This window comes from Pseudophryne corroboree, chromosome 7 (genome assembly GCF_028390025.1).
Source record: "Pseudophryne corroboree isolate aPseCor3 chromosome 7, aPseCor3.hap2, whole genome shotgun sequence".
Classification (NCBI taxonomy): Eukaryota; Metazoa; Chordata; class Amphibia; order Anura; family Myobatrachidae; genus Pseudophryne; species Pseudophryne corroboree.
In genome coordinates this window covers 484,210,203-484,354,381 of record NC_086450.1, presented here as the reverse complement: position 1 = coordinate 484,354,381, position 144,179 = coordinate 484,210,203, and the positions used below count along the sequence as shown (strand labels likewise).

Below are 144,179 nucleotides of genomic sequence, written 5' to 3'. Positions count from 1 at the left end.
CGGTCCTCGAGATCTACCAACAGTTCATGTTTTCCAGGCCTCCTGGAGATCTGTAGAATTGTCAGTAAGGAATGAATGCAGCACATCTTAATTAGTAATGACTACACCTGTGCACCAGATAGGTGGTCTGGAAAATGTGTACTGTTGGTAGATCTCGAGGACTGGTTTGGCCAGCCCTGTTCTACGGCCTCTGTTTTTGATGTTAACTTACCTCCACTCATTAATAGTTTGTTAGACCTGACTAAGTCCTGGCTATCTTATGATATTTCTTGGATTGGCCGCCTAGCAGCCTTCAAAATGACTGTCTTACCTAAACTCATGTACTTATACAGAACCATACCTTTTCTTTTCCCTAAAACGTACCTTGACAGATGTCGTGCTATAATGGTACGCTATGTCTGGAAGGCACGGCCACCCCGATTGGCTCGGTCCAAAATGATTCTCCCTCGTAGAAAGGGAGGGCTAGATATGCCCGACCTGGTCCTTTACCAGGAGGCATGTGTGCTGGCCCAGTTTAAATACTGGTTGAGTGGGGCGCCTGTAGTGGGATGGGTATCTCTTGAACATACTGGGAGTTTGGACCTTCCCTTAGAAGACCTTTTTAAGATACACCCAAACTCTAGACCCCGCTTATTGTCCCTCCTCCCCGCCACTAGAACATCTTTACAAATCTGGGATAAATTGGTGACTCGCCTGCCTGGACATCAATTTCCATATTCTACTATCTCACTACGAGCCATAGCTAAATTAATCCCTAATTTAAATCTCTCTACCTGGTTTGTTTGTGGTTTGACTGTCTTGGGGGACCTTATGGATGGTAATGTTATCCTATCATTTTCTCAACTTCAGTCTCGATATAATCTCCCCAGTGGAGAATTATTGCATTATTTCCAAATTCACCACTGGTACAAAGGTTTGCCTAGACAGGTGGCTCCCCCGAACCCGTTATCCCAGGTTGTCTTAACACGTGTATCTCTGTGTGACTCTAGAGGGGACATCTCGTTTTTGGTACAGGACACTTATCAGCTTGCTTACTACTACTAAGTCTAATGCGCAGCTGAAATGGGAACAAGACTTGGATCTTCCCCTATCTGAAGCCCAATGGGAACAAATTTTTATCTCTTCTTACCGAATGTCCAAGTGCTTGAATCACACGGAGATGCATATCAAACTCCTTAATAGACTATATTTAACACCGGATAGGCTACACTCATTCTGGCAGTCTTGTTCCAAATATTGCTGGCGTAACTGCGGGGAAATAGGCCATATTTTCCAGATTTTCTGGTCCTGTCCCTCCCTTCGACATTTCTGGAGCGAGATATTTGCTTTGATTAATTCGGTCTTACACCTGTCCCTCACCCCCTCTCCGGCCATGGCCCTGCTCCACATTTTTCCTGCTGAGATACCACCTCATCAGAGATACCTGGTGGGGCATATTTGTATAGCTGCCAGGGCTGCATTGGCCCAAAGTTGGAAACAAGCTTCTCCCACTCCTCTATCACTAGTCACCAACAAAATTCAATTCCATTTTACTATGGAAACTGAGTTCCTGCCTTACTCTTCTGCGGCCTCCTCCCCAGTGGTGAAATGGAGAGCATGGCATGACTACGTCACTGCTGGAGGAGGTGTTTCGCCTTCCCCCTAACTGACTCGGCTTATACTTCCGCTCTGTGCAGCGGCTGTGCCTTACTAGCCCTGTGTCTATTATTGATTATCTGTTTATTGATATGTTTTCATGTTTGACCCGTGTTTATCTTTATCTGTATCTTTTTCCAAGACGACTTTGTATTTTTCCTATTGTATCTATATTGGATTGTTGTATTTAACTTCTGACAATTTTGATATTTGCATGTTTACATCCCATTCCCTTGGTTCTTTGTACCCCCCCCCCCTCTTCCTTCTTTCTTTCTGTACCCCTTCCCCTTGCAAAAAGAAAACTTGTTTTCAATAAAAACTATTGATGAAAAAAAAAAAATGATGAAAACTAATCATGAAACCATTACGGGTCTGATTGAGTGTTGTACATTGCTGTGACCTTATGCCAGGGGCATAAGCTCGCACCAGGAGCCTGGAGGCAAGATATTCATTGGAATAACTATGAGGGTGCGGGACGCACCTGGGTGTCTCCCGCTGAGGGTGACACCAAAATGCCGTCTCCTGCTCAGCGACAGGAGCTGGGAGCTGCACTGTGACATTACGTGCAGCACCGGCTCCTGTCACTGAATAGGAGTTGGCACTGCAGCCACAGCAGTCTGCGGGGACAGCGACCATTTCCAGGACCCCGGAGTGATGAAAACGGGGGGTTCAGGACGTGAAGCCTTACTGCCTCTCACAAAGCCACACCCCTCCTGCAGTGTCTCGCCCCTTTTCGCATAAATCATTCATAGCCGCACCGTGTGTCATTCGGAGAAGTGACCCCCCCCCCTCCACCAAGCAGCACCCAGATACACCCCCCCCCCAACATTTACTTCCAAAAAAATCAATTGACAATAAACAGTATTCTTATGCAATATAAGCAATAGATGAAATGCAGATACAGTAAATGCAATTTATATATAGTGAGTAAGAAGTATGCAGTGTAAGGAATTATATTAGATGTAGTTATATACAGTATCCTTATGGTTATATAGTGACAGAAGAGTGCAACCTATGAATCTTCTCTGCCCTCTATATAAGTCTGTGCCTGGCTACCTGCACTTACGTGGACGTGGGGAGCAGAGTCAAGCAAGCGGCCCAGCTGCAGGAGCATCCTCTGCCTGCTGCAAATCCCTTATGAAATGTATGTGATTTGCTGCAGTCACTGATCGCATTTCCCCAGAAGTCCCCTAGATGGGCCGCCACTGCTTGTGCCCCACTTCTCCGTGCCCCCTTGACAGCTGGTATCCTGGTGGACAATGCTTTCATAGCCTCTGGGAGATACACCACTGCTTCATGCTAATGCTACTATAAAGCCCTTCCCTGGTGTACAGCCGTGCGTACAATGTGCATGGACCAAGTCACTCATAGCATCTGTAGATGCTGAAACACCACTTGGTGCCCCTTCTACTACCATTCTAAATGTATTCTGTGACTCTCATTGATCACCATTGGTATGCATGCGTGGTGCCATGTGCGATGACGAAAAACATCTATCCATTGCATCCTACATCGCAACTGCGTCTGATTCAGAAACATACTCCCGGTAGTAGGACATGGTCATACTGTATAGCCCACCACGATGATGAACAGTTTCTTGGACAATGGTTCCTTTCTCATTGATGAAAGTAATAAAATGCTATAGAGGACTGAGCATGACAAAAACAAAAAAAATGAAGGAGATAATGATAAAACCCTGAAAGCTCTGGAACCATTTAGTAATGAGCCAGACTGTAACAATCAGGATAAAGAGGTTACTAAAACAAACCACCAGGTCGGCGCACAGTACCAGTAATGTTGATAAAAAACAATTTATTATATAAAAACAAAAACAGACTAATTAAAAGACCACAACAATACACAGAGCGTAAATATGAGGTATTATAAACCTCTAATACAAACATAGAGTGTATAAATATGTGAAAGGGACACTGACAGATGGGAGAGCCAGTCTCTATAAAGTGGAATTAGTCTCTCACATACGTTCCATATCTGACAGTTCAAATGGAAATGAATATTGCCAAATTGTATAATTGGCGTCTATGACCATAGGAAAGTGTCCAGATTTAAATAGCTATTTCCTTGGAGCACATATGAATGATAAACCAACCGATTGCTGTTACTCACTGAGCCGTTGTAATCTATTACTGCACGGGATGGGTAGTTGAAATCCGCTTATTATCACCTTGTGCATAGGTGAGACATCCGTCAGCGGTATGTTCAGATGAAAACCATTTCCTTCCGTAACGGCACCGAGTGCGCCGGACCGTTGTACAAATCCCCCAGCTCAACTGAGTGGTGCCCAGCCGGGCAAGAAGTAGCAGTGTTCCAAATGCAGGGGAAATGTAAGTGAGATGATTAAATCACAGGCTGAAGCATTCACCGGCAGCTTGTAACAGACGGTTGGTAATGATGTCTATTATGCTCCTTAGGACACTTGGGTCAAAAGTGGCCCTTTCTTCTGTACCCTCAACGCGTTTCTCCGCACCTCAGGCGGCTTCTTCAAGAGGCAGAGTGTTCTTCTCTGAGCACTATTTTGATTCTTTTATACATTGTCCCATTATAATCATTAGGAACAGGTGTGTAAGGAGGCTCAACAGGTGCATGAATCTTAGCCTTCCTACACGAGTACACGTGTCACAGAGTTTCTCATTAAACGTGGTAAAATTAAGAAACATTTATAGATAATAAAATTAAATCTTATAACTCTCAGTTTAAAGTAAAAAACATATATAAAAAAACATTTCTGCTATGCGGACAGAACCATTATAATACCATAAAATTACAGCTATACTAAAAATCCTTCTAGCAGCTGTATAATCATAATTTAACAATCTCCAACACCTGAGTGGGGGAAAGAAATATATGGGCATGTGTGCACAAATGGTGGATTAAGTACTCAGTACTATTGATAGCATAATTATAGTGGACATTAGGTTTATTATATCTTAATTCTATTCTTTATTTATGAACCTTTATTATAAGTAGAAGAAGAAATTTTGTCATAAATGACACATGCGAAAAGACATATCTGCATCATGTCCCATCCCTTAATCTTGCTATCTTTAGGCACTCAAATCTTAGTGTTATAGCATAGGACATTATAACCTTCATAGAGACGTAGTATATAAACATATAGAAAGAGATCTGTATATTTTTATAATTTTAGAGACTAATACCTTCATGATATTAGCATATAAACTATTATATTCATTCCCATATTCCCTATCTCAAAATGAGAATGGTTATGTGGGTCAGTGGCCAAGAGGATAAAGAGGTTATTTAAAAAAAAAAAAAAAATGATAATCAAGATGACAAAGTTAGGACCTATAGTAAAATAAATCCTAGTTAAAGAAGTAAGAATAATTAATTTTGCCACAAAACCTATAGGAATAACAGGAAAAGTCACCCTACTTGAGAAATAATGTAGATCACCACATCCTCAGAGTAATAGGGGTCCTCTCAGCAGATACCCAGAGATACATCCTCTCAGCAGATACCCAGATGTTGGGGCTTCTACATCCTTGAATTGGCTAGGGGGATCAAGAGAGACTATCAACATGAGGCCCAAATCTCAGGTAAAATCCCACATGACACAGGTTCTACTGTAGGACACAACCCAACATGTGGCTTCATAATTGCTAATAGTTATGGAGAGTACACCCACTACAAACATACACAGAAAGAGGAGATAAGGAAGCAGAGGAGGAGACAAGAACCCTTCCCATAAAGTGTTTCCTCATGAGACAACATAGACAGCCATCTTTTTTAACTATTTATATACTTAAATTCTCAAGTACCTTAGTATTTTGTTTTACGAATAAGGATCTAAAGGGGAAAGACTTTGAGGCCTATTTGGTTATAACAATGGACTGATGGAAAAGGAGATTGACATGATGGAGTCACTTAGATCAAAACTTTGAGACTTATTAGAACCAATATTTTATGTCAGATGAAGAAAAACATTTCCCCCCCCCTTCTTGTCACAAATCCCGTGGGTCACATGTGACATCTTCCGGTCGGACGCGCTGCATGGCCAACCGGAAGATATTGCACGTTACTCAGTGCAGTATAATGAAGGATGGAACGAGATGGCATTAAGTCATTCATTACATCAGCTAGTGTGTACGGACAATCAGGGATGGTCCAAGTCGAAGGGAAAATGCTGCAACCATAAGCACAATTGCCCGTCGGCCTGATGTGTATCCACCCTTAAGCTAGCCATACATCAGACCAACTTTTCTCCAACACTCCAATCTTCCAACCATCCAACTTGTCTGTTCAACTAAAACAGTGCCCCACACATCTCACCAACTTTTTACCAGTGCTCCACACATCTAACCAACTTTTCATCAGACCAACCAACCTTCCAACTTCTGTCCAACTTGTGATGTCACCGAAGTAGGCGGACAGTGCCTGCCTACAGTTCTTCAGTTTTGTTTTGTTTTTAAATTTCAAAAAATGTTGTCAAAAAAACGGACTTTCAAAATTCGACTTTTTAAAATTCGACATTTGACAAATTCTACTTTTCTGCAATGGTACAAATGCGGCAATTCGACAAAAGTATATTCAATTGAAGTTTGTAAATTCGACAACAGTGCTTTTAGACAGTAAATTCGTCATTTTCAATCCGCCGCACTTTGCTGGCGGAATCTAATAAAAAAATTTAAAAACATGTTTTTTTTGGTGTTTTTTTTTTTGGTAATAGCATATCTATTTATATTAGAAGGGATTAGGTACTTGGTTTGTCTTTTTTGGAGGCACAAGTAATATTTATATATTTTTAAAAAGATTATTATTATTATTATTATTATTATTTATTTTTTAAATGGAATGGGAAAAACCCGAAAAAAAATTGCGTGGGGTCCCCCCTCCAAAGCATAACCAGCCTCGGGCTCTTCGAGCCGGACCTGGTTCTAAAAATCCGGGGAAAAAACGGACAGGGGATCCCCCGTATTTTTAAAACCAGCACCGGGCTCTGCGCCTGGTGCTGGTGCAAAAAATACGGGGGACAAAAAGAGTAGGGGTCCCCCGTATTTTTTACACCCGCATCGGGCTCCACTAGCTGGACAGATAATGCCACAGCCGGGGGTCACTTTTATACAGTGCCCTGCGGCCGTGGCATTAAATATCCAACTAGTCACCCCTGGCCGGTGTACCCTGGGGGAGTGGGGACCCCTTCAATCAAGGGGTTCCCCCTTCCAGCCACCCAAGGGCCAGGGGTGAAGCCCGAGGCTGTCCCCCCCATCCAAAGGCTGCGGATGGGGGGCTGATAGCCTTGAGAAAATGTTAAGAATATTGTTTTTTCCAGTAGTACTACAAGTCCCAGCAAGCCTCCCCCGCAAGCTGGTACTTGGAGAACCACAAGTACCAGCATGCGGGAGAAAAACTGGCTCGCTGGTACCTGTAGTTCTAATGGAAAAAAAATACCCAAATAAAAACAGGAGACACACACCGTGACAGTAAAACTTTATTTCACACATGTGGACACACACATACTTACCTATGTTGACACGAAGCAGTCGGTCCTCTTCTCCAAGTAGAATCCACGGGTACCTGAAAATGAAAGATAATTATACTCACCTGATCCAGGGTCCAGATTATAATCCACGTACTTGGCAAAACAACAAACCGAACACCCGGACCAAACGGACTGAAAGGGGTCCCATGTTTACACATGGGACCCCTTCCCACGAATGCAGAGACACCCCCGTGACAGCTGTCACAGAAGTGTCTCTTCAGCCAATCAGGAAGCGCCACTCCGTGGCACTCACCTGATTGGCTCTGTGCGCGTCTGAAGTGACAGAAGTGCATCGCACAGCTCCCTCCATTAGTTTCAATGGTGGGAACTTTCCGGTCAGCGGTGGGGTTACCCGCGGTCAGCCGCTGACCGTGGGTGACCTCACCGCTGACCGGACAGTTCCCACCATGGAATATGTGTGTATGTGTCAGTGTATGTGGGTGTGACAGTATGTGTGTATACCAGTGTATATGAGTGTGTCACAGTGTACATACATGTGTATCAAAGTGTATGTATATGTGTGTGTATCACAGTTTACATATGTGTGTATCAGTTATATATGTGTGTGACAGTATATGTGAGTGTGTCAGTGTATATAGGTGTGTCTCAGTGTGTGTGTGACAGTGTGTATATATGTATATGTCAGTATGTGTGTGTATCTCACAGTGTATGAGTGTGTCACAGTGTCTATACAGTACGTGTCTATCACAGTGTATATATGTGTGTCTATCACAGTGTATATATGTGTGTCTATGACACTGTATATATGTGTGTATCAATGTACATATGTGTCAGTGTATATATATATATATATATGTGTGTGTATATCAGTGTACATATATGTGTCAGTGTGTGTATATATATGTGTGTGTCAGTGTGTATGCGTGTCACAGTGTGTATACATGTGCGTGTCACAGTGTGTGTTTGCATCACAGTGTGCCTGTGTGTGTGCGTGCGAGTCAGTGTGTATGTGTACGTGCGTGTCACAGTGTGTGTGTGCATGTCACAGTGTGTGTGCATGTCACAGTGTGTGTGCGTGTCAGTGTGTGTGCGTGCGTGTCAAAGTAGGGGTGTGGACGTGCGTGTCAGTGTGTGCGTGCGTGTCACAGTGTGTGTGTGCTTGTCACAGTGTGCGTGCATGTCACAGTGTATGTGCGTGCGTGTCACAGTGTGTGTGCGTGCGTGTCACAGTATGTGTGTGCACGTGCGTGTCAGTGTGTGCGTGCATGTCACAGTGTGTGTGCGTGCGTGTCACAGTGTGTGTCACAGTGTGTGTGCGTGCATGTCAGTGTGTCTGTGCGTGCATGCCAGTGTGTGTGCATGTCACAGTGTGTGTCTATTACCATGTGTATATATGTGTCTATCACAGTGTATGTTTGTATCACAGTGTACATGTGTGTCATATATGTGTGTGTCAGTATATGTGTGTATATCACAGTGTATATGTGTGTCATATATGTGTGTATATCACAGTGTATATGTGTGTCATATATGTGTGTGTCAGTATGTGTGTGTATATCACAGTGTATATGTGTGTCATATATGTGTGTATATCACAGTGTATATGTGTGTCATATATGTGTGTGTCAGTATGTGTGTGTATATCACAGTGTATATGTATGTGACAGTATATACGTGTGTGTCAGTGTATATATGTGTGTGTATCAGTGTGTGTGCATATCACAGGAGGATGGAGGCTGTGCCCTCTCTGCGGCCGATGGAGGCTGGAGGCTGGCAGCACTGTAGCTGGAGCCGGTCCCAGCAACTGAACGCAGCGGCGGGATGGATGAGGCGGCGGTGAGGAGATCCCGCAGGATCAGCAGGACAGAGGCTGGTGACCGGAGGGGGGAAAATAAACTGTGCGGGAGGCTGAAGGGATAGAGGCTGGCGGACGGTGGTGTGAGGGAGGCTGGAGGGATGGAGCTTGGCAGCGGAACACGATGGACGAGGCGGCGGTGACGGCTGTGAGACAGGGGCGGCGGTGACGGCTGTGAGACAGGGGCGGCGGTGACGGCTGTGAGACAGAGGCAGCGGTGACGGCTGTGAGACAGAGGCAGCGGTGACGGCGGTGGTACAGAGGCTGGCGGCCGGAGGAGGATTGAGTCTGGCGGCCAGTGAAGGGACGGACGGACGGTGCGCTGGGGCTGGCGGCTGGGCAGTGGCGGGTCACTGAGGCGGGTAAGGTGGCCGGAGGGGTATGGAGCAGAGAGGGTCCTCTGCAGTCCAGAGACAAAAGTAGGCGGACACTAGCAGGCAGTGTCCGCCTACTTATCGTTCAGTTGTGGGGACAGTTCTCCCTACACCTGAACGATTAGTTGGGAAAATCAAACAGGTTTGATTTTCCCAACTAGTTGGACAGACCGTTTCTGGCCGTTTCTAAGCGTGTGAGAGCAAACGGCTGATAATCGTTTGCTCCCACACACTGCCAGATTATCTTTCCAACCAGCCAAAAAGTTGGCTGGTTGGAAAGATATCGTCCTGGTGTATGGCTACCATTAGTTCTGTTTGCAACAGATCTTCCAAATTTAAGTCACATCTATCTGGGCAAATATTTAAGATAGAAAACTATCAATTGTCAGACCATACTGAGGTTCTCAACCACAAACCTCACGTACCACTAACAGGTCATGTTTTCTGGATTTCCCTCTGTGCATGATTAAAGGAATCCACAAAACTTGACCTGTTGGTGCTTGGGGATTAGTGCTGAGAACACCTGTGGTCATTGTGGGTCCATGACACCTAAAGGCCTCAATGAGAGCATAGAATTAATCAGTGTCTGTTGATAGTCTAGATGTGACAACCTGACATTAAATAATACTTGCCCCTTTGTTGCACATCCTATAATGTTTGCTGTTAGAAATATCAGTTACTTTTTTATTTTCTATGCATGTTCCTTTTTTGCTGCATTAGAAACTTTTATTATGCTAAAGTTAAATATAAGATATGAATTTGTTGCATTTCATAGTATAGAGTCCCCTATTTATCAGTATAGTAGCATCGATGGACTCTCTTATCTATCTATGACTGAATGATCCTTGCTGAGCAAATTAACTCAGATCCAAACTATAGATGGGAAATCTGCTCTGATTAAAAATCCCATGTGGACTATTTTTTGCACATACAGTATGTCCATTTTTACATCTATTTCTACATCACTTTGGTTGCTGGGATATATGGGAATACTATGAATATACCATTTTATAGATGAGTCACAATTTTAGTAACAGTGTATGAATTTGCAATATAATTTTGAAAGTGCTTATTAAAGCCGCTGACAGCCGGAGATATTGTGATTTATCAGAAACCTCCGGCTGCGGTACTTTCTGCACCGCTGATGAAAATGGAATTTTTCAGAATCCGGAGAAACGCGTTAGTCGACTGATTAATTGGGATAACCCTCTGAAAAAACCTCTACACCTGGTGACAGCAGCTCCGCCCGCTCCCATTATGACCTCAGATCAGTCTAGAGGCATTATACCGGGGTGAGAAAGCCGCATCTTACAGCTACCGGTCACTCGGTCCATCCGCCACATATCCAGCTACCGTTTATAGAAGCATTACGTCTGGACCACGCTGACACAGAGGACTTCTGTCCGTGAGCTGCGCCATTACCACATAATGTCATACTGCAGTCTCTTCTGACACCGGGACCACGACAGTAAGTAATCACTTATCTGTGCTGAGTGTGCGAGCTCTGTCCAGGCACTAACATCTGGGGGTAAATTTACTAAGATGGGAGTTCTATTTAAGATGGGATCAGTGGCGTAACTAGAAATTTTTCTCCCCCAAGCCAAAAAATTCTTCGGCGCCCCCCCCCCCCATCCTCCATAATTGGCACTATTAAAGGGATAAATGTGCGCGCACGCCGCAAAATAGGGTGTGTGGCTTCATTGGGGTGGGCGTGGCTTCACATAAAGGGGCGTGGCATTGCAGGAAAATACTACGTTATACCCCAGTTTTCCAACCTGCACGCCCAGACGTTAGCCACCACGGGAAAGAAAAATAATCCTGATTCATGCCCCTTACATTATTTGTAATTTTTCCTCCTTATAGTAATGCCCAGTATACATTATGCCACATACTGCAATGGCCCTTAGACATTATGCCGCACACAATAATGCACATGACACAATATGCACACACTGTAATGCCCCCGACACATTATGCCACACACCGTAATGCCCCCGACACACTATGACAGGAATCGCAATGCCCGTTATACATTATGCTACACACTGCAATGCCCCTGATACATTATAGCACATACAATGTCTGTGACACAGTATGACACACACCACAATAATCCTGAGACATTATACCACATACCACAATGCCCGTGATATAGTATACAACACACCGTGATGCCTGACACATACCGCAATGCCTGTTATACCCTATGCCACACACCGCAATGCCCGTTATACATTATGCCACACTGCAATGACCCTGAGACATTATACCACATACCACAATGCACGTGATATAGTATGCCATACACCGTAATGCCTGTGACACATTATGACACACACCGCAATGTCCGTGATACATTATGCCACACACCGTAATGCCCATTACACATTAAGTCCTACAGTAAGGCTTCTAATTACTTTTAAATTACCTGCTCGTTGCCAGGGGTTTCATGCACTGGGTGTCATGCTCGTTGCCAGGGGTTTCATGCACTGGGTGTCATGCTCATTGCCAGGGGTTTCATGCTCTTGGTTCCATGCACGGTGCCAGGGGTTTTCATGCTCAGGGTGTCATGCTCGTTGCCAGGGGTATCATGCACTGGGTGTCATGCTCATTGCTAGAGGGTAGTGCTTGTTGCTAGGGCTGTGCTCCCAGTGCCACATATGTCCCCAGTGCCAGATATTACCCCACGGTGCCAGGTACTCACATCACAGTGCACAATATAGCCCCCCCCCTATGTGCCAGGTACACATATACCCCCCCCCAGTGCCACATATGCCCCCAGTGCCAGATTTTCCCCCTCAGTGCCACATATGCCCCCAGTGCCAGATATCCCCCCCAGTGCCAGATATTTCCCCCCAGTGCCAGATATGCTCCCAGTGCCAGAATCCCCCCCCAGTGCCACATATGCCCCCAGTGCCAGATATTCCCCCCAGTGCCACATATGCCCCCAGTGCCAGATATCCCCCCCCCAGTGCCACGTATGCCCCCAGTGCCAGATATTCCCCCCAATGCCACATATGCCCCCAGTGCCAGGTATTCCCCCCCCAGTGCCAGATATGCTCCCAGTGCCAGATTCCCCCACCCCCCCAGTGCCACATATGCCCCCAGTGCCAGATATCCCCCCCCCAGTGCCAGATATGCTCCCACAGCCAGATTACCCCCCCCCCCAGTGCCACATATGCCCCCAGTGCCAAATATTCCCCCCCAGTGCCATATATGCCCCCTCCCCCCTCCGCCGCCACCGCTCCCCCGCTGGTTTGTGTTGGAGGGACACGAAGGGCACAGCGTGTGCCTCTCCTGTGTCCCTCCTGCATCATCTCTGGTGGCCGCGGGTCTAATAAACGAAGTGCCGGTTCGTGAGCCAATCAGAGCTCACGAACGGCACTTCGTTTATTAGATCCGCGGCCACCGGAGATGATGCAGGAGGGACACAGGAGAGGCACACGCTGCGCCCTCCGTGTCCCTCCAACACAGCAGGGAGGGTTAGCAGAAGCAGATCGACATGCGGACGCTCGTCCGCATGTCAATCTGCGCTAAATCAGTGGCGCCCCCGCAGCCCCTCGCAGTAGTTACGCCACTGGATGGGATGTTGCCCACTGAACCAATCAGATCCCAGGTATTATCTCCTAGAAGGTGCTAGATAAATGAGAAGTAGAATATGATTGGTTGCTATGGGCAACATCTCATCTTAAATAGAACTCCCATCTTAACACATTTACCCCCTGGTTCTTGTAATGTGTGAGATCCATAATTTGGCATCGTAAGGAGCCAACATCGATGGAGTAAAGAGCATATTTACTATCACTATAAACCACATTGTGCTTAGTGTAGGAGAGAGATAATTTGTTTATATACACTTTAACTTATTAATGAAAATATTTCCTGCTGCACTTTTATACCGAGGAGAGAGCAATACACTTTACCTTATTAATTAATATATTTCCTGAAGTACTTTTCCTGACCTTTGGAATTAGAATTTTATGGAGCACAGAATAGTGTTGTTATTACACTCAGCTATGTGATTTGTAGTGTTTACACAGACATAATTACACACAAGCAAACACACACATGTTGCAGAATGATGCAATGCGGATCATAGAAGCTGATAGGAGGCAGAGACGTCTGCGGGGCGGATGGGGGTGGGCAGAGGTCCGTTGTGAGGGCGGCGTAGGGTAAACGGGGGCGTAGCGGCGTGAATGGGGAGAGAGGATTGGATGTAGGAGACTGGGAGAGAGGGATAGAGGTGGTACCAGGGGACAGAATAAAGGATTAGGAAGACAAGTATTAATGGGGGATGTTGCCAGCCTGGCTATAGTGTGGATGGGGTAAAATGAGAATAGGAGGAGGAGTGGTGGCTGAATGAGAGAGCAGTGAGATTTCAGAAATAAATATGATTAGCAGGAATTTAAAATGTGGTTAAGGTCTACAGGTTAAAAGTAAGACGAATGTTTTGCTGATGTTAGATGGAAAATTACACAGTGTAAGCAAGCAGCAAGTCAGTGGTCCTTCAGTAACTATGATTCTCAGTGAAACATTTGTTTTCCAGATATTTGCAGGGTTCCAGTAAAAGTTGCATGGCATGTGTTTTTTGCAGAAAGTCAATGTATAGTTTCTAGAGTCAGTGAGGTTTGGAGAATATTAGTGAACATATATTTGTAGCTGCAGTCCAAGGGGGTCATTCCGACTGAATCGCTCACTGCAGTTTATCTCAGCGCAGCGATCAGGTCGGATCTGCGCATGTGCCGGCGCCGCAGTGCAACGACGCATGCTGGACGGCCAAAGGCCGTTGTACAGTAGCGATCGCCTCTGCCTGATGCAGTGGCGGTCACTGGGTGGGAGGGGGCTGGACGACGGCATCAAGATGTCATTTAGGGGGCACAGTCTGGCCAATGCAGGCATGGCTGGACCATTGGGGGGGCAGGCCGTGGTGGCTGCATGACGTCAAATGCAGCCGCTGTGAACCGGTCAGCTAAGAGGTTCTCCCGATTACTCCTGAAATGCAAAAGCATTGCCGCTGTGCAATGCTTTACCATTTCTGCGCGGGGGGCGGGGGGGGGGGGGGCGGCACTGACATGCGGGGCAGTCAAGCCCTGTGCTGGGCATCTCCCGCATGTCTGAGTGCCTGAACGTAGCTGTGCTAAATTTAGCACAGCTACGTTCATCTCGGAATGACCCCCCCAAGTGTTGTTGGCTTGTGAACGTTTTTTTTCGCATTTGTTTGTTGTTTCATTTCAGTTTCCGTCCAGTTTAAGTCCAGTATAAGTCACAGACGACATCCTTAAAAACTTTCATCCTTTGAAAATCTTTCATCCCAAACTGCTTCAGCCAAGCTGATTCAGCTAGACTACACACTGATATCAAGACCAACAAACATGTGTATGTAAGCACATTGATTTATTGGACCCAACCCTAGCCCATCACCCATTTGAAGCAATAAAACTTACACAAACAAATGGTGTGTGAGGATGAAACCATCACACATTCCCCAAATAACTTATAATAAAACCTGCTTAAATCTGATAATAATAATAATAATAATAATAATAATAATAATAATAATATATCCATTTCTCTCTCTCTCTCTATTTCTTTTTCTCGTACATGTCATCTGCTCCTGGAATCATTGAGTGGGCCATCTCCTAAAAGAGGAAGGAATAAGTTATATGTAGGTCCGGGAAAGTTTTTAGCACTGTTATCACTGAATGCTGGACTATTTAGCACTTCCTGACACATCGGGGAGATAACACAGGAGAGGACTTTGATATTAGAAAAGAACTCTCAAAGTCACTGACAAAGTACAAATCTATCAGACATGAGCAGATACTGAGTGTCTCTGTGATCGGAGCGGAACGCCCGGTAAGTACAATGTGTAGTGGTTTCATTATTGTGTATAAATAATCTCTGTATTATGAAACAAAGTAATGTGACTCTTGTACTTATACCGGGGACCCTGTACATGGGGCTCCTGCCAATATTGTTACAGTCCTTATAGAGTCCGCTCCCCAAGCTGGATCTTAGGGTCAGTGCAAGTTTCAGGGGTGACATCTGTATTGGATAAAGTACATGGCTTTCTTTAACTTTCAATGGGCAATTCGGGAAAGTTACTGGAACTCCATTTAGTTTCCTAAGAAGATTCCAGTCTGAAAGTTTCAAGACGTTGAGCTGTCCAATGGGCCTAAGTCAGATCTGATCGCTGGGCTGATATTTTTGCCGTCCTGTGTTCGGATAGTTGCCACCTCCTTGGGGAGTGTAAATTCGCTGTGCAAGTGTGCGATCCCATGTGTACGCAGAGCTGCAAAAATACACCTTGTGCAGTGTGTGCGCAGCCCAGGACTTACTCCTCCAGTGCGATCACTTCAGGATCGGGGCCGGAGCTGACGTCACACACTCTCCCTGAAAACGCTTGGGCACGCCTGCGTTTTTCCGGACACTACCTCTAAACGGTCAGTTGAAACCCACAAACGGCCTCTTCCTGTCAATCACCTTGTGAACGCCTGCACGATCGGATTTTTCGCACCATCCCGTCGCTGACCAGAGATGCCCGTTGTTGTTGTCCGACGCACGTGCGCATTGCAGTGCATATGCCTGCTCAGTTTGTACCTGATCGACCGCTGTGCAAAAACGCACAGAAGTGATCAGATCTGAATTAGGCCCTATGGCTTAGAGTAAGCGAGATCCCTGTGTGGTGGTTGTGCACTTTGTTTTGCAATGTTCTTATAGAGACGTATTGATGACAGATAAAGACCTGATGGTCCATACTGTATATCTGTCCGTCTTACGTATTCATAGTTCAGCCTCAGAGCAGATGTGTATTTAGAAATGGAAAAACAATCCACTACGCGTAATGGGTAATTGTTATGCTGAAATGCAATGAACTGTATCTGCGTCCTGGTTACAGCACTCAAAGCTTCTCAGCTGAAACATAACACATCAATAACTGTATCAAATAAACTAAAATCTCAGCAGAAATTGGAAACAAGCTAAACTATATATTTCTTATTAGCAAGAGAAACACTACAGTATATCATCAATTACAGGGAAAATGGGCTGTGAGACACAAAGATTCAATGGTGTGAGATCACATACAGGTATAGGTGGTCATTGCGACCTGATTGCACGCTAGGTTTTCTCGGTGCGGTGCAATCAGGACAAAACTCGGCAAAACTGCGCATGCACCGCAATGCTCAGGCGCGTCGTACGGGTACAAAGCGGATTGGTGCTGGGCGATGGATTTAACGAAGAATCCATTCACACAGCCGATCGCAAGGAGATTGACAGGAAGAAGGCGTTTGTGGGTGGCAACTGACCGTTTTCTGGGAGTGTTTGGAAAAACACAGGCGTGTCCAAGCATTTGCAGGGCGGGTGTCTGACGTCAATTCCGGGACCAGACAGGCTGAAGTGATCACAAGGGTGAGTAAGTCCTGGGCAACTCAGAAACTGCACAAAGGGGACATGTAATAGGATGAGATTTTTAGACTTCTAGGCAAAAATGCCTGAAATCACATGTTTGTCCAAAATCGCACATGTAATAGGCTGCGGTTTGCACTAAAAATCGCATTTTTGGCGCATTAAATTGCACGCTTTCACCTGTCGATTTCATTTTTCACTTCAAATTGCATTCAGATGTTTTCCCATTTTAAAGTATAGAAATCGCAAATGTAATAGGATGTGATTTTTTATATCGCACTTAAAAAGTGTCACAAAATCACATACAAAACAGAACAGGTAGAGATAGATGATTTTGAGTTCCACCATCAACCAAAAACATGCAAAGTGTTTCCTTTTGCACAGGTGAGCCAAACTTTCATCATAAACGCCCCTACAAACATGCTGTTAACTTTTTATTTGTACTTAATTATAAATATACATTGATTAAATGTCAGGATTTACATGGATAAAACTCCTCTGTTACATACTCCTCTGTTATAAACTCCTCTATCCTCTGTTACATACTGTATGTGCTTCACAATTTTCCTGTTTGTTTTTTTCAAAAATAACCCACCTACATTTCCCAAATGTAAATCTACAAAAATATGGAGATATGGACAAACTGCATATGTGTGGTTCAGTAATACCATGTTTACTGTAAATGAAATGTTGTGCATAAACATGTGCCAAAAGAATACAAAGCTTGCACATATACAATAACTTCATGTTTCCAACATCACAATAATAATAAAAAACACAATTAAATGTTGGTAAACATTATTTTTGGCTTTGGGACCTGCTGCAGCCAGACTTGCCAACTATTGGGACACCACCCCTTGTTCTTACTCTACAGCATGGGGGAGTAGTTGGAGAGGTACTTATAGGCGTAGTTGAGACACTGCTTATAGTTGAAGGTGCATTTTGTGTGTTTGTTTGTGCATCTGAAGCAAGGTGTGTGTGTAGAGACGCTAATGCATCTGTTTGTGCCCTTAGTGATTGAGTCATTTCCGATAGCCTGGTATCTAGAGTTGTTGCCATCTGTATTCTGGTACCCTCAGCTACTCGTTCGGTGTGGGCTACTTTACGTAGTTGCTGACACATATTTTATATCCCTGTATATGTAGCATTTGTAGGGTTTGGGTGGCCATGAAATCCAGCTGTTTGGTCTTAAATGAATCTAATGACCTTGCTAGTTGGTCGGCAGTGTGTGTGGGGGGGGGGGTGGCGTGCTTGGAATATGTTGGGTTTCAAAGACAGTGGGTGGATTATCAGTAATGGATGCCTGTGTTGTTTCTTCATCAACATCAAATGAGTCCACTGGCTCCAAAATCAATTCTTGGTCCTCTTCACTCTGGTGTATCGGACCCTGTATTTGCTGGAGTTGCTGTGATGTTCCTGTGAATATGTTGAGCTTGGTAAATATATGTACAGCCATCAATTATGGTGGCATCTTCCTATGCTCATCTACACAACCGTGCTTTTTTTTGCCATTTTACCATGGACATATGCTTTGTGACTATGTGAGACATTCTTTTCCAGATGACACAAATTGTTTTTTTGGAAAAAATATTCAAAAAAAGGATTCCAAGTTAACTTGAGAGCATACTGCAGGCTAACTTTTAAAGATAATGATAATCTGTATCATTTTTCCGGCATAAACTCACCAGCAGCTTCATCATCCTGCCCAACACGGTGGCACTTCTGTGGAGCAGGACCCCTTCCCTGAAGTGGAGCTATAAAGATATAGAGGATAATTCCAAGTTGATCACAGCAGGATTTTTGATAGCAGTTGGGCAAAATTAGATTAGTTAGATTTGGGTGGATTATTTTATTTCTGTGCAGGGTAAATACTGGCTGCTTTATTTTTACACTACAAATTAGATTGCAGATTGAACACACCCCACCCAAATCTAACTCTCTTTGCACATGTTATATCTGCCTCCCCTGTAGTGCACATGGGCCCTCATTCCGAGTCGTTCGCTCTGTAAATTTCATTGCATCGCAGCGATTTTCCGCTTAGTGCGCATGCGCAATGTCCGCACTGCGACTGCGCCAAGTAAATTTGCTATGAAGGTAGTATTTTTACTCACGGCTTTTTCATCGCTCAGGCGATCGTAGGGTGATTGACAGGAAATGGGTGTTACTGGGCGGAAACAGGCGTGTGGGAAAAAACGCTACAGTTTCCGGAAAAAACGCAGGAGTGGCTGGAGAAACGGGGGAGTGTCTGGGCGAACTCTGGGTGTGTTTGTGACGTCAAACCAGGAACGACAAGCACTGAACTGATCGCAGATGCCGAGTAAGTCTGAAGCTACTCTGAAACTGCTAAGAAGTGTGTAATCGCAATATTGCGAATACATCGTTCGCAAATTTAAGATGCTAAGATTCACTCCCAGTAGGCGGCGGCTTAGCATGAGCAACTCTGCTAAAATCGCCTTGCAAGCGAACAACTCGGAATGACCTCCATGGTTTTGCCCAATTGCTAACAAAAATCCTGCTGCAATCAACTTGGAATTACCCCCATAGGACGAAACATATAAAATGCATTGCATTATCCACACTTATTTGCAGCATTCAGATTATGAAATTTTAACTTTTCAAATTTAGGGGCCTATTTATTAAAATTATTTTTACTAAAATAATGTGAAAAGGGTGTGAAAACACCCTTTTTCACATTATTTTAGTATCACCTGAATGTAATAAAGGGCATTTGGAGCAGCTTTCATGAAAAACTGCTCCAAAACCTTTAATTCATTTTTTTTAGTAACCCAGATCGCATTCCCCATACTTATAATGGGAAATGTGAGCTGACCAAATGTACTAAAAAACGTGAAAAAATAACGCAGTGTGCCCTGTGATAATCTCGCCAGCCCAGGCTGGCAAGTTCACAGGGCAGCACTGCGAAGAGCACCGTTATGCCCAGAGAAAGCTGAGTGGGACCTGTCTCCAGTGATCAGCTATGTGTGTCCGATGGACACAGAAGCTGTTTACAGTGTAAAAAAAAACAAAAAAACATACTCACCTGTCCAGGCAGCCGGTGCCCCTGCTCCGGTAAGTGCTGCCGGGCGCCGGGTCCCCCATGCGCTGCAAAGTGACCCCGGTGCAGTAAAGTGACGCTGCAAAGCGGCAGCGCACTTTACAGAACCAGGGGTCACCGTATCGCACAGGATCTGGCGCCGGGCAGCCCAGCAGGAACAGCGTGGACCGGCTACCTGGACTGGTGAGTATATTGATCTTCTGGGGGGAGGTCCACAGCGCACGGGGGTAGTTGTGACGGGGGGGGGGGGGGGGGGGTCGAACGGGCGGCAGCGGTAGCAGCGATGTCGGCGGGGGCGGTGCATGCGCAGCAGGACATCTGGGTATTTTTTTCCGAAAAATACCCCGATGATACTGCGGAGTATCGTCGCAGGGACAGAGCTTAACCGCAAACTCTGTCCCTGCACACGATAATTGATACATCCCCGCGATGTACTCAGTTATCGCAGTGCGAGTTGGGGCGATTTTATCACCTGTCATCTGTATCCTGGATGCGCATGGTGATAAATAGGCCCCTTAGTCTACAACATGAGACCAGTGTTTCCTCAAGATTATTTTCATTAAAAAAAAAAACAGTATTTTTTTTTTTTGGCAAAAAAAATATATGTTCTTGATTGAACAGACATGATTAATGTTGCTTATTAGTTTATGTTGTTTAAATAATGTGCCAAAAAAAATATTTTATACAGCACTGCAGTGTATAATTCTTCACTATTACAAAACATGCTGCTGTGGAACCACAAGAACCAGCATAAGCATAAAAAAACATATTTTCCACCATAGGTTCACGTTACAGCACCTTGCTGGGATGTGTAGTGCCACAGCAGCATTACATTGTAAAACACATAGCAAGAGAACCTAGCACAGTTCGTTATGGTAAATGTATATTTTTCAGCATAAATATGTGCTCACGTACCAGCTTGTGGGGGTGATGCAGGCTGATCAGTATCAGCGATGTGTAGCCCGGGAAGAACCTCTGGCGGAATTATTCTCTTCAGTTGTTCCTCGCAGGCTGAGAACTGTATGGGAGCACTGGTACCTCCCCCTGTGCGTCCGGCCTCCTTTCTTTCTGCAGCCATCTTCTTTTTCAACAATCTTTTAGTGTCATTAAATCTCTTCTCGACGATGACGACTTTACGCTTGTAGTTGCTTACCGCATTAACTGCGTCAGTAATGTCCATCCACATTTTGCGCTTACGCGACATATTAGTGCGGAGGTTATCCTTGCCAAGAAGACGCTGAAAAACTGGCACCATTGCCCTGACTAGAGCACAGTTCTCCTCATAGGAGAAGTGCACCTGGTGGCCACTGGGAGAACACCCTGGAATTGGGCCACCCTCACCCTCACCCTCCTCACCCTCCTCCTCCTCTGCAGCCTCCTCCTCCTCAAACTGGCCCCCATCACCCTCCTCATGCCAGTCGACATCACTAAAGAGAGGCTCCTCCATCTCTTCTTCCTGCTCCGTCTCCATTTCCTCCTCCCCTGTGTCTCTGTGCCTCCTCCGGCTCCTCAGGCTGAGCCTGCTCCTCCTGTTTCCTCCAAGCCACTGCCCTCCTTGCCACCATGCTGCCTCTCTCCATGCTGCCTCTCTCTGCCTCTCTTACTCACTTCTCCTCTCCATCTTACACTCCTCACAACCTATCAAAAGTCAAAATGGTGCATGAGCCCTTTATATAGGGTGTGTGATACACATTCTAGGGTACTTAGGGGGACATGTACTAAGCAGTGATAAATATGGAGAAGTGAGCCAGTGGAGAAGTTGCCCATGGCAACCAATCAGCATTGACGTAACATTTATAATTTGCATACTATAAAAGTATACAGAGCAGCTGATTGGTTGATTGTCTCACTTCTCCACTTTTATCACTAATTAGTACATCTTTCCCTTAGATGGGCCAATAGGTGGGGTCTTTTATTGTACGTTATGGTGCAGATGGAAATCGCATTCCAGTTGGTCAAAAAAATAACACATTACTAGGTCATAATATCGCAACAAACTGCGTGTCATCGCATTTTTCAGACCCAAAATCGCATCCTATTACATTCGCGAATCCCCGCAAAAAAAATGCAAATTCAAAACATGCGATTTCGGTTTCTTACTAGAAATCTCATCCTATTACATGTCACCCAGTATGTTTTTGCAGAGCTTGGCTGCACAGGTGTTCCACACTTGCAAAGCGAAAATACACTCCCCTGTGGGATGCGGCATAGCGTTTGCACAGCTGCTAAAAACAGCTAGCGAGCGATCAACTCGGAATGACCCCCAAAGTGTGTGTACATTGCACCATCAGAAAGGAAAGGTGTCACTATCTGAGTCACACTCAAAAAAATTCTACGTTTTGGAATTTTCCATATTTTGGTGTTTTGGAAATGGGAGACTCAGCCTGTGCTGTAGTCTTGCAACAGCAGAGATAACTTTTGGCTTATGTTCCCTTCACCAGAAAGTGATTTCTTTCTTTTTATTTAAATGTTGCAAAACACGCACACACAAACAAATAAACAAACATACAAATAAACACATTTTTCTTATGTTTTTAGAGTTTTTTTGTATGTTGCCCTACAGGTCTGAGTATACAAGTATCAGCATTTTCTGGGACCAGCTCTGTGTGAGAGTACTTTTGTTTTTTTTTAAAGGGGCAATCATTTACATAGCAAAATCAACCTGGTTTTCCATGTAAATGATTGCCCCTTTAAAAAAAATCCAGGAGAACTCTCACACAGTCTCTCACTTTCTGATTCTCACACCCTGTTACATTCCCCCCATACAGTCTGAATTCCAACGGTCCATTTAAAGTTAGTGTTAGGGTTAGTCTGCAGTTAGGGTTTGTATTAGGCTGTTGTTTGGGTCACGGTTAGGATATAGTTAGGGTTAGAGGTAAGTAGCAGTTATGCTGCTTTCACATCGCAAAACCTGCTTTTGAAATGGTATTTGAAACGGTTCTTAAAACGGGTCTGAGCAGTTAAACCCCTTTCACATCTCATGTTGTAACCAGTAAATTACCATTTCATTCCCGTTTTGGTACCTTTCACACTGAACCCGTTTCACCCATAGAAAACAGTGGTTGTCATTATAAATGGACTTTTCTGGCCCACACATTATTATTAATCACTAATTAATTCATTATTAATAATTTGGATAGTCGTACGATGGAACCCAGCAGCTTGAAGCATATCTATTTTTATTAGATGGGATTAGGTACTTGGTTTGTCTTTTTTGGAGGCACAAGTATTATTTATATATTTTTTTAAATTATTATTATTTTTTTTTAGATGGAATGGTTAAATACAGGACAAAAATGGCGTGGGGTCCCCCCTCCAAAGCATAACCAGCCTCGGGCTCTTCGAGCTGGTCCTGGTTCTAAAAATGCGGGGAAAAAATTGACAGGGGATCCCCCGTATTTTTAAAACCAGCACCGGGCTCTGCGCCTGGTGCTGGTGCAAAAAATACGGGGGACAAAACGAGTAGGGGTCCCCCGTATTTTTCACACCAGCATCGGGTTCCACTAGCTGGACAGATAATGCCACAGCCGGGGGTCACTTTTATGCCGTGCCCTGCGGCCGTGGCATTAAATATCCAACTAGTCACCCCTGGCCGGGGTACCCTGGGGGAGTGGGGACCCCTTCAATCAAGGGGTCCCCCCCCAGCCACCCAAGGGCCAGGGGTGAAGCCCGAGGCTGTCCCCCCCATCCAATGGGCTGCGGATGGGGGGGCTGATAGCCTTTGTTGTAAATGAAAAGATATTGTTTTTTCCAGTAGTACTACAAGTCCCAGCAAGCCTCCCCCGCAAGCTGGTACTTGGAGAACCACAAGTACCAGCATGCGGGAGAAAAACGGGCCCGCTGGTACCTGTAGTTCTACTGGAAAAAAAATACCCAAATAAAAACAGTACACACACACCTTGATAGTAAAACTTTATTTCATACGTCGACACACACATACTTACCTATGTTCACACGCCGACATCGGTCCTCTTCTCCATGTAGAATCCAGGGGTACCTGAAAATAAAAGATCAATATACTCACCTCAACCAGGCTCCAGAGATAAATCCACGTACTTGGAGAAAAAAACAAACCGGACAACCGACCACACGGACTGAAAGGGGTCCCATGCTGACACATCAGACCCCTCTCCCCGAATGCCGGGACATCACGTGACTCCTGTCACTGAAGTCCCTTCAGCCAATCAGGAAGCGCTACTTCCGTGGCGCTCACCTGATTGGCTGTGCACTGTCTGAGCTGTCAGACAGCGCATCGCAAAGCCGCTCCATTACTTTCAATGGTGGGAACTTAGCGGCTAGCGGTGAGGTCACCCGCCGGTCAGCGGCTGACCGCGGGTGACCCCACCGCTAGCCGCAAAGTTCCCACCATTGAAAGTAATGGAGCGGCTTTGCGATGCGCTGTCTGACAGCTCAGACAGTGCACAGCCAATCAGGTGAGCGCCACGGAAGTAGCGCTTCCTGATTGGCTGAAGGGACTTCAGTGACAGGAGTCACGTGATGTCCCGGCATTCGGGGAGAGGGGTCTGATGTGTCAGCATGGGACCCCTTTCGGTCCGCAGGTCCGGGTGTTCGTTTTCTTTTTTTGCCAAGTCCGTGGATTTATCTCTGGACCATGGCTGAGGTGAGTATATTGAACTTTTATTTTCAGGTACCCCTGGATTCTACATGGAGAAGAGGATCGCTGTCGGCGTGTGAACATAGGTAAGTATGTGTGTGTCGGCAGTGTGTAATAAAGTTTTACTGTCGACGGTGTCTGTGTCCTGTTTTTATTTGGGTATTTTTTTTCCATTAGAACTACAGGTACCAGCAGGCCCGTTTTTCTCCCGCATGCTGGTACTTGTGGTTCTCCAAGTACCAGCTTGCGGGGGAGGCTTGCTGGGACTTGTAGTACTACTGGAAAAAACAATATCTTTTCATTTACAACAAAGGCTATCAGCCCCCCCATCCGCAGCCCATTGGATGGGGGGGGGGACAGCCTCGGGCTTCACCCCTGGCCCTTGGGTGGCTGGGGGGGAGGGGGGACCCCTTGATTGAAGGGGTCCCCACTCCCCCAGGGTACCCCGGCCAGGGGTGAATAGTTGGATATTTAATGCCACGGCCGCAGGGCACGGCATAAAAGTGACCCCCGGCTGTGGCATTATCTGTCCAGCTAGTGGAGCCTGATGCTGGTGTGAAAAATACGGGGGACCCCTACTCTTTTTGTCCTCCGTATTTTTTGCACCAGCACCAGGCGCAGAGCCTGGTGCTGGTTTTAAAAATACGGGGGATCCCCTGTCAATTTTTCCCCCGCATTTTTAGAACCAGGACCAGCTCGAAGAGCCCGAGGCTGGTTATGCTTTGGAGGGGGGACCCCACGCCATTTTTTTCCCGTGTTTTTCACATTTAAACGTGTATAAAGCCACTCTCTCATGTGTCTCCTATGTTTTCCAAGCTGTTTCCTGGTTGTGGCTGGTGACATCACACATGGAGACAGCCTATCATCTTCTGGGGCTTGCAAATACCGTTTCAGACCCTTTCACACTGCACAGTGAAATGGGACTGAAACGGGTAGGACCCTGCTTTTTTACCGTTTCAAAATACCGGTATTTTGAAAACGGTAAATTGAAGGGGACCCTTTCACATCGCAGCTTGACCCGTTTAGGAAGCCAGTTAAAACGGCAAAATACCGGGTATAAGCTGCGGTGTGAAAGGGGTATTAGTGTTGGGCTGTGGTTATGATTAGGGTTAGGCTACCACCAGGGATATTATTAGGCTTTGGTTAGGGTAAGAGATAGGCTGCATCCAGGGTTGAGATGCAGTTACGGTTAGGGTTCGGCTGCAGTAAGGGTTAGGCTATTGTTAGGATGTGGGTTAGGCCACAGTTAGGGTTGGGCTGCGTTTAGGTTTGGGCTGCGGTTATGGTTAGGCTACCACCAGGATTATTGTTAGGCTGTCATTAGGGTTAGAGATAGGCTGCAGTTAGGGTTTGGCGGTGGGTACAGTTAGATTGGGTTGGGCTGCTGTTATTATTAGACTGTAGTTAGAGTTAGGCTGTAATTAGAGTTACAGTTAGGCTGTAATTTGGGTCAGAGTTAGGCTATGATTAGGGTTAGAGTTAGGCTGTGATTAGGGTTAGAGTTAGGCTGTGGATACGGTTAGAGTTAGGCTGTGATTAGGGTTAGAGTTAGGCTGTGATTAGGGTTAGAGTTAGGCTGTGATTAGGGTCAGAGTTAGGCTGTGATTAGGGTTAGAGCTAGGCTGTGATTAGGGTTAGAGTTAGGCTGTGATTAGGGTTAGAGCTAGGCTGTGATTAGGGTTAGAGTTAGGCTGTGATTAGGGTTAGAGTTAGGCTGTGATTAGAGTTAGAGTTAAGCTGTGATTAGGGTTAGAGTTAGGCTGTGATTAGGGTCAGAGTTAGGCTGTGATTAGGGTTAGAGCTAGGCTGTGATTAGGGTTAGAGTTAGGCTGTGATTAGGGTTAGAGCTAGGCTGTGATTAGGGTTAGAGTTAGGCTGTGATTAGGGTCAGAGTTAGGCTGTGATTAGGGTTAGAGCTAGGCTGTGATTAGGGTTAGAGTTAGGCTGTGATTAGGGTCAGAGTTAGGCTGTGATTAGGGTTAGAGCTAGGCTGTGATTAGGGTCAGAGTTAGGCTGTGATTAGGGTTAGTGTTAGGCAGTGATTAGGGTTAGAGTTAGGCTGTGATTAGGGTTAGAGTTAGGCTGTGATTAGGGTTAGTGTTAGGCAGTGATTAGGGTTAGAGTTAGGCTGTGATTAGGGTTAGAGTTAGGCTGTGATTAGGGTTAGAGTTAGGCTGTGATTAGGGTTAGTGTTAGGCAGTGATTAGGGTTAGAGCTAGGCTGTGATTAGGGTTATGGTTAGGCTGTGATTAGGGTTACAGTTAGGCTGTGATTAGGGTTAGAGTTAGGCTGTGATTAGGGTTAGAGTTAGGCTGTGATTAGGGTTACAGTTATGCTGTGATTAGGGTTAGAGTTAGGCTGTGATTAGGGTTAGTGTTAGGCAGTGATTAGGGTTAGAGTTAGGCTGTGATTAGGGTTACAGTTATGCTGTGATTAGGGTTAGAGTTAGGCTGTGATTAGGGTTAGTGTTAGGCTGTGATTAGGGTTAGAGTTAGGCTGTGATTAGTGTTACAGTTAGGCTGTGATTAGGGTTAGAGTTAGGCTGTGATTAGGGTTAGAGTTAGGCTGTGATTAGGGTTAGAGTTAGGCTGTGATTAGGGTTAGAGTTAGGCTGTGATTAGGGTTAGAGTTAGGCTGTGATTAGGGTTAGAGTTACGCTGTGATTAGGGTTACAGTTAGGCTGTGGTTATGGTTAGGGTTATGCTGTGATTAGGGTTAGAGATAGGCTGTGATTAGGGTTAGAGTTACGCTGTGATTAGTGTTACAGTTAGGCTGTGGTTATGGTTAGGGTTATGCTGTGATTAGGGTTAGAGTTAGGCTGTGGATACGGTTAGAGTTAGGCTGTGATTAGGGTTAGAGTTAGGCTGTGATTAGTGTTACAGTTAGGCTGTGATTAGTGTTACAGTTAGGCTGTGATTAGGGTTAGAGTTAGGCTGTGATTAGTGTTACAGTTATGCTGTGGTTAGGGTTAGAGTTAGGCTGTGATTAAGGTTAGAGTTAGGCTGTGATTAGGGTTAGAGTTAGGCTGTGGTTACGGTTAGAGTTAGGCTGTGGTTAGGGTTAGAGTTAGGTTGTGATTAGTGTTACAGTTAGGCTGTGGTTAGGGTTAGAGTTAGGCTGTGATTAAGGTTAGAGTTAGGCTGTGATTAGGGTTAGAGTTATGCTGTGATTAGGGCTAGAGTTAGGCTGTGGTTACGGTTAGAGTTAGGTTGTGATTAGGGTTAGAGTTAGGCTGTGATTAGGGTTAGAGTTAGGTTGTGATTAGGGTTAGAGTTAGGCTGTGATTAGGGTTATGGTTAGGCTGTGATTAGGGTTAGAGTTAGGCTGTGATTAGGGTTAGAGTTAGGCTGTGATTAGGGTTAGAGTTAATCCGTTACAGTCAGCCATGTTTATACTAAACACCAGCAAGCTGGGAATCCCTGTTGCTTCTTGGAAATGTAAAGTTAATGTCAGACTGGGGCTGCCCAATATTCTAATCACCAGTAAAGTCACTTCAGAGATTATTGGCTTTATGATGCAATAGCACCTGGAACACTGGATAGTCAGAGCTTAGTTCTATTTGCACATTTACACTAAAAGCATAAGGTCTGCACACAGGTAGGTCCCACACAATGAGAAACCAATGACCGCAGCTGCCATCCGCTGTGTTGATGACCGGCGATTGTGTCATTTTCCAGACTATATAACCTTATAGTAAAGTATCATTGGCTGTATCTCTCCGCAGGGACAGTTCTCGGGGCGCAAAGAGGAATGGACTCAGCGAAAGCCGTGGTTGGAATACTTTCAGGAGAAGACCCCAATGCCTACCAGTGGTTAATTAGGTTCCTCTCGTCTCTGCCAGAAGTGAAAGATGTCCACACAATTAACATCTCCCAGGACTTCAGAGAAGAAGTGTCTCAATGTAGCGCTGTTGTTCAGTACAAGATACAGAGCAAAGAAACATTTCACATTCTTGATGAGACAAAGACTGCAAAATCTTGGGATTTTCTTGGTAAGATCAGGAATGACAGCGTTAGTGTTTGGGGCAGATGTACTAACCCTTGGAGACTGATAAAGTGGAGAGTGATAAAGTACCAGCTCCTGTCATTTTGCAAACACAGCCTGTAACACGGCAGTTAGGAGCTGATTGGCTGGTACTTAATCTCTTTCCATTTTATCTCTCTCCAATGCTTAAACATTGGCTACAATGCTTCCGTGTTTGATAGGATCGTGTTTTCCAATGGCGTATGTATTTGTATTTCTAAACCACATTGCAGTCGTGATTGAGCACTCCTGTAAATGGCTGATTTTGAGTGTGGTCCACATTCTGGTCCATCTTTGCAAAGTACAGGAGTATACGGAAGCCGTGTCTGATCATTTTCCATTGGTTGAAAATGTCATATGTGGGAGTGACATGCCAGAGCATTATAAATACTCCCCAAATCTCATGGGTTTGGGTAAAGGAGTGAGAGTAGTTTTCTGTGTTATTTGTCATGTTTGTGGTGAGGTTGCCTGGGACAGAGGGTAGTAAGGCGGAGGAGGTGGAAGCCCAGGATCCCCAGTACTCTGATGAGGATAGTGATGGGTAGCCCATGCCATGCACCAAAACTAAGACGGGCCACAACGTGAAATTTTCCTTTGTGGAGAATATGGACCTGGTGATGGAGATGATGAAGTATCACCGGCATCTGTTTGGTCAGCAGGCGGCACTTGTTTCTACCAGGAAGAAAAATGCCATATGGGTAAAGGTGATGGCTGCTGCCAATGGCGAGGGACCTGTGCGCAGGAGTGAGGACACGTGTAAGAAAAGGCTGTCTGATATCGTGTCGGGTGAAGGTAAAATTGTCTAAGAAGGCCAAGTCATCTCGTTGGACAGGTGGTGGCTCTCCGTATGTGGACTCATATTTGGATTATGGAGAGCCACTGAAGGTGCTGATTCTTGCGGAAGTGGTTCAGCGCACGTATGTGCATGACAGTGATGCCCCAAGGCAAACGGTAAGTGTACAATCATTTCATTTTGTGTGTTGTAAAGTAGATATGTGCGGCGGGCACTTTTTGTGTTTTGTGTTTTGGTTTTGGTTCTAATTCCCCGCTCGTGTTTTGGTTTTGGCTTGGTTTTGCCAAAACCACCCTTTCATGTTTTGGTTTTGGTTTTGGTTTTGGATCTGGATGATTTTTGAACAAAACATAAAAATTGCTAAAATCACAGAATTTGGGGGTAATTTTGATCCTACGGTATTATTAACCTCAATAACAGTCATTTCCACTCATATCCAATCTATTCTGAACACCTCACACCTCACAATATTGTTTTTAGGCTTAAAAGTTGCACCGAGGTGGCTGTATGACTAAGCTAAGCGACACAAGTGTGCGGCACAAACACCTGGCCCATCTAGGAGTGGCACTGCAGTTGCAGACAGGATGGCACTTAAAAAAATAGGCCCCAAACAGCACATGATGCAAAGAAGAAAAAGAGGTGCAATGAGGTAGCTGTGTGACTAAGCTAAGAGACACAAGTGTGCGGCACAAAAAACATGGGACGTGCTGCAATTTGTCCAGATGTAATACACGCACAATTTTGGTGGCACAGCAGAGTGTACCCCTAAATCAAACACACGCCCAGCCTGTAAAATTTATTTGGATAATAACTCTTTTATTTGAATCTATTATAATACAGGTTGAGTATCCCATATCCAAATATTCCGAAATACGGACGTTTTTGAGTGAGAGTGAGATAGTGAAACCTTTGTTTTTTGATGGCTCAATGTACACAAACTTTGTTTAATACACACAGTTATTAATAATATTGTATTAAATGACCTTCAGGCTGTGTGTATAAGGTGTATATGAAACATAAATGAAATGTGTGAATGTACACACACTTTGTTTAATGCACAAAGTTATAAAAAATATTGGCTAAAATTACCTTCAGGCTGTGTGTTTAGGGTGTATATGTAACATAAATGTATTCTGTGCTTAGATTTAGGTCCCATCACCATGATATCTCATTATGGTATGCAATTATTCCAAAATACGGAAAAATCCGATATCCAAAATACTTCTGGTCCCAAGCGTTTTGGATAAGGGATACTCAACCTGTAATATGCAGCACAGGCGAGCGTACCCCTACATCACACAGGGCAAACCCTGTAAAAATTATGTGGATAATAATATAAGTAATGTACTGTATATAACCCTTTTATTTGAAGCAAATAATATACAGCACAAGACAGCACCACTGGACTGGACTTATACGGCAGTACTCCTGGACTTATGCGGCAGTACGCCTGGAGTTGTACGGCAGTGTCAGACAGGATGGCATTTTAAAAAACTAGTCCCCAAACAGCACATGATGCAAAGAAGAAAAACAGGTGCGAGATGGAATTGTCCTTGGGCCCTCCCACCCACCCTTATGTTGTATAAACAGGACATGCACACTTTAACAAACCAATCATTTCAGCGACAGGGTCTGCCACACAACTGAAATTACTGTTTTGTTTGGGCCCCCACCAAAAAAGAAGCAATCAATCTCTCCTTGCACAAACTGGATCTACAGAGGCAAGATGTCGACCTAATCCTCATCCTCCGATTCCTCACCCCTTTCAGTGTGTACATCCTCCTCCTCACAGAGTTTTAATTTGTCCCCACTGGAATCCACCATCACAGGTTCCTGTGTACTTTCTGGAGGCAACTGCTGGTAAAGGTCTTCCTAGAGGAATTTATAATTCATTTAGATGAACATCATCTTCTCCACATTTTGTGGAAGTAACCTCGTACGCCGATCGCTGACAAGGTTATCTGCTGCACTAAACACTCTTTCGGAGTACACACTGGAGGGTGGGCAACTTAGGTAAAATAAAGCCAGTTTGTGCAAGGGCCTCCAAATTGCCTTTTTATCCTGCCAGTATACGTACGGACTGTCTGACGTGCCTATTTGGATGCTGTCACTCATTCTTTCAATGGTGACAGAATCATATGCAGTGACAGTAGACATGTCAGCAATCGTTGGCAGGTGCTTCAGTCTGGACCAGATGTCAGCACTCACTCCTGACTGCCCTGCATCACTGCTAGCGGGTGGGTTCGGAAATCTTATCCTTTTCCTCATAGCCCCAGTTGCTGGAGAAAGTGAAGGAAGAGCTGTTGATGGGTCACGTTTCGCTTGAGTTGACAATTTTCTCACCAGCAGGTCTTTGAACCTCTGCAGACTTGTGTCTGCCGGAAAGAGAGATACAACATAGACTTTAAACCTAGGATCGAGCATGGTGGCCAAAATGTAGTGCTCTGATTTCAACAGATTGACCACCCTTCAATCCTGGCAAAGCAAATGAAGGGCTCCATCCACAAGTCCAACATACTTTGCGGAATCGCTCCGTCTTAGCTCCTCCTTCAATTTATCCAGCTGCTTCTGCAAAAGCCTGATGAGGGGAATGACCTGACTCAAGCTGGCAGTGTCTGAACTGACTTCATGTGTGGCAAGTTTGAAGGGTTGGAGAAACTTGCACATGACGGAAATCATTCTCCACTGCACTTGAGTCAGGTGCATTCCCCCTCCTTTGCCTATATCATAGGTGGATGTATAGGCTTGAATGGCCTTTTGCTGCTCCTACATCCTCTGAAGCATATAGAGTGTTGAATTCCACCTCATTGCCACCTCTTGCTTCAGGTGATGGCAGGGCTGGTTCAGACGTGTTTGATGGCGCTCTAATCTTCGGCACGCGGTGGCTGAATGCCGAAAGTGGCCCGCAATTTTTCGGCACACCGACAGCATCTCCTGCAAGCTCCTGTCATTTTTCAAAAAATTCTGCACCACCAAATTAATTGTATGTGCAAAACATTGGACGTGCTGGAATTTGCCCAGATGTAATGCACGCACAATATTGGTGGCATTGTCCGATATCACAAATCACCAGAAGAGTCTAATTGGGGTAAGCCATTGTGCAATGATGTGCTTCAGTTTCTGTAACAGGTTGTCAGTGGTGTGCCCCTTAAGGAAAGCGGTGATACATGGCGTAGCCTTCTTAGGAACGAGTTGACGTTTGCGAGATGCTGCTAATGGTGCCATTGCTGTTGTTGCTGTGGTAGGCAATACATCTACCCAGTGGGCTGTCACAGTCATATAGTCCTTAGTCTGCCCTGATCCACTTGTCCACATGTCCGTCGTTAAGTGGACAGTGGGTACAACTGCATTTTGTAGGACGTCTCTGTACATTCTCGGTATTGTCTGCCAAGAGATGTGGAACCTAGATGGGATTTGATACCAGGGATACAGTACCTCAAACATTTCTCTAAGTCCCACTGAACTAATGGCGGATACCGGATGGACGTCTAACACCAACATAGCTGTCAAGCCCTCAGTTATGAGAGGAATCCTCAGTCTTGCCAGTGACATGGCCTGCAATACTACTGACATTCATGACTGAGGAGGAAGTTGACGTTAAGGGAGTTGGTGGTGTGGCTTACAGGAGCTTGGGTGCAAGAGGAAAAAGGGATTTAGGTGTCAGTGGACTGCTTTCGCTCTTACCCAAAGTTTTACAACTGGACTCTGACTTCTGATGAATGTGCTGCAGGTGACATATAAGGGAGGAAGTTCCTAGGTGGTTAACATCCTTACCCCTACTTATTACAGATTGACCGAGGCAACACACGGCTTGACACTTGTTGTCCGGATTTGTGGAGAAATAATTCTACACCGAAGAGGTGGCTTTTTTGGTATTTTGCCCAGGCATCACAATAGGCTTCTTCATCCCACGGACAACAGGTGTCTGCCCCGGTGCCTTATTTAAACAAACCCCATCAGAATCCTCCTCGTCAACTTCCTCCTCAGTGCCAGCAACGCCCATATCCTGATCCTGGTGTACTTCAACAGTGACATCTTCAATTTGAATATCAGAAACTGGACTGTGGGTGCTCCTTCCAGCACTTGCAGGGGGCGTGCACATGGTAGAAGGAGCCATCTCTTCATGTCCAGTGGTAGGAAGGTCAGGCATCGCAACCGCTGACACACTTGGACTCTCCATGGGGATTTGTGATACCATCTTAGAATGCACAGTTCTTTTCTGTGCTTTTTCCAGCTTAACTTTTATCATTTTTCTAGTAGGAGGATGAGGGCTTCCATCGTCATGTGAAGCTGAACCACTAGTCATGAACATAGACCAGGGCCTTAGCAGTTCCTTGCCACTCCGTGTCATAAATGGCATAATGGCAAGTTTACATTTCTCCTCAGACCATTTAAATTTCTTTTTTAGGGTCTTTTTACTGAACTTTGGCTTTTTGTATTTTACATGCCCACTACTATCACATTGGGCATCGGCCTTGGCAGACGACGTTTATGGCATTTTATCATCTATGTCATGACTAGTTGCAGTAGCTTCAGCACTAGGAGGAAGTGGTTCTTGATGTTTCCCTATTTTATCCTCAAAAGTTTGTTCTCCATTATTTTTCTGGAGTTATATAACAATATGCGGCATAGGAGAACATACCTTTACACCACACAGGTCAAACCCTGTGAAAAATTATTTGGATTAAATATTAATAACCCCTTTATTTTGAGTAAATAATATACAGCCCAGGACAGCACCACTGAATTTATTTATATGGCAGTACTACTGGACTGGATTTATATGGAATTATATTGAATTATGTGGAATTATATGGCAGGATCACTGGACTGATACGGCAGTACCATTGGATTTATACAGCAGTACCACTGGACTGGATTTATACGCCAGTACCACTGGAATTATACAGCAATATCGCTGGAATTATATGCCAATATCACGGGAATTATATGGCAGTATCACAGGAATTATACAGCAATATCACTAGAATTACATGGCAATATCACTGGAATTATACGCCAGTATCACAGGAATTATATGGCAGTATCACGGGAATTATAAAGCAATATCACTGGAATTATATGGCAGTATCACAGGAATTCTAAAGCAATTTCACTGTAATTATACGCGAATATCACTGGAATTATATGCCAGTATCACGGGAATTATGCAGCAATATAACTGAAATTATACGTCAGTATCATAGGAATTATACAGCAATATCACTGGAATTATGCAGCAATATCACTGGAATTATTTGCCAGTATCACGGGAATTATACGCCAGTATTACAGGAATTATACGGCAATATCACTGGAACTATACGGCAATATCACAGGAATTATACACTAGTATCACTGGAATATTACGCCAGTATCACGGGAATTATACGGCAATATCACTAGAATTATACGCCAGTACCACAAGAATTATACAGCAATATCACTGGAATTATTCGGCAATATCATTGGAATTATACGCCAGTACCACAAGAATTATACAGCAATATCACTGGAATTATTTGGCAATAACACTAGAATTATACGGCAGTATCACAGGAATTATACAGCAATATTACTGTAATTATGCGGCAATATCACTGGAGTTATACACCAGTATCACAGGAATTATAGGGCAATATCACTGGAATTATACGGCAATATCACTGGAATTATAAGCCAGTATCATGGGAATTATATGGCAGTATCACGGGAATAATACGACAGTATCACAGGAATTATACGGCAATATCACTGGAATTATACAACAGTATCACAGGAATGATACGGCAATATCACAGGAATTATACGCCAGTATCACTGGAATAGTACGCCAGTCAGGGGAGGCAGGGGAGGCTGACTTCAGGGGAGTGCAGTCAGGATAGGCATGGGAGCAGAGCTAAGGGGCGTGATACTGCCTCCCCTGACTGCACGTCCCTGTGCTCTGACTACCCTGACTGCACGCCCCTGGGCACTGCCTCCCCTGACTACCCTGCCTGCACCTCCCTGAGCTCTGCCTGCCCTTCCTACCCTGAATGCACGTACCTGAGCTCTGCCTCCCCTGCCTCCCCTGCATGCCTGTCCCTGGGCTCTGCCATCAAACTCGCCTGACCTGAACCCCATAGAGAATCTATGGGGCATTGCCAAGAGAAAGATGACATGAGACGGAACAATGCAGAAGAGCTGAAGGCCGCTAATGAAGCATCCTGGTCTTCCATAACACCTCAGAAGTGCCACAGGCTGATAGAATCCATGCCACGCTGCATTGAGGCAGTAATTCATGCAAAAGCGGCCCAAACCAAGTACTGAGTACATATGCATGATTATACTTTTCAGAGGGCCGACATTTCTGTAATTAAAATCCTTTTTATATTGATTTTATGTAATATTCTAATTTTCTGAGATTTTGGATTTGGGATTTTCTAAAGATGTAAGCCACAATAATCAAAGTTATAACAAATAAAGGCTTGAAATATCTCACTTTGCATGTAATGAGTCTATATAATAGTTTCACCTTTTAAGTTGAATTACTGAAATATATGAACTTTTGCATGATATTCTAATTTTCTGAGTTTCACCTGTACTTAATGATTTTTTTAAGTGAAATACCAAAAAATTATTGCTAATAGAATTCCTAATAATCTGTTCTAGGGCGTTCTTCTGTATGACCCACACCCAGGCTTTCTGTGTTGGCGAGTCTGTTGGCACATAGCATACGCACTTTATCATTGCACCACACACACTTCTACCTAAAAGTAAGCAATGTACTGGTTTGTTTTGCACAACCTTTGTACAACAACACATATAAACATAAAAATAATCTTTATCATACATGCAAATACACAAACTTTTTCAAAAAACATATTGGGTGATAAACTAAAATCTTTTATTTTGGAAAATATTACATTTATTTAAAAAAATAATTATTTTTATTTTGATGGCTCTTTTTACATTCAGCAGGGTTGGGCACTGCCATTGGCACCAGGTTTGCCCCCAGTTATGCACATTTATTTATGGCGCACTGGGAAGAACAACAGATATTGAAAAATTACTGTCTGGTGGCGGATCTGGTGTCCTGGAAGCGTTTTATTGATGATATCCTATTTAATTGGCGTGGGGATGAGACCTCCTTTTTAAACTTTTGTACTAGTTTGAACTCCAATGATATATCAATAAACTTGTCATTTACTCATAGTAAAGATGAAGTATCCATTTTAGATTTTAATTTCTATACAAAGCATGGGAAGCTTAATACTAAGACTTATAGGAATCCAACTGATTCAAATTGGTTTATAGAAAGGACTAGTCACCAAAACGCTAATTGGCTAGATGGCATACCCTTTGGACAACTATATCGAATAAAGAGAAACTGTTCGGAACCCATTGTCTGTGAACAACAGTTAGATGAATTGTCTGTGAACAACAGTTAGATGATCTTAACAGTAGATTTTTAGCTAGAGGCTATAGGCCTGATGTTTTGAAAAAAAGCTAAAATAGGGTTGATACTATTGAAATAGAGGATCTAATCAAACAAAAGGTTAAATCATCTGATAAAAACAACAGATTTGAATATGCTTTTATCAGCCAATAAAATGTTTGCTATAAAGCCGTAGAAAGACTTTTTAAAAATAATTGGAATTTATTGAAACAGGATCCGATAAAAGGGAACTGTAATTCCTGAACACCCAGTGCTTATCTATAGAAAGGAACCTGCCCTTAAGGATAAATTGGTATCAAGCATTTTAGATGGAGAACCCAGACAGAGTATAAGAACAAAAGGTTTCCATAGATGTGGCATGTGCCTTTTATGTAGAACAGTCAAATCAAACAAAAGTAGTTTTAAACACTTTGAGACTAATAATAAGACCTACCCGATAAGTGAATTTACCACATGCAACTCCAGGAATGTAGTATACGAACTGGAGTGTGCATGTGGTTTGATGAATGTGGGGAAAACCTCGAGATGTCTCAAAGTCCGGCTCGCAGAACATGTATACAACATCCGTAAGGGCCTTGAGACACATACAGTTTCGACTCATTTAAAAAAAAAATATTTTTTTTTAAATGCTATATTAAAAAAATTTCAGCGGGATCCAGCTAATTTTACCCAAGTGGCGTACTAGAGATATAGATAAACACTTGTCACAATCTGAAATGAAGTGGATATATGAATTAAGGACCCTTGTTCCAAAGGGACTTAATGGGGACTTTAAGCTAAAATGTTTTTTGGACTAAGTATCCCCATATCCATACATTCTATATCAGCACTTTAAAGGGTTTTGGTTTTGGATCTGGATGATTTTTGAAAAATACATAGAAACAGCTAAAATCACAGAATTTGGGGGAAATGTTGATCCTATGGTTAATTAACCTCAATAACATTAATTTCCACCCATTTTCTGTCTATTCTGAACACCTCACAATATTGTTTTTAGGCCAAAAGGTTGCACCAAAGTCACTGGCTGACTAAGCTAAGCAATACAATTGTGCAGCACAAACATGTGGCCCATCTAGGAGTGGCACTGCAGTGGCAGACAAGATGGAAGTTTTAAAAATTAGGCCCCAAAGAGCACATAATGCAAAGAAAAAAAGAGGTGCACCGAAATCGCTGTGTGACTAAGCTAAGTGACACAAGTGTGCGGCACAAACACCTGGCCCATCTAGGAGTGGCGCTGCAGTGGCAGACAGGTTGACAGTTTTTAAAACTAGCCTCCAAAGAGCACATAATGCAAAGAAAAAAAAGAGGTGCAAGATGGAATTGTCCTTGGGCCCTCCCACCCACCCTTATGTTGTATAGACAGATCACGCACACTTTAACAAACCAAACATTTCAGCGACAGGGTCTGCCACATGACAGTGGCTGAAATGATTGGTTTGTTTGGGCCCCGACAAAAAAAGAAGCAATTTATCCCCCCCACCAAAAAATCTCTCCTTGCACAGACTAACTCTACAGAGGCAAGATGTCGTCCTCATCCTGTTCCTCCAAATCCTCACCTCTTTTAGCATGTACATTCTCATCCTCACAGAGTGTTAATTCATCCCCACTGGAATCCACCATCACAGGTCCCTGTGTTCTTTCTGTAGGCAATTGCTGGTTAAGGAAAAAGGAAAATATTCCCCTGCGCTGGAAGTGTAGATGCTGCAAGTATGTATATGTTCCGGAGTTATCGACCGGAAAATTAACAATAACACAATGCAAGAAATTATATACAAAATGCGCTTCAACACTGGATAGATGAAAATGTTTCAGACCGATTTGTTCCCAAGAGTCGTAAAGTCTCTGATAGATTTCTTCAGGAGTTTTCTCCAACAAGGTAGTACATAAAGGGAGAAAACAAAAGGAAATATGTCCAACATGTAGTAATTTCTTTAAGAGGTAGCAAGAATCATATAGAGGGACTATAGGATGTAAGGTCTCCCCTCCTTAGTGTCTTTTTGGAAATATTCTGGGGTCACCCGGAAAATGTGTCAATCATAAACACGGGATGCTCACTTTCTTGCTTACTTCAATATACGTGTGCGTACTCCTATCAAGGTGTCTTTGGGATTTTCATGGAAAGCTTCACTCCAAATGATTCCCAGTTTATCAGGCTATTTCTCCAAATTATGGTACATGGGCGAGACCGCAAAAAAAGGAAAAATCAATGTGTAGTGGTTCTCTATATCAGTGAAATAGTGGGTATAAAGGAAAAATAGGTCCCTTTTCCTCTGTGTCATATATTGCGTTTAGGGGACCACCCGAAAAGAGTGATGGGTCACAAACATACGATGCTTACTTTTAGGCTTACATGAAATTAGGTGAATCAATACACATAAAGGTATCTTTCAAACTGTTAAACACGATGATTTTCCAAAACTTTTGAAATAACACGCTTACACGTGGGCTTACTTGAGAGATGCGAGGTATGTTCACATAGCGATTTCTTTGGGAAAACTTCCGTAGTCAATCTTTCTTTGCTTGCAGAGATGTCATCGCTGTTACCACCTAGTTTTATCCACTTGTTAAACCTTAAAGTTTCTTTTACACAGGACAGAGGGGCAGATGTATTAACCTGAAATTTGCTGATATAAATGCTCCTCGTGTAAAAATTCAGACCTTCTTCTAATCGATCCCAAGTAGAGGTGTGTCTGTAATACCTGTCTCCTGAACTGTCAGGTAAATGTGACTCAGGTGGATAAAACTAGGTGGTAACAGCGATGACATCTCTGCAAGCAAAGAAAGATTGACTACGGAAGTTTTAGGAAGTCCTAATTTTGGAACCTCAACTTTTTTGTTCTCCATATTTTATAGGCAGAACTAAAAGGCACCTCAGGTAAACAATGGAGATGGATGGATTGGATACTAGTATACAATTATGGACGGACTGCCACGGTTAGGTGGTATAAAAAAACCACGGTTAGGTGGTATATATTATAATAATAATACAATTATGGATGGACGGACTGCCTGCCGACTGCCGACACAGAGGTAGCCACAGCCGTGAACTACCGCACTGTACACTGGTTGATAAAGAGATAGTAGTATACTCGTAACAACTAGTATGACACTATGACGACGGTATAAAGAATGCAAAAAAAACCACAGTTAGGTGGTATATATTATAATAATAATACAATTATGGATGGACGGACTGCCTGCCGACTGCCGACACAGAGGTAGCCACAGCCGTGAACTACCGCACTGTACACTGGTTGATAAAGAGATAGTAGTATACTCGTAACAACTAGTATGACACTATGACGGTATAAAGAATGAAAAAAAAACCACGGTTAGGTGGTATATATTATAATAATAATACAATTATGGATGGACGGACTGCCTGCCGACTGCCGACACAGAGGTAGCCACAGCCGTGAACTACCGCACTGTACACTGGTTGATAAAGAGATAGTAGTATACTCGTAACAATTAGGATGACACTATGACGGTATAAAGAATGAAAAAAAAACCACGGTTAGGTGGTAGGTATATAATAATAAATAATACAATTCTGGTCGGACGGACTGCCTGCCGTGTGCCGACACAGAGGTAGCCACAGCCGTGAACTACCGCACTGTACACTGGTTGATAAAGAGATAGTAGTATACTCGTAACAATTAGGATGACACTATGACGGTATAAAGAATGAAAAAAAAACCACGGTTAGGTGGTAGGTATATAATAATAAATAATACAATTCTGGTCGGACGGACTGCCTGCCGTGTGCCGACACAGAGGTAGCCACAGCCGTGAACTACCGCACTGTACACTGGTTGATAAAGAGATAGTAGTATACTCGTAACAATTAGGATGACACTATGACGGTATAAAGAATGAAAAAAAAACCACGGTTAGGTGGTAGGTATATAATAATAAATAATACAATTCTGGTCGGACGGACTGCCTGCCGTGTGCCGACACAGAGGTAGCCACAGCCGTGAACTACCGCACTGTACACTGGTTGATAAAGAGATAGTAGTATACTCGTAACAATTAGGATGACACTATGACGGTATAAAGAATGAAAAAAAAACCACGGTTAGGTGGTAGGTATATAATAATAAATAATACAATTCTGGTCGGACGGACTGCCTGCCGTGTGCCGACACAGAGGTAGCCACAGCCGTGAACTACCGCACTGTACACTGGTTGATAAAGAGATAGTAGTATACTCGTAACAATTAGGATGACACTATGACGGTATAAAGAATGAAAAAAAAACCACGGTTAGGTGGTAGGTATATAATAATAAATAATACAATTCTGGTCGGACGGACTGCCTGCCGTGTGCCGACACAGAGGTAGCCACAGCCGTGAACTACCGCACTGTACTGTGTCTGCTGCTAATATAGACTGGTTGATATTTAAAGAGATATTAGTAGTATACAACAATACTATACTGGTGGTCAGGCACTGGTCACCACTCCTGCAGCAAAAGTGTGCACTGTTAATTAATATAATTGTACTCCTGGCTCCTGCTAACAACCTGCAGTGCTCCCCAGTCTCCCCCACAATTAATTATAAGCTTTTAATTTATACATTGATGACTGTGCAGCACACTGGGCTGAGCTGAGTGCACACAGACTGAGTCACACTGTGTGACTGACTGTGCTGTGTATCGTTTTTTTTTTCAGGCAGAGAACGGATATAGCAGAGAGAAGTGAACGGATATATTATATTAAATAAAAGTTAACTAGCAACTGCACTGGTCACTGACTGTGGTAAACTAACTCTGTCTGCGACTCTGCACAATCTCTCTCTATCTAATCTATCTATCTCTATTCTAATGGAGAGGACGCCAGACACGTCCTCTCCCTATCAATCTCAATGCACGAGTGAAAATGGCGGCGACGCGCGGCTCCTTATATAGAATCCGAGTCTCGCGATAGAATCCGAGCCTCGCGAGAATCCGACAGCGTCATGATGACGTTCGGGCGCGCTCGGGTTAACCGAGCAAGGCGGGAAGATCCGAGTCGCTCGGACCCGTGGAAAAAAAAGTGAAGTTCGTGCGGGTTCGGATTCAAAGAAACCGAACCCGCTCATCTCTAGTATATTTATCTTTTCTTTTCAGGTACCCCTGGATTCTACTTAGAGAAGAGGAAGATTGTCGGCGTGTGAACATATGTAAGTTTGTATGTGTGTCGACGTATGAAATAAAGTTTTACTTTCACGGTGTCTGTCTCCTGTTTTTATTTGGGTATTTTTTTTGCAGTAGAACTACAGGTACCAGCGGGCCCGTTTTTCTCCCGCATGCTGGTACTTGTGGTTCTCCAAGTACCAGCTTGCGGGGAGGCTTGCTGGGACTTGTAGTTCTTCTGGAAAAACATATTCTCTGATTTTTCTCAAGGCTATCAGCCCCCTATCCGCAGCCTTTGGATGGGGGGACAGCCTCGGGATTCACCCCTGGCCCTTGGGTGGCTGGGTGGGGACCCCTTGATTCTAGGGGTCCCCACTCCCCCAGGGTACCCCGGCCAGGGGTGACTAGTTGGATATTTAATGCCACAGGGCACTGTATAAAAGTGACCCCCGGCTGTGGTATTATCTGTCCAGCTAGTGGAGCCCGATGCTGGTATAAAAAATACGGGGGACCCCTACTCTTTTTGTCCCCCGTATTTTTTGCACCAGCACCAGGCGCAGAGCCCGGTGCTGGTTTTAAAAATACAGGGGATCCCCTGTCCAATTTTTGCCCGGATTTTTAGAACCAGGACCAGCTCGAAGAGCCCATGGCTGGTTATGCTTTGGAGGGGGGACCCCACGCCATTTTTTGGGGGGATTTTACCATTCCATCTATAAAAAAAAATAAAAATAAAAAATATTATTTTTACAAATATATAAATAATACTTGTGCCTCCAAAAAAAGACAAACCAAGTACCTAATCCCTACTAATATAAATAGATATGCTATTACAAAAAAAAAAAACACTAAAAAAAACATGTTTTAAAATTTTTTGATTGGTTTCACCATCCAAAGTGTGGCGGATTGAAAAAGACGAATTTACTGTCTAAAAGCACTGTTGTCGAATTTCCAAACTTCAATTGAATAGACTTTGGTCGAATTGCAGCATTTGTACCATTGCAAAAAAGTAGAATTTGTCAAAAGTCGAATTTCAAAAAGTCGAATTTTTAAAGTCCGTTTTTTTGGAGAAAAGTACTGAATTGCAATGGCAAATTTTTTTGGGGGGCGAAAAAGTGCAGTTTTTCACCGATTTCGGGAATTCGCCGCTAATTGCATATACCCCTATGACTGTTAAATCCTGAATAAAAGTATATAATTTGTCATTTTTGGGGGTGAGTGCAGGGTGTGGTGCCCTCTGGGTTGGTGTGGCCTGGCTGCTTTAGGGCATCATATTGTAACACTTAATCTAGCACGTTTTTAGCACCTAAATTGTATTATTATTTTTTTACACTTTTTAACACCCTAATTATTACTTGTCACCTGTGTCACACTCTGGACACATAGCTGCTGCTCTTTACTAATGTAACACCTTTTAACACTTAAACCTCTCACTGTAGTGATGCAGTAGGGCAGTTGGTTTGTGCTGGCCTGGGGAGTCCTGTGCTCGGGACTTAAACATTGGGAATGTTAGGTACCCACCAAATCGGTCACCTGGTCACGGTTGGTGGGCCCATATTTTTTAGACAAAATTATGCTAAACACCTCAATTTTACTCTTTGTTAGATTGCAGAGTTTATTGTAATTATTCTGATTAGCAGTGTTTAGTATTTAGAGTGTGCACCTGCATTTTGTCTTTTTTTTACTATGTGGAACTATAAGTATCAGCCTGGTAGCACCTCTCATAATCTTTAGAATTAGGGTGTGTAGTCCAAGTCCCACCCCCTCCATATATTCTAAATTGTGAATATGTGTACACCTGAAGGTGGAGACAATGGCGTGTCTATAATGGGTGCAGTGTGTTCAGTGCACACGGGCCCCTGGGTCTAGAGGGGGGCCACACACACTGTACCCATTTCTTCTATATACTTACCTTTCTGGTGTCCGGGTGTGGGTCCCCTCCTCTCCCAAGTCCTATAGCCGGCAGCCGCAGCAGCACTGTTATTGCTCTGTATGAGCACTAGAGTCTACAGCGCATGTCTCTGAAAAAATGGCCACGCCGCACCATTTTTTCAGAGACTTGCGCATGCGTTGTAGGCTCTGGCACTGTGCCAGAGTCTCTAGTGCTCAGACTGAGCGCTAACATCGCTGCTACCGGCTACGGGGTGGGAGAGGAAGGGGCCAGCACCCGGAGACTGAACACGGGTCCCCTTCTCTCTAGATATGCCCCTGGGTGGAGACTAACAACAATATCTATGAAAAAAAAACACTCTGCATACTAAAACATATATAGATAGAGCCACGCTAGTCACGTCTTTGACCGGGCAGGTGCGCACGCTCATGACAGAGATGCGCACCATCCACTAGAATGGGGGAGCGTCTCCATCCGGGGTGCACGTGCGTCTGCGACGGAGACGCTGATGGAGTCGCGCCCCATTCTAGGGAATGGGAGAGCTTCTCTGTGCTCTCCCCGCAATGGAGCCGCCTCAGTTGAGCGTAGCTCCATGTGTACATGCAAACGCAGAAATAGAATGGACACAATTAAATTGATACCATAACAAAACTTGACACTGTTCTGTCATAATGGGTACAAGCTCTAAATCTTATGAGACAAAAATATTATGGATAATGTGCCCTGTGATTGTCTAATTAAAGAATGAATTTAACCAAAACCTGGGCTTTAATGGTGTCCCTAGAGCCTTTGGGAGAGCCTACAGTGAGGGGCATGATATAGCTGTTTATTCTTTCACCACTGCAGGGCCTCCCTGATATCTGATCCTCAACTTGACTCTTTCCACCACTTCTGTCTGTGATGTTGATGCCTTTTGGCTTCTACCAGGTTCTGGAGTCTTCTTGCTTGATTTTAGCATCTCTTTGTCTTTTCCCACAGGCCTCTGGTTTTATCGGCGCTACTCTGTTTGTAGGTCTTATTCTTTTGGTTGGACTGGTATTTTCACGCTCACTGCAGCTAATATATGCCTTCTATTGGCTGTTCCAAACCTTGGGACCAAGTGCATGCACCTGATTGGATGAGCTTGAATCTCTACAGATATAACAAGGAGGTTTATCCTTCCAGAATCCTCAGGAACACCTCCAACAGTGGCTTGCAGGAAAGCTATCTCCTTACCTGTACCTTACTTCTCCAGCTTTTCTCCAGTACCAACTTCCCCTTCATCCTAACGGTGTCCAAAGTCCTGAACCGGGCAACCTGCTACTGTTACCAAAGTCAAAATGAGACGCAAGTGAGAGTACTGGTACGAAAAACTACCATAAATCTTAAAGATACCTTGATAAGAGTAGACTGCATTTTTTGAGTGTAAATTAGGTATGCCATGCTCTGCACTATCTGACATATAATCCAAATATATAATATATATAATCCAGATCATCTGTACGATATAAAGAAACCTTGATGAGCCCATAATTATTTCACATTGTGTAAATTAAGGTACGAGTGCGTATACTTTGCCCCAGGATTACATCTTGTTGTGAGAGACCATCTTAGATTATTCATAAAAGAAACCCAGATGTGATTTACCATAACACTTACTATGTAAGCAAGGTATATTCATCTGCATCAAATTCTTTTTTTCAGAAGGTCTTCATATAAAATAGGGACAACAAATTCCTTTTTTTCAAATTAAAATACAATATTAGTGTCTAACCCAAGTTATTTAAATTTCGTTTTATGTACCAAAACCCCATTGAAAGAAAACCTTCAGAGAATAACATTTAAAGGGGAGAAAAGGAGTCTATATGCCCCACCACTTCGGATAAGTATTGATTTCTCTTTCAGTCTCAGCGCCAACCCACTTCACTACAATACCTATTCTGTTTTATGGGACTGCCTGGGGCATATCAATGCAAGCAGACGCATTCACAGACGCAAGCATAGGAGGCCGTGGTCAGACACTGCACATGCAGAACTCTCGTGGTGCCATATAAATAAAGGATAACAATAATAGTAATATGCCATAAGGCAGGTGTAAGTTCTGAAAGCACAACTGATGGGGGCATCTAAAGATGCACAAATCAGTATTACAGCGTGCACGGGAGTCTCTGTCCTCTCACATTGGCTCTCTATGGTAATGGGATATGGAGGTAGTATTGGGTATTTATTAGAGATGAGCGGGTTCGGTTCTCCGAGATCCGAACCCCCCCGAACTTCACCTATTTTAAATGGTTCTGATGCAGCCTCGGATCTTCCAGCCTTGCTTGGTTAACCCGAACGCGCGCGAACATCATCATCCCGCAGTCGGATTCTCACGAGATTCGTATTCTATATAAAGATCCGCGCATCGACGCCATTTTTACTTGTGCATTGGAGATTGAATGGAGAGGACGTGGCTGCGTTCTCTCCCTGAAAAGCTCCGTAATCTGTGCTCAGTGTGCTTCAAATATCTGTGCTCCGTGTGCTGCAAATATCTGTGCTCCGTGTGCTGCAAATATCTGTGCTCAGTGTGCTGCAACTATCAACGTTCTCTGCCTGAAAACGCTCCATATCTGTGCTCAGCTCTGTGTCAAGTATGCTTTCTCTGTGCTGCATTATTGTGAGTAGTATAGTAGGACAGTGCAGCATTTCGGTGACCAGCAGTATACATATATAGTACAGTACGGTAGGCCATTGATGTATTTTGCAGCTCTGTGTCAAGTATACTATCTCTGTGCTGCATTATTGTGAGCAGTATATAGTAGGACAGTGCAGCATTTTGGTGACCAGCAGTATACATATATAGTACAGTACCGTAGGCCATTGCTGTATCTTGCAGCTCTGTGTCAAGTATACTATCTCTGTGCTGCATTATTGTGAGCAGTATATAGCAGGACAGTGCAGCATTTTGGTGACCAGCAGTATACATATATAGTACAGTACAGAAGGCCATTGCTGTATCTTGCAGCTCTGTGTCAAGTATACTATTTCTGTGATGCATTATTGTGAGCAGTATATAGTAGGACAGTGCAGCATTTTGGTGACCAGCAGTATACATATATAGTACAGTACAGTACAGTAGGCCATTGCTATTGATACATTACTGGCATATAATTCCACACATTAAAAAATGGAGAACAAAAATGTGGAGGGTAAAATAGGGAAAGATCAAGATCCACTTCCACCTCGTGCTGAAGCTGCTGCCACTAGTCATGGCCGAGACGATGAAATGCCATCAATGTCGTCTGCCAAGGCCGATGCCCAATGTCATAGTAGAGAGCATGTAAAATCCCAAAAACTAACGTTCAGTAAAATGACCCAAAAATCTAAATAAAAAGCGTCTGAGGAGAAGCGTAAACTTGCCAATGTGCCATTTACGACACGGAGTGGCAATAAAACGGCTGAGGCCCTGGCCTATGTTCATGGCTAGTGGTTCAGCTTCACATGAGGATGGAAGCACTCATCCTACCGCTAGAAAACTGAAAAGAGTTAAGATGGCGAAAGCACAGCAAAGAACTGTACGTTCTTCTAAATCACAAATCTCCAAGGAGAGTCCAATTGTGTCGGTTGCGATGCCTGACCTTCCCAACACTGGACGGGAAGAGGTGGCACCTTCCACCATTTGCACGCCCCCTGCAAGTGCTGGAATGGGCACCCACAGTCCAGTTCCTGATAGTCAAATTGAAGATGTCACTGTTGAAGTACACCAGGATGAGGATATGGGTGTTGCTGGCGCTGAGGAGGAAATTGACAAGGAGGATTCTGATGGTGAGGTGGTTTGTTTAAGTCAGGCACCCGGGGAGACACCTGTTGTCCATGGGATGAATAAGGTCATTGACATGACTGGTCAAATTACAAAAAAAAAACACCTCTTCGGTGTGGAATTATTTTAACAGAAATGCGGACAACTGGTGTCAAGCCGTGTGTTGCCTTTGTCAAGCTGTAATAAGTAGGAGTAAGGACGTTAACCACCTAGGAACATCCTCCCTTATACATCGCCTGGAGCTCATTCATCAGAAGTCATTTGACAAGTTCAAAAACTTTGGGTGACAGCGGAAGCAGTCCACTGACAACTAAATCCCTTCCTCTTGTACCCAAGCTCCTGCAAACCACACCACCAACTCCCTCAGTGTCAATTTCCTCCTTACCCAGGAAAGCCAATAGTCCTGCAGGCCATGTCACTGGCAAGTCTGACGAGTCCTCTCCTAACTGTGATTCCTCCAATGGATCCTTGAGTGTAACGCCTACTGCTGCTGGCGCTGATGTTGTTGCTGCTGGGAGTTGATTGTCATCCCAGAGGGGAAGTCGGAAGACCACTTGTACTACTTCCAGTAAGCAATTGACTGTCCACCAGTCCTTTGCAAGGAAGATGAAATATCACAGCAGTCATCCTGCTGCAAAGCGGATGACTCAGGTCTTGGCAGCTGTGTTGGTGTTAGACGTGTGTCTGGTATCCACCGTTAATTCACAGCGAATTAGAGAATTGCTTGAGGTACTGTATCCCCGTTACCAAATTCCATCTAGGTTCCACTTTTCAAGGCAGGCGATACCAAGAATGTACACAGACGTCAGAAAAAAAGTCACCAGTGTCCTAAAAAATGCAGTTGTACCCAATGTCCACTTAACCATGGACATGTGGACAAGTGGAGCAAGGCAGACTCACTGGGTAGATGTATTGCCTCCCGCAGCAAAAAAAGCAGCAACGGCACCAGTAGCAGCATCTCGCAAATGCCAACTCATTCCTAGGCAGGCTACGCTTTGTATCACCGCTTTCCATAAGAGGCACACAGCTGACAACCTCTTACGTAAACTGAGGAACATCATCGCAGAATGGCTTACCCCAATTGGACTCTCCTGGGGATTTGTGACATTGGACAACACAACCAATATTGTGCGTGCATTCATGTGGGCAAATTCCAGCACGTCCCATGTTTTGCACATACATTGAATTTGGTAGTGCAGAATTTTTTTTAAAACAACAGGGGCGTGCAAGAGATGCTGTCGATGTCCCGAAGAATTGCGGGCCACTTTTGGCATTCAGCCACCGCGTGCCGAAGACTGGAGCACCAGCAAACACTCCTGAACCTGCACCGCCATCATCTGAGGCAAGAGGTGGTAACGAGGTGGAATTCAACCCTCTATATGCTTCAGAGAATGGAGGAGCAGCAAAAGGCCATTCAAGCCTATACATCTGCCCACGATATAGGCAAAGGAGGGGGAATGCACCTGACTCAAGCGCAGTGGAGAATGATTTCAACGTTGTGCAAGGTTCTGCAACCCTTTGAACTTGCCACAAGTGAAGTCAGTTCAGACACCGCCAGCCTGAGTCAGGTCATTCCCCTCATCAGGCTTCTGCAGAAGCAGCTGGAGAGATTGAAGGAGGAGATAAATCGGAGCGATTCCGCTAGGCATGTGGGACTTGTGGATGGAGCCCTTAATTTGCTTAACTAGGATTCAGGGGTGGTCAATCTGTTGAAATCAGAGCACTGCATTTTGGCCACCGTGCTCGATCCTAGGTTTAAAGCCTACATTGTATCTCTCTTTCTGGCAGACACAAGTCTGCACATGTTGAAAGACCTGCTGGTGAGACACTTGTCAAGTCAAGCGGAACGTGACCCTTCAACAGCTCCTCCTTCGAATTCTCCCGCAACTGGTGCTGCGAGGAAAAGGATAAGAATTCCGAGCCCACCCACTGGCGGTGATGCAGGGAAGTGTGGAGCGAGTGCTGACATCTGGTCCTGCCAACGATTACTGACATGTCGTCTACTGTCACTGCATACGATTATGACACCATTGAAAGAATGGTGGAGGATTATATGAGTGACCGCATCCAAGTAGACAGTCAGACAGTCCGTACGTATACTGGCAGGAAAAGAGGCAATTTGGAGGCCCTTGCACAAACTGGCTTTATTTTACCTAAGTTTCCCCCCTCCAGTGTGTGCTCCGAAAGAGTGTTTAGTGCAGCCGGTCACCTTGTCAGTGATCGGCGTAGGAGGTTACTTCCAGAAAATGTGGAGAAGATGATGTTCATCAAAATGAATTATAATCAATTCCTCCGTGGAGACATTCACCAGCAATTGCCTCCATAAAGTACACAGGGACCTGAGATGGTGGATTCCAGTGGGGACAAATTAATACTCTGGGAGGAGGGGGATGTACACAGTGAAAGGGGTGAGGAATCGGAGGATGATGATGAGGTGGACATCTTGCCTCTGTAGAGCCAGTTTGAGCAAGGAGAGATTGATTGCTTCTTTTTTGGGTGGGGGCCTAAACCAACCAGTCATTTCAGCCACAGTCGTGTGGCAGACCCTGTGGCTGAAATGATAGGTTTATTAAAGTGTGCATGTCCTGTTTATACAACATAAGGGTGGGTGGGAGGGCCCAAGCCCAATTCCATCTTGCACCTTTTTTTTATTTTATTTATATTTGCATCATGTGATGTTTGGGGCCAATTTTTTGAAGTGCCATCCTGTCTGACACTGCATTGCCACTCCTAGATGGGCCAGGTGTTTGTGCCGCCCACTTGGGTCGCTTAGCTTAGTCATCCTGCGACCTCAGTGCAAATTTTAGAACTAAAAATAATATTGTGAGGTGTTCAGAATAGACTGGAAATGAGTGGAAATGATGGTTATTGAGGTTAATAATACAATAGGATCAAAATTACCCCCAAATTCTATGATTTAAGCTGTTTTTGAGGGTTTTTTGAAAAAAAACACCCGAATCCAAAACACACCCGAATCCGACAAAAAATTTTCAGGGACGTTTTGCCAAAACGCGTCCGAACCCAAAACACGGCCGCGGAACCGAATCCAAAACCAAAACACAAATCCCGAAAAATTTCTGGTGCACATCTCTAGTATTTATGGGTATCAGCGCTACATCCCTGATCAGAGAACAAATACAACAGCTAAACAGTCATCATTACCTCCACATGCCGGTACTATGCGGATCCTTGTCTGATCCACAATATACAAGTTTCTTGATTTACACACACACGCTTCCCTTTGGTGCCGCACCTGGCACCAGTCTAAAATTCTGTTCTATAAATAGATTTAATGCCGAGAATTCTCATTAGTAATGAATCCCAATTATGAGAATAAAGAGGTTAAAAGATTTTTCTTACAGATATATTTTATTTTACTGTATGTACGTGATCCAACATACGTAGTTTTCAATATTGATTGGACTCTGTACTAATTTCATGTATAATACAGGCACTAATTACTAGTTATGATTGTAGGATTGTATTTTATTTTCTCCATTGCTTGTGTAGCATGCAGATACTTTATTATCAATGAGAGTAAGCGTAAGAGGCGGTGGGCATAAAGCCATATTTCTATTTATGTTTTCGTATCACAGGGCAATAGGCTGCGGCAAAATATTCTCTGTGCATAAACCTGGGAAGGTCAGAGAGGTCAGCATTGAACAGCGGCTAAAAGGAAATGACTAACACAGTGTTGGAAACGGGACAGGAACTGGGAAGAAACGGACGTTACCCTTATAGACATAAACACAGGAATGATTATAATAAAGGGCATGACGACTTCTTAGCATTTCTTTGTGCTTCTGCCATCTTACGCTCAATCTCCTCCCCTCTCTTCCTATCAGCGCTGGTCTTCATGTACTCAAGCAGAAATTGCAGATGATTGTAACTTTCATTGGTCGGGTCACTTTTAAAACGCATGCGGAATATGACATCAGCAACAACTTTAGTTAAGATATTTATTATCTCTTCATGTTTCTCTCGCACCTCCTGGTGGTCTTTGGTGGTGTAATTCTCGAGGGCGTAGATCTTCTCCATCCCCATGTCTTTAAACACGTTCCGCATGGATTCTAACCCACCGTTGCTCTTGTGTGTCAGGACAATAAATGGTTCAATTCCTAAGAGAGTAAAAAATACATATGAGATTGATAGATATACCACTGCAAAAGAACCAAAAGGGAGATGATTGTTACAGATGAGGGTAAGTTATATACAGACAATGCTGGAGTCAGGTGGTCAATGTGCACCATCGGATGCACAACTGGAGCTTCCGCCAGCCCTGCGGTAGGTGCAGTTTCGCCATCTGACTGTGACGTCCTATGCAGGGGCGTATCTACCCATTGGCCAGGATGGCACTTGCCAGGGGCTCCAGCCAAGCAGGGGGCGCCGCCCAACAGTGCCACCCTCGGCCAATCGGTGGAATCCCTGTGCATCTGCCTGTGCATTGCCTGGGATGGGGGGCGGAGGGTGTAGTATGGTTTACCGGCGGTCAGGAGACCGCCAGTCAGCATACCAAGGGCTGAGGATCACTGAGCAGGCAGGAACTGGCGCCAGTGTACGGCACCGCAATGCACAACAGGGAAGAAACTGAAAATAAACTACATCTCCCAGCAACCCTTGCTGTCGGGAGTTCCCGGCGGCAAGGGCTGCTGGGAGCTGTAGTTTTTTTTTCCAGTTTCTTCACGTAGTTTGGTACAGTGCCGGACACCGGCGCCAGCTCCTGCCTGCTGAGCGATCCTCCACCCTCCATCCCAGGCAGCCCAGCACAGCAGGTATTGACAGACACTAAGGCTATCTGCTGGGATGTTGTGGGGGTGGGAACTAGCATGGGCGTAGCTACCATAGGTGCAGGGGATGCGGCTGCTTTGGGGCCCGAGCCGTCTCTGGGGCCCGAGCCTTCCCCTGCACCCAGCTACTGCGCCCCGGCGCTGGCAGCTTTTTACATTACAAGAAGTGTGCTGAGCTGCTGTACAGCAGCCACACCTGCTTACCCAGTCGGCTCCACCTCCCCTGGGTACTAACTAATGCTCAGAGGAGGCGTGGCGTGGCTGAGTATGCAGAGACACTCGCTTACAAAGCCCTCACCCACTCCTCTCCCATCTACATCTCTGACCTTATCTCCCTTTACTCTCCCACCCGTCCTCTTCGCTCTGCTAATGCACGCCGACTCTCCTGCCTACTGATCACCTCCTCCCACTCCTACCTCCAAGATTTTTCACGTGCTGCACCACTTCTCTGGAATTCCCTACCTCTCCCCCTCAGACTCTCCACCTCTCTACAAAACTTCAAACGGGCTCTCAAGACCCACTTCTTCACCAAACCCAGCCAAATCTCATCCTAACCCTCTGTTCTACGCTCTCTATGTACCCCAACTGTGTCACCCCTGTCTGTCTACCCCTCCCCTTTAGAATGTAAGCTCTCACGAGCAAGGCCCTCTACCCTCATGTGCTTATCTTTTCTTACTTTAATAATCTTCAGCTGCACCAAATCCAGCATTCTTCTGCCACCTGATACTTATTCCAGTGTCATCTGCTGATGTAACTATGTTTATTTACCTTGTACTTGTCCTATACTGTCATCAACTGTAAGTCGCTGTTTTCCTGTTTGATTATTTGTTTATGTACTCTGTAATTGGGCGCTGCAGAACCCTTGTGGCGCCATATAAATAAAGGATAATAATAATAATAATAATAATCTGACATCCCCGGACCACGGCCACACCTCCTCCCAGCGTCTGTAAAGAAACAGTGGACGGAGCCGGACCGGCCAGGTGTGCAGATGTGAGGGCAGTGCAGCAGCACACTGCGGCCACAATGGTGAGTGCTCTATAGGGGGCGCCTCCATGCGGGGTGGTGGTATGCATGGAATTATGCTATGGGGCCCCAAATGAGATAGCTACGCCCCTGGGGACTAGGGCTTTGTGGTGAGTCTATGTATGTGCTGGGAGTGGGGGAGACTATACTACTATGTGCTAAATGCAGACTACAGCTATGTGCTGGGAGGGGGATGGGGACTATGGCTATGTGTTTGGGAAGGGGGACTATGGCTATCTACAGTTTGTTGGCAGGGAACTATTGTTATATTATGGGAGTACAGTATGACTGTGATAGGAGAGGTGGAGACTACGGCTATGTGGGACTATGGCTATTGCTTGGGGAGGTGGGGGCTATAGCTATTTACTGGGAGGGGACTATGGCTATGTGCTGGAAGAGGGAGGGGACTAAGACTATATGACTGTGGGGGCTTATCTGGCACAGTGGGGGCTTATCTGGCAGTGGGGGCTTATCTGCATCTGGCACTGTGGGGGCATATCTGCATCTGGCACTGTGGGGGCATATCTGCATCTGGCACTGTGGGGGCATATCTGCATCTGGCACTGTGGGGGCATATCTGCATCTGGCACTGTGGGGGCATATATGGCACTGTGGGGGCACATGTATCTGGCAATATGGGTGCATATCCAGTAACATGGGGAATATGTGTATCTGGCACTGTGTGGGCATATCTAGCACTGTGGGGGCATACCTAGCACCGTGGGGGGATATCTGGCACCGTGGGGCATGTGTGTATCTGGCTCTGTGAGGGCATTTTTGTATCTGGCACTGTTGGGGCATATGTGTATCTGCACTATTGGGGGCATATGTGATCTGGCACTGCAGTATTGGGGTCATATGTGTATCACGCCCCATTTTTATTGGTCACCCCCACATTTTTGGGGTGCACGCGCCGTACCACTAACATTTTTTTCTACTTGCACCACTGGGTACTGAGCTGCACTGCACTTCTTTGCACTACTATTTGATTATACTACCTGGCCTTGGGTGGCATTGCATCCGCAGCCAGGCCAGGCATTGCTGATGTCTCTTCAGTGTTATAAGAATTACTGTGTGGGCATAATGTGTACAGGGAACTGCTACTGTGTGGGCATGATGTGTATAACGGTTTCTACTGTATAGCGTAATTTGAATTGGTGGAACTGTTGTATTGTCATTCCCCTTTCCCACAAAATCATGTCCCTTTTTTGCACTTGTACCTTCCCTATTTCAAATATGGGGGGGGGGGGCAGTCCCTTACTTTGCTAGGGATGCTTGGACCCCTAGATACACCCCTGGTCCTATGTGAGCAGCTGTGTCAATGGGTGGGATGTACTAATGGGAAAATGTGGTCAAAAGCCTGTTTTTGGGTTTGGCCACATTTCCAATATGTACTAAGCCATGTACTGTATGTCTGGGGTTCAGTGCATAGAGTAACACCAGCAAAAGCTGGCATTTCCCTATAGAAGCCTATAGGCTTCATTCCACATCTGTGCTATAGAAGGATCCAATCCCTCCCAGCAAACCCCACGGCTGCCCCGTCCCTCTACAACTCTCGGGGCTGAAACCAGGAAGTACGGCCATCGCAAAGGACTGTCCCGTGCGATACTAATCGCATATGTTAGTATATATGTTATCAGTATCAAAGCGGTAAGTGGCAGAATGTAACAAAAACCCTTGGTACATTCCACCCTCTGAGAGAAAATACAGAGAAAGGGTTAAATAGGGAGAGTAGAATAAATACAAAATGAACAAGAAAATGAAACTTAAGTACGTGAAAAAAGCAAAACAACTATAGTTAATATGACATACCAGTTAAATCGGTTGACTTGTGCAGTAGTTCTCGGTATACTGGAAGATCTTCTGTTTTCAATTTATTGCATGCACTAAAAAACAAACAAAATAAAGTTGTTCTGAGCGTGTTGTAGAAGGGCTTTATATGAGCCTCACTTGTTTCATATTTGTATTTTATTCTATTTTTACATATTTAAGATAACTGGTGTAAGAAAGCTGCAGTAAGATGACTGCCTGGTGTAAGAGAGCTGCAGTAAGATGACTGCCTGAAGTAAGAGAGCTGCAGTAAGATGAGTGCCTGGTGTAAGAGAGCTGCAGTAAGATGAGTGCCTGGTGTAAGAGAGCTGCAGTAAGATGAGTGCCTGGTGTAAGAGAGCTGCAGTAAGATGAGTGCCTGGTGTAAGAGAGCTGCAGTAAGATGAGTGCCTGGTGTAAGAGAGCTGCAGTAAGATGAGTGCCTGGTGTAAGAGAGCTGCAGTAAGATGAGTGCCTGGTGTAAGAGAGCTGCAGTAAGATGAGTGCATGGTGTAAGAGAGCTGCAGTAAGATGACTGCCTGGTGTAAGAGAGCTGCAGTAAGATGAGTGCCTGGTGTAAGAGAGCTGCAGTAAGATGAGTGCCTGGTGTAAGAGAGCTGCAGTAAGATGAGTGCCTGGTGTAAGAGAGCTGCAGTAAGATGAGTGCCTGGTGTAAGAGAGGTGCAGTAAAATGAGTGCCTCGTGTCAGAGAGCTGCAGTAAGATGACTGCCTGGTGTAAGAGAGCTGCAGTAAGATGACTGCCTGGTGTAAGAGAGCTGCAGTAAGATGAGTGCCTGGTGTAAGAGAGCTGCAGTAAGATGAGTGCCTGGTGTAAGAGAGGTGCAGTAAAATGAGTGCCTGGTGTAAAAGAGCTGCAGTAAGATGACTGCCTGGTGTAAGAGAGCTGCAGTAAGATGACTGCCTGGTGTAAGAGAGCTGCAGTAAGATGACTGCCTGAAGTAAGAGAGCTGCAGTAAGATGAGTGCCTGGTGTAAGAGAGCTGCAGTAAGATGAGTGCCTGGTGTAAGAGAGCTGCAGTAAGATGAGTGCCTGGTGTAAGAGAGCTGCAGTAAGATGAGTGCCTGGTGTAAGAGAGCTGCAGTAAGATGAGTGCCTGGTGTAAGAGAGCTGCAGTAAGATGAGTGCCTGGTGTAAGAGAGCTGCAGTAAGATGAGTGCCTGGTGTAAGAGAGCTGCAGTAAGATGAGTGCCTGGTGTAAGAGAGCTGCAGTAAGATGAGTGCATGGTGTAAGAGAGCTGCAGTAAGATGACTGCCTGGTGTAAGAGAGCTGCAGTAAGATGAGTGCCTGGTGTAAGAGAGCTGCAGTAAGATGAGTGCCTGGTGTAAGAGAGGTGCAGTAAAATGAGTGCCTCGTGTCAGAGAGCTGCAGTAAGATGAGTGCCTGGTGTAAGAGAGCTGCAGTAAGATGACTGCCTGGTGTAAGAGAGCTGCAGTAAGATGAGTGCCTGGTGTAAGAGAGCTGCAGTAAGATGAGTGCCTGGTGTAAGAGAGGTGCAGTAAAATGAGTGCCTGGTGTAAAAGAGCTGCAGTAAGATGACTGCCTGGTGTAAGAGAGCTGCAGTACGATGAGTGCCTGGTGTAAGAGAGCTGCAGTTAGATGAGTGCCTGGTGTAAGAGAGGTGCAGTAAAATGAGTGCCTGGTGTAAAAGAGCTGCAGTAAGATGACTGCCTGGTGTAAGAGAGCTGCAGTAAGATGAGTGCCTGGTGTAAGAGAGGTGCAGTAAAATGAGTGCCTGGTGTAAAAGAGCTGCAGTAAGATGACTGCCTGGTGTAAGAGAGCTGCAGTAAGATGAGTGTCTGGTGTAAGAGAGCTGCAGTAAGATGTCTGCCTGGTGTAAGAGAGCTGCAGTAAGATGACTGCCTGGTGTAAGACAGCTGCAGTAAGATGAGAGCCTGGTGTAAGAGCGCTGCAGTAAGATGAGTGCCTGGTGTAAGAGAGCTGCAGTAAGATGAGTGCCTGGTGTAAGAGAGCTGCAGTAAGATGAGTGCCTGGTGTAAGAGAGCTGCTGTAAGATGAGTGCCTGGTGTAAGAAAGCTGCAGTTAGATGAGTGCCTGGTGTAAGAGAGCTGCAGTAAGATGACTGCCTGGTGTAAGAGAGCTGCAGTAAGATGAGTACCTGGTGTAAGAGAGCTGCAGTAAGAGGAGTGTCTGGTGTAAGAGAGCTGCAGTAAGATGAGTGCCTGGTGTAAGAGAGCTGCAGTAAGATGACTGCCTGGTGTAAGAGAGCTGCAGTAAGATGACTGCCTGGTGTAAGAGAGCTGCAGTAAGACGAGTGCCTGGTGTAAGAGAGCTGCAGTAAGATGACTGCCTGGTGTAAGAGAGCTGCAGTAAGATGAGTGCCTGGTGTAAGAGAGCTGCAGTAAGATGAGTGCCTGGTGTAAGACAGCTGCAGTAAGATGAGTACCTGGTGTAAGAGAGCTGCAGTAAGATGTCTGCCTTGTGTTGGAATACTGCAGTAAGATGAGTGCCTGGTGTAAGAGAGCTGCAGTAAGATGAGTGCCTGGTGTAAGAGAGCTACAGTAAGATGAGTGCCTGGTGTAAGAGAGGTGCAGTAAAATGAGTGCCTGGTGTAAGAGAGCTGCAGTAAGATGTCTGCCTTGTGTTGGAATACAGAGAGGAGAGAAAGAAAAAGTGACCCTTGTTGGGAGCACTCACTCTTGGAAACAATTGTGATTGAGATTATGCATAATGAGGTAGATATTAAAACGTAACCTTTAATTATTTTTAAATAAAATAAAAGTACACACAAAATTGTTGTTTAAAAACATGATTAAACAAAGTGAAACATTGGTTTGGAATTACGACTATGAATATATAGGTGAAAACATGTATATAAGGCAAAGAGACGGCGTTAGATTACGGCAAAACCAAAAATTGCCCGCCAGGTGTTGATTTTTAAGGGTTAGTGCAATAGCCAGAGTATTGCCATCAAGAAAAACCTACAACACCAGGTATTCCTTAGTGGTCAACCACCTAAGTACTGACCAGGCCCAACACAGTATTGCTTCCAAGATCGGACGAGATTGGGCATGTACGGTGTGGTATGGTAGTAGATTTAGGTATGATGAGGCAAAAACCCGCAGCTGGTATGCAGCTGTTAAGTATACCATAGACCTGGTTGTTAGAATGGGCAAATGATCTCTTAGAAAAGAGACATGTGTTTGACCATCATTGCACCAAATTGTATTCCAAATGTGTAGGTATACGAAGGTTTAAATCATATGGTCAGCCGGTTTGCCAAATGGAGCCGTCTGTATGTTGCTTTTTTTGTGCTGTGCAACATCATTCAAATTAGTTTTTTAGGGCAAGAATGGACCCTTGTTATACTGATGACATGCCAACAAGATTAATGAACATTGAATCACGAATATGTTTCAAATAATGTAATGTGATAAAAGCTGAAACTATAATGATCTAGATGGATCCACCATCCTCCCCCTCCACCTTCACAGAAAGTATAGGGCTGGAAATGGAAATGCACTGGAAAACATATTCGTCAGCTTGAACAGACAGATTAGCAGAAGTGGATAGGTAGATGGGGAATATATTTCCAGAGACGCAATCTCTGTTATCCACACTAAGGCTAACTAATTCATTAGAGCCAAATATCATTTGTGCTAAAATAGCAAGTGTGTATACCTTGATTCTATGCCTGTATTTGAGACCTGTATAAAGAAACAGTGCTAATTATACAGGGATAAGGGAGTGACGACACCTGTACTGTAATTACTACAGCTATAGAGAATAACAAATTGTTACTAAATATAATGTGTCAGCCACAAAGTGACACAAAATGTGTCAAAAAAAGTGTCAAAAAATTAAACTGTGTGTTGATAGCACTTAGAAAGTAGAAAAGCGTTTCATATACAATGAATAATGCCTTAAATAAGTGGCATAAATTTGCCGAAAAAAGAGAGACCAATGCACATGCTGTTAAATTACATATGTGCGTGGCTGGAGAGCGGGAGACGAGAAATGTGCAGGATATAAAAAATTATACTTATAGCCGCCTGGCGTCTGTGTCCTGCTTGCTGAATGCCGCTGACAGCTCGGTTAGACGAGCTGTGTATCTCTGCGGCTCGCCTGGTCTCCCCTCCTGCCGGTCTGCTGGTCACGTGAGCGCGCTCACCGTGACCACGACCACCTCCCCCAACGTACGTTTCACAGTAAGCTTGTTCACGGGTAGTGTGAACACTGGGTGTGCAGACCCGGTTTAAATCTGCTGGAGTGATTGCTAATTGCCTGCACCTATGAGTAATTATGATGATAGGGTCTGACTGCGTGCGGTGAGCTGCAAAGTAAAAACTGAAGGAATGTCCTGCACATATTGTAGCAAATGTGGATAATTAGTGAGTGAATGACCTGCATTAAACTATGAAAAGTATCTTAGGAGATGAGTTGAAAAACTGTCTACTTATGATATTATAAGGATTTTGTTTTGTATTAATAATTAATAATAAAATATTCAAGTGGAATAAGCCCTCTTGGCAACCACGACCCCCTAGAAACCCTGAACACTACTCCTCATCAGACATAGAAACATCTGGAGCTGAAGACATTCCGGAATATACCCCCAATGCATCGTTAACCACGAACTTTAGAAGTGAGGGTAACAGCTCCACCCAATATCATCAACAACATTTTTTAGGGGATCCCCCCAGGGGAAGGGGATCAAGGCACCCAGCAAACGAAAGACAAGGAGGGGGAGCAAGAGGAGTAAGAGGTCGTCAACAACAGTGGGATCAATTACCACCGAGGAGACAACCAGTACGGAATTCACGCAGAAGGTAATTTCAGACTTCCCAATACCAACTGACACCTCTTCACAACTCAAGATCATCAACCTTTCAGCACACATTTTAGATCACGATCAAATCCAAGTTCTGAGCAAAGGCCTCTCCTATTCTCCAACCGAAAAGTTTAACAGATTTAAATGGGAAAAAGATTTAAAACTATTTAATAGAAAGTTACTTCTCACGAAATTTCATAACAAAATAGTTACCTCTAAAACTGACTGTACCCAATCTTATCAGACTGAAACAGGTGACAACATGAATATATCAGACCTGTCAGGACTCGAACTAGAGGCACTGGAGGCCCTACAATCCTTGGAATCAGAATCAACACCAACTACAGACCCCCAGTGGGAAGTCAGCACGAGGGTCATCTGCAAGAAAAGGTCTTCATTTTTTCCAACAGAGCAGACGAGCCCAGAGATACAGATATTTACCAAATTAGTATCTCAAGAATTTGACCACATACACCTTCGGAAGACCAGAAGTTTGTATAATTCCAATCTATCCAGGAAAGAACTAAATGCTCTAAGAGATTGAATCATGGCAGGACGTTATTATTAAGCCATCAGACAAAGGGGGAAACGTGGTGTTATGGCCCCGAGAACAATATTTACAGGAAGCATATCGACAGCTGGAAGACCAAACGTGCTATCAAAGAGTATTACTGAACCCTATGGAAAATTACAAGACGCTATACAACCGGATTCTTACTGATGCACATGTGGAAGGGATTATAACATCTTCAGAATATCAGTATCTCCAGACAACACATCCCAGTATCCCCACATTTTACATGCTCCCCAAGATACATAAGAACATGAGGCAACCACCTGGAAGACCGATCGTATCGGGGATAGGATCTTTAACTGAAAAAGCCAGCATCTTTGTCGATTTACATCTACGACATCATGTTTTGGGTCTCCCTTCCTTTGTCCAAGACACCACAGACGTTCTTCGCAAGATTCATGATGTCAAACTGGAAACAAACCAATATTTAGTCTCTTTGGACGTTGATGCACTATACACTTCAATTGACCATGATAGAGGACTTGAAGCTGTTAATTATTTCATGAATATGGAAGGCATGGAGAAATTCCATGTGTTCCTTGCCGACTTACTCCAATTTATACTCAGTCATAATCTCTTCACCTTCAATAACAGATTCTTTTTACAGACTAGGGGCACAGCTATGGGGGCAGCGTGTGCTCCCACGTACGCTAATATTTTCTTAGGAAGGTGGGAACGCGAATTTGTGTTCACTGACAGCAACGATGTCTTTCCATCCAATATCATCATGTGGGTAAGGTACATCGATGATATTTTGATGATATGGGAAGGTGACGTACAGATGCTTCTCCTTTTCATTGAACATCTCAACAACAATAATCTTAATATTCGACTTACCCATCATATCAGTCAGGAAGAACTCCCATTTTTGGATGTGTTAATTTATAAAGATGAAAGCAAAATGCTCTCAACAAAACTGTATAGGAAGGAGACATCTTCGAACACGCTGTTACATCAAACCAGTTCCCATTTTCCTCCAACAATTATGAACATACCTAAGGGTGAATATTTACGTTTAAGAAGGAACTGCTCCAATGATCAGGACTTTGCGGATCAAAGCAAAGACCTCTCGAAGAGACTACGGGAGAGAGGATACAGCAATACCTCCATTAAGAAAGCCAGCAGAAACATTCAGACTATCCAGAGAGAGCATTTTTATCTTTGAAAAGAAACAAAAGAAACAAGAGGACAATACCATCAGATTTGTAGGGGGTTTCTGTAGAGAGTGGCGTCAGGTAAAACAAGCTATCCAAAAACATTGGGGAATCCTCCATTTGGATCCCACCTTATCTCAAAAACTTGGACCACAAGTATCCATGAGCTGGCGGAGATCGAGAAATTTGAAAGACAGATTGGTTTCCAGTCATTTCCAAACAACACAAGGTAAACCACAACCCACAATCGGCACACATCCATGTGGTCACTGTAGAGCATGTCAATACATCCTTAAGACTGATCATATTCAGGACCGCTACGGTAAAGATATTAAACTCAGACATTTTATTAACTGCTCAACAGAAGGAGTGATCTACTGTATGGTGTGCACTTGTGGACAAAGATATGTGGGCATGACGACCAGAGCTTTCAAGCAAAGAATTTTGGAACACGTTGGATCCATTCGCAATGCGACTAAAGACTTACAAAAAATGAAGCAAATCACCTCTGTGGCACGACATTTTGTTTCCAATCATGCAGGTCGGTGGAATGAACTCAGAGTTTGTGGATTAGAGCAAGTCAAACTTGGAATACGAGGAGGAGATTGGACCAATACTCTGTTACGAAAGGAGTGTGAGTGGACTTTCAGATTGGACTCACTACACCCTCAAGGACTTAATGAAACCATTAATTTCAGTGCTTTCCTTCCAATTTGATTATATCATTACTATAAATAAGCTAATATTTTGGCATTAATTATCCCAGCAGGGACTACTGTGTTTTACGTCATCTTTTTTCCCTTTTCTCCATATATAGATATCTTTCACCTACTCACTAGCAGCATATTATTATTCACCAATTCCTTATACATGCAATTCATTTCTTTTACACATTCTGCACATATCTTTCACAATTTTCTCCAAGGCATTCAATATCCCCCTCCCTCCCACACACTGTCAGCTTCCATTTTCATCACCATTCACAGCATGTCCCCACCTTACCTCATTGTAGTCATCCCACCATTCAACACTACTAATTTTTGCTGCTAATCATTTCCCCCCCCCCCCTTTTTTCTCCTTTATTGATTACACACATATTCACTCTTATTACAATACCCCAACTCAATATCCAAGCACCACTAATTAGCACGGGTCACACTGTTTCTCACTAACCTTCATATATAATTTTTCCTATTTATCATTTAATTCCTTTCCTCTTTCCTTTTCCTTTTTCTTTTCCTAATTTAATTCCTTTTCAATTTATATATGTGTGAAATTACCTATAGAGATAATATATTACTAATTTATTATACTATATAATGCGTACAAAACAAAATCCTTATAATATCATAAGTAGACAGTTTTTCAACTCATCTCCTAAGATACTTTTCATAGTTTAATGCAGGTCATTCACTCACTAATTATCCACATTTGCTACAATATGTGCAGGACATTCCTTCAGTTTTTACTTTGCAGCTCACCGCACGCAGTCAGACCCTATCATCATAATTACTCATAGGTGCAGGCAATTAGCAATCACCCCAGCAGATTTAAACCGGGTCTGCACACCCAGTGTTCACACTACCCGTGAACAAGCTTACTGTGAAACGTACGTTGGGGGAGGTGGACGTGGTCACGGTGAGCGCGCTCACGTGACCAGCAGACCGGCAGGAGGGGAGACCAGGCGAGCCGCAGAGATACACAGCTCGTCTAACCGAGCTGTCAGCGGCATTCAGCAAGCAGGACACAGACGCCAGGCGGCTATAAGTATAATTTTTTATATCCTGCACATTTCTCGTCTCCCGCTCTCCAGCCACGCACATATGTAATTTAACAGCATGTGCATTGGTCTCTCTTTTTTCGGCAAATTTATGCCACTTATTTAAGGCATTATTCATTGTATATGAAATGCTTTTCTACTTTCTAAGTGCTATCAACACACAGTTTAATTTTTTGACACTTTTTTTGACACATTTTGTGTCACTTTGTGGCTGACACATTATATTTAGTAACAATTTGTTATTCTCTATAGCTGTAGTAATTACAGTACAGGTGTCGTCACTCCCTTATCCATGTATAATTAGCACTGTTTCTTTATACAGGTCTCAAATACAGGCATAGAATCAAGGTATACACACTTGCTATTTTAGCACAAATGATATTTGGCATGTCACAATTCTGATTGATTTATTGTGGACACACAGTGTATACATGACCATTTGTTTCCTTACTGAGAGTATAACAGCTCAACAAGATTGTTATTAAGACAGCATGTGGCATTTCAGGCTCTAATGAATTAGTTAGCCTTAGTGTGGATAACAGAGATTGCGTCTCTGGAAATATATTCCCCATCTACCTATCCACTTCTGCTAATCTGTCTGTTCAAGCTGACGAATATGTTTTCCAGTGCATTTCCATTTCCAGCCCTATACTTTCTGTGAAGGTGGAGGGGGAGGATGGTGGATCCATCTAGATCATTATAGTTTCAGCTTTTATCACATTACATTATTTGAAACATATTCGTGATTCAATGTTCATTAATCTTGTTGGCATGTCATCAGTATAACAAGGGTCCATTCTTGCCCTAAAAAACTAATTTGAATGATGTTGCACAGCACAAAAAAAGCAACATACAGACGGCTCCATTTGGCAAACCGGCTGACCATATGATTTAAACCTTCGTATACCTACACATTTGGAATACAATTTGGTGCAATGATGGTCAAACACATGTCTCTTTTCTAAGAGATCATTTGCCCATTCTAACAACCAGGTCTATGGTATACTTAACAGCTGCATACCAGCTGCAGGTTTTTGCCTCATCAAACCTAAATCTACTACCATACCACACCGTACATACCCAATCATTGTCCGATCTTGGAAGCAATACTGTGTTGGGCCTGGTCAGTACTTAGGTGGTTGACCACTAAGGAATACCTGGTGTTGTAGGTTTTTCTTGATGGCAATAATCTGGCTATTGCACTAACCCTTAAAAATCAACACCTGGCGGGCAATTTTTGGTTTTGCCGTAATCTAACGCCGTCTCTTTGCCTTATATACATGTTTTCACCTATATATTCACAGTCGTAATTCCAAACCAATGTTTCACTTTGTTTAATCATGTTTTTAAACAACAATTTTGTGTGTACTTTTATTTTATTTAAAAATAATTAAAGGTTACGTTTTAATATCTACCTCATTATGCATAATCTCAATCACAATTGTTTCCAAGAGTGAGTGCTCCCAACAAGGGTCACTTTTTCTTTCTCTCCTCTCTTTATTACCTATGTAATAGACCCATGGGAGCACCATCGATAATCACCCTTTTTTCTACCTATAAAATAACTTTTTTTGTTCAACGGTAGATGGTGATAAATTCCGGAAGTTTTTCTGGTTGGTCGGTTTTCTTGGAAAAATATACAAATTATTTATTCATTCAACATCACCTAGTCCTGTACGGCATCCTTAACCCAATTACCTATTGTGTTGGAATACTGCAGTAAGATGAGTGCCTGGTGTAAGAGAGCTGCAGTAAGATGAGTGCCTGGTGTAAGAGAGCTGCAGTAAGATGAGTGTCTGGTGTAAGAGAGCTGCAGTAAGATGAGTGCCTGGTGTAAGAGAGCAGCAGTAAGATGAGTGCCTGGTGTAAGAGAGCAGCAGTAAGATGAGAGCCTGGTATAAGAGAGCTGCAGTAAGATGAGTGCCTGGTGTAAGAGAGCTGCAGTAAGATGAGTGCCTGGTGTAAGAGAGCTGTAGTAAGATGAGTGTCTGGTGTAAGAGAGCTGCAGTAAGATGAGTGCCTGGTGTAAGAGAGCTGCAGTAAGATGACTGCCTGGTGTAAGAGAGCTGCAGTAAGATGACTGCCTGGTGTAAGAGAGCAGCAGTAAGATGAGTGCCTGGTGTAAGAGAGCAGCAGTAAGATGAGAGCCTGGTGTAAGAGAGCTGCAGTAAGATGAGTGACTGGTGTAAGAGAGCTGCAGTAAGATGACTGCCTGGTGTAAGAGAGCTGCAGTAAGATGAGTGCCTGATGTAAGAGCTGCAGTAAGATGAGTGTCTGGTGTAAGAGAGCTGCAGTAAGATGAGTGCCTGGTGGAAGAGAGCTGCAGTAAGATGAGTGTCTGGTGTAAGAGAGCTGCAGTAAGATGAGTGCCTGGTGGAAGAGAGCTGCAGTAAGATGAGTGCCTGGTGTAAGAAAGCTGCAGTAAGATGAGTGCCTGGTGTAAGAGAGCTGCAGAAAGATGAGTGCCTGGAGTAAGAGAGCTGCAGTAAGATGACTGCCTGATGTAAGAGAGCTGCAGTAAGATGAGTGCCTGGCGTAAGAGAGCTGCAGAAAGATGACTGCCTGGTGTAAGAGAGCTGCAGTAAGATGAGTGCCTGGTGTAAGAGAGCTGCAGTAAGATGAGTGCCTGGTGTAAGAGAGCTGCAGTAAGATGAGTGCCTGGTGTAAGAGAGCTGCAGTAAGATGACTGCCTGGTGTAAGAGAGCTGCAGTAAGATGACTGCCTGGTGTAAGAGAGCTGCAGTAAGATGAGTGCCTGCTGTAAGAGAGCTGCAGTTAGATGAGTGCCTGGTGTAAGAGCTGCAGTAAAATGAGTGCCTGTGTAAGAGAGCTGCAGTAAGACGAGTACCTGTGTAAGAGAGCTACAGTAAGATGAGTGCCTGGTGTAAGAGAGCTGCAGTAAGATGAGTGCCTGGTGTAAGAGAGCTGCAGTAAGATGAGTGCCTGGTGTAAGAGAGCTGCAGTAAGATGAGTGCCTGGTGTAAGAAAGCTGCAGTAAGATGACTGCCTGGTGTAAGACAGCTGCAGTAAGATGACTGCCTGGTGTTGGAATACTGCAATAAGATGTCTGCCTTGTGTTGGAATACTGCAGTAAGATGAGTGCCTGGTCTAAGAAAGCTGCAGTAAGATGACTGCCTGGTGTAAGAGAGCTGCCGTAAGATGAGTGCCTGGTGTAAGAGCTGCAGTAAGATTAGTGCATGGTGTAATAGAGCTGCAGTAAGATGACTGCCTCGTGTAAGAGAGCTGCAGTAAGATGAGTGCCTGGTGTAAGAGCTGCAGTAAGATGAGTGCCTGGTGTAAGAGAGCTGCAGTAAGATGACTTCCTGGTGTAAGAGAGCTGTAGTAAAAAGAGTACCTGGTGTAAGAGAGCTGCAGTAAGATGAGTGCCTGGTGTAAGAGAGCTGCAGTAAGATGAGTGCCTGGTGTAAGAGAGCTGCAGTAAGATGACTGCCTGGTGTAAGAAAGCTGCAGTAAGATGATTGCCTGGTGTAAGAGAGCTGCAGTAAGATGAGTGCCTGGTGTAAGAAAGCTGCAGTAAGATGACTGCCTGGTGTAAGAGAGCTGCAGTAAGATGAGTGCCTGGTGTAAGAGCTGCAGTAAGATGACTGCCTGTTGTAAGAGAGCTGCAGTAAGATGAGTGCCTGGTGGAAGAGAGCTGCAGTAAGATGAGTATCTGGTGTAAGAGAGCTGCAGTAAGATGACTGCCTGATGTAAGAGAGCTGCAGTAAGATGAGTGCCTGGTGTAAGAGAGCAGCAGTAAGATGAGAGCCTGGTGTAAGAGAGCTGCAGTAAGATGAGTGCCTGGTGTAAGAGAGCTGCAGTAAGATGAGTGCCTGGTGTAAGAGAGCTGTAGTAAGATGAGTGTCTGGTGTAAGAGAGCTGCAGTAAGATGAGTGCCTGGTGTAAGAGAGCTGCAGTAAGATGACTGCCTGGTGTAAGAGAGCTGCAGTAAGATGACTGCCTGGTGTAAGAGAGCAGCAGTAAGATGAGTGCCTGGTGTAAGAGAGCAGCAGTAAGATGAGAGCCTGGTGTAAGAGAGCTGCAGTAAGATGAGTGACTGGTGTAAGAGAGCTGCAGTAAGATGACTGCCTGGTGTAAGAGAGCTGCAGTAAGATGAGTGCCTGATGTAAGAGCTGCAGTAAGATGAGTGTCTGGTGTAAGAGAGCTGCAGTAAGATGAGTGCCTGGTGGAAGAGAGCTGCAGTAAGATGAGTGTCTGGTGTAAGAGAGCTGCAGTAAGATGAGTGCCTGGTGGAAGAGAGCTGCAGTAAGATGAGTGCCTGGTGTAAGAAAGCTGCAGTAAGATGAGTGCCTGGTGTAAGAGAGCTGCAGAAAGATGAGTGCCTGGTGTAAGAGAGCTGCAGTAAGATGACAGCCTGATGTAAGAGAGCTGCAGTAAGATGAGTGCCTGGCGTAAGAGAGCTGCAGAAAGATGACTGCCTGGTGTAAGAGAGCTGCAGTAAGATGAGTGCCTGGTGTAAGAGAGCTGCAGTAAGATGAGTGCCTGGTGTAAGAGAGCTGCAGTAAGATGAGTGCCTGGTGTAAGAGAGCTGCAGTAAGATGACTGCCTGGTGTAAGAGAGCTGCAGTAAGATGACTGCCTGGTGTAAGAGAGCTGCAGTAAGATGAGTGCCTGCTGTAAGAGAGCTGCAGTTAGATGAGTGCCTGGTGTAAGAGCTGCAGTAAAATGAGTGCCTGTGTAAGAGAGCTGCAGTAAGACGAGTACCTGTGTAAGAGAGCTACAGTAAGATGAGTGCCTGGTGTAAGAGAGCTGCAGTAAGATGAGTGCCTGGTGTAAGAGAGCTGCAGTAAGATGAGTGCCTGGTGTAAGAGAGCTGCAGTAAGATGACTGCCTGGTGTTGGAATACTGCAATAAGATGTCTGCCTTGTGTTGGAATACTGCAGTAAGATGAGTGCCTGGTCTAAGAAAGCTGCAGTAAGATGACTGCCTGGTGTAAGAGAGCTGCCGTAAGATGAGTGCCTGGTGTAAGAAAGCTGCAGTAAGATGAGTGCCTGGTGTAAGAAAGCTGCAGTAAGATGACTGCCTGGTGTAAGACAGCTGCAGTAAGATGACTGCCTGGTGTTGGAATACTGCAATAAGATGTCTGCCTTGTGTTGGAATACTGCAGTAAGATGAGTGCCTGGTCTAAGAAAGCTGCAGTAAGATGACTGCCTGGTGTAAGAGAGCTGCCGTAAGATGAGTGCCTGGTGTAAGAGCTGCAGTAAGATTAGTGCATGGTGTAATAGAGCTGCAGTAAGATGACTGCCTGGTGTAAGAGAGCTGCAGTAAGATGAGTGCCTGGTGTAAGAGCTGCAGTAAGATGAGTGCCTGGTGTAAGAGAGCTGCAGTAAGATGACTTCCTGGTGTAAGAGAGCTGTAGTAAAAAGAGTACCTGGTGTAAGAGAGCTGCAGTAAGATGAGTGCCTGGTGTAAGAGAGCTGCAGTAAGATGAGTGCCTGGTGTAAGAGAGCTGCAGTAAGATGACTGCCTGGTGTAAGAAAGCTGCAGTAAGATGATTGCCTGGTGTAAGAGAGCTGCAGTAAGATGAGTGCCTGGTGTAAGAAAGCTGCAGTAAGATGACTGCCTGGTGTAAGAGAGCTGCAGTAAGATGAGTGCCTGGTGTAAGAGCTGCAGTAAGATGACAGCCTGTTGTAAGAGAGCTGCAGTAAGATGAGTGCCTGGTGGAAGAGAGCTGCAGTAAGATGAGTATCTGGTGTAAGAGAGCTGCAGTAAGATGACTGCCTGATGTAAGAGAGCTGCAGTAAGATGAGTGCCTGGTGTAAGAGAGCTGCAGAATGATGACTGCCTGGTGTAAGATAGCTGCAGTAAGATGAGTGCCTGGTGTAAGAGAGCTGCAGTAAGATGACTGCCTGGTGTAAGAGAGCTGCAGTAAGATGAGAGCCTGGTGTAAGAGAGCTGCAGTAAGATGAGTGCCTGCTGTAAGAGACCTGCAGTAAGATGCGTGCCTGGTGTAAGAGCTGCAGTAAAATGAGTGCCTGTGTAAGAGAGCTGCAGTAAGAAGAATACCTGTGTAAGAGAGCTGCAGTAAGATGAGTGCCTGGTGTAAGAGAGCTGCAGTAAGATGACAGCCTGGTGTAAGAGAGCTGTAGTAAAAAGAGTGTCTGGTGTAAGAGAGCTTCAGTAAGATGAGTGCCTGGTGTAAGAGAGCTGCAGTAAGATGAGTGCCTGGTGTAAGAGAGCTGCAGTAAGATGAGTGCCTGGTGTAAGAAAGCTGCAGTAAGATGAGTGCCTGGTGTAAGAAAGCTGCAGTAAGATGACTGCCTGGTGTAAGACAGCTGAAGTAAGATGAGTGCCTGGTGTTGGAATACTGCAATAAGATGTCTGCCTTGTATTGGAATACTGCAGTAAGATGAGTGCCTGGTCTAAGAAAGCTGCAGTAAGATGACTGCCTGGTGTAAGAGAGCTGCCGTAAGATGAGTGCCTGGTGTAAGAGCTGTAGTAAGATTAGTGCATGGTGTAATAGAGCTGCAGTAAGATGACTGCCTGGTGTAAGAGAGCTGCAGTAAGATGAGTGCCTGGTGTAAGAGCTGCAGTAAGATGAGTGCATGGTGTAATAGAGCTGCAGTAAGATGACTGCCTGGTGTAAGAGAGCTGCAGTAAGATGACTTCCTGGTGTAAGAGAGCTGTAGTTAAAAGAGTACCTGGTGTAAAAGAGCTGCAGTAAGATGAGTGCCTGGTGTAAGAGAGCTGCAGTAAGATGAGTGCCTGGTGTAAGAGAGCTGCAGTAAGATGACTGCCTGGTGTAAGAAAGCTGCAGTAAGATGATTGCCTGGTGTAAGAGAGCTGCAGTAAGATGACTGCCTGGTGTTGGAATACTGCAATAAGATGTCTGCCTTGTGTTGGAATACTGCAGTAAGATGAGTGCCTGGTCTAAGAAAGCTGCAGTAAGATGACTGCCTGGTGTAAGAGAGCTGCCGTAAGATGAGTGCCTGGTGTAAGAAAGCTGCAGTAAGATGAGTGCCTGGTGTAAGAAAGCTGCAGTAAGATGACTGCCTGGTGTAAGACAGCTGCAGTAAGATGACTGCCTGGTGTTGGAATACTGCAATAAGATGTCTGCCTTGTGTTGGAATACTGCAGTAAGATGAGTGCCTGGTCTAAGAAAGCTGCAGTAAGATGACTGCCTGGTGTAAGAGAGCTGCCGTAAGATGAGTGCCTGGTGTAAGAGCTGCAGTAAGATTAGTGCATGGTGTAATAGAGCTGCAGTAAGATGACTGCCTGGTGTAAGAGAGCTGCAGTAAGATGAGTGCCTGGTGTAAGAGCTGCAGTAAGATGAGTGCCTGGTGTAAGAGAGCTGCAGTAAGATGACTTCCTGGTGTAAGAGAGCTGTAGTAAAAAGAGTACCTGGTGTAAGAGAGCTGCAGTAAGATGAGTGCCTGGTGTAAGAGAGCTGCAGTAAGATGAGTGCCTGGTGTAAGAGAGCTGCAGTAAGATGACTGCCTGGTGTAAGAAAGCTGCAGTAAGATGATTGCCTGGTGTAAGAGAGCTGCAGTAAGATGAGTGCCTGGTGTAAGAAAGCTGCAGTAAGATGACTGCCTGGTGTAAGAGAGCTGCAGTAAGATGAGTGCCTGGTGTAAGAGCTGCAGTAAGATGACAGCCTGTTGTAAGAGAGCTGCAGTAAGATGAGTGCCTGGTGGAAGAGAGCTGCAGTAAGATGAGTATCTGGTGTAAGAGAGCTGCAGTAAGATGACTGCCTGATGTAAGAGAGCTGCAGTAAGATGAGTGCCTGGTGTAAGAGAGCTGCAGAATGATGACTGCCTGGTGTAAGAGAGCTGCAGTAAGATGAGTGCCTGGTGTAAGAGAGCTGCAGTAAGATGACTGCCTGGTGTAAGAGAGCTGCAGTAAGATGAGAGCCTGGTGTAAGAGAGCTGCAGTAAGATGAGTGCCTGCTGTAAGAGACCTGCAGTAAGATGCGTGCCTGGTGTAAGAGCTGCAGTAAAATGAGTGCCTGTGTAAGAGAGCTGCAGTAAGAAGAATACCTGTGTAAGAGAGCTGCAGTAAGATGAGTGCCTGGTGTAAGAGAGCTGCAGTAAGATGACAGCCTGGTGTAAGAGAGCTGTAGTAAAAAGAGTGTCTGGTGTAAGAGAGCTTCAGTAAGATGAGTGCCTGGTGTAAGAGAGCTGCAGTAAGATGAGTGCCTGGTGTAAGAGAGCTGCAGTAAGATGAGTGCCTGGTGTAAGAAAGCTGCAGTAAGATGAGTGCCTGGTGTAAGAAAGCTGCAGTAAGATGACTGCCTGGTGTAAGACAGCTGAAGTAAGATGAGTGCCTGGTGTTGGAATACTGCAATAAGATGTCTGCCTTGTATTGGAATACTGCAGTAAGATGAGTGCCTGGTCTAAGAAAGCTGCAGTAAGATGACTGCCTGGTGTAAGAGAGCTGCCGTAAGATGAGTGCCTGGTGTAAGAGCTGCAGTAAGATGAGTGCATGGTGTAATAGAGCTGCAGTAAGATGACTGCCTGGTGTAAGAGAGCTGCAGTAAGATGACTTCCTGGTGTAAGAGCTGTAGTAAGATTAGTGCATGGTGTAATAGAGCTGCAGTAAGATGACTGCCTGGTGTAAGAGAGCTGCAGTAAGATGAGTGCCTGGTGTAAGAGCTGCAGTAAGATGAGTGCATGGTGTAATAGAGCTGCAGTAAGATGACTGCCTGGTGTAAGAGAGCTGCAGTAAGATGACTTCCTGGTGTAAGAGAGCTGTAGTTAAAAGAGTACCTGGTGTAAAAGAGCTGCAGTAAGATGAGTGCCTGGTGTAAGAGAGCTGCAGTAAGATGAGTGCCTGGTGTAAGAGAGCTGCAGTAAGATGACTGCCTGGTGTAAGAAAGCTGCAGTAAGATGATTGCCTGGTGTAAGAGAGCTGCAGTAAGATGAGTGCCTGGTGTAAGAAAGCTGCAGTAAGATGACTGCCTGGTGTAAGAGAGCTGCAGTAAGATGAGTGCCTGCTGTAAGAGCTGCAGTAAGATGACTGCCTGATGTAAGAGAGCTGCAGTGAGATGAGTGCCTGGTGTAAGAGAGCTGCAGAAAGATGACTGCCTGGTGTAAGAGAGCTGCAGTAAGATGAGTGCCTGGTGTAAGAGAGCTGCAGTAAGATGACTGCCTGGTGTAAGAGAGCTGCAGTAAGATGAGTGCCTGGTGTAAGAGAGCTGCAGTAAGATGAGTGCCTGCTGTAAGAGACCTGCAGTAAGATGCGTGCCTGGTGTAAGAGCTGCAGTAAAATGAGTGCCTGTGTAAGAGAGCTGCAGTAAGATGAGTACCTGTGTAAGAGAGCTGCAGTAAGATGAGTGCCTGGTGTAAGAGAGCTGCAGTAAGATGACTTCCTGGTGTAAGAGAGCTGTAGTAAAAAGAGTACCTGGTGTAAAAGAGCTGCAGTAAGATGAGTGCTTGGTGTAAGAGAGCTGCAGTAAGATGAGTGCCTGGTGTAAGAAAGCTGCAGTAAGATGATTTCCTGGTGTAAGAGAGCTGCAGTAAGATGAGTGCCTGGTGTAAGAAAGCTGCAGTAAGATGACTGCCTGGTGTAAGAGAGCTGCAGTGAGATGACTGCCTGGTGTAAGAGAGCTGCAGTAAGATGAGTGCCTGGTGGAAGAGAGCTGCAGTAAGATGAGTGTCTGTTGTAAGAGAGCTGCAGTAAGATGAGTGCCTGGTGAAAGAGAGCTGCAGTAAGATGACTGCCTGATGTAAGAGAGCTGCAGTAAGATGAGTGCATGGTGTAATAGAGCTGCAGTAAGATGACTGCCTGGTGTAAGAGAGCTGCAGTAAGAGGAGTGCCTGGTGTAAGAGCTGCAGTAAGATGAGTGCATGGTGTAAGAGAGCTGCAGTAAAATGAGTGCCTGGTGTAAGTGAGCTGCAGTAAGATGACTTCCTGGTGTAAGAGAGCTGTAGTAAAAAGAGTACCTGGTGTAAGAGAGCTGCAGTAAGATGAGTGCCTGGTGTAAGAGAGCTGCAGTAAGATGAGTGCCTGGTGTAAGAGAGCTGTAGTAAGATGAGTGCCTGGTGTAAGAAAGCTGCAGTAAGATGATTGCATGGTGTAAGAGAGCTGCAGTAAGATGAGTTCCTGGTGTAAGAAAGCTGCAGTAAGATGACTGCCTGGTGTAAGAGAGCTGCAGTAAGATGAGTGCCTGGTGTAAGAGAGCTGCAGTAAGATGAGTGCCTGGTGTAAGAAAGCTGCAGTAAGATGACTGTCTGGTGTAAGAGAGCTGCAGTAAGATGACTGCCTGGTGTAAGAGAGCTGCAGTAAGAAGAGTGCCTGGTGTAAGAGAGCTGCAGTAAGATGAGTGCCTGGTGTAAGAGCTGCAGTACGATGACTGCCTGGTGCAAGAGAGCTGCAGTAAGATGACTTCCTGGTGTAAGAGAGCTGTAGTAAAAAGAGTACCTGGTATAAGAAAGCTGCAGTAAGATGAGTGCCTGGTGTAAGAGAGCTGCAGTAAGATGAGTGCCTGGTGTAAGAGAGCTGCAATAAGATGTCTGCCTTGTGTTGGAATACTGCAGTAAGATGAGTGCCTGGTGTAAGAGAGCTGCTATAAGATGTCTGCCTTGTGTTGGAATACTGCAGTAAGATGATTGCCTGGTGTAAGAGAGCTGCAATAAGATGTCTGCCTTGTGTTGGAATACTGCAGTAAGATGACTGCCTGGTGTAAGAGAGCTGCCGTAAGATGAGTGCCTGGTGTAAGAGCTGCAGTAAGATGAGTGCCTGGTGTAAGAGAGCTGCAGTAAGATGAGTGCCTGATGTAAGAGAGCTGCAGTAAGATGAGTGCCTGGTGTAAGAGAGCTGCAGTAAGATGAGTGCCTGGTGTAGGAAAGCTGCAGTAAGATGACTGCCTGGTGTAAGAGAGCTGCAGTAAGATGACTGCCTGGTGTAAGAGCTGCAGTAAGATGAGTGCATGGTGTAATATAGCTGCAGTAAGATGACTGCCTGGTGTAAGAGAGCTGCAGTAAAATGAGTGCCTGGTGTAAGTGAGCTGCAGTAAGATGACTTCCTGGTGTAAGAGAGCTGTAGTAAAAAGAGTACCTGGTGTAAGAGAGCTGCAGTAAGATGAGTGCCTGGTGTAAGAGAGCTGCAGTAAGATGAGTGCCTGGTGTAAGAGAGCTGTAGTAAGATGAGTGCCTGGTGTAAGAAAGCTGCAGTAAGATGATTGCCTGGTGTAAGAGAGCTGCAGTAAGATGAGTTCCTGGTGTAAGAAAGCTGCAGAAAGATGACTGTCTGGTGAAAGAGAGTTGCAGTAAGATGACTGCCTGGTGTAAGAGAGCTGCAGTAAGATGAGTGCCTGGTGTAAGAGAGCTGCAGTAAGATGAGTGTCTGGTGTAAGAAAGCTGCAGTAAGATGACTGTCTGGTGTAAGAGAGCTGCAGTAAGATGAGTGCCTGGTGTAAGAGAGCTGCAGTAAGATGAGTGCCTGGTGTAAGAGAGCTGCAGTAAGATGAGTGCCTGGTGTAAGAGCTGCAGTAAGATGACTGCCTGGTGTAAGAGAGCTGCAGTAAGATGACTTCCTGGTGTAAGAGAGCTGTAGTAAAAAGAGTACCTGGTATAAGAGAGCTGCAGTAAGATGAGTGCCTGTTTTAAGAAAGCTGCAGTAAGATGACTTCCTGGTGTAAGAGAGCTGTAGTAAAATGAGTACCTGGTATAAGAGAGCTGCAGTAAGATGAGTGCCTGAGGTAAGAGAGCTGCAGTAAGATGAGTGCCTGGTGTAAGAGAGCTGCAATAAGATGTCTGCTTTGTGTTGGAATACTGCAGTAAGATGAGTGCCTGGTGTAAGAGAGCTGCAATAAGATGTCTGCCTTGTGTTGGAATACTGCAGTAAGATGACTGCCTGGTGTAAGAGCTGCAGTAAGATGAGTGCCTGGTGTAAGAGAGCTGCAGTAAGATAAGTGCCTGGTGTAAGAGAGCTGCAGTAAGATGAGTGCCTGATGTAAGAGAGCTGCAGTAAGATGAGTGCCTGATGTAAGAGCTGCAGTAAGATGAGTGCCTGGTGTAAGAGAGCTGCAGTAAGATAAGTGCCTGGTGTAAGAGAGCTGCAGTAAGATGAGTGCCTGATGTAAGAGAGCTGCAGTAAGATGAGTGCCTGATGTAAGAGCTGCAGTAAGATGAGTGCCTGGTGTAGGAAAGCTGCAGTAAGATGAGTGCCTGGTGTAAGAGAGCTGCAGTAAGATGAGTGCCTGGTGTAAGAGAGCTGCAGTAAGATGAGTGCCTGGTGTAAGAGAGCTGCAGTAAGATGAGTGCCTGGTGTAAGAGAGCTGCAGTAAGATGAGTGCCTGGTGTAAGAGCTGCAGTAAGATGAGTGCCTGGTGTAAGAGAGCTGTAGTAAGATGAGTGCCTGCTGTAAGAGAGCTGCAGTAAGATGAGTGCCTGGTGTAAGAGAGCTGCAGTAAGATGACTGTCTGGTGTAAGAGAGCTGCAGTAAGATGACTGCCTGGTGTAAGAGAGCTGCAGTAAGATGAGTGCCTGGTGTAAGAGAGCTGCAGTAAGATGAGTGCCTGGTGTAAGAGAGCTGCAGTAAGATGAGTGCCTGGTGTAAGAGCTGCAGTAAGATGAGTGCCTGGTGTAAGAGAGCTGTAGTAAGATGAGTGCCTGCTGTAAGAGAGCTGCAGTAAGATGAGTGCCTGGTGTAAGAGAGCTGCAGTAAGATGACTGTCTGGTGTAAGAGAGCTGCAGTAAGATAACTGCCTGGTGTAATGTCCCCAGTAGTAATACGCCTCTGTAGTTATGCCCTCAGTAGTAATGCCCCTGTAGTTATGCAACTAGTAGTAATGCTCTCCTGTAGTTATACCCCCAGTAGTAATGCCCTTGTAGTTATGCCCTCAGTAGCAATGCGCCCCTCTAGTTATGCCACCAGTAGTAATGCCCCTGTAGTTATACCCCCAGTAGTTATGTCCCCCTGTAGTTATGCCACCAGTAGTAATGTGCCCCTGTAGCTATACCCCCAGTAGTTATGTCCCCCGTAGTTATACCAACAGTAGTAATGACCCTGTAATTATACCCCCAGTAGTAATGACCCTGTAGTTATACCCCCAGTAGTAATGACCCTGTAGTTATACCCCCAGTAGTAATGACCCTGTAGTTATACCCCCAGTAGTAATGTGCACCTGTAGTTATACCCCCAGTATTAATGACCCTGTAGTTATACCCTTAGTAGTAATGACCCTGTAGTTATACCCCCAGTAGTAATGACCCTGTAGTTATACCCCCAGTAGTAATGTGCACCTGTAGTTATACCCCCAGTATTAATGACCCTGTAGTTATACCCTTAGTAGTAATGACCCTGTAGTTATACCCCCAGTAGTAATGACCCTGTAGTTATACCCCCAGTAGTAAGGCGCCCCTGTAGTTATACCCCCAGTAGTAATGACCCTGTAGTTATACCCCCAGTAGTAATGACCCTGTAGTTATACCCCCAGTAGTAATGACCCTGTAGTTATACCCCCAGTAGTAATGACCCTGTAGTTATACCCCCAGTAGTAATGACCCTGTAGTTATACCCCCAGTAGTAATGACCCTGTAGTTATACCCCCAGTAGTAATGACCCTGTAGTTATACCCCCAGTAGTAATGCACCCCTGTAGTTATACCCCCAGTAGTAATGTGCACCTGTAGTTATACCCCCAGTAGTAATGCACCCCTGTAGTTATACCCCCAGTATTAATGTGCACCTGTAGTTATACCCCCAGTAGTAATGTGCACCTGTAGTTATACCCCCAGTAGTAATGCACCCCTGTAGTTATACCCCCAGTATTAATGTGCACCTGTAGTTATACCCCCAGTAGTAATGCACCCCTGTAGTTATAGCCCCAGTATTAATGTGCACCTGTAGTTATACCCCCAGTAGTAATGTGCCCCTGTAGTTATACCCCCAGTAGTAATGTGCACCTGTAGTTATACCCCCAGTAGTAATGACCCTGTAGTTATACCCCCAGTAGTAATGACCCTGTAGTTATACCCCCAGTAGTAATGACCCTGTAGTTATACCCCCAGTAGTAATGACCCTGTAGTTATACCCCCAGTAGTAATGACCCTGTAGTTATACCCCCAGTAGTAATGCGCCCCTGTAGTTATACCCCCAGTAGTAATGACCCTGTAGTTATACCCCCAGTAGTAATGACTCTGTAGTTATACCCCCAGTAGTAATGACCCTGTAGTTATACCCCCAGTAGTAATGACCCTGTAGTTATACCCCCAGTAGTAATGACCCTGTAGTTATACCCCCGGTAGTAATGACCCTGTAGTTAAACCCCCAGTAGTAATGACCCTGTAGTTATACCCCCAGTAGTAATGCACCCCTGTAGTTATACCCCCAGTAGTAATGTGCACCTGTAGTTATACCCCCAGTAGTAATGCACCCCTGTAGTTATACCCCCAGTATTAATGTGCACCTGTAGTTATACCCCCAGTAGTAATGTGCACCTGTAGTTATACCCCCAGTAGTAATGCACCCCTGTAGTTATACCCCCAGTATTAATGTGCACCTGTAGTTATACCCCCAGTAGTAATGCACCCCTGTAGTTATACCCCCAGTATTAATGTGCACCTGTAGTTATACCCCCAGTAGTAATGCGCCCCTGTAGTTATACCCCCAGTATTAATGTGCACCTGTAGTTATACCCCCAGTAGTAATGACCCTGTAGTCATACCCCCAGTAGTAATGACCCTGTAGTTATACCCCCAGTAGTAATGACCCTGTAGTTATACCCCCAGTAGTAATGACCCTGTAGTTATACCCCCAGTAGTAATGTGCACCTGTAGTTATACCCCCAGTATTAATGACCCTGTAGTTATACCCCCAGTAGTAATGACCCTGTAGTTATACCCCCAGTAGTAATGACCCTGTAGTTATACCCCCAGTAGTAATGACCCTGTAGTTATACCCCCAGTAGTAATGCGCCCCTGTAGTTATACCCCCAGTAGTAATGACCCTGTAGTTATACCCCCAGTAGTAATGACTCTGTAGTTATACCCCCAGTAGTAATGACTCTGTAGTTATACCCCCAGTAGTAATGACCCTGTAGTTATACCCCCAGTAGTAATGGCCCTGTAGTTATACCCCCAGTAGTAATGACCCTGTAGTTATACCCCCAGTAGTAATGACCCTGTAGTTATACCCCCAGTAGTAATGACCCTGTAGTTATACCCCCAGTAGTAATGCACCCCTGTAGTTATACCCCCAGTAGTAATGTGCACCTGTAGTTATACCCCCAGTAGTAATGCACCCCTGTAGTTATACCCCCAGTATTAATGTGCACCTGTAGTTATACCCCCAGTAGTAATGTGCACCTGTAGTTATACCCCCAGTAGTAATGCACCCCTGTAGTTATACCCCCAGTATTAATGTGCACCTGTAGTTATACCCCCAGTAGTAATGCACCCCTGTAGTTATACCCCCAGTATTAATGTGCACCTGTAGTTATACCCCCAGTAGTAATGCGCCCCTGTAGTTATACCCCCAGTATTAATGTGCACCTGTAGTTATACCCCCAGTAGTAATGACCCTGTAGTTATACCCCCAGTAGTAATGACCCTGTAGTTATACCCCCAGTAGTAATGACCCTGTAGTTATACCCCCAGTAGTAATGACCCTGTAGTTATACCCCCAGTAGTAATGTGCACCTGTAGTTATACCCCCAGTATTAATGACCGTGTAGTTATACCCCCAGTAGTAATGACCCTGTAGTTATACCCCCAGTAGTAATGACCCTGTAGTTATACCCCCAGTAGTAATGACCCTGTAGTTATACCCCCAGTAGTAATGACCCTGTAGTTATACCCCCAGTAGTAATGGCCCTGTAGTTATACCCCCAGTAGTAATGACCCTGTAGTTATACCCCCAGTAGTAATGACCCTGTAGTTATACCCCCAGTATTAATGTGCACCTGTAGTTATACCCCCAGTAGTAATGCACCCCTGTAGTTATACCCCCAGTATTAATGTGCACCTGTAGTTATACCCCCAGTAGTAATGCGCCCCTGTAGTTATACCCCCAGTATTAATGTGCACCTGTAGTTATACCCCCAGTAGTAATGACCCTGTAGTTATACCCCCAGTAGTAATGACCCTGTAGTTATACCCCCAGTAGTAATGACCCTGTAGTTATACCCCCAGTAGTAATGACCCTGTAGTTATACCCCCAGTAGTAATGACCCTGTAGTTATACCCCCAGTAGTAATGACCCTGTAGTTATACCCCCAGTAGTAATGACCCTGTAGTTATACCCCCAGTAGTAATGACCCTGTAGTTATACCCCCAGTAGTAATGCGCCCCTGTAGTTATACCCCCAGTAGTAATGACCCTGTAGTTATACCCCCAGTAGTAATGACCCTGTAGTTATACCCCCAGTAGTAATGACCCTGTAGTTATACCCCCAGTAGTAATGACCCTGTAGTTACACCCCCAGTAGTAATGACCCTGTAGTTACACCCCCAGTAGTAATGACCCTGTAGTTATACCCCCAGTAGTAATGACCCTGTAGTTATACCCCCAGTAGTAATGACCCTGTAGTTATACCCCCAGTAGTAATGACCCTGTAGTTATACCCCCAGTAGTAATGACCCTGTAGTTACACCCCCAGTAGTAATGACCCTGTAGTTATACCCCCAGTAGTAATGACCCTGTAGTTATACCCCCAGTAGTAATGACCCTGTAGTTATACCCCCAGTAGTAATGTGCACCTGTAGTTATACCCCCAGTAGTAATGCACCCCTGTAGTTATACCCCCAGTATTAATGTGCACCTGTAGTTATACCCCCAGTAGTAATGTGCACCTGTAGTTATACCCCCAGTAGTAATGCACCCCTGTAGTTATACCCCCAGTAGTAATGCGCCCCTGTAGTTATACCCCCAGTATTAATGTGCACCTGTAGTTATACCCCCAGTAGTAATGCACCCCTGTAGTTATACCCCCAGTATTAATGTGCACCTGTAGTTATACCCCCAGTAGTAATGCACCCCTGTAGTTATTAGAGATGAGCGGGTTCGGTTTCTCTGAATCCGAACCCGCCAGAACTTCATGTTTTTTTTCACGGGTCCGAGCGACTCGGATCTTCCCGCCTTGCTCGGTTAACCCGAGCGCGCCCGAACGTCATCATGACGCTGTCGGATTCTCGCGAGGCTCGGATTCTATCGCGAGACTCGGATTCTATATAAGGAGCCGCGCGTCGCCGCCATTTTCACACGTGCATTGAGATTGATAGGGAGAGGACGTGGCTGGCGTCCTCTCCGTTTAGAATAGATTAGAGAGACACTTGATTTACTAATTTTGGGGAGCATTAGGAGTACTCAGTACAGTGCAGAGTTTTGCTGATAGTGACCACCAGTTTTATTTATAATCCGTTCTCTGCCTGAAAAAAGCGATACACAGCACACAGTGACTCAGTCACATACCATATCTGTGTGCACTGCTCAGGCTCAGGCCAGTGTGCTGCATCATCTATTATCTATATATAATATTATATATATCTGTCTGACTGCTCAGCTCACACAGCTTATAATTGTGGGGGAGACTGGGGAGCACTACTGCAGTGCCAGTTATAGGTTATAGCAGGAGCCAGGAGTACATAATATATTATATAGTGAGTGACCACCAGACACACAGTGCAGTTTATTTAATATATCCGTTCTCTGCCTGAAAAAAGCGATACACACAGTGACTCAGTCAGTCACATACCATATCTGTGTGCACTGCTCAGGCTCAGGCCAGTGTGCTGCATCATCTATATATATTATATATCTGTCTGACTGCTCAGCTCACACAGCTTATAATTGTGGGGGAGACTGGGGAGCACTACTGCAGTGCCAGTTATAGGTTATAGCAGGAGCCAGGAGTACATAATATTATATTAAAATTAAACAGTGCACACTTTTGCTGCAGGAGTGCCACTGCCAGTGTGACTAGTGACCAGTGACCTGACCACCAGTATATATAATATTAGTAGTATACTATCTCTTTATCAACCAGTCTATATTAGCAGCAGACACAGTACAGTGCGGTAGTTCACGGCTGTGGCTACCTCTGTGTCGGCACTCGGCAGCCCGTCCATAATTGTATATACCACCTAACCGTGGTTTTTTTTTCTTTCTTTATACATACATACTAGTTACGAGTATACTATCTCTTTATCAACCAGTCTATATTAGCAGCAGACACAGTACAGTGCGGTAGTTCACGGCTGTGGCTACCTCTGTGTCGGCACTCGGCAGCCCGTCCATAATTGTATATACCACCTAACCGTGGTTTTTTTTTCTTTCTTTATACATACATACTAGTTACGAGTATACTATCTCTTTATCAACCAGTCTATATATTAGCAGCAGACACAGTACAGTGCGGTAGTTCACGGCTGTGGCTACCTCTGTGTCGGCACTCGGCAGCCCGTCCATAATTGTATATACCACCTAACCGTGGTTTTTTTTTCTTTCTTTATACATACATACTAGTTACGAGTATACTATCTCTTTATCAACCAGTCTATATATTAGCAGCAGACACAGTACAGTGCGGTAGTTCACGGCTGTGGCTACCTCTGTGTCGGCACTCGGCAGCCCGTCCATAATTGTATATACCACCTAACCGTGGTTTTTTTTTCTTTCTTTATACATACATACTAGTTACGAGTATACTATCTCTTTATCAACCAGTCTATATATTAGCAGCAGACACAGTACAGTGCGGTAGTTCACGGCTGTGGCTACCTCTGTGTCGGCACTCGGCAGCCCGTCCATAATTGTATATACCACCTAACCGTGGTTTTTTTTTCTTTCTTTATACATACATACTAGTTACGAGTATACTATCTCTTTATCAACCAGTCTATATATTAGCAGCAGACACAGTACAGTGCGGTAGTTCACGGCTGTGGCTACCTCTGTGTCGGCACTCGGCAGCCCGTCCATAATTGTATATACCACCTAACCGTGGTTTTTTTTTCTTTCTTTATACATACATACTAGTTACGAGTATACTATCTCTTTATCAACCAGTCTATATATTAGCAGCAGACACAGTACAGTGCGGTAGTTCACGGCTGTGGCTACCTCTGTGTCGGCACTCGGCAGCCCGTCCATAATTGTATATACCACCTAACCGTGGTTTTTTTTTCTTTCTTTATACATACATACTAGTTACGAGTATACTATCTCTTTATCAACCAGTCTATATATTAGCAGCAGACACAGTACAGTGCGGTAGTTCACGGCTGTGGCTACCTCTGTGTCGGCACTCGGCAGCCCGTCCATAATTGTATATACCACCTAACCGTGGTTTTTTTTTCTTTCTTTATACATACATACTAGTTACGAGTATACTATCGCTTTATCAACCAGTCTATATATTAGCAGCAGACACAGTACAGTGCGGTAGTTCACGGCTGTGGCTACCTCTGTGTCGGCACTCGGCAGCCCGTCCATAATTGTATACTAGTATCCAATCCATCCATCTCCATTGTTTACCTGAGGTGCCTTTTAGTTGTGCCTATTAAAATATGGAGAACAAAAATGTTGAGGTTCCAAAATTAGGGAAAGATCAAGATCCACTTCCACCTCGTGCTGAAGCTGCTGCCACTAGTCATGGCCGAGACGATGAAATGCCAGCAACGTCGTCTGCCAAGGCCGATGCCCAATGTCATAGTACAGAGCATGTCAAATCCAACACACCAAATATCAGTAAAAAAAAGGACTCCAAAACCTAAAATAAAATTGTCGGAGGAGAAGCGTAAACTTGCCAATATGCCATTTACCACACGGAGTGGCAAGGAACGGCTGAGGCCCTGGCCTATGTTCATGGCTAGTGGTTCAGCTTCACATGAGGATGGAAGCACTCAGCCTCTCGCTAGAAAAATGAAAAGACTCAAGCTGGCAAAAGCAGCACAGCAAAGAACTGTGCATTCTTCGAAATCCCAAATCCACAAGGAGAGTCCAATTGTGTCGGTTGCGATGCCTGACCTTCCCAACACTGGACGTGAAGAGCATGCGCCTTCCACCATTTGCACGCCCCCTGCAAGTGCTGGAAGGAGCACCCGCAGTCCAGTTCCTGATAGTCAGATTGAAGATGTCAGTGTTGAAGTACACCAGGATGAGGAGGATATGGGTGTTGCTGGCGCTGGGGAGGAAATTGACCAGGAGGATTCTGATGGTGAGGTGGTTTGTTTAAGTCAGGCACCCGGGGAGACACCTGTTGTCCGTGGGAGGAATATGGCCGTTGACATGCCAGGTGAAAATACCAAAAAAATCAGCTCTTCGGTGTGGAGGTATTTCACCAGAAATGCGGACAACAGGTGTCAAGCCGTGTGTTCCCTTTGTCAAGCTGTAATAAGTAGGGGTAAGGACGTTAACCACCTCGGAACATCCTCCCTTATACGTCACCTGCAGCGCATTCATAATAAGTCAGTGACAAGTTCAAAAACTTTGGGTGACAGCGGAAGCAGTCCACTGACCAGTAAATCCCTTCCTCTTGTAACCAAGCTCACGCAAACCACCCCACCAACTCCGTCAGTGTCAATTTCCTCCTTCCCCAGGAATGCCAATAGTCCTGCAGGCCATGTCACTGGCAATTCTGACGAGTCCTCTCCTGCCTGGGATTCCTCCGATGCATCCTTGCGTGTAACGCCTACTGCTGCTGGCGCTGCTGTTGTTGCCGCTGGGAGTCGATGGTCATCCCAGAGGGGAAGTCGTAAGCCCACTTGTACTACTTCCAGTAAGCAATTGACTGTTCAACAGTCCTTTGCGAGGAAGATGAAATATCACAGCAGTCATCCTACTGCAAAGCGGATAACTGAGTCCTTGACAACTATGTTGGTGTTAGACGTGCGTCCGGTATCCGCCGTTAGTTCACAGGGAACTAGACAATTTATTGAGGCAGTGTGCCCCCGTTACCAAATACCATCTAGGTTCCACTTCTCTAGGCAGGCGATACCGAGAATGTACACGGACGTCAGAAAAAGACTCACCAGTGTCCTAAAAAATGCAGTTGTACCCAATGTCCACTTAACCACGGACATGTGGACAAGTGGAGCAGGGCAGGGTCAGGACTATATGACTGACAGCCCACTGGGTAGATGTATGGACTCCCGCCGCAAGAACAGCAGTGGCGGCACCAGTAGCAGCATCTCGCAAACGCCAACTCTTTCCTAGGCAGGCTACGCTTTGTATCACCGCTTTCCAGAATACGCACACAGCTGAAAACCTCTTACGGCAACTGAGGAAGATCATCGCGGAATGGCTTACCCCAATTGGACTCTCCTGTGGATTTGTGGCATCGGATAACGCCAGCAATATTGTGTGTGCATTAAATATGGGCAAATTCCAGCACGTCCCATGTTTTGCACATACCTTGAATTTGGTGGTGCAGAATTTTTTAAAAAACGACAGGGGCGTGCAAGAGATGCTGTCGGTGGCCAGAAAAATTGCGGGACACTTTCGGCGTACAGGCACCACGTACAGAAGACTGGAGCACCACCAAAAACTACTGAACCTGCCCTGCCATCATCTGAAGCAAGAAGTGGTAACGAGGTGGAATTCAACCCTCTATATGCTTCAGAGGTTGGAGGAGCAGCAAAAGGCCATTCAAGCCTATACAATTGAGCACGATATAGTAGGTGGAATGCACCTGTCTCAAGTGCAGTGGAGAATGATTTCAACGTTGTGCAAGGTTCTGATGCCCTTTGAACTTGCCACACGTGAAGTCAGTTCAGACACTGCCAGCCTGAGTCAGGTCATTCCCCTCATCAGGCTTTTGCAGAAGAAGCTGGAGGCATTGAAGAAGGAGCTAACACGGAGCGATTCCGCTAGGCATGTGGGACTTGTGGATGCAGCCCTTAATTCGCTTAACAAGGATTCACGGGTGGTCAATCTGTTGAAATCAGAGCACTACATTTTGGCCACCGTGCTCGATCCTAGATTTAAAGCCTACCTTGGATCTCTCTTTCCGGCAGACACAGGTCTGCTGGGGTTGAAAGACCTGCTGGTGACAAAATTGTCAAGTCAAGCGGAACGCGACCTGTCAACATCTCCTCCTTCACATTCTCCCGCAACTGGGGGTGCGAGGAAAAGGCTCAGAATTCCGAGCCCACCCGCTGGCGGTGATGCAGGGCAGTCTGGAGCGACTGCTGATGCTGACATCTGGTCCGGACTGAAGGACCTGACAACGATTACGGACATGTCGTCTACTGTCACTGCATATGATTCTCTCAACATTGATAGAATGGTGGAGGATTATATGAGTGACCGCATCCAAGTAGGCACGTCACACAGTCCGTACTTATACTGGCAGGAAAAAGAGGCAATTTGGAGGCCCTTGCACAAACTGGCTTTATTCTACCTAAGTTGCCCTCCCACAAGTGTGTACTCCGAAAGAGTGTTTAGTGCCGCCGCTCACCTTGTCAGCAATCGGCGTACGAGGTTACATCCAGAAAATGTGGAGAAGATGATGTTCATTAAAATGAATTATAATCAATTCCCCCGCGGAGACATTGACCAGCAGCAATTGCCTCCACAAAGTACACAGGGAGCTGAGATGGTGGATTCCAGTGGGGACGAATTGATAATCTGTGAGGAGGGGGATGTACACGGTGATATATCGGAGGGTGAAGATGAGGTGGACATCTTGCCTCTGTAGAGCCAGTTTGTGCAAGGAGAGATTAATTGCTTCTTTTTTGGGGGGGGTCCAAACCAACCCGTCATATCAGTCACAGTCGTGTGGCAGACCCTGTCACTGAAATGATGGGTTGGTTAAAGTGTGCATGTCCTGTTTATACAACATAAGGGTGGGTGGGAGGGCCCAAGGACAATTCCATCTTGCACCTCTTTTTTCTTTTCTTTTTCTTTGCATCATGTGCTGATTGGGGAGGGTTTTTTGGAAGGGACATCCTGCGTGACACTGCAGTGCCACTCCTAGATGGGCCCGGTGTTTGTGTCGGCCACTAGGGTCGCTAATCTTACTCACACAGCTACCTCATTGCGCCTCTTTTTTTCTTTGCGTCATGTGCTGTTTGGGGAGGGTTTTTTGGAAGGAACATCCTGCGTGACACTGCAGTGCCACTCCTAGATGGGCCCGGTGTTTGTGTCGGCCACTAGGGTCGCTTATCTTACTCACACAGCGACCTCGGTGCAAATTTTAGGACTAAAAATAATATTGTGAGGTGTGAGGTATTCAGAATAGACTGAAAATGAGTGTAAATTATGGTTTTTGAGGTTAATAATACTTTGGGATCAAAATGACCCCCAAATTCTATGATTTAAGCTGTTTTTTAGTGTTTTTTGAAAAAAACACCCGAATCCAAAACACACCCGAATCCGACAAAAAAAATTCGGTGAGGTTTTGCCAAAACGCGTTCGAACCCAAAACACGGCCGCGGAACCGAACCCAAAACCAAAACACAAAACCCGAAAAATTTCAGGCGCTCATCTCTAGTAGTTATACCCCCAGTATTAATGTGCACCTGTAGTTATACCCCCAGTAGTAATGACCCTGTAGTTATACCCCCAGTAGTAATGACCCTGTAGTTATACCCCCAGTAGTAATGACCCTGTAGTTATACCCCCAGTAGTAATGAACCCCTGTAGGTTTGCCCCCAATAGTTTGCCCCAAATAGTAATGCCCCCAGTAGCTTGCCCCCTTGTAGTTAGCCCCTGTAGTTAGCCACCCTGTAGTTATGCCCCCAGTAGTAGTCACACGTTTAAAAAAAAAACAAAAAAAAAACATACTTACCTATCCCCGCTCCCGCTGTGATTTCCTGGCGTCCATTTCACTCCACTCCCCAGCACTATGAGGGAGATGTCATGATGTCTCTCTCATAGCGCGCACTGAGCCGGGAGTCGGAAGCCGGAGCTCAGTAGTGATCTCCTGCCGCCGGCTGTGCATGGAGAGCCGGGCGCTGCTGATAACGCAATCATATCTGGCACCCGGCATCTCCCTGTGCGGCGTCGGCACACATCGGGTTAGGTGAGCCAGAGGAGGCGGAACTGCGTTCTGTCTCCAAATGGAACTGATGGAACTCAGTTCCGCCCTGTTCCGGCTCACTTTATCCCCTGGGTGTACCAGATGTAAGAGGGGTGCAGCTGTTCTGTTTCCCTATAGAATTGCACAGATTCTCCGTCTCATTCTCTAAACCTGATTATAGATAGTAGTCTGGCCATTCTACCTAAAAGTGCTGCCTTTAATAGAAAAATCAACATGGGGCATATGTGTCTCTTGCACTGTGGGGACAGTATGTGTCTCTGGCACTGTGGGGGAATATGTGTCTCTGGCACTGTGGGGGAATATGTGTATCTGGCACTGTGGGGGAATTTGTGTATCTGGCACTGTGGGGGAATATGTGTATCTGGCACTGTGGGGGCTTTGATTGTCCGGCACTGTGGGGCATACGAGTGTCCGGCACTGTGGGGGCATACGAGTGCCCGGCACTGTGGGGGCATACGAGTGTCCGGCACTGTGGGGGCATAAGAGTGTCCGGCACTGTGGGGGCATACGAGTGTCCGGCACTGTGGGGGCATACGAGTGTCCGGCACTGTGGGGGCATACGAGTGTCTGGCTCGGTGGCGGCATGTGTATCTGGCACTGTGGGGGCATTATGTGTATCTGGCACTGCACTACAGGGGTCATTATGTGTTACTGGCACTATACTGGAGGACATTATGTGCATCTGACACTATACTGGGGACATTATGTGTAATGAGAACTACTGTGGGTATTGTGTGTAAGGCTGCTAATTGTGTGTGTGCGCATGTGTAGGGGGTGTGATTATATATTTTTAGTTAGATATCATAATATAAAATTGGGAGGTCACGGCCACTTTCCCAGGAGCGTGCACGCCTTCCCATATATATATATATATATATATATATATATATCAGGGCCGGTTCGAGCCCTCTCTGCGCCCCTGGCAGGAAATGGGGGCATGGCTTAACACATGGTCAGTTACGCCCCCTGTACAGTAGTAGCGCTGCTTAAATGCTGAGCGGTGCGCGATGACAAAGGTCCTCCACGAAGGGACGCATCTAGTTCCCTTCACAGCGGACACAGCCGCACAGCCGGGGGACACAGCGGGCAGCGGAGGGCACAGCAGTGGCGGATCTTGCCATGGTGCGGTGCCCTCCGGAAGGCGGCACCCCGGGCAAAAGTCCTGCTTGCCTGTGGCAAGATCCGCTACTGATATATATATATATATATATATATATATATAAACACTACTGTGTGGCATAATGTGTATAAGGGGTACTACTGTGTAGCATAACGTGAATAATGTACATTACTTTTCTGTGTAATGTGAGTAAGGCACACTACTGTGGTGTCATTTGAACTGGGGTACTATTGAGCGGCCACACCCCTTTTTTGGCACACGTGCATTCCCTATTTCAAATATGGGGGGGGGGGGCACCAGTCCTTTACTTTGCCAGGGGCCTCGGACACCTAAATACACCCCTGGTCTCAGAAGACAAAAGCTTCCTGACAGGTCTTCTCTATTTTCAATGTTCATTTTTTAAGTTACTTACAGTTTATGACATAGGGGGAAGGTAACAGGCCCGCACATATTGGCACAGTATAACTCGCAGAAATTCCTGGTGACTGACACTTCATTGTAAAAAATATGTGATTGCCTTTAAAATGTAACAGACATATAAAAGTGTTTACAGAAAATCAGCCCATGAACCTTGTTTCAACGGGAATGCATCGTTAGGTCAAACTAAATCACTGTTGGTCGACAATCATAGGGGGATATTCAGAGGTGGTCACAGATTTTGTTATTTTAGCAAAATCAGCAACCACTACAATCACAGACTGGGGTCATCCAGCATGTTTGCCACCACCCCGCGATGCAATCACTATTCAATTGCGATCACATGGCCAAAAACAAAACTAGAGGTTGATCCCCTCATATGTAGCATTGCTGCATAGGCAGGTGCACCGCTGCCATGTTTCCAATCGCAGGAAATGCAGGTGAAACGCTGACCCTGAAAATGGCCATGACGTGCCTGAGTTTCCAGTGACACTCCCCCTCAATGCCGCAATGTCGCAGACGACCGCCCGCCACCTGTCACTCACCATGTGATCGCATCATTCTGGGATAGCCTGTACCTAGTGTACATAGTGAAAGCCTGTACCTGTTCATTGTAGCAGCAGCGCATGTGCAGTTGACCGACACGGAGGTGGTTAAACATGGTCCAATCAGTGGGCGTGTTATAAGCGTATCTCAGACGTGTCAGTGCAAGCGGCTGCGTTCCCAGACGCACAGTCACACGCTCAGGAGGCTGTAGTCAGTCAGAGGCTCTGCAGCTGCCATAGTGGTGGCGCACGGTTGGATGGTGCAAGTGATATAATACCATCGTTATTAGAGTATGCACGAGCGCTCACAGTGAGTGTCTCAGCTATCGCACATTCGGGCGCAGGGTGTGCACAAGTAGAGGAGATTGTAGTGTAAACTCGCAGTTGGGCAGCCACCATGATGTGCTGCTGCGTGTGACTCAGAACCATCTCTTTCCCTTCAGCAAACCGAGATCAGACATAAATAATATATTATTCTATGAGGAAGTCTAACAGCTGTCATTGTGTCTCCAGTGTTTTGATCCTTTATTTCATTTTTAAATGACGTCGTTACGGCCGCACCCACAAATATCCGGTCTGAAACATTTCATCCCCAGACATTTCTGATAAAAGTGGAACACGATTGTGGCCTCACCGGATTGGGAGATTTAGTAGCCGATGCTATAGTATTTATATTATAAAAGTACAAATCCCGTCAGTCTGGCAGCTATTGCCGGCGTTTGCAGAATTATACTTGCCGTATGCAGTGACTGCCAATAGTGCCTCAGTACCTCAGTGCCTCACTACCTGAGACTCATAAACCCTAATTTTAATTGTATTTTTAATCAAATAAAGAGCTCCCCAAATATCCTGTTTACATCTACTTAGGGTACACTTTGCTCTGACAACCTCAGTTACGTGATCTTTACCTGTGTATGAAAACCGGCACAATAAAGTCTTTGTAATTGTTCTTTTTGTGTTCTCCCAGCAATCTCGCCACATTCTTGTTGAAATCTTCGCACCATTCCACCTTCTCATCCAGAGGTAAAAGATTCACTAGAGAAGACATATATTGAGATAAGTATTTATATATATATATATCATAGGCAAACGCAGGTGGGGTTTCCGGTTGCCTGGAAACCCCCCTCCTATTGGCAAGTGGCTCAAATTATGACAACAATAACAAGCTGCCACCACATTATGAAGCTTCTTCTACCAAGTTTGCTGTGCGTGTGGATCCGAGTCCTAAATCAGTGCACTGGACCAGGGAGTAGCTACCAGGAAGAAGAGACAAAACCCTTACCATGAGGTGGGAGAATGTGTGCTTAGAAGTGCAGTACTGGTTCTATTATGTTTGTTTATTTATTTATTATTTAAATATACTATAGACCATCTTTGTTGTGTTAAATATAAATACTGTATTCAATATAGCAGTGGTTCTCAAACTTGGTCCTCAGGACCCCACACAGTGCATGTTTTGCAGGTAACCCAGCAGGTGCACAGGTGTATTAATTACTCACTGACACATTTTAAAAGGTCCACAGGTGGAGCTAATTATTTCACTTGTGATTCTGTGAGTAGACCTGCAAAACATGTGTGAAGGGGCGCGCCCCCTTCTCCCCCACGTCACGTCGGGCAACGGAGCGACGGGCGGCGGCACGGCGGACAGGTCCCAGTCTGGAGGGGCTTGCATCCGAAAGGATTCAAGCCCCTCCAATCATAGCGGCGCATTTCGAACGGCGCGCCAAGCGCGAGCCAATCAGGGCTCGCGCCTTGGCCGCCAATCAGAGCTCGCCGTGGCGAGCCAATCGGGGCTCGCCGCGTCATAGCTCCGCCCGCTCCCGACGCCATATAAGAGGTGCTGCGGAGTGGGAGCGGTCAGTCGGGCGGCGGACGGCGACAGAAGAAGAAGAGCTCCAGCGGAAGAAGACGGCGACGGAGCAGCGGAAGAAGACGTCGGCGGAGCAGGAGAAGACATCGGCAGTGCGGGAGAAGACGTCGGCGGAGTCAAGCAGGAAGGCAGAAGACGGCGACCAGCGACGGAAGTCCGGCGGAGAGTGCTGCAGCGTGTGGAGAGCAAAAGAGCTAACGAAGCTCCCCGCTGCAGCCTCTCCCTCCGCGACAGGTAGGTGGCCTTGGGCCACCTCCACTTATTTATAACTCTCCCTAGAGCACCAGGGACAGGCACTAGGCCTGCGGGGAGAGTCAGGCCCTGTCGGCCTGTGCGCCCATTAGGTGTTATGATTCCAGCACTCCTGACCGGAGGAGATTTTATGACAAGGACCAGAGCGCTGGAATGGAATGTAGGTAACGGGAGCAGGGAAGACTAGTTGCCCCTGGCGCCCTAACTCTATTGTCTCACCCGTGCTATCGGAAATCCCCTGCGAGACTATGGTTTCTTGAGCCCCTGGCAGCCACGTTTGAAGGGTGGATTATGTCTGCCCAACTCCGGTGCCCCCCGGTCTTAGTGAGAGACAAAGGGAAATCCGAGGCAGGATGATAACAAGAGGACCTCTGACTGACAACAGGCCAGGGGCAACAAGCTAACTAACAAAAACAGAAGTATGTGCGGAAACCCGCCAGGGAAAAGGACAACCAAAATCCACTTGTCCAATACTCCTACCCAGCACCGCCGGATACCAGAGTGGACCTGTGGAAGCGGAACCCTCCGCAAAATGCTCCAAAACACAAATAATAAATGATAAAGCGGACAAGCCGCAACACGCGGCAAGGCCGCGACTCACGAACACCACTGGATGTTATATGGTGATTAGTCGGAACTCCAGGAATAAGATGACAAACTTCCGAGTTCAGGACTTCCGAATACTGGAATGACCGGATACAGCAAGACTGGAACAGACTCTCAGCAAACAGAAACAGCATGCAGGAAGCTATTACCGGCGTCTGTGAGAAGCCCTGGGAGTGTATTTAACAAGGAGTCCTCCAATCAGCTGCCATAAGGCTGATTAGAATAAATGCCGTGCAGCTGCCTTGCTGCAAGGCCAGAGAGCAGGAGAATACATTAACTCTTAAAGCCTAGCAACGGGGAACACGGTCCGCCAGTGGCGTCCCCGTTGCTAGGGTCCGTGCGGCTCAGCGCGCCCGGCTTCCAGCGTTGCCAGGGAGCCGGCGGCTGTCCGCGTACGGCGTTCCTGGTTGCTAGGCGCCGGGCCGCACCGACGAGCGGACCCCGGCGCCTAACAGTACCCCCCCCTTGAGGAGGGGTCAAGGAACCCCTAAAGCCAGGCTTACAAGGAAACTCCCGAAAAAATGCCCTCTTGGGGCATGAAGATCCTTATCCAGGACCCAGGACCATTCCTCTGGACCATAACCTCTCCAGTGAACCAGAAAATAAAGCCGGCCCCTGGACAACTTGGAATCGAGAACCTTCTCCACCAGGAACTCCTGTTGTCCCTGTACATCCACTGGAGATCTTCCCTGAGAGATCTTCTGAGGAAATTTATTGGAAGAAATGTATGGCTTCAACAGGGAGCAATGAAACGTATTACCAATCCGAAGAGATTTTGGTAAACGTAACCGGAAAGCAACTGGGTTAACTTTTTTAATGATATGAAATGGTCCAATAAATTTGGGTCCCAACCTAGCTGAAGATTGTCAAAGTCTAATGTTACGAGTCGACAACCATACCCTATCTCCCACCTTAAAATTGCAAGGACGTCGGAGCCGGTCAGAAAAATTTTTCTCACGAAAGGCTGCTTTTCTGAGAGCAAGGTGCACTTTTTTCCAAATGGCTCTGAGATGGGAGGTTAAGGTTAGCGAGGAAACTGAGGAATGTTGAAAAAAAGAATTAGCTCTGGGGTGAAAACCAAAAACTGAAAAGAATGGAGACACGTTGGTGGAGGAATGACAAGAATTATTGTACGCAAACTCTGCCAATGGAAGAAACTCGGACCAATCATTCTGGAGTTTGGCTGAGTACAAACGCAAATACTGTTTCAATGATTGGTTAACTCGCTCGGTTTGCCCGTTGGACTGTGGGTGGTAACCAGATGTTAATGACAATCTCATCTTTAATGAAGCACAAAAACACTTCCAGAATTGTGCAACGAATTGTGGACCCCGATCAGAAACAATATCAGTGGGCAACCCATGAAGTCTGAAAATATGGCGGAGAAACAACACTGCCAATCCTTGGGCAGATGGCAGTCGGGGAAGGGCAATGAAATGAGCCATCTTGCTAAAACGGTCTACTACCACCCAAATGACTCTGCATCCAGCTGAAAGGGGAAGGTCCACCACAAAATCCATGGAAATAGGAGACCATGGCCTGAGAGGGACATTCAAGGGCATAAGTTGCCCGATAGGCAAGGAACGGGGAACCTTATGCTGTGCACAAACCTGACATGAAGAAACAAACTCCTTAACGTCTTTAGAAAGACCAGGCCACCATACTGAGCGGGAGACTAACTCCAATGTCTTAGAGATCCCTGGATGCCCGGAAACTTTGTTATCATGGAACTCAGTCAAAACATTAGCTCTCAGGAACTCAGGGACGTAAAGACGACCAGCAGGAGAATTTCCAGGAGCTTGGTGTTGAAGCTGTTTTAACTGGGTAAATAAATCTTGTGTGAGGCCTGCCCAAATGACTGAAGATGGAAGTATGGGAGTAACAGGACTGTTATCATGAACCGGAAGAAAACTGCGTGACAGAGCATCTGCCTTGGTATTCTTGGAACCTGGCCTGAAAGTTATAATAAACTTGAAATGAGTAAAGAACAAAGCCCAGCGAGCCTGCTGGGCATTCAGCCGCTTAGCTGATTCGATGTATTGCAGATTCTTATGGTCAGTCAATACTGAAATGGTATGTGTTGCTCCCTCCAGCCAATGCCTCCACTCCTCGAAAGCCCATTTTATTGCCAGTAGTTCCCGGTTACCAACGTCATAGTTGGATTCAGCGGAGGAGAATTTCCTAGACATAAAGGCACAAGGATGTAGTTCCTGAGACTCTGGATCCTTTTGAGATAGTATAGCCCCTACTCCAACCTCCGAGGCATCAACCTCCACAACGAAGGGCAATCCTGGATTGGGATGTCTAAGGACTGGAGCCGAGACAAAAGCTTGTTTCAAGGCCCGAAAGGACAACTCCGCTTCACGCGACCAGTTGGTAGGATCCGCTCCTTTCTTTGTCAGGGCCACAATGGGAGCAACCAGGTCGGAGAAGGAATGAATGAACCTCCTATAATAATTCGCAAACCCTAAAAAGCGCTGAATTGCTTTTAAATTGGTGGGTTGCGCCCAACTAAGGATGGCCTGAAGCTTCTTTGGTTCCATGAAAAATCCCCGAGGGGAAATAATGTATCCTAAAAAAGATACCTCCGTGACATGAAACTCGCATTTCTCCAGTTTGGCATATAGATGATTCTCACGTAACTTTTGAAGAACCTGACGCACCTGGGTAACATGTTGTTCAATAGAGTCAGAATAAATCAGGATGTCGTCTAAGTAAACGACCACGAATTTCCCTAGGAAGTCACGGAGCACATCGTTAATGAGGTCCTGGAAAACTGCTGGAGCGTTAGACAAGCCGAACGGCATCACTAGGTACTCGTAGTGACCCGACTGAGTACTGAAGGCTGTCTTCCACTCATCTCCGGACCTGATTCGGATGAGGTTATACGCTCCTCTTAGATCGATTTTGGAGAAAATCACAGCCGAACGCAGCTGATTAAAGAGGACAGAAATCAGCGGCAGAGGATAAGTATTTTTAACTGAGATTTTATTTAAGGCCCTATAGTCAATGCAAGGTCTGAGCGAGCCATCCTTTTTCTCCACAAAGAAGAAGCCTGCACTTAAAGGAGATTTAGTTGACCTAATAAATCCTTTCCCTAGGCTCTCTTTAACATAGTCATTCATGGCCGCAGTTTCTGGCCCGGATAAAGCATATAACCTTCCCTTTGGCAATGCGGCACCAGGAATTAGCTTAATGGCGCAATCATAAGGCCGATGGGGAGGCAGAATGTCTGCATTGCCCTTGGAGAACACATCAGCAAACTCCTGGTACTCCACGGGAATGAGTTCAGGAATTGCAGCAGCTATTCTGACTGGAAACGAAATACATTCCTTATCACAGAAGGCACCCCATTGCGAAATCTCCCCTGACCGCCAATCAATGGTGGGATTGTGAAAGGCCAGCCAAGGGTGACCCAGAACCACTGGAACTGCTGGGCAATGGGTAAGGAAGAACTCGATCTTTTCAGAATGAAGAGCTCCTACCGTAAGTAGTACAGGGGGTGTACAGAGGGAAATAACCCCATTGGACAGTGGACTCCCATCTAAACCATGCATGGTGACACTTCTACCCAAAGATAACTGAGGAATGCCTAAGGCCTTGGCCCAAGTTAAATCCATAAAGTTTCCTGCGGCTCCACTGTCGACAAAAGCCGACACCGAGGAACTGAGGCTGCCAAAGGAAACCTTAGCTGGGACTAAAAGGGAGTTATGCGAGGAGATAAGCTGCAGACCTAGGTGAACCCCCTCACAATTCACCTGGTCAAGGCGTTTCCCGACTTATTCGGACAATTACGAGCAAAATGTCCCTTACCCCCACAGTACAAACAAAGACCAGAGTTTTGCCTTCTGGCTCTCTCTTCAGGAGACAACCGGGAGAGACCCATCTGCATGGGCTCCTCTATGTCCTCAGGGATGGAATATACACACGGAGATGACCTGACCGATGCTCCTTTTTCAGCCTTCCGCGCTCTGAGACGACGATCAATCTTAATAGAAAGCTCCATGAGTTTATCGAGAGTCTCAGGAGCGGGATACTGGAGGAGACTGTCTTTAATAGATTCTGATAAGCCGAGGCGAAACTGACTGCGCAGGGCTGGGTCATTCCAGCCACAGTCGTTCGACCACCGGCGAAACTCCGTACAATAAACCTCTGCGGGATTCCTACCCTGTCTGAGAGCGCACAACTGACCTTGAGCGGATGCCTCTCTATCAGGGTCGTCATATAACAGTCCTAAAGACCCAAAAAAGGCGTCTACTGACAACAACACCAGATCATTTGCTTTTAAACCAAATGCCCAAGTCTGGGGATCCCCCTGGAGCAAAGAAATAATAATCCCGACCCGCTGAGATTCAGTACCCGAGGAGATCGGTCTTAACCGAAAATAAAGTTTACAGGATTCTTTAAAATTAAAAAACTCTTTTCTATCCCCAGAAAAACGGTCAGGCAAATGCATTTTTGGTTCAGGAACTACCCTCGGGGAAGTTCGTAAAAGATCTTCCTGCGACTTCACCCGAAGGGAAAGATCCTGAACCATCTTAGTAAGTTCTTGAATCTGACTGACTAAGAGCTGACCAGGATTTGGTCCTAACCCTGTTGGATTCATGAGGCCGACAATTTCTTACAAAAACTGAATAAGAAAAAATTAAACTCCGTTTAATTTTAAGTTTTGGTATGGCCGGTAATAATGTGATGATTCCAGCACTCCTGACCGGAGGAGATTTTATGACAAGGACCAGAGCGCTGGAATGGAATGTAGGTAACGCGAGCAGGGAAGACTAGTTGCCCCTGGCGCCCTAACTCTATTGTCTCACCCGTGCTATCGGAAATCCCCTGCGAGACTATGGTTTCTTGAGCCCCTGGCAGCCACGTTTGAAGGGCGGATTATGTCTGCCCAACTCCGGTGCCCCCCGGTCTTAGTGAGAGACAAAGGGAAATCCGAGGAAGGATGATAACAAGAGGACCTCTGACTGACAACAGGCCAGGGGCAACAAGCTAACTAACAAAAACAGAAGTATGTGCGGAAACCCGCCAGGGAAAAGGACAACCAAAATCCACTTGTCCAATACTCCTACCCAGCACCGCCGGATACCAGAGTGGACCTGTGGAAGCGGAACCCTCCGCAAAATGCTCCAAAACACAAATAATAAATGATAAAGCGGACAAGCCGCAACACACGGCAAGGCCGCGACTCACGAACACCACTGGATGTTATATGGTGATTAGTCGGAACTCCAGGAATAAGATCACAAACTTCCGAGTTCAGGACTTCCGAATACTGGAATGACCGGATACAGCAAGACTGGAACAGACTCTCAGCAAACAGAAACAGCATGCAGGAAGCTATTACCGGCGTCTGTGAGAAGCCCTGGGAGTGTATTTAACAAGGAGTCCTCCAATCAGCTGCCAAAAGGCTGATTAGAATAAATGCCGTGCAGCTGCCTTGCTGCAAGGCCAGAGAGCAGGAGAATACATTAACTCTTAAAGCCTAGCAACGGGGAACACGGTCCGCCAGTGGCGTCCCCGTTGCTAGGGTCCGTGCGGCTCAGCGCGCCCAGCGTCCAGCGTTGCCAGGGAGCCGGCGGCTGTCCGCGTACGGCGTCCCTGGTTGCTAGGTGCCGGGCCGCACCGACGAGCGGACCCCGGCGCCTAACAGTAGGCAGGCTCCGGCCTGCGCCCACACCAGGCCCCCGGCCTGCGCCCACTCCAGGCCTCCGGCCTGCGCCCTCTCCAGGCCTCCGGCCTGCGCCCACTCCAGGCCTCCGGCCTGTGCCCACACACGGCATGCGCCCCTCACCCAGGCCTCCGGCCTGCGCCCCTCACCCAGGCCTCCGGCCTGCGCCCCTCACCCAGGCCGCCGGCCCGCGCCCCTCACCCAGGCCTCCGGCCCGCGCCCCTCACCCAGGCCTCCGGCCCGCGCCCCTCACCCAGGCCTCCGGCCCGCGCCCCTCACCCAGGCCTCCGGCCCGCGCCCCTCACCCAGGCATTCGGCCCGCGCCCCTCAGTCAGGCTCCTGCCTGCGCCCCTCCGGCTGGAAGTGGGCTGTGCAGCAGCTCTTGAGGGATCCGCGGCTGGTGTTTGAAGCCGACCGGCCCCACGCGGTGTATGGTCCAGGGGATTGGAAGTGTGGAGTAACGTTCCCGTCCCACACGTCGCCATCCCCCCGGCCATCGGGAGTGGGCCACCGTCTGCTCCAGACCCCCGTCCTTCATTGCGAGCCAAAGGCACCGGCCGGTGTCCAACATCTGGAAGGTAGGACTGGTAAATCGGGGTATACTGTTGGGCCGGAGAATTGTTCCACTGACTTGCCGGGTAGTGAACGTGATTAATTAGTCAGGTCTCTGTTTGATTGGGGTAGAACCAGTAGCCTCCAGTTGTTTAAGTTAGTTTGTTTAGGCAGGCGTAGTTGGCTGTATCGTTGTTTGCAGTAGAGTAGCCTGCAGGTAGGGAGGCTGTTCTTCTTGTCCCAACAGGAGCAGAGAGGTGCGACAATCAAGGTGACCCGCAAGTTGGAAGTGAGTATCACCCTGTGCCTGTCTGTCTGTCACCCCCCCCCCCTCGTATACCGGTCAGGAGGGTCTGCTCGCGGACGCGAGGGCCCCCTCTCAACACACAACGTGCGAGAGTGCGAGTGTGTGAGAATTGGGTAGCTGAGGCCTATTGGCCAGTGATGACCTTCCGCCCAGCCGGTGAAGGTCGCGGCTACCCCTGACGTGCCCCGTACTCTAGGTGAAGGTCGAGCATACGTCTCAACCGGCATATCCCTTTCTTTTCAGACCCCCGTCATCCGCGGTGAGGTGGTGTCCGCGCTGGTGAGTGGTCTAGAGAGCGAAGTCCCCGGGCGCGTCTGGATATCGTCTGTGGCGACGTTGCACAGGTGGGTGGAGTGACGACACCTGCACAGCAGCAGGTGGTACATCCTTGTTAGGCCGCTTACACTTGGCGTAGTCGGCAGGATGGACGAAGATCAGTCACTACCCACCGCCGAGAAGCCATGGACAGATGTGCCGAAACTACCCACTCGGAGAGGCTCGACTGCCAGCACCACTGATGTGGTACCGAGGGGAACGGACGACGAGCGACGAAGGTCATCGCGTCGACTCAACGTCGGACCAGCCCTCACCCACCTACCTCGTTACGACGGTCGCAATATGACCTTAGAGGACTGGAAGGCCCGACTAGAGGCGACGTTTCTCATCTATCGGGTGCCCGCCGATCTGCAGGTGCCCCTCGCCCTGAATTCTCTGGAAGGCGAGACTCGTCGGACGATTCTTTTACGACCCGACGACGAACGCGAGGAACTGGAGGAGATCTATAGTATCCTGGGGGATATCTATGGGGACACCTCCTCGGCGGGGACCCTCCGGCAGCGTCTGTTTGGCCGGTTCCAGAGGGAGGACGAGTCCATTCCCCAGTATGCCAACGCACTCCAGGAGATGATGGGAGAAGTACGTCGGAAAGACCCCGATGGGTTTGGGGCACTCACCAACACCAGTCAGATATTGCGAGATCAGTTCGCCATGGGACTCAGGAACGTGCCCCTGAGGCAGGTGATGCTGGATAAGATATCCCAGGATGACACCCTGACCTTCCATCAGTTGGAAATCGACGCCGTAGCCAGAGACCGCAATGCCAATTACGGGCCACACGCTGTCTTTCCCCAGTGGGTGCAGCCGATCTCCGCGCCCGTGGCTAGCAGGGAAACCAACCCATTAGAGACCTGTGTGCAAGACCTGAAAGAGGCCTTTCTCCGGGTGACCAAAGAGATGAGGGAAGAGGTCTCCCAGCTGAGGGAGGAGGTGTACCAGCGTGACCAGCGGGGCACGGAGTCCCATGAGCGGGACACCAGGCGGCCCCGTGGACGAAGCACGGGACCCGACGGCCGTCCGGGAGAGGGCCGAGGCCCTCGTTGCTACCGCTGTCATCGGTACGGGCATATTGCACGGACCTGTACCGAAGCAATCCCGGAGGCGCAGTTAAACTGACCTCCCTCGCGGTAACGGGACCACCCGTGGGGGAGAGCGATGAGGGGAGATCAGCCATTAACGAACAGGCTGAATTGGTAGTAGAGTGTCCCGTGGTAGTCAGCTGCCTCAGTGGGAAAGATCAGTCCTGCCTGTTGGATACCGGCTCTCAAGTATCCACCATTTCCGAGGCCTGTTTCCTTGAACACTACGCCCATCTCAAAAGTGAGGTGTCCGAGAGCTTCATTACCCTCACGGCAGCTAATAACCTACCCATCCCCGTGGTGGGGGTGGTGTGGATGGAAATGGTAGTTTGTGGCCGAGAGCTGGGTAGGAAGGGGCTGCTGGTAGTCAGCAGCCCGGGGCTGAGCCATGGCCCAGTGATCCTCGGGATGAATGTACTCCGACATCTCGACCAGCTCTTGTTCCAGGAAAATGGGCCACAATATTGGAAGAATCTGGGAGTCCGGCGCCCCGTCCAACAGGCTCTCCAACAAGTGGGACGACGGGGGACCAGGGCCCTAGGGGCAATCGATGAGCACCTGGGTCTTTTGAAGGTCGGTCACCACCAGCGCCTGGAGTTGCCACCTCGCCAAGAAGTCCTGATCCCTCTGGAAGTACGGACTCATCAGAGCCTAAATGGCATGGAGGTGATGGTAGAGCCCACTGATGTGCTGAGGGTAGGGTCTGGAGTGATGGTGGCACGTACCGTATCGGTGGTGACCGGGGGAAGGTCTCCATCCGCCTTTGTAATCTCACCGATCAGCTTTGCCGAGTCCCGGCTGGGACAGTCATTGCTCAGGTGGTGGCGATTCACGAGGATAGCATTCAGGGTATGCGAAAACTCTCCCTACAGCCGGAGGCTTCCGAGGCATGGGCGTTATCTGTTCAAGTGGAGGAGCAGGAGACGGCCTGCCCCGAGTGGAACGGCACAATTATCCGTACGCAGATGGACGTGTGTCGCTGGACGAGTGCGCGGCAGGGGACGTAGCCAAGTTGGACCAGATGCTCTGGAATCGTCAGAGGGTGTTCTCCCGGCATGAGGAGGATTTCGGGTATACGGAGGACCTGCAGCATGAGATCCGCACCGGAGACGCCCCCCCGGTTCGGGAGCGGTATCGGCCGATACCGCCCCGGTTGTACCAAGAAGTAAAAAGCATGTTGCGTCAGATGCTGGACAACCACGTGATCCAGGAGAGCAAAAGTCCATGGGCTGCACCCATTGTCTTAGTCCGGAAGAAGGACGGGACTATCCGGTTCTGTGTGGATTACCGGAAGTTGAATAGTTGCACCGTCCGGGACGCTTACCCTCTCCCTAGGATCGAGGAGTCCCTAGCTGCACTGGGCAATGCAAAATTCTTTTCGACCCTGGACCTGGCCAGTGGGTACTGGCAAGTGCCGGTGGCCCCCCAGGATAGGGAGAAGACCGCATTCGTTACTCCCATGGGGTTGTTCGAATTTTGCCGCATGCCGTTTGGGTTGAACAATGCGCCCGCCACATTCCAGCGGATGATGGAGAGGTGCTTGGTAGACCTGAACTTTGAGGCTCTGCTGATTTACTTGGACGACATCATCGTGTTCGCCGCGACCCTGGAGGAACACTTTGCTCGACTCGACCTGGTTCTTCAGCGGTTGGAGGCGTACGGCCTGAAACTCAAGCCCCGGAAGTGTCACCTGTTGAAATCCAGTTTGGAGTACCTCGGGCACGTGGTGTCACGCGATGGGGTGTACCCGACCCCCAGCAAGGTGGCGGCCGTCCAGGAATGGAAGGTGCCCACCACTGTCACGGAATTGCGGGCATTCTTGGGTTTGGTGGGGTACTACCGACGCTTCATCAAGGATTTCGCCCGGATTGCGGAACCCCTGCATGCCTTGCTTCGAGGGATTGCGACCACAAAGAAAGCTGCCCTGGAGACTTGGGGAGAAGCTCAGAACCTGGCCTTTGACCGACTGAAGGGAAGTCTCACGGAAGCTCCGGTGTTGGGGTACGCAGATTTTGAGAAGCCCTTCGTTCTATACACGGATGGAAGTCTGCAGGGGTTGGGCGCGGTCTTGGCTCAGGTTCAGGATGGACAGGAGCGGGTGATTGCTTACGGCAGTCGTAGCCTGCGGGAGACCGAAAGGAACCCAGACAACTACAGTTCCTTCAAGTTGGAACTGCTGGCAGTGGTGTGGGCCGTGACCGAGAAATTTGCGGAGTATTTGACCGCCGCTCACGTGGATATTTTTACGGATAACAACCCCTTGGCGTACCTGGAGACCGCCAAGTTCGGTGCCTTGGAGCAACGGTGGGTGGCCAGGTTGGCCAAGTTCTCCTACAAGATTCGCTATCGATCGGGGAAGAGTAATACCAACGCGGATGCCCTGTCTCGCTTTCCAGTGGAAACCCCCGAACCTGGTGGAGAAGAAGATGACTGCGGCGAAGAAATGCCGGATCTCACTCGTGTGCGGCAGCCCGCGGGCGGAGAGTTGTGCCAACAAAACGCCCAGACTGCCTTACTTAGGTACACGGAGACGGACTGGGCACGGGAACAGCAGGCCGACGAAGGGTTAAACCTCATTCGACAGTGGGTACAGAGGGGTCATATGCCATCTCGCCGGGAGCAGGATGGGCTGACCGGGTTCTGTAGGAAGGTGGTGCGTCGTTGGGACCAATTGCGGGTCTGCGCTGGTACCCTACGGAGACAATGCTACTTGGAACAGGAAATGCGTACTGTTGAGCAGGTGGTCGTGCCAGAAGACCGGGTGCGGTCAGTGGTGGAAGAGGCGCACGAGCAGGGGGCCCATTTGGGACCCTATAAAACATACCATTGGTTGAGACGCCAATATTTCGCCCCCCGGCTGCAAGCGGTCGTGGACTAGGTATGTCGCGAGTGCAGGAGGTGTGCGGTAGTTAAGCCGCAGGAACAGCATGTGCCCATCCAGACGATCCGGACCAGTCGGCCGCTGGAGATGCTGATGATCGACTACGTGTTGATCGGGGAGTCAGTAAGTTGGCACCAGTAGGCCCTGGTAATGACTGACCACTTCACTAAATTCACGGTAGTGGTTCCCACCCGAAACCAGACTGCGGAGTCGGCAACACGAGCGATCGTCGAACACTTCATTCGGCAGTACGGTTGTCCTGAGCGGATCCATTCGGATCAAGGGGCCTGTTTCCAGGGGCAGCTGATGGAGAGCCTCTGCCAGCTTTATGGCGTTCAAAAGTCCCGCACAACACCTTACCACCCGCAGGGGAATGGCGCCTGCGAGAGATTTAACCGGACTCTGCTGCAGATGCTCCGCGTGTTGGAGCGTGCTGAGAAGCAGCGATGGCCCGAACATGTTCAGGAACTCGTCTGGACAGAGTCCATCACACCACGGGATTTTCCCCTTTTTTTTTGTTGTTCGGTCGACCCGGACGGGAGGCACACGACTTACAACTGTCCGGGACTGAGGAGGTAACGCCCCTCGCCCCTGCCGAATGGGTCGAGGACCATCGCCTTCGGCTGAAGGCGGCACACGAGTTGGCTGGGAGGCTGATCGCAGACCACCAGCATCCACCTGTGAGGTCCCACGAGCCTGGATCGCTAGCCGTGGGCTAGCGAGTGTTGGTGCGAGAGGTTCGCCCGGGGGGGAAATTGTCTGAACGGTGGGAAGTTACCCCATACCTTGTTCGCCGTCGCTTGGCCCCAGGGGGGCCAGTGTATCAAGTGGAGTCTACCGATGGGACGGGACGCCTGCGCACGTTACATCGGAGTAAGCTGCGACCTTGTCCGTTCCTGGATCCGGTGAGCGGGTCTGAGTCCCCTGTAGCGGAGGACGCGGTGGGGGCCCCTGCCTGGGAAGCTCCGACCCCTCTGTCAGACGAGGAATGGTGGTCGCCGGTCGAGGAGAATCAGCCGGAGGAGGCAACAGAGCCTCAACCCCCAGCCGATGTGGTTGCCTCCCCCCTACCAAGACGCTCTCTGCGTTCGAATAGGGGCGTCCCGGGCCCTCGCTACGCGGATCCGAACTTTGTGTGGTCGGATTCTTGCTTTGTGGGGACCACAAAGGACAAGGGGGGGGGAAATGTGAAGGGGGGCGCCCCCTTCTCCCCCACGTCACGTCGGGCAACGGAGCGATGGGCGGCGGCACGGCGGGCAGGTCCCAGTCTGGAGGGGCTTGCATCCGAAAGGATTCAAGCCCCTCCAATCACAGCGGCGCATTTCGAACGGCACGCCAAGCGCGAGCCAATCAGGGCTCGCGCCTTGGCCGCCAATCAGAGCTCGCCGCGGCGAGCCAATCGGGGCTCGCCGGGTCATAGCTCCGCCCGCTCCCGGCGCCATATAAGAGGCGATGCAGAGCGGGAGTGGTCAGTCGGGCGGCGGACGGCGACAGAAGAAGAAGAGCTCCAGCGGAAGAAGACGGCGGCCGAGCAGCGGAAGAAGACGGCGACGGAGCAGCGGAAGAAGACGTCGGCGGAGCAGGAGAAGACATCGGCAGTGCGGGAGAAGACGTCGGCGGAGTCAAGCAGGAAGGCAGAAGACGGCGACCAGCGATGGAAGTCCGGCGGAGAGTGCTGCAGCGTGTGGAGAGCGAAGCTCCCCGCTGCAGCCTCTCCCTCCGCGACAGGTAGGCGGCCTTGGGCCACCACCACTTATTTATAACCCTCCCTAGAGCACCAGGGACAGGCACTAGGCCTGCGGGGAGAGTCAGGCCCTGTCGGCCTGTGCGCCCAGTAGGCAGGCTCCGGCCTGCGCCCACACCAGGCCTCCGGCCTGCGCCCACTCCAGGCCTCCGGCCTGCGCCAACTCCAGGCCTCCGGCCTGCGCCCACACCAGGCCTCCGGCCTGCGCCCACACCAGGCCTCCGGCCTGCGCCCACTCCAGGCCTCCGGCCTGCGCCCACTCCAGGCCTCCGGCCTGCACCCACTCCAGGCCTCCGGCCTGTGCCCACACACGGCCTGCGCCCCTCACCCAGGCCTCCGGCCTGCGCCCCTCACCCAGGCCTCCGGCCCGCGCCCCACAGTCAGGCTCCTGCCCGCGCCCCTCAGTCAGGCTCCTGCCTGCGCCCCTCCGGCTGGAAGTGGGCTGTGCAGCAGCTCTTGAGGGATCCGCGGCTGGTGTTTGAAGCCGACCGGCCCCACGCGGTGTATGGTCCAGGGGATTGGAAGTGTGGAGTAACGTTCCCGTCCCACACGTCGCCATCCCCCCGGCGGTCGGGAGTGGGCCACCGTCTGCTCCAGACCCCCGTCCTTCATTGCGAGCCAAAGGCACCGGCCGGTGTCCAACATCTGGAAGGTAGGACTGGTAAATCGGGGTATACTGTTGGGCCGGGGAATTGTTCCACTGACTTGCCGGGTAGTGAACGTGATTAATTAGTCCGGTCTCTGTTTGTTTGCCGTAGAGTAGCCTGCAGGTAGGGAGGCTGTTCTTCTTGTCCCAACAGGAGCGGAGAGGTGCGACAATCAAGGTGACCCGCAAGTTGGAAGTGAGTATCACCCTGTGCCTGTCTGTCTGTCACCCCCCCCCCCCCCCCTTGTATACCGGTCAGGAGGGTCTGCTCGCGGACGCGAGGGCCCCCTCTCAACACACAACGTGCGAGAGTGCGAGTGTGTGAGAATTGGGTAGCTGAGGCCTATTGGCCAGTGATGACCTTCCGCCCAGCCGGTGAAGGTCGCGGCTACCCCTGACGTGCCCCGTACTCTAGGCGAAGGTCGGGCATACGTCTCACAAGGCATATCCCTTTCTTTTCAGACCCCCGTCATCCGCGGTGAGGTGGTGTCCGCGCTGGTGAGTGGTCTAGAGAGCGAAGTCCCCGGGCGCGTCTGGATATCGTCTGTGGCGACGTTGCACAGGTGGGTGGAGTGACGACACCTGCACAGCAGCAGGCGGTACATCCTTGTTAGGCCGCTCACACATGCACCGTGTGGGGTCCTGAGGACCGAGTTTGAGAACCTGTGCAATACAGTATCCAGGCCCTCATTCCGAGTTGTTCGCTCTGTAAATTTCTTCGCATCGTAGTGTATTTCCGCTTAATGCGCATGCGCAATGTTCGCACTGCGACTGCGACAAGTAAATTTGCTATGCAGTTAGGTATTTTACTCACGTTTTTTTCTTCGTTCTGGTGATCGTAATGTGATTGACAGGAAGTGGGTGTTTCTGGGCGGAAACTGGCCGTTTTATGGGCGTGTGGAAAAAAACGCTACCGTTTCTGGGAAAAACGCGGGAGTGGCTGGAGAAACGGGGGAGTGTCTGGACGAACGCTGGGTGTGTTTGTGACGTCAAACCAGGAACGACAAGCACTGAACTGATCGCACTGGCAGAGTAAGTCTCGAGCTACTCAGAAACTGCACAGAGAAGTTTTTTTGCAATATTGCAAATCTTTCGTTCGCAATTTTAAGAAGCTAAGATTCACTCCCAGTAGGCGGCGGCTTAGCGTGTGCAACTCTGCTAAAAACAGCTTGCGAGCGAACAACTCGGAATGACCCCCAGTGTATAAAAAGACCAATGCTTACAGTAATATCCAGGTTCGTTACGAGGGTCTTCTACCGCTCCCCCAGACTCCTGCACTTGCTCCAATGTTCTGCAGAGTGGGAGATTGTGGACTGCATGTGGAAACCCCCCTCTAGGAATCCTGCGTTTGCCACTGTATATATATATATATATATATATATATATATATATACTGGCTGTGGGTGGCCCGGCACTCCTATAAGCCTAGAGTGTAACTGCTGCGGTGCCCTCCGGGTGACTCTAGGTCACAATATGTAGCGTGGATGTGCGGCGGCACTCAGACAGACTCCTTATTATGAATAATCAGGTCATTTATTTAGACCAATGCAACCGACATGTTTCGGGGGCGGATCCCCGTCCTCAGGGTCAGACAGCAAGTAAAAGACACAATGCAAAATAACATACATATAAACCCTAACTAATAAACGTGAACGTACTCACCTGTTCATCGGCGCTCCCGCCCGCCACTCCGCTCGGCTGTGTGCTGCGTCGCTGGATGGTGGCGTGTCAGGTGCGCCGGGAAGAACTGGGTGGTTTCCATGGGAACAGCTGTAGCGTCCGACTGGGCACCGCCGCTGTATCCCAAGTGTCATCCTATGTGAACAAATAGTAAAGTGAATATAGTGAGCACTATACAAGAAAAACAGTAATAAAAAATCAAAAGCTCTAAAAGGCGGCACTTAGTAAGCATTTACTTGCGCTACTACTATAACAGTAGCTAAAGGTTAACCAGGCTATTGATGATTATATATCTAACTAGGCAAACTAAACATAATACTAGTTGTTTACCACATTAGACACTGTGTCTTAACTGAAGTGACATATAAGGCCTGCTCAAGATGCTAAGTATAATACAGTATAGGTTCTTCTATTAATATCATTACTCTGGGGGCTAGTTAATCAAGAGAACTATAGATAGCTTTGTAGACTCATTTGTTCATTTAGACCTCGAGGGGCTAGTGTACCGAGGGAAAATATCCATCGGGTTTCCTTCTGTAGGAGTCGTCTAGCCCTGTCACCACCCCTAGGCATAATAGGTCTATTAGGGTAGCTCTTATGCTGGACACCCCATGTTTAGCATGTAGGCAGTGTCGTGCAAACGGCTGCTCACTAGTGCCCTTTTCATAGGCCTTTTTGATGGCACTGCGATGCAGGACACTGCCTACATGCTAAACATGGGGTGTCCAGCATAAGAGCTACCCTAATAGACCATGTGAACAAATGAGTCTACAAAGCTATCTATAGTTCTCTTGATTAACTAGCCCCCAGAGTAATGATATTAATAGAAGAACCTATACTGTATTATACTTAGCATCTTGAGCAGGCCTTATATGTCACTTCAGTTAAGACACAGTGTCTAATGTGGTAAACAACTAGTATTATGTTTAGTTTGCCTAGTTAGATATATAATCATCAATAGCCTGGTTAGCCTTTAGCTACTGTTATAGTAGTAGCGCAAGTAAATGCTTACTAAGTGCCGCCTTTTAAAGCTTTTGATTTTTTATTACTGTTTTTCTTATATAGTGCTCACTATATTCACTTTACTATTTGTTCACATAGGATGACACTTGGGATACAGCGGCGGTGCCCAGTCGGACGCTACAGCTGTTCCCATGGAAACCACCCTGTTCTTCCGGCGCACCTGATACGCCATCATCCAGCGACGCAGCACACAGCCGAGCGGAGTGGCGGGCGGGAGCGCCGATGAACAGGTGAGTACGTTCACGTTTATTAGTTAGGGTTTATATGTATGTTATTTTGTATTGTGTCTTTTACTTGCTGTCTGACCCTGAGGACAGGGATCCGCCCCGAAACATGTCGGTTGCATTGGTCTAAATAAATGACCTGATTATTCATAATAAGGAGTCTGTCTGAGTGCCGCCGCACATCCACGCTACATATTGTGACCTAGAGTCACCCGGAGGGCACCGCAGCAGTTACACTCTAGGCTTATAGGAGTGCCGGGCCACCCACAGCCAGTATATATATATATATATATATATATATATATATATATACATAGGGGTAATTCAGGCCTGATTGCTGCTGTGCGTTTTCGTACAGCGAGCGATCAGGCACAATCTGTACATGCGCCGCAATGCACAGGCGCGTCAGACGGATACAATGCGGATCGCCGCTCAGCGATTGGTTTGCGCGACGGATCCGGCGACTATCCGATCTCAGGGCTGCAAAAAACGCTGCTCAGCGATTAGGTCTGAGTTACCCCCCATGTACACTGCAGGGGGTGGGCAGATGTAACATGTGCAGAGAGAGTTAGATTTGGGTGGGGTGTGTTCAAGCTAAAATCTAAGTTGCAGTGTAAAAATAAAGCAGCCAGTATTTACCCTGCACAGAAACAAAATAACCCACCCAAATCTAACTCTCTCTGCACATGTTACACCTGCCCCCCCTGCAGTGCACATGGTTTTGCCCATTAGAGGAAGTTTTGCTTTTGCAACCAACCAACCAACCAGCTTCTGTCAAACACAGACTATAACATGACAAGATTGGCTGATACTTTATCTCCATCCACTTTATCTCTCTCTAAGGCTTAATACATAGACCCCTTTATTTCTCTCCACTTTACCTCTCTCTAAGGATTGATACATCTCTCCTGAATCAAAACTGTTCACTACTCACCAAGTTGAGCAAATATCTCTCCCGTCTGGAATCCGTCTAGCTTTGACATCCCGCGGTTATCGACCATCCATAGGGTGTCGGTGAGTTTATAAGGCTTTCTGTGTTTAGTAAATCCGCCGTAGGAATCCGCAGCCTCAGCTTGGACTGTGAACTCTCCGCCATCTAAGACAAACTTGCAGGAGTTGATGAAGGAGGACTTTCCATTACCCGGCAAGCCATAGAGCTGTAGAAGGACTCGCTGGTAGCCCTGGTCCCCGAGCTCACAGTCAGTGAGGAGGAAGTCCTTGATGTAGTCACTCATCCTGTATGCTCTGATGTCAGGGAGAGATTACGAGTCGCAGTTAGTAAGGTAGTGATATATTATGGTATTATGTGACCAGCATTCTATGGATAAGACACACAGACATTATTCTCAACAAGGAGAGGGTGTACTGAGCCCTGGAGAGAGATACGTTACCAGCCAATCAGCTCCTAACTGCCATGTTACAGAGTGTGTTCGAAAAATGACAGTTTGGAGCTGATTGGCTGGCGCAATTTATCACTCACAGTGAAACTTATCACTCATTGATAAATAAGCCCATAAATTTGTATCACTGGAACTAAAGTGCACTAATGTGTCCGATCTAATAAGTAATAGTGGGAACAACGAGAACGAGTGAACTAAGGGGCCCTCGTTTTGCGGGGTTAGCCTCATATATTAAGAATCCCTAGACTGTAAGAAGGAGGCACCATAACAGGTATCTGCTGCAATGCTGCCTGATGCCTCACATTCCCGATATTTTTCCAAGTTGCTACTACGATCTTTTGACTGCGGTAGCTCATTGTGGCTTATGGACTATCCTTCGATGGATGTAGATCCGGCAGGGTTCCCCAGAACACAGTGAAAATGTGACCGCACATGCGAAGAGGCCAGGACCCTGCAGGGGACGGGACGGGCTCCTATCGGAACCTCTGTCCCCACAGGTACTCTCAGCATAGCAGACTCTTGATAGGTTCCAGTGGTTCCTAGTCTAACCCACACACCCCGGCCTATCACTTGGGCAGCTATTCCACCGTCAAGAGCAAGGTGACTCTGACCTGGAAACCCTAATATCAGGAAATCCCTGGGGCTGCTGATCACACACCTGGGATTCTGCTGCTGCTTCAAAACCTGGTCTGGATCCTCCACATTACTGCCACATGGAAACATGCTGTCTCTGCCACAGTACAGTATAACTGATGTTCCTTGAGGAAAGACTGAGCATAAGTCTATGGGGTTTATTTACTAAGATTCGTAATTTTCAGAATCATGTTCAAGTTCAATCACGACTGACATCGACAGTGTAAAACTGCAACTTTTTGAATTGATTACGATGGATTTACTAAGCTGTCGTATTCGGGTTTTTCTTTTCTTCCGATGTCGATGTCATTCGTGGTTTTTTACCTATTTTTACGGCAGTGATTAGCAAAACACTGCCGACTTTTTTTACAATCAATCTCGGCCGGATCTGTGTGATCCGTGCTGGGGTTTTTTTTTTTTTTTTTTTTTTTTTAATTAAACACTGTAAAATATTAAAAAAAAATGCGTGGGGTCCCCCCTCCTAAGCATAACCAGCCTCGGGCTCTTTGAGCCGATCCTGGTTGCAAAAATATGGGGAAAAAAATGACAGGGGTTCCCCCATATTTAAGCAACCAGCATCGGGCTCTGCGCCTGGTCCTGGTCCCAAAAATACGGGGGACAAAAAGAGTAGGGGTCCCCCGTATTTTTAAAACCAGCACCGGGCTCCACTAGCTGGACAGATAATGCCACAGCCGGGGGTCACTTTTATATAGTGCCCTGCGGCCGTGGCATCAAAAATCCAACTAGTCACCCCTGGCCGGGGTACCCTGGGGGAGTGGGGACCCCTTCAATCAAGGGGTCCCCCCCCCCAGCCACCCAAGGGCCAGGGGTGAAGCCCGAGGCTGTCCCCCCCCCATCCAATGGGCTGCGGATGGGGAGGCTGATAGCCTTTGTTGTAAAAGAAAAGATATTGTTTTTAGTAGCAGTACTACAAGGCCCAGCAAGCCTCCCCCGCATGCTGGTACTTGGAGAACCACAAGTACCAGCATGCGACGGAAAAACGGGCCCGCTGGTACCTGTAGTACTACTACTAAAAAAATACCCAAAAAAAGACAAGACACACACACCGTGAAAGTAAAGATTTATTACATACATCCACACAAACATACATACATACTTACCTTATGTTCACACGCAGGTCGGTCCTCTTCTCCAGTAGAATCCAAGGGGTACCTGTTGAAGAAATTATACTCACGAGATCCAGGGGTCCAGGCTCCTCGGGAAATCCAGGGGTAATCCACGTACTTGCATAAAATAAGAAAATGGAAAGCCGAGCCACGAACTGAAAGGGGCCCCATGTTTTCACATGGGACTCCTTTCCACGAATGCCAGAAAGCCACTCTGACTTCTGTCTAAGTGGGTTTCTTCAGCCAATCAGGGAGTGCCACGTTGTAGCACTCTCCTGATCGGCTGTGTGCTCTTGTCCTCACTGACAGGCAGCACACGGCAGTGTTACAATGTAGCGCCTATGCGCTACATTGTAACCAATGATGGGAACTTTCTGCCCTGCGGTTGACCTAAAGTGACGTCACCGCTGGGCAGAAAGTTCCCATCATTGGTTACAATGTAGCGCATAGGCGCTACATTGTAACACTGCCGTGTGCTGCCTGTCAGTGAGGACAGGACCACACAGCTGATCAGGAGAGTGCTACAACGTGGCACTCCCTGATTGGCTGAAGAAACCCACTTAGACAGAAGTCAGAGTGGCTTTCTGGCATTCGTGGAAAGGTGACCCATGTGCAAACATGGGTCCCCTTTCAGTTCGTGGTCGGGACACCGTTTTGTTTTTTTTGTCAAGTACGTGGATTACCCCTGGATTTCCCGAGGAGCCTGGACCCCTGGATCTCGTGAGTATAATTTCTTCAACAGGTACCCCTTGGATTCTACTGGAGAAGAGGACCAACCTGCGTGTGAACATAAGGTAAGCATGTATGTATGTTTGTGTGGATGTATGTAATAAATCTTTACTTTCACGGTGTGTGTGTCTTGTCTTTTTTTGGGTATTTTTTTAGTAGTAGTACTACAGGTACCAGCGGGCCCGTTTTTCCGTCGCATGCTGGTACTTGTGGTTCTCCAAGTACCAGCATGCGGGGGAGGCTTGCTGGGCTTTGTAGTACTGCTACTAAAAACAATATCTTTTCTTTTACAACAAAGGCTATCAGCCTCCCCATCCGCAGCCCATTGGATGGGGGGGGACAGCCTCGGGCTTCACCCCTGGCCCTTTGGTGGCTGGGGGGGGGACCCCTTGATTGAAGGGGTCCCCACTCCCCCAGGGTACCCCGGCCAGGGGTGACTAGTTGGATTTTTGATGCCACGGCCGCAGGGCACTATATAAAAGTGACCCCCGGCTGTGGCATTATCTGTCCAGCTAGTGGAGCCCGGTGCTGGTTTTAAAAATACGGGGGACCCCTACTCTTTTTGTCCCCCGTATTTTTGGGACCAGGACCAGGCGCAGAGCCCGATGCTGGTTGCTTAAATATGGGGGAACCCCTGTCATTTTTTTCCCCATATTTCTGCAACCAGGATCGGCTCAAAGAGCCCGAGGCTGGTTATGCTTAGGAGGGGGGACCCCACGCAATTTTTTTTGAAAAAATAAACACTTTCCCACCCCTTCCAACTGATATACATGCACGGATCTCATGGATCCGTGCATGTCAAATCACGAATAAAAAAAGCAGGTCTGTTTTTTTTTAGCACTTTTTTACGAGTTGTAATTTTTCACGGCAGTGTTTGTTCTTTTTTTGCTTTGCACTTCTTAGTAAATGACCGAGATTCATACTTAAACAGCCGCGTTTTGACCGATGGTGTATTCATTCGTAATTTTTTACCTGAACTTGCAAAAAATTACGAATGCCCTCATCTCTGCCGTGATTAGTGCTTAGTAAATTACAGAGATGACACTTTGATGAAAAAACGGCATCTCGGTCAAAATCGGGAGCTTAGTAAATATACCCCTATGAGAGAAACTGCAACTATTATACTCAGCGAGGTGATACATTCTAACAATTGTTATAGAAAAACATTGTTACATGGAGAAATAGCAGATGCTGTGCCTGTACCTGTCCCTGTACTTGTGGCTGTGCCTGTACCTGTCCCTGTACTTGTGGCTGTACCTGTACCTGTCCCTGTACTTGTGGCTGTGTCTGTGCCTGTCCCTGTGCTTATATATGTGCCTGTCCTTGTCACTGTCCCTGTATCTGTCCCTGTGCCTGTCCCTGTCCCTGTACCTGTCCCTGTCCCTGTGCCTGTCCCTGTCCCTGTCCCTGTACCTGTCCCTGTCCCTGTGCCTGTCCCTGTCCCTGTCCCTGTACCTCTCCCTGTGCCTGTGCCTGTCCCTGTACCTGTCCCTGTCCCTGTACCTGTCCCTGTGCCTGTCCCTGTCCCTGTGCCTGTCCCTGTCCCTGTGCCTGTGCCTGTCCCTGTCCCTGTGCCTGTCCCTGTCCCTGTGCCTGTCCCTGTACCTGTCCCTGTACCTGTGCCTGTCCCTGTCCCTGTGCCTGTCCCTGTCCCTGTCCCTGTGCCTGTGCCTGTCCCTCTCCCTGTGCCTCTACCTGTCCCTGTCCCTGTGCCTGTCCCTGTCCCTGTCCCTGTCCCTGTGCCTGTGCCTGTGCCTGTGCCTGTCCCTGTCCCTGTCCCTGTGCCTGTCCCTGTCCCTGTACCTGTCCCTGTCCCTGTCCCTGTCCCTGTGCCTGTGCCTGTCCCTGTCCCTGTGCCTGTACCTGTCCCTGTCCCTGTGCCTGTCCCTGTCCCTGTCCCTGTCCCTGTCCCTGTGCCTGTCCCTGTCCCTGTCCCTGTGCCTGTGCCTGTCCCTGTACCTGTCCCTGTCCCTGTGCCTGTCCCTGTGCCTGTCCCTGTCCCTGTCCCTGTGCCTGTCCCTGTCCCTGTCCCTGTGCCTGTACCTGTCCCTGTCCCTGTGCCTGTCCCTGTCCCTGTCCCTGTCCCTGTCCCTGTCCCTGTGCCTGTCCCTGTCCCTGTGCCTGTACCTGTCCCTGTCCCTGTGCCTGTGCCTGTCCCTGTACCTGTCCCTGTCCCTGTGCCTGTCCCTGTCCCTGTGCCTGTCCCTGTCCCTGTCCCTGTGCCTGTGCCTGTCCCTGTCCCTGTCCCTGTGCCTGTCCCTGTCCCTGTCCCTGTCCCTGTACCTGTCCCTGTGCCTGTCCCTGTCCCTGTGCCTGTCCCTGTCCCTGTCCCTGTCCCTGTGCCTGTCCCTGTCCCTGTCCCTGTCCCTGTCCCTGTGCCTGTGCCTGTCCCTGTGCCTGTACCTGTACCTGTCCCTGTGCCTGTGCCTGTCCCTGTCCCTGTACCTGTGCCTGTGCCTGTCCCTGTCCCTGTCCCTGTCCCTGTCCCTGTACCTGTCCCTGTGCCTGTCCCTGTGCCTGTCCCTGTCCCTGTCCCTGTCCCTGTGCCTGTCCCTGTCCCTGTCCCTGTCCCTGTGCCTGTGCCTGTCCCTGTGCCTGTGCCTGTCCCTGTCCCTGTCCCTGTGCCTGTACCTGTCCCTGTCCCTGTGCCTGTGCCTGTCCCTGTACCTGTCACTGTCCCTGTGCCTGTCCCTGTCCCTGTCCCTGTCCCTGTGCCTGTGCCTGTCCCTGTCCCTGTCCCTGTCCCTGTCCCTGTACCTGTCCCTGTGCCTGTCCCTGTGCCTGTCCCTGTGCCTGTCCCTGTGCCTGTCCCTGTCCCTGTCCCTGTCCCTGTGCCTGTGCCTGTCCCTGTGCCTGTCCCTGTCCCTGTGCCTGTGCCTGTCCCTGTACCTGTCCCTGTCCCTGTCCCTGTGCCTGTCCCTGTCCCTGTCCCTGTGCCTGTACCTGTCCCTGTCCCTGTGCCTGTCCCTGTCCCTGTGCCTGTCCCTGTCCCTGTGCCTGTCCCTGTCCCTGTGCCTGTCCCTGTACCTGTCCCTGTCCCTGTGCCTGTGCCTGTCCCTGTGCCTGTCCCTGTCCCTGTGCCTGTGCCTGTCCCTGTGCCTGTCCCTGTCCCTGTCCCTGTCCCTGTCCCTGTCCCTGTGCCTGTCCCTGTCCCTGTCCCTGTGCCTGTGCCTGTCCCTGTGCCTGTCCCTGTCCCTGTGCCTGTGCCTGTCCCTGTGCCTGTCCCTGTCCCTGTCCCTGTCCCTGTCCCTGTGCCTGTCCCTGTCCCTGTCCCTGTGCCTGTCCCTGTCCCTGTCCCTGTGCCTGTCCCTGTACCTGTCCCTGTCCCTGTGCCTGTCCCTGTCCCTGTACCTGTCCCTGTGCCTGTCCCTGTCCCTGTCCCTGTGCCTGTCCCTGTCCCTGTCCCTGTGCCTGTCCCTGTCCCTGTCCCTGTGCCTGTCCCTGTCCCTGTCCCTGTGCCTGTCCCTGTCCCTGTCCCTGTGCCTGTCCCTGTCCCTGTCCCTGTACATGTCCCTGTACATGTATCTGTCCCTGTCCCTGTCCCTGTCCCTGTACCTGTCCCTGTGCCTGTCCCTGTCCCTGTCCCTGTCCCTGTCCCTGTATCTGTCCCTGTCCCTGTATCTGTACCTGTCCCTGTCCCTGTACATGTATCTGTCCCTGTCCCTGTCCCTGTCCCTGTACATGTATCTGTCCCTGTCCCTGTCCCTGTATCTGTCCCTGTCCCTGTACCTGTACCTGTCCCTGTCCCTGTCCCTGTACATGTATCTGTCCCTGTCCCTGTACATGTATCTGTCCCTGTCCCTGTCCCTGTACATGTATCTGTCCCTGTCCCTGTCCCTGTCCCTGTGCCTGTCCCTGTATCTGTCCCTGTCCCTGTACCTGTACCTGTCCCTGTCCCTGTCCCTGTCCCTGTACATGTATCTGTCCCTGTCCCTGTCCCTGTACCTGTCCCTGTGCCTGTCCCTGTCCCTGTCCCTGTCCCTGTACCTGTACCTGTGCCTGTCCCTGTCCCTGTGCCTGTCCCTGTACCTGTCCCTGTCCCTGTCCCTGTCCCTGTCCCTGTGCCTGTCCCTGTCCCTCTACCTGTCCCTGTCCCTGTACCTGTCCCTGTACCTGTCCCTGTCCCTGTCCCTGTCCCTGTACCTGTGCCTGTACCTGTACCTGTACCTGTACCTGTCCCTGTACCTGTCCCTGTCCCTGTGCCTGTGCCTGTCCCTGTGCCTGTCCCTGTACCTGTCCCTGTCCCTGTCCCTGTACATGTATCTGTCCCTGTCCCTGTACCTGTACCTGTCCCTGTCCCTGTCCCTGTACCTGTCCCTGTCCCTGTACCTGTCCCTGTCCCTGTGCCTGTCCCTGTCCCTGTCCCTGTACCTGTACCTGTGCCTGTCCCTGTCCCTGTGCCTGTCCCTGTACCTGTCCCTGTCCCTGTCCCTGTCCCTGTGCCTGTCCCTGTCCCTCTACCTGTCCCTGTCCCTGTACCTGTCCCTGTACCTGTCCCTGTCCCTGTCCCTGTCCCTGTGCCTGTCCCTGTACCTGTCCCTGTCCCTGTCCCTGTGCCTGTGCCTGTCCCTGTGCCTGTCCCTGTCCCTGTACCTGTCCCTGTCCCTGTACCTGTACCTGTCACTGTACCTGTCCCTGTACCTGTCCCTGTCCCTGTCCCTGTACCTGTCCCTGTCCCTGTACCTGTCCCTGTCCCTGTCCCTGTGCCTGTGCCTGTCCCTGTGCCTGTGCCTGTCCCTGTACCTGTCACTGTCCCTGTCCCTGTACCTGTCCCTGTCCCTGTCCCTGTCCCTGTGCCTGTGCCTGTCCCTGTCCCTGTCCCTGTCCCTGTCCCTGTGCCTGTCCCTGTACCTGTACCTGTCCCTGTACCTGTCCCTGTCCCTGTCCCTGTGCCTGTGCCTGTCCCTGTCCCTGTCCCTGTGCCTGTCCCTGTACCTGTCCCTGTCCCTGTCCCTGTCCCTGTGCCTGTGCCTGTCCCTGTACCTGTCCCTGTCCCTGTCCCTGTCCCTGTCCCTGTGCCTGTCCCTGTCCCTGTCCCTGTCCCTGTCCCTGTGCCTGTCCCTGTCCCTGTCCCTGTCCCTGTCCCTGTGCCTGTGCCTGTCCCTGTACCTGTACCTGTCCCTGTACCTGTCCCTGTCCCTGTCCCTGTCCCTGTCCCTGTGCCTGTGCCTGTCCCTGTCCCTGTCCCTGTCCTTGTGCCTGTCCCTGTCCCTGTCCCTGTGCCTGTCCCTGTCCCTGTCCCTGTGCCTGTGCCTGTCCCTGTACCTGTACCTGTCCCTGTCCCTGTCCCTGTCCCTGTGCCTGTCCCTGTCCCTGTCCCTGTGCCTGTCCCTGTCCCTGTCCCTGTCCCTGTGCCTGTCCCTGTACCTGTACCTGTCCCTGTCCCTGTACCTGTCCCTGTCCCTGTGCCTGTCCCTGTGCCTGTGCCTGTCCCTGTGCCTGTCCCTGTCCCTGTCCCTGTGCCTGTGCCTGTCCCTGTACCTGTCCCTGTCCCTGTACCTGTACCTGTCCCTGTACCTGTCCCTGTGCCTGTGCCTGTCCCTGTGCCTGTCCCTGTCCCTGTCCCTGTGCCTGTCCCTGTCCCTGTCCCTGTGCCTGTCCCTGTCCCTGTGCCTGTCCCTGTCCCTGTCCCTGTCCCTGTGCCTGTCCCTGTCCCTGTGCCTGTCCCTGTCCCTGTCCCTGTGCCTGTCCCTGTGCCTGTCCCTGTGCCTGTCCCTGTCCCTGTCCCTGTCCCTGTCCCTGTGCCTGTCCCTGTCCCTGTCCCTGTGCCTGTGCCTGTCCCTGTGCCTGTCCCTGTCCCTGTCCCTGTGCCTGTCCCTGTCCCTGTCCCTGTCCCTGTCCCTGTCCCTGTCCCTGTCCCTGTCCCTGTCCCTGTCCCTGTCCCTGTCCCTGTGCCTGTGCCTGTCCCTGTGCCTGTCCCTGTCCCTGTCCCTGTGCCTGTCCCTGTCCCTGTCCCTGTCCCTGTACCTGTGCCTGTCCCTGTACCTGTACCTGTCCCTGTCCCTGTCCCTGTGCCTGTCCCTGTGCCTGTCCCTGTGCCTGTCCCTTTCCCTGTCCCTGTCCCTGTGCCTGTCCCTGTCCCTGTCCCTGTGCCTGTCCCTGTCCCTGTCCCTGTGCCTGTCCCTGTCCCTGTCCCTGTCCCTGTGCCTGTGCCTGTCCCTGTGCCTGTCCCTGTCCCTGTCCCTGTGCCTGTCCCTGTCCCTGTCCCTGTGCCTGTCCCTGTGCCTGTCCCTGTCCCTGTCCCTGTCCCTGTCCCTGTGCCTGTCCCTGTCCCTGTCCCTGTGCCTGTGCCTGTCCCTGTGCCTGTCCCTGTCCCTGTCCCTGTGCCTGTCCCTGTCCCTGTCCCTGTCCCTGTGCCTGTCCCTGTCCCTGTCCCTGTCCCTGTGCCTGTCCCTGTGCCTGTCCCTGTCCCTGTCCCTGTGCCTGTCCCTGTCCCTGTCCCTGTGCCTGTCCCTGTCCCTGTCCCTGTCCCTGTACCTGTGCCTGTGCCTGTCCCTGTCCCTGTACCTGTCCCTGTCCCTGTCCCTGTGCCTGTCCCTGTCCCTGTCCCTGTACCTGTCCCTGTCCCTGTCCCTGTGCCTGTCCCTGTCCCTGTACCTGTCCCTGTCCCTGTCCCTGTGCCTGTCCCTGTCCCTGTACCTGTCCCTGTCCCTGTCCCTGTGCCTGTCCCTGTCCCTGTACCTGTCCCTGTCCCTGTCCCTGTCCCTGTGCCTGTCCCTGTCCCTGTCCCTGTGCCTGTCCCTGTGCCTGTCCCTGTGCCTGTCCCTGTCCCTGTGCCTGTCCCTGTCCCTGTGCCTGTCCCTGTCCCTGTCCCTGTGCCTGTACCTGTGCCTGTCCCTGTCCCTGTCCCTGTCCCTGTGCCTGTCCCTGTACCTGTCCCTGTGCCTGTCCCTGTCCCTGTGCCTGTGCCTGTCCCTGTGCCTGTCCCTGTGCCTGTCCCTGTGCCTGTCCCTGTCCCTGTCCCTGTGCCTGTGCCTGTCCCTGTCCCTGTGCCTGTCCCTGTCCCTGTCCCTGTGCCTGTGCCTGTCCCTGTACCTGTCCCTGTCCCTGTCCCTGTCCCTGTGCCTGTGCCTGTCCCTGTGCCTGTCCCTGTCCCTGTGCCTGTCCCTGTGCCTGTCCCTGTGCCTGTCCCTGTCCCTGTACCTGTCCCTGTCCCTGTGCCTGTCCCTGTGCCTGTCCCTGTCCCTGTCCCTGTCCCTGTACCTGTCCCTGTACATGTCCCTGTGCCTGTCCCTGTACCCCTGCCTCTACCTGTGCCTGTCCCTGTGCCTGTCCCTGTACCCCTGCCTCTACCTGTGCCTGTCCCTGTGCCTGTCCCTGTACCCCTGCCTCTACCTGTGCCTGTCCCTGTGCCTGTCCCTGTACCCCTGCCTCTACCTGTGCCTGTCCCTGTACCCCTGCCTCTACCTGTGCCTGTCCCTGTACCCCTGCCTCTACCTGTGCCTCTACCTGTGCCTGTCCCTGTGCCTGTCCCTGTACCCCTGCCTCTACCTGTGCCTGTCCCTGTGCCTGTCCCTGTACCCCTGCCTCTACCTGTGCCTGTCCCTGTGCCTGTCCCTGTGCCCCTGCCTCTACCTGTGCCTGTCCCTGTGCCTGTCCACCAGGTGTATAATCACTGCAGACACACAATTATTACCTGCCTGTGCTGATCCGGAGCCGTGTGTCAGTGGATAGCTAGCAGAGGGTAGATTTGCTTCTTCTCCTCTGAGAGTGAAAATGAAAGTATCTTGTGTCTGCAGAGCCCACAGAGAAGGGAAAGTACATATTAATTATCCAGTGCTGCTCCTGGGGGTCCTTTATGTGTTTATATGTACACGCCCTGCACAGTCATGGCATCATTCTTTATCTATGCTGCGATAAAAACGGGGGTCATTCAGACCTTATCGCTAGGCTGCGTTTTCGCACAGCGGGCAATCAGATCCAAACTGTGCATGCGTATGCACCGCAATGCGCAGGTGAGACAGACGGCTGCAAAACGGATCGCCGGTCGGTGACGGGATTCACGTGGGCGTTTGCAAGGAGAGTAACAGGAAGAGGGGATTTGTGGGTGTCAACTGACCATTTTCAGGGAGTGCTTGGGTAATCGCAGGCGTGTCCATGCGTTTGTAGGGAGGGTTCCTGACGTCAATTCCGGCCCTGGACAGGCTGATGTGATCGCAGCGGCTGAGTAAGTCCTGAGCTGCACCGAGACTACACAAGATCTGTTTGTACAGTTCTGCTACACATGGGATCGCACACTTGCACAGCAAAAATACACTCTCCTGTAGGCGGCGACTATCTGACCGCAGCAGTGCAAAAATCGCTGCCTACCGATCAGTCCAAAGACCAAATAAAGGGAGAAACACTCACTAATGCCGCTTTCAGATCACAATGCCGTGTCGGGACCAGGGATATGGAAACGGGTCCTTCCCCAGGTGCGACCTGGGATTGGACCCCTTTCACACTAGCTTCCTGACCTGGCAATACGGGTTACAATTGGGTGCGGGGACAGGGCCGGCATTGGAGGGTGGGTACGAAGGTGGCGCTGGGAGTTGAGATTATCACCACAGCACCTCTGCCTATACTGTGAACAGGTTCCGGTTTGCATCGACCCGGCAACCCATTCACACTGCACAAGACCTGGTAATAACCATTCTTTATTCCCGGGTTGAAATACTGGGTCAGGCAACCCGAGAATTTGGGACTGGCCCCTTTCACACCACACAGCGACCCACGTCAACCTGTCAATATACCGGGTCGATACCGGGTTATTTGTGCGGTGTGAAAGGGGTATTAGCTAAGTATGGGTGGCATGGTGGCACAGTGAATAGTATTGCTGAGGACACTGGGCACGATTCAGAGGTGGATGCAGTGGCAATGGCGATGTTTAAAGTCTGCGTGTGCGTCTGAGCTGCACTGCGCATATGACCGGATGGTAACTGCTGATGGACGCAGAACAGATTTAGTCTCAGAGAGAGGTAGCTTTGGTGGGCATTCCTTGGTTTTTCTCACCATTGGAGAGGGTTAGGGTTAGACTGCGGGGGGGGGGGGGGGGGAGGGTTAGGGGGTAGGGAGGAGGGCGAGTATACAATCGTGGCTCCGTCTGCTTTCACTAGAATGGGAGTGTCTCTGTGCGCTCCCGGTGTGACTAGGTGGATGGATCGCCAAGTCACGCTGGAACCGCTCGTGTGCGATGGAGCCACACTAGGTGAGTGCAGTTCCATCTGTACTTACTTAGCTCCTGTCGGGATTCTCACCATCAGGATGGCCACCGGCTTCCCAAACGCCAGTCACGCATATCACACCACTTAGAACAAGGGATGCTCTCTGGTACTCAGTTGCCTCAAGATCTTAGACACGTAGCAGCACAGGCTTTTTCTAGACCCAACCCTGTCACTCAATATATGAGTCATGACCCAAGTGGTTTTGTTCTGTGCACAACTCACACAGGTTTGGTTCCTCTAATAGAGATATATACTGTAACTACAGATATCAGGGAATGATTTCAACTGTTCTAACCCTTACCTGACCCTGTCCTTTCCTCCTGTGCCAAAGGGAGCCATGATTGTCAATGCAGTCTTTCTACTGTATGTGGGTAGCAGACAGGATGAGACAAAGTGAAGTCCACAAAAAAAAAAAATATCCGGTACACAGCAAGTCAAATAGTGATAGACAGGCATGAGGCGCAAGCAGAGATCAAATAAAAAGTGCCATGTTGGTATACAGCTTAGTTATGAAGGAGCAGTGAGGTTGTCAAACAAGAAGTCAGAAGCCAGGTTCACTTTTACAATTTACAGTTGCAGGAGCACCAAACAATCACCTAGCACTGACTACTTGGAGGGGCTCCATTAGAAAGCACTGTGGTAGTGGAAATAACGATTGGCTGGCTGTGTATGAACATTTGGATTCCAATGATGCCAAGACCTGGAAGTTTGTCTCAACCTGTGGGCAATACCTTTGAAAGCATGTAAGCCTAGATGACCAGGAAAATTATTAATTTAAGTGGCACAGTCTTTAAATGTGCACGGCGACATCGCAAAAAATTAGTGCTGACTATGACAGAATGGAGTTTCCAATGAAATGTGCTGGAACTAGAAAATGGGTGTTCAGTGGGTGTACAGATGTGTCCACCTACACCTACCCTCAGATTGCACCAAATAGCCCTGAGTGATGCACCACCAACTTTGCACAAAGAGCAGGCCATAACTAGGGGTGTGCGAGTAGTGCCACCACATAGAGTGCAAGACCCTGTGGGCCACACCGCCACTGCCCCACAGTCCCTCCATCCGGAGTCTCTGCTATAGTGCCACCTGTAGCAACCTTAGGACACGTCAGATGTGCACAGCATAGCCCTTACAGCTCAACCCCCCCCCCCCCCTCCCCCAAGATCATCGTGAGGATGCTCAGGACATTGCTGTGATTCCTGCCAATGGTGACCACGCCCCCTCTGCATGACATCATGACACCATGTGCTTAGTGGGCGTGGCCAGTTACAACTCTGGCAAAAAAGAACAGATGTATGAGAACTCACGGGCACACTGGCACAAAGTCCTGCACATCTGGAGAATTGCAGGCCCACATTTAGCCCGTACACAGGCATTCCCAACCTTGGTCCTGTTGGTGCGCTGAGGTGGCCAAAAAGAAACTTTTGGCCTAGGTGTGCCGTGAAAAAAATTCTGGTATTTAGGACGCCTTGATTCAGCAAAGTGTGGGAACCACTGCAATAGTGTAATATCACCGAGCATTTATTGTAAGGTGCAATTGTTTGTGCCGACTAGTCAGAGGTTGTTCCAGCCACAGAAGACTAATCAGTCCAGCTTCCAGTGACATAATCATACTGTTAGTTATCTTAAGTGCATATTTGTAATATATATTCTATTGGTTTATTGGACATTGTAACTGATGCAAATAGATACACGTTTGTTGTAATATTTAGGACCTTTTTCTTTGTTTTACTCAGAAGTGATAATTGTCCAATAAATCGATATATTACTTTAGCCAAACTGCAACAATAGTCTTCTGTCTATAAACCCTCCTCTTCACCTAGGGCCGGGCTGCCCATCTGGCACGTCTTCCATATGCTATAAAGGCCGATGCTCTGGTGGACCAGGCCAGTCCCACAGGGATCCAGGAAGGTTGCACCTTCCAGCTCTGTGGTTTGGCCGCCCCCACCAAAGCGCATGTCTCTAGGAAAGATGGGGGTGTGAACTCGCGGCACGCCCCGTGAGCAGTGTTCACTCACCCCCTGTGACACCTGCGCGCCCCTGTACCATGCACGTGTACACAAATGCCAGGGCCAAAAAGTAGCCCCAGTCCGTCCCTGTCGTCACCTCTCTGTGGGACAACAATGGAACATGTATCGGGTACATCGTCTGTATACCGAGTTCTGGAAAGAAGTGAAGTCCAGGTTATGGGGGTCATCCCGAGTTGATCGCTCGCTAGCAGTTTTTAGCAGCCATGCAAACACATTGTCACCGCCCACCGGGGAGTGTATTTTTGCTTTGCAGAAGTGCGAACGCCTGTGCAGCAGAGCGCCAGCAAAATCATTTTGTGCAAAACAAGACAAACCCTGGACTTACTCTTCGAGTGCGTTGATTCTAACGTTGGAGGGTTGGCTTTTGACGTCACACACCCGCCCAGCGTTCGCCCAGCCACGCCTGCGTTTTCCCTGGCACACCTGCGTTTTTCTAAGCACTCCCTGAAAACGATCAGTTGACACCCAGAAACGCCCTCTTCCTGTCAATCTTCTTGCGGCCGCAGTGCGAATGAAAACGTTGCTAGAACTTGTGCAAAACCACAGTGAACTTTGTTCCCGTACGACGCGCGTGTGCATTGCGGTGTATACGCATGCGCAGAAATGCCGATTTTTACCCTGATTGCTGCGCTGCGAACCACGGCAGTATATTAATGATAGAAGGATAATCAGAACTGTTGGATTTGTAATGTGAATACTAATTAGGCCTCTCAGAGGTGGTTGCCATAATCACAGTACCATGGAGGTCATTCCGAGTCGTTCGCTCAGTAAATTTCATCGCATCGCAGTGATTTTCCGCTTAGTGCGCATGCGCAATGTTCGCACTGCGACTGCGCCAAGTAAATTTGCTAAGAAGTTAGGTATTTTACTCACGGCTTTTTCATCGCTCAGGCGATCATAATGATTGACAGGAAATGGGTGTTTCTGGGCGGAAACAGGCCGTTTTATGGGCGTGTGGGAAAAAACGCTACCGTTTCTGGGAAAAACGCGGGAGTGGCTGGAGAAACGGAGGAGTGTCTGGGCGAACGCTGGGTGTGTTTGTGACGTCAAACCATGAACGACAAGCACTGAACTGATCGCAGATGCCGAGTAAGTCTGAAGCTACTCAGAAACTGCTACGAGATGTCTTATCGCAATGTTGCGAATCTTTCGTTCGCAATTTTAAGAAGCTAAGATTCACTCCCAGTAGGCGGCGGCTTAGCGTGTGCAATACTGCTAAAATCGCCTTGCGAGCGATCAACTCGGAATGAGGGCCCATAGGTAGCCTATACGTGATAGGTATAGATGGCGACTGGTACTCATTCCTCATTGAGCTCTGCTATGGAAAGGATCTGTGGTCATTGATGTGTTTTGAAAAACATCTAAAATGAGACACAAAACATTGACGTCTACACAACCTGTATGTGATCTGGTGATAAAGTGTCATTCTTATCTTATGTAGCCTGACCTATGTCCAGAGTCTGCCTAAAGAGAACCGCAGCCATTACAGCACTGACTCTGAAAGTATATACTGTATATAGGCCCTCATTCCGAGTCGTTCGCTCGGTATTTTTCATTGCATCGCAGTGAAATTCCGCTTAGTGCGCATGCGCAATATTCGCACTGCGACTGCGCCAAGTATCTTTGCTATGAAGATAGTATTTTTACTCACGGCTTTTTCATCGCTCCGGCGATCGTAATGTGATTGACAGGAAATGGGTGTTACTGGGCGGAAACAGGCCGTTTTATGGGAGTGTGGCTGAAAACGCTACCGTTTCCGGAAAAAACGCAGGAGTGGCCGGAGAAACGGGGGAGTGGTTGGGCGAACGCTGGGTGTGTTTGTGACGTCAAACCAGGAACGACAAGCACTGAACTGATCGCACAGGCAGAGTAAGTCTGGAGCTACTCTAAAACTGCTAAGTAGTTTGTGATCGCAATATTGCGAATACTTCGGTCGCAATTTTAAGATGCTAAGATACACTCCCAGTAGGCGGCGGCTTAGTGTGTGTAACTCTGCTAAATTCGCCTTGCGACCGATCAACTCGGAATGAGGGCCATAGAGTAGGAGTATACGGTTAACGCAGCAGACTTTTATTAAGTGCATGAAAGTATTTTTCCCAAAAATGTAACCAAAATTCTTGACTTTTTTCTGTGTTCATAGTATGTAAGAAGGATCTATTTAAACCTGATTCAGTATAATTTTATTGAATAAACTGGATATTGGATCATTTGCATACTGTACACTGATTCAGGTGTACATACCTATTATTTACATTGTTTAACAATGAAAAAAAATTGCAATTTTGAGGATATTTGTGGAAAAAGAAATATCCATTTAGGTTATTTAAGTGTTTTCCTTATCGCTAGTATCATTGTGTTCCTGATTGCTTTGCAGCTGACTACTCATTGACCCTTTTCTGTGCCCCTGATTGCATCTATGCAGTACTCCTGATTGCTTTTCACCTGTGCTGTACTCCTGATTGCACCTGTGCAGTATTCCTGATTGCAACTGTGCAGTATTCCTGATTGCAACTGTGCAGTACTCCTGATTGCATTTCACCTGTGCAGTACTCCTGATTGCTTTTTACCTGTCCTGTACTCCTGATTGCACCTGTGCAGTATTGCTGATTGCAACTGTGCAGTACTCCTGATTGCAACTGTGCAGTACTCCTGATTGCACCTGTGCAGTACTCCTGATTGCAACTGTTCAGTACTCCTGATTGCAACTGTGCAGTACTCCTGATTGCACATGTGCTGCACTCCTGATTACACCTGTGCTGTGCTCCAGATTGCACCTGGTCTGTACTCCTGATTGCAACTGTGCAGTACTCCTGATTGCACCTGTGCAGTACTCCTGATTGCACCTGTGCAGTACTCCTGATTGCAACTGTTCAGTACTCCTGATTGCAACTGTGCAGTACTCCTGATTGCACCTGTGCTGTGCTCCTGATTGCACCTGTGCTGTGCTCCTGATTGCACCTGGGTTGTACTCCTGATTGCACCTGTGCTGTGCTCATGATTGCTTTTCACCTGTGCTGTACTCTTGATTGCACCTGTGCTGTGCTCCTGACTGCAACTGTGCAGTACTCCTGATTGCAGCTGTGCTGTACTCCTGATTGCACCCATGCTGTGCTCCTGATTGCACCTGTGCTGTGCTCCTGATTGCAGCTGTGCTGTACTCCTGATTGCACCTGTACTGTGCCCCTGATTGTTTTGTACCTGTGCTGTGCTCCTGAATGTTTTGCACCTGTTCTGTGCTCCTGATTGCTTTGCACCTGTGCTGTGCCACTGATTGTTTTGCACCTGTGCTGTGCCCCTGATTGCACCTGTGCTGTGCTCCTGATTGCACCTGTGCTGTGCTCCTGCTTGCACATGTACTGTGCTCCTGATTGCACCTGTGCTAAACTCCTACTTGCACCTGTGCTGTGCTCCTGATTGCACATGTGCTGTGCTCCTGATTGCACCTGTGCAGTACTCCTGATTGCAACTGTTCAGTACTCCTGATTGCAACTGTGCAGTACTCCTGATTGCACCTGTGCTGTGCTCCTGATTGCACCTGTGCTGTGCTCCTGATTGCACCTGGGTTGCACTCCTGATTGCACCTGTGCTGTGCTCATGATTGCTTTTCACTTGTGCTGTACTCCTGATTGCACCTGTGCTGTGCTCCTGATTGCTTTTCACCTGTGCTGTACTCTTGATTGCACCTGTGCTGTGCTCCTGACTGCAACTGTGCAGTACTCCTGATTGCAACTGTGCTGTACTCCTGATTGCACCCATGCTGTGCTCCTGATTGCACCTGTGCTGTGCTCCTGATTGCAGCTGTGCTGTACTCCTGATTGCACCTGTACTGTGCCCCTGATTGTTTTGTACCTGTGCTGTGCGCCTGAATATTTTGCACCTGTTCTGTGCTCCTGATTGCTTTGCTCCTGTGCTGTGCCACTGATTGTTTTGCACCTGTGCTTTGCCCCTGATTGCACCTGTGCTGTGCTCCTGATTGCACCTGTGCTGTGCTCCTGATTGCACCTGTACTGTGCTCCTGATTGCACCTGTGCTAAACTCCTACTTCCACCTGTGCTGTGCTCCTGATTGCACATGTGCTGTGCTCCTGATTGCACCTGTGCTGTGCTCCTAATTGCACCTGTGCTGTGCTCCTAATTGCACCTGTGCTGCGCTCCTGATTGCACCTGTGCAGTGCTCCTGTTTGCAGCTGTGCTGTACTCCTGATTGTACCTGTGCTGTGCCCCTGATTGTTTTGCACCTGTTCTGTGCTCCCGATTGCTTTGCACCTGTGCTGTGCCCCTGATTGTTTTGCACCTGTGCTGTGCCCCTGATTGTTTTGCACCTGTGCTGTGCCACTTATTGTTTTGCACCTGTGCTGTGCCCCTGATTGCACCTGTGCTGTGCTCCTGATTGCACCTGTGCTCTTCTCCTGATTCCACCTGTACTGTGCTCCTGATTGCACCTGTACTGTGCTCCTGATTGCAACTGTGCTAAACTCCTGCTTGCACCTGTGCTGTGCTCCTGATTGCACATGTACAGTGCTCCTGATTGCACCTGTGCTGTACTACTGATTGCACCTGTGCTAAACTCCTGATTGCACATGTGCTGTGCTCCTGATTGCACATGTGCTGTGCTCCTGATTGCACCTGTGCTGTGCTTCTAATTGCACCTGTGCTGTGCTCCTAATTGCACCTGTGCTGTGCTCCTAATTGCACCTGTGCTGCAATCCTGATTGCACCTGTGCAGTGTTCCTGTTTGCAGCTGTGCTGTATTCCTGATTATACTTGTGCTGTGCCCAATTGTTTTGCACCTGTTCTGTGCTCCTGATTGCACCTGTGCTGTGCTCCTGATTGCACCTGTGCTCTTCTCCTGATTGCACCTGTACTGTGCTCCTGATTGCACCTCTGCTGTACTCCTGACTGCACCTGTGCTAAACTCCTGCTTGCACCTGTGCTAAACTCCTGATTGCCCCTGTGCTAAACTCCTGATTGCACTTGTGCTGTGCTCCTGATTGCACCTGTGCTGTGCTCCTGATTGTTTTCTACCTGTGCTGTGCTCCAGATTGCTCTGCACCGGTTCTGTGCCCCTGAGTGTTTTGCACCTGTGCTGTGCCACTTATTGTTTTGCACCTGAGCTGTGCCCCTGATTGCACCTGTGCTGTGCTCCTGCTTGCACCTGTGCTGTGCTCCTGATTGCACCTGTGCTGTACTCCTGATTGCACCTGTGCTAAACTGCTGCTTACACCTGTGCTGTTCTCCTGATTGCACCTGTGCTGTGCTCCTAATTGCACCTGTGCTGTGCTCCTAATTGCACCTGTGCTGTGCTCCTGATTGCACCTGTGCTGTACTCTTGATTGCACCTGTGCTAAACTCCTTATTGCCCCTGTGCTAAACTCCTGATTGCACTTGTGCTGTGCTCCTGATTGCACCTGTGCTGTGCTCCTGATTGTTTTGTACCTGTGCTGTGCTCCTGATTGCTTTACACCTGTTCTGTGCCCCTGATTGTTTTGCACCTGTGCTGTGCCACTTATTGTTTTGCACCTGTGCTGTGCCCCTGATTGCACCTGTGCTGTGCTCCTAATTGCACCTGTGCTGTACTCCTGATTGCACCTGTGCTGAATTTCTGATTGCACCTGTGCTGTGCTCCTGATTGCACCTGTGCTGTGCTCCTAATTACACCTGTGCTGTGCTCCTGATTGCACCTGTGCTGTACTCCTGATTGCACCTGTGCTGAACTTCTGATTGCACCTGTGCTGTACTCCTGATTGTTTTGCACCTGTGCTGTGCTCCTGATTGCTTTACACCTTTGCTGTGCTCTGGATTGCTTTGCACCCTTGCTGTGCTGCTGCCCCCAATTGCTCAGCATGTTCAATGTGTGACCCCGACCCCCTTACACTAATTGAATATATTTGGATCATCCCTGGCTCCTGATTACAGACTCCCCAGTGTCAGGTACACATAGATATGAGCAAGACCAGCATTGCACAAGCTTATGTCATATAATAAAACTTACTATAAGACTGTGTGTAATATCATACTTACCTACTTTGCTGCCTCCTCCGCGGGAGGAGGCAGCGTTGTAGGTGAGTGGGGGTGTGGCCGGCAGCACGATGGGTGGTTCGTGGGTGTGGCCGGCAGCAGGATGGGCGGTCCGGGGGCATTGCATCAGGGTCGCGTCATTGTGACTCCACCCCCCGCTGTGCTGTGCCGAGAAACAAGGCGCTGCATAGCGGGGGGCGGAGCTACGATGACGCGATTCAGCGCGAACGCATCATCGGACCCCCTCGGCCCGCCTACTTGTTCACTGCTGCGGGCGGCCAAGGGGGAAAGCGGGAGGCTTGCCCACCTTTCCGGGGGGCCGGGAGGGTCACCCGATTTTCGGGAGCCTCCCGGCCATTCCGGGAGGGTAGGCAAGTATGTGTAATATTATGGTTAAAAATTACCATGTGCCTGATGCTCAGTGAGTACAATGCCAGGTTGTTACACACACAGGCATACACCAAGTACTTTATGTGTGACAGGGACTTCTGAAACCTGTAGTTCAGCAGAAAAAAAGACTTTCAGCTATTGTTGACACATTTTATTACCTGGAAAAAAGGGGGGAACCTGGATTCCACTATATTTGTGTATATATTGTACACTGGAAGGCAAGGCTTCCTTCCTCTGGATTGGCACTCCTCCCATTCACCCTCAGGTGTTTTAATTAGCTGGGTTCCTGCATTTCAGATCACACATTGATAAGGCCCTATTTAGAGGTAAGTCCTGTATAAATTTATAGAATGTGATAGTATTAGGGATGTTAGGGACCCATGTGATGAAGTCACCTGGCCACGGTACATGGGGCCGCATATTTGCGCAAATGTGTGCTAAGAACTTCAATTATACTCCATGTTAATTGTGAGGGTTTATTTAAATTATTTTTATTATCAGTGTTCTTAGTGCTAAGAGTGTGCGTCTGCATCTCTCTTCCCCCAACATTTTGTTACCTGCCAGCTAGTGACGGATGTGGGAAGGGTCCTAGTGCTATCAGCATTGGTTTGGTTCCTGCTTGTTCCTCTAGATAATTGGGCCCCACTGGATGACATCTGGCCAGGGGCACCACACACTGTGGATTCCTGCTATAGTGTCTGTGGCCCAGCCTGTCACAATCTAGTGTTGGTAGTTACTGTGCGGGCCATACACTATTGGCCCAAATTATTCTGCTGCTATCAGCCTGAGCTGTGAATGCCGGTGCTGGATACAGTTTGAGAAGAGGCCGCGCTGTTTTAGTTTAGATTTTTATTTATTAAAATCTGCAAGAAGACAGTTACCATGATACCTGTCGTACTGTATCAAAGCATGAGAAAACTTTTAAATATGTTATGTGAAAATGTACCCATTTACTCCAGATGCTGTGGGGTCCACGCAACTCTGTATATGAGAGCATGCGCGCACTGTTTTTAGCCGCACTGTATCCTCCCCTATAGGCAGTATGTAATTAACAAAAACATAAATCTAATAATATCTGCATTAGTGATGAGCGGGTTCGGTTCCTCGGAATCCGAACCCGCCCGAACTTCAGGTTTTTTTACACGGGTCCGAGCAGACTCGGATCCTCCCGCCTTGCTCGGTTAACCCGAGCGCGCCCGAACGTCATCATCCCGCTGTCGGATTCTCGCGAGGCTCGGATTCTATCGCGAGACTCGGATTCTATATAAGGAGCCGCGCGTCGCCGCCATTTTCACACGTGCATTGAGATTGATAGGGAGAGGACGTGGCTGGCGTCCTCTCCGTTTAGACTAGAGTACTAGAGAGAGACACTTGATTTACTAGTAATTTTGGGGAGCATATTATTAGGAGGAGTACTACTTGCTGCTGATAGTGTGACCACTGACCAGTGACCACCAGTTTAATTAATCCGTTCTCTGCCTGAAAAAAAACGATACACAGTGTGACACAGTCACATACCATATCTGTGCTCAGCCCAGTGTGCTGCATCATATGTAATACTGTATATCATTATCTGACTGTGCTGAGTGCTCACTGCTCACACAGCTTAATTGTGGGGGAGACTGGGGAGCAGTTATAGCAGGAGTACATATTTTAAGTACAGTGCACACTTTTGCTGCCAGAGTGCCACTGCCAGTGTGACTGACCAGTGACCACTGACCACCAGTATATTGTGATTGTCTGCTGACCACCAGTATATTGTGATTGTCTGCCTGAAAAAGTTAAACACTCGTCGTGTGGTGTTTTTATAAACGCATTCTGCTGACAGTATCCAGCAGGTCCGTCATTATGTAATATATACCTGTCCGGCTGCAGTAGTGATATATATATATTTTATATCTCATTATCATCCAGTCTATATTAGCAGCAGACGCAGTACGGTAGTCCACGGCTGTAGCTACCTCTGTGTCGGCAGTCGCTCGTCCATCCATAATTGTATACCACCTACCCATGGTTTTTTTTTTCTATCTTCTTGATACTAGTAGCTTACTTTAGGAGTCTGCAGTGCTGAGCTGACAGTGTCCAGCAGGTCCGTCATTACATAATATATACCTGTCCGGCTGCAGTACTAGTGATATATATATATTTTAATTTTATCTCATTATCATCCAGTCTATATTAGCAGCAGACACAGTACGGTAGTCCACGGCTGTAGCTACCTCTGTGTCGGCAGTCGCTCGTCCATCCATAATTGTATACCACCTACCCGTGGTTTTTTTTTTTCTATCTTCTTGATACTAGTAGCTTACTTTAGGAGTCTGCAGTGCTGAGCTGACAGTGTCCAGCAGGTCCGTCATTACATAATATATACCTGTCCGGCTGCAGTACTAGTGATATATATATATATATATATATTTTAATTTTATCTCATTATCATCCAGTCTATATTAGCAGCAGACACAGTACGGTAGTCCACGGCTGTAGCTACCTCTGTGTCGGCAGTCGCTCGTCCATCCATAATTGTATACCACCTACCCGTGGTTTTTTTTTTTTCTATCTTCTTGATACTAGTAGCTAACTTTAGGAGTCTGCAGTGCTGCGCTGACAGTGTCCAGCAGGTCCGTCATTACATAATATATACCTGTCCGGCTGCAGTACTAGTGATATATATATATTTTAATTTTATCTCATTATCATCCAGTCTATATTAGCAGCAGACGCAGTACGGTAGTCCACGGCTGTAGCTACCTCTGTGTCGGCAGTCGCTCGTCCATCCATAATTGTATACCACCTACCCGTGGTTTTTTTTTCTATCTTCTTGATACTAGTAGCTTACTTTAGGAGTCTGCAGTGCTGAGCTGACAGTGTCCAGCAGGTCCGTCATTACATAATATATACCTGTCCGGCTGCAGTACTAGTGATATATATATATTTTAATTTTATCTCATTATCATCCAGTCTATATTAGCAGCAGACACAGTACGGTAGTCCACGGCTGTAGCTACTTCTGTGTCTGTAGTCGCTCGTCCATCCATAAGTACAGATGTAGCCACCTTTATCTTGAGTGGCTGAGGCGTTTGTCCCGATAGAGCGTATGCAGCGTAGGGAGGCGCGCCTAGTCACAGAGAGGCGTACCTAATCGCACGGAGGCAGACATGGCGTTTGGCGTTACCTTTACGTGTAATACCTGCGATCAGCCACCAGATGTTGCTTTTTACAATCACCACTGCGCATGCGTGTGGTCTCCCGTAAAATACAATACTGAAATACATAATAAGGACTACTTTACTAAGGCGTCTCATTACGCTGCATACAGTAAATACTCATTACGCTGCATTATTTAATACAGTACTGTATATACGACACAGACGCAAATAGTACAGCATACAGTATATGATCCATCTACAATACTTTATGAATACTGTATGTGAGCGTCCAAGTCCCGCAGGCAAAACATAAAACCAGTAGTGTACACTGTCGCAAATGGATGTGTGTTAGAAGTTCACTATTGCCTCTCAAGATTCGGAATTTTGTACAGTACTGTATGTTATCGTCCTAATCCCGTAGCCATTACAGCATAATCAAAACCAATGGATTTATACATTTGTCTGCGGCAAAGTGGTGAAGTGTTTCGCTTCCTATACTCAGAGTCCCGGGTTCGATTCCTTAAGTACAGTACAGTACGAATGCATGTTAGTTTTTTTTCATACACTTTATTATTATTTTTATTCACATACAGTAAACCAGGGCAAAGCTGCATGAGTGGTTCTAATGTTAAGGTTCTATGCTCCGTACAGTACACATACAATTCTGTAGCTGGGCAGACTCAATAGAAATGGCTACCACCTACAGTATGACTCCTTGCCCCACAGAGGCCCTAGGCTACGGAGCAAGTAATAGTCCAAATTGTACAGACTATGGGGCAATGCTGAAGGAGCGTCACAATCCCCTAGCTAAAATACATACAGCAGTATGCACATTATGGTACAGTACACCGGACTTGATCGCATAGCACACTGGCAAAATGGCCGCCGCCCCTGAACCCTTTTGCAGACTATGGGGCAATGCTGAAGGAGCGTCACAATCCCCTAGCCAAAATACACAGGGGCGATGGGGATAAGTTACTATACTGTAGGATTGCATACAGTATTACGGTACACCGGACTCAATCGCATACTGTAGCACACTGTCAAAGTGACCACTACCCCTGAACCCCCACCTCGTGGCAGGCAGCAGTCGGGTATGGAATGAGAAATGGCATAAGTTGTGCAGGCTACGGGGCGATGCTGAAGGAGCGTCACAATCCCCTAGCAAACAGAGATACTGTAAGCAAGGTCTATGCACATTACAGTACGTTACACCGGACTCGATCGCATAGCAAGCTGACAAAACACAAGTTTTACATAAAGCAGGCCAAAGTTGCAGGAGAGTTTCTACTGTAAAAGTTCTATGCACCGTACGGTACACATACAATTCTATAGCAGGGCAGACTCAATTGAAATGGCTACCGCCTGTGACTCCTACTGTACTGTAGCTCCTAGGAAGCACTCAGCTACAGTATGGAGCAAATAACAGCACAGATTTTGCAGGCTATGGGGCAATGCTGAAGGAGCGTCACAATCCCCTAGCTACAATACACAGGGGCGATAGGGATAATCGAGTGGCTGGAGGGGGGGGGTCCCCTTGATTTAAGGGGTCCCCACTCCTCCAGGGTACCCCGGTCAGGTGTGACTAGTTGGGTATTTAATTCCATGGCCGCAGGGACCGGTATAAAAGTGTCCCCCGGCTGTGCATTATCTGTCCAGCTAGTGGAGCCCGGTGCTGGTTAAAAAAATAGGTGGAACCCCTATGCTTTTTGTCCCCCAAGCTGCAGGAGAGTTTCTACTGTAAAGGTTCTATGCACCGTACGGTACACATACAATTCTATAGCAGGGCAGACTCAATTGAAATGGTTACCGCCTGTGACTCCTACTGTACTGTAGCTCCTAGGAGGCACTCAGCTACAGTATGGAGCAAATAACAGCACAGATTTTGCAAGCTACGGGGCAATGCTGAAGGAGCGTCACAATCCCCTAGCTACAATACACAGGGGCGATAGAGATAATCGAGTGGCTGGGGGGGTCCCCTTGATTTAAGGGGTCCCCACTCCTCCAGGGTACCCCGGCCAGGGGGTGACTAGTTGAGTATTTAATGCCACGGCCGCAGGGACCGGTATAAAAGTGTCCCCTGGCTGTGCATTATCTGTCCAGCTAGTGGAGCCCAGTGCTGGTTTCAAAAATACGGGGAACCCCTACGCTTTTTTGTCCCCCTTAGTTTTTGCACCAGGACCAGGCGCAGAGCCCGGTGCTGGTTCTAAAAAGATGGGGGATCCCGTGTCCATTTTTTCGTATTCCTGACGGAATTCGACCGCAATTGCATATACTGTACCCCTTAATGTCACTGCTTACAGTATACAGTATTTAGACATGAGCTTGTGTACAGTATCTGTCATGAGGTGCTTTTTTCACTGACACTATAACTTTTTTCTATTGTAATATACTGTACAGAGGCGGCAAACTAGCCAAACGGGAATAATCAGCTTCTGCTGAATAAAATGAGATGCTACAGTACATGCCTATATTCTGTGAGTGACTGCGGCTCTATGAAATTAAATCAGAAAATGTAAATATGAAATGCATTACTAATGTGTGGCATTACTGTACTGTATGTGTATAAGGTGTACTACAATATTTTCTGGTGTAACATAAGGAAAGGGCACTACTGCATGGTCTAATGCAGTGGTTCTCAAACTCGGTCCTCGGGACCCCACACAGTGCATGTTTTGCAGGTAAACCAGCAAGTGCACAGGTGTATTAATTACTAACTGACACATTTTAGAAGGTCCATACAGTAGGTGGAGCTAATTTTTTCACTTGTGATTCTGTGAGAAAAATACCTGCACTGTGTGGGGTCCTGAGGACTGAGTTTGAGAACCTGTGGTCTAATGTAAATAAAGATGAATGTGGTGGGGTGTAATGTGAATAAGGGGCAATACTGTTAGGAGTAATGTGGTACTATGATATGATGTAATGAGAATAAGAGAGACACTACTGCATGATATAATGTGAATAAAGTTGCAGTACTGTGTTGTGTAATTTCATCTTCGGGTATTATTGTGTTACCATGCCCCTTCCCAGCAAGAACATACTGTACACTGTTTTGGGCTGGCACTAAATGTGCACATTGTTCTTAATTAGATTATAGGGGGAAGGAGCGCCAAAAAGGGTGATGGTGCTGGGAAAGGGGTGCAGGGTTAGAGGCGGAACTACAGTACGTAGCATCTGTGCAAGAGGGCATCAGCCAAAATCTAGCCTAGGGCATCATGTTGGTCAGGTATGGCTCTGATAATACTGTACTCTTACTGTACTTTGCATTCAATACAGATACTGTTTGCACACAGGTTTTACATGAATCATTGGCAATGCTGCAGGAGTGTCTCATTAGGCAATCTAAAATATACCACGACTATGGGTGGGGATACAGTAGGGAAGTTCTGTCACCATAAGCTATCTGCTGTGTATAGCATACTGTATTTCCATCTGAGATGCCTTTGTGTGTTTGTAATAATAAAAAAACATTTTACTGTACATTTAGTGGATACAGTATTTCTCCCCCATAATGACGTATCATATTGTACAGGTACCCTGATGTACTGTACCGTACCATAGTGTAAAATTTAATATTTATTGGAAAAGCATCAATATTAATGTAAAAAAAGTACATATTACAACATCCGATTCCATGTACTGCACTGATCAAAATGTACAGTACTCTTATTCAGGACTTATAAAACTGAAAATAACTGTTCATACACATCAATAAACATTACTACTGTATAATATTCTACATTAGTTTATGCAATAATCAGACAAAGGCAATTTTATAATGTTTTTTAATAATGCACCAATTTAAAATTTTAAACAGAAAATACAGTACAGAACTACATATTTGTGGCTTGACCATTTCTTTCGACTACAACAGGTAATACTTTATACAGGTGATTTATATAATTATTACAATGTTCAGGTGTGAGTACTTCTAGCCAAAATTTCTTTATCCCATCCAACAGTTGCTGTTTTGTTGTTGGCTTTGCAACACTCCTAATGTACCTCTTCAATTGAGCCCACACTAATTCGATTGGGTTCATGTCTGGTGATCTATATAAAAATAAAAAAAAAGCGTATAGAAAAAATTAATGACAATACAGTAAATAGAGAAAATTAAACATACAATATTGTACTGTTTATTAAACAAAAAATAAATTTACAGTACTAGAGTGCTATCTAAAATTTTACTTGTACACTGTTGAAAGAATACTCACTCTGGTGGTGTGCGTTCCCAATTCATACCTTTCTCTTCCATAAATTTGGCTGAGGCGGAGTGTTTAGGATCATTGTCTTGGAATATCCTATGGTGAGTTGGGTAATATTTATTCACAAATGGCACCATACATTCCTCTACTATTGTTTCTTGGAAAAATTTCTTATCCATGATCCCTACAGAAATCAAAAAATGTTGTTCATTAATAAGCTTCTCCTTTTATTGTGCAGTTACATGTACTCTACAGTACAGCATGTATTTTTACAGAACACAGGCACAGAATAAAGTATAGTACTGTACCTTGGAAAAATAATAGGGGACCAGCTCCTAATCGTGATATGCCTCCCCATACATGGACTTTCAATGGATGCTTTGGGGGTGGTTTTAATGAGATATGGTTACGTTTCCTGAATGACATTCTGGAGAACCGCTCAAGGGCAACAGACGATTCATCTGTGAAAATGACATCATCAAATGTTTCACCACTCTCAATCCATCGCCGTGCCTGTTCCACTCTCTTTTCTTTATTCACATCTCTTATCATTGGAGATATCCTGTGAAGATCCAAAAATAATGAAATCAGATACAGTTATGAAATTACAGATTACTGTATATACAGTAGACTGTATGTGCAGTATACTGTATTATATACCTACTGTATACATTAAACTGTACATACATTAAGGTACATACAGAGTAATATATATATATATATATATACATACTGTACATATATATACACACACACACACACACACACACACACACACACACACACTATACAGTATGTAATCATCACAATAAGCCGGCAATGCTTCATTGCTGTCTCTGAGTGCCTATACAGTAGGTATCTCTTTTGGGATAGAATATATACAGTATATACACACACACTGTATATACTGTAGTATAAAGTACACACTCTGTATAATGATTTATGGCATTGTTATATCACGTATCAAGGGATTATTAACAGTGCATTTACTGTATGGTTTATACTGCTTTCAGTATTTTACCTTGTTGCGCCAAAGGTCCATCCCATTTTCCGTCGCATCCTTCTGATGCTGGTGGCCGATATGTCCAGGTCATACTTGGAATGGAGAATTTGTTTTATTTGCAAAGCAGTACGCTCATCATCCTCACGAGTTAGTTCCTCCACAATTTGTTGCACTCTCCTACAGTACAATACAGTATGAAAAATATGAATTCATGAACAGCACAATCACAGTTACAATAGATTAAGTTTTTTTTTTTATTTCCAAAAAATTGTTATGGTACAAAGCAAGTAATTTAAACATTACAGTAGTGTACAGTACATACCATGTGCATTTTGTAGGAAATACAAATCTGGGCGTTGTTCTCTCGAATGCATGATAGCGCACCGTTTCTAAAGTGACTATAATGCCACTTTCCTTGAGCCATGCATGGATCTCTTTGATGGTTTTATTTTCTTTTTTCATGTTGGCGATTATCTTGCTCATCGTTTTGTTGATAGTTACTGGCATGTTGTCCAACTATAATTCCTGTATGGAGAGAAAACATTTGTGAATACTGTAGTCTAAAATTTACACATCTGAAAATGCATAAGAGTTTTATGATAGAAGTTAATACTGTACATGTTTACTATCCAGTACCTGATGTTCAAATTTAAGTATTGTATACTGTACAGTACTGAAAATACCACTTCAGTGTTATGGACTGCAATTAGTTTCCTGTATGAAACAGATACAGTACAGTAAATAACCCTCCTTGGAAGTGCATGGGCCCTGTGAGACTTACAGTAGTGTACAGCATAAGGGTCGACTGACATGATGTACAAGCATTACATACAGTACATGTCAGTACTGTATGTAAATTCTTCAATTATTGCCTAACAACAATGCTGCTTACTGTATATTAAATACTGTAGGCCTAGAAATGTGCATCTCAATATAGTAGTTAAAAACACAGGGGCCTATGTGGATAAGCGAGTTCTATGCACACTAAAAATGGCCGCCGACCGTGGACCCCTGCTCAATTACACCGGGATAAGCGAGGTCTATGCACATTACGTTATACCGAGCTGGATCGCTTAGCAACCTGACAAAATGGCCGCCGACCGTGAACCCCCAGCACGTGGCAGCGCTCGGATATGGAGTGAGATACAGTATGGTATACATTTTACAGGCCAGGGAGCAATGCTGAAGGAGCGTCACAATCCCCTAGCTCAATTACACCGGGATAAGCGAGGTCTATGCACATTACGGTATACCGAGCTGGATCGCTTAGCAACCTGACAAAATGGCCGCCGACCGTGAACCCCCAGCACGTGGCAGCGCTCGGATATGGAGTGAGATACAGTATGGTATACATTTTACAGGCCAGGGAGCAATGCTGAAGGAGCGTCACAATCCCCTAGCTCAATTACACCGGGATAAGCGAGGTCTATGCACATTATGGTATACCGAGCTGGATCGCTTAGCAACCTGACAAAATGGCCGCCGACCGTGAACCCCCAGCACGTGGCAGCGCTCGGATATGGAGTGAGAGATGGTATACATTTTAAAAGACACCGGGATAAATTGTACACGCCAGGGAGCAATGCACAGGGACATTCATCATTTACGTATATAAATAATTGTAAACCGTAAATGAAAGAATTACCGGTCAAATACTGTATGACGAAACTGTGTCAATGAGCTGGAACACGTGAGCCTAGCAGAAGTTTTAAAATGCAGAAACCGAGAGCAAATTATCAGGAGATTTCGCAAAGGTCGGAGACGATCCACACAGCAAGTCTGCTTACGAGGAAATAGCTTTGCAAAGTGGGTAGCGGGCGGTGACTGAGACGCCCTGTTGGGATTGCTGCAATCAGGATGCCACTGTCGGTCACCTGACCGCTAGAATCCTGACTGCTGGTCACGCAAACCCAACCCATTGGTTTAACACAATGTACAGTACAGTACAATACTGCAGTTTACTTACCAAGTTGGGGAGAGGGTTTATTCTCTTCTTCCTCCTCACTGTCAATAATTACTGAGTGGAAAATAAAAAAATATTATAAACAAAATACAGTAGAGTACAGTTACTACAAAATTGCACAGTAGTACAGTGCTACAGGAGGCAGAGATATATTCATAATACAGTAGGAGCAGAATGACTGTCCAGTGGTAGGGGACATACAGTACTGTATTTAAAAGACCTGCTGTCTGGATCCCGACATTCAGAATGCAGAGTGTGGATTCAGAGTATGATTGGAGGGTTAGGCTAGTGGAGGGTGGGTAGGATGCACAATTTTGGGCACCATAATACAAAATGGATATCGTGGAACTACAAAGTGGGTAGCGGGCGACCAAAGTGATGAAGTGGATTGAGAAGATGGAATACAAGGAAAGGCAGGCTAGGCATGTTTACATTGGAAAAGAGGAGATTAAGAGGGGACATGATTAACCTTTACAAATATACTGTATACAGTAAGGGGACAATACACAGGAACTGTTTTTGATAAGATGGACACAGAGGACACGTGCACAGTAACTCTTGTTGAAGTAGAGGCGATTTCGCACAGAGGCGAAAAGGGGTCTTCACAGTGAGGGAAATACTGTACAGTACATGTTTGGAATTCCCTGCCTGAAAAGTAATAAAAGTGGACTTGGTCAATACTTTTAAGAATGGGCTTGAGAAAATCCTACTGTACTTACTATACTCTGGCTCCTCTTCCTCCCTCGACTCAACGTAAGTGACATCTGTTTTGAATATAAAAAAAAATTATAAACCAAAGAGAAAAGTCAAATTTGCCATTTTTATTTCTAATACTACTGTACTAAAGTATTATCCAATACTTTACAGTAGTACAGTGCTACAGAAAGTCGAGAGGCAGAGAGAGACATTCTTAGCCGGAGTGTGGAATGACCGCCCATTGGTAGGGGACATACTGTACCTGCATCTAAAACACCAGCTGTCCGGATCCCGGCATTCAGAATGAAGAGGCCGGAATCAGAGTATAAATGGAGGGTTAGGGGGTAGTGGAGGAGGGTTTCGATACCATACCTCAACCTGATGGGATTTCTGCAATCAGGATGCCGCTGTCGGTCACTTGACTGCTGGAATCCTGACCACTGGTCACGCGAACCCAAGCCATTGGTACACAATTGGAAAACTCATCTCTTCAGACAAGCCTACTGTATCATATTCCAGACCCACCCACATAACCTAAGCTATGACTGTTATTCTAATTGTAAAGCGCAATAGAATACTGTATGCTGCACTACAGTATATACAGTATGGTAAGAAACTGTTAATAAATCAATAAATAATAAATGTACAATACAGTACAGTAGATTACAATTCTTACCAGGCTGGCCTGAGGGCTCCCACATTTCCTCCTCCGCCTCCGTATCAATTACGAGGCGGTCTGTGTGTAAAAGATAACAAGTATTGTAAAATACAAAAATTACAGTAATACTGTAGGAAACTAGTGTGTCTGTAACAAAAATAATTATTACCACTTCCGGAGCTCTCGGATGGTGGCGGCGCCTCCTCCGTGCCAGTCTGGTGCTGGTGGGCAGGTGGTGGTGGTGTTGGTACTGTGGGAAAAAAAATAACAGTACTGTAAGTGAAGCTGTCAATTGGAAACATGTACTGTACAGTATCCAGGACACATGTACAGTAGTGTAACGATGACAGTCGCACCAGAATTCTCGTTACACAATACCTGGCAGCGCAGCAGGTGGTGGTGGTGGTGTTGGTACTGTGGGAAAAAAAATAACAGTACTGTAAGTGAAGCTGTCAATTTGTAACATGTACTGTACAGTATCCAGGACACATGTACAGTAGTGTAACGATGACAGTCGCACCAGAATTCTCGTTACACAATACCTGGCAGCGCAGCAGGTGGTGGTGGTGGTGGTGGTGGTGGTGGTACTGTGGGAAAAAAAATAACAGTACTGTAAGTGAAGCTGTCAATTTGTAACATGTACTGTACAGTATCCAGGACACATGTACAGTAGTGTAACGATGACAGTCCCACCAGAATTCTCGTTACACAATACCTGGCAGCGCAGCAGGTGGTGGTGGTGGTGGTGGTGGTACTGTGGGAAAAAAAATAACATTACTGTAAGTGAAGCTGTCAATTTGAAACATGTACTGTACAGTATCCAGGACCAAAAAGGGGTCCGGCCACTACACAATCTGCATCAGAGAAGCAAGATACAGTATGCTTAAAGTATACAGTACTGTATACTAGATCGCCAACAAACGTAAATTAACAAACAACTATCACTGGAATTTACCATCCTCATCCCGTAGCGAAGCACGGGTATTCAGCTATCTACAATGTTATTTATACTTTGTGTTTAATATTTACATTTAGTTTTGTAAACAGACATTCTTAACATTAACGGATTGCAGCGAGTTATCTGTGATGGTCAGGACAGGGGGTTGGGACTATAGAAATCACTATGTACTGTACACTACTGTATTTGACAATACTTACCAGCTTGGCGGCGCCTGTCCCGCCTCCTGTGCCGTCGTGCTACCAGCCCTGTAAAAATATATATACAGTATAATGGCAGCATACTGTACAGCCAATGAAATTCAACATTGACAGCATCTTTATGACATCACAATAAATGGAATTGTTCATTCTAGTACCCTGCACCTAATCACTCAGGAGGGCATAGTGTACTGTACTGTCTTCAAAACTTAAGGGGCACATTTCTAAATGTGACATACAGTACACTTACAGTATCGCTACAGTACAGTAGGTCCAGGGTATTAGACAGAACACTACCTTTATAGACATTGTAACACGCATTAGCATTGCCCTTATAAACATTATGACACACATCAGCATGCAGCCCTCCCACCCTTAACCATCTCAGTACTGTTCATTACAGTATAAATTGATTTCATGACAGATGATGCAGTACTCACCTGAATTCATCTTATTCACGTCATGTCACAGTAGTGCAGTTTATTCACGTCACAGTACTGTCCTTGATTCACGTTGTGTCACACAGTAGAGCACCGTATTCACGTCACAGTACTGTCCTTGATTCACGTTGTGTCACACAGTAGAGCACCTTATTCACGTTACTGTACTGTACGTCACAGTAGTGCAGTAGTATATCCACATTACGTCACAAAGTAGAGATCTGCCACAGTCATGAACCTTATAACACATTATGCAAGAGTAATGCACGTCAGAACACATTAGGCCACTGTAACATCCCTTAGAATAATTTCTGCCAAAGTAACATCCCTTAGAACACTGTACTATCTGAAACACAAATTTCTGCACACTGCACGACACACTGCAATTAAACCACACAATGCACTGCACGACACTGCATAGTGTATGCACTGCATGATACGACAAACTGCACATTACACTGCACATTTCCCTGCAAAATATGATACAATGTACACTGCACAAAAAACTGCAATTACCACATGTGTATACAGTACACTGCACGACAGTGCTGGCCCTAGCCAGATACAGATACAGCCGCAGTCACGCAAAATATAGGCATGCCGCATATCATTTTAATCAGCAGAAGCTGCTGGTGCCCCTAAGCATAGCAAATGCCCTAGGCATTTGCCTACTGTAGTTTGCCTATGCCTAAGGCCGGCTCTGCTGCACGATGTGATTCACTATGCATTACACTCACTGCACAATACCATATACTGAATGTACACTGCATGACACGCTGCAATTACGCAGCACGATACACTGTGATACATTGCATATACTGTACACTGCATGATACTGTACACTGCACAATCGTAGACCACGTGGATTGTAAAGAACTACTGTATATACACAAGTTTAAAAAAATAACAATTGTTTTTGTAAAACGCATGTCGATCTTTTTCCATGTCAACTTAACGACCATGTCAACCTACAGTAACTGGTGTCAACCAATTTCAAAAGCCGCACCATCTAGGTCGACGCCAAAAAACAAATTGACCTTTTGACCCGGGTTAATGTTTGGTCCTTGTTTAACCATTT

At 47.2% G+C, this 144,179-nt stretch overlaps 1 protein-coding gene and 2 pseudogenes across 1 annotated transcript; 1 reads left to right on the top strand and 2 right to left on the bottom strand.

Moving 5' to 3' along the window:
• Window positions 1-50,829: 50,829 nt before the first annotated feature.
• Window positions 50,830-119,903, bottom strand: LOC134943896 (uncharacterized). Its single transcript, XM_063932466.1, has 5 exons — window positions 119,829-119,903; window positions 109,238-109,548; window positions 90,338-90,464; window positions 55,091-55,164; window positions 50,830-51,583 (listed from the first exon to the last, which is right to left on the bottom strand). Exons 2-5 carry the CDS (start codon window positions 109,536-109,538, stop codon window positions 51,225-51,227), a joined length of 861 nt encoding a protein of 286 aa, XP_063788536.1. The 5' UTR covers window positions 109,539-109,548; window positions 119,829-119,903; the 3' UTR covers window positions 50,830-51,224.
• LOC134947339 (5S ribosomal RNA) lies at window positions 58,047-58,165 on the bottom strand (annotated as a pseudogene).
• Window positions 64,460-64,579, top strand: LOC134946357 (5S ribosomal RNA; annotated as a pseudogene).
• Window positions 119,904-144,179: the final 24,276 nt, after the last annotated feature.

Coding starts and splice junctions, on each gene's coding strand:
- LOC134943896 (XM_063932466.1), bottom strand. CDS start 109,538: ATGAGTGACTACATCAAGGACTTCCTCCTCACTGACTGTGAGCTCGGG. Junction 90,465..109,237: donor AGAGATATTTGCTCAACTTG/GTGAGTAGTGAA, acceptor TGTCTTCTCTAG/TGAATCTTTTACCTCTGGAT. Junction 55,165..90,337: donor GTGCCGGTTTTCATACACAG/GTAAAGATCACG, acceptor TTTGTTTTTTAG/TGCATGCAATAAATTGAAAA.